The sequence below is a fragment of the Mobula hypostoma genome, chromosome 11, assembly GCF_963921235.1.
Source record: "Mobula hypostoma chromosome 11, sMobHyp1.1, whole genome shotgun sequence".
Lineage (NCBI taxonomy): Eukaryota > Metazoa > Chordata > Chondrichthyes > Myliobatiformes > Myliobatidae > Mobula > Mobula hypostoma.
In genome coordinates, this window is record NC_086107.1 from 98689740 (window position 1) to 98833918 (window position 144179).

General features: G+C 44.2%; 2 protein-coding genes across 3 annotated transcripts; both read left to right on the top strand.

Annotated features, from left to right (window-relative positions):
• Positions 1–16016: 16016 nt before the first annotated feature.
• Positions 16017–114890, top strand: micall1a (MICAL-like 1a). Of its 2 annotated transcripts, XM_063062616.1 has the most exons (16): positions 16017–17011; positions 39746–39794; positions 62134–62275; positions 64645–64745; positions 69138–69274; positions 76315–77144; positions 89047–89131; positions 94367–94683; positions 98075–98580; positions 99858–99992; positions 104841–104967; positions 107358–107448; positions 107812–107885; positions 107976–108090; positions 109876–109922; positions 113575–114890. In XM_063062616.1, exons 1-16 carry the CDS (start codon positions 16872–16874, stop codon positions 113697–113699), a joined length of 3021 nt encoding a protein of 1006 aa, XP_062918686.1. In that variant the 5' UTR covers positions 16017–16871; the 3' UTR covers positions 113700–114890. The 2 variants fall into 2 exon arrangements, with proteins under 2 accessions (XP_062918686.1, XP_062918687.1); XM_063062617.1 differs by lacking the exons at positions 89047–89131; positions 94367–94683.
• Positions 114891–125145: 10255 nt separating this feature from the next.
• c11h22orf23 (chromosome 11 C22orf23 homolog) lies at positions 125146–140297 on the top strand. Its single transcript, XM_063063347.1, has 6 exons — positions 125146–125320; positions 131003–131065; positions 132626–132805; positions 137321–137452; positions 138868–138968; positions 139583–140297. The coding sequence occupies exons 1-6, from the start codon at positions 125221–125223 to the stop codon at positions 139673–139675; spliced, it is 669 nt and encodes a 222-aa protein (XP_062919417.1). The 5' UTR covers positions 125146–125220; the 3' UTR covers positions 139676–140297.
• The last annotated feature ends 3882 nt before the right edge of the window (positions 140298–144179 follow it).

Sequence of the window (144179 nt, forward strand, 5' to 3'; positions counted from 1 at the left end):
TCATCTTGGTCCTTTTTTCAGACGCAATGACTTTCTAGTCTCCTCGGGGGTCGTGGGGGGGGGGGGGGATATGTCCTGTCTGCATCCCCCTCCTTGAGTGCTGAAACTATTTGGAAATTTCGATGAGATCTCCCCCTTCTCCTGAACACTAGAGGCCCAATCCCCTTCACAGCCCTGGAGCGGTTCAGCAGAGAAAGCATTTCTTTGGCTCACCATACCCGTCCTGTTTGTCCATCTATGCTGATCCTGTGTTCCGGGTTTTTTTTTTATCTTTCTTACTCACATACCTCACTGCTCCTTAAAGTTGGTGACTTGTTATCTGCCCTGCCATCACCTGTGGCAGTGAATTCACTCTCAATACTTCACATTTCAAAAAAAAACAAAAATCCCCAGGAGGCAGTGACTTACAAAGAATGTGATATGTTGCAGAAGTGAAGCTGCTACACGTTCGACCTGAACGTCTGAGGTACCAGGTGAACAGTGAGACCCTGCCACACTGTGTGACTGAGTCAGTCTCTCAATCTCTGTCTCACTGTCACACATGGTCTGTCTTAGTGTCTGCACCTCTTGGCGGGGGGGGGGGGCAGGGAGAAGAGATGCCTCTTTCTGCTATTACAGTGCCAGCAACCTGGTCAATTCTGTCTCAGTCTGTAAGGAGTTGGTATGGTTCCCCTGTGACTCTGAGTTTCCTCTGGGTGCTGTGGTTTCCACCACATCCTTAAGTCAGACAGGTCAATTAATCACATGGGTGTAATCACAATATTCTGCGTGGGAATTTAAACTGGAGGTGGCGGTTTCTTTTTAATATGAGGTCGAGTTGTGAGCTCGACATCAACCCGGCGCGGATGGAGAGTGCGCTCGGGAGCGGTCTGCCACTGGATCGAACTCGGGAACCTCTGTTCTCGAGCCCGGCGCTGATCTTACTGCACCACCAGCCGACCCACATTGGGCCGGAGGACCTGTTACTGTGTAGTATCTCTAAGTAAAAATTGCAGGGACACCCAGGACAATACCATTTTAAAGAAGCACTCTTCAATTTTTAATTACTTTTGTCTATTTTTCTTGCCTATTCACCTAGCCTGTCTAGATCTTCTTGAAGCTTTCTCCATCCTCCACACCACCACCACAAAGTTTTCTATTATCAGTAAACCTAGATGTACAGTGGCTATAAAAAGTACTTCCCCCCCCACACACACACACACATTTTCATGTTTTATAACATTGAATTACAGTGTATCTAATTTAATCACAGTGGCTCATTTTTGACACTGATGGAAAAAGACTGCTCATGACATCGCTGGCAGTTAGGGCAGCTATGCTGGTCCTCCATCTCTGTATAGAAAGATTCTTCTTTCCTGTTTCTGTAACATTTTTTTTTTTGACAAGTCAAGGTTGTTAGCCCTGAGCTGAACTCTCGAACCTGGAGGATCGGTGCACCACGCTTAGTCTGGCCTCGACCAAATTACGAGGCCCTGACTCCAGCCAACTTAGCTCTCCGGGTCATTGAGGCACGCAAGGTTCTGAACCCTACAACAAGGATGTGGTCCTCTTGGTGGGTGGCCCTTACCTGCATGGCATTTCCTCTGCAACTATAACACTATATTCTGCCTTCTGTTTTCTTTTTACTACCTTCACCTTCTTATGTATGGCATGATCTGTCTGGACGGCAAGTAAACAAAAGCCCTTCACTGACATTAATGGAACCATTCCAATCAGTGTGGAGGGACGCAAGTTTGTTGCCGCCTCCACGGGGAAGGAGAACATGACAAGCACAAAATACAATAAACTTGTTTAAGACAAGTGTAAGTGAATGGCTACTTTCACTTGACAGGTCCCTGGATGGTGAGAAGGGAAGAGGGAAAAGGGTTGTTGTACCCACTGCAGTCGCATGAGACGAGAAGTAGAAGATTGAAGTGAGTCAAACACTGCAGTAACTTGTGTCGCCTTCACATCAGTGGTGAAACTGTGCAGTGTCGAGCAGGTAACTGGGAACACCCGACACCTTCAAACATCATCAGACACAACAGCCATCCTCCTCCCTCATCTTCAAGGTAACGGAGAGGCCTTCTATAGAGCCATGCAGTCACAGACAGGACCCTTAGCCCATCTGGCTGACACTGACCAAGAAGCACATTTGGCTGTGTTTGGCCCGCTTCTCTCTAAACCTTTCCCATCCTCCTCCAGATCCCATTATCTGTTCATTCCCTCACTGAGGAAGCCTGGCCAGTAAACTGCTGGGTTGGAGATTAAGGTCTACCTCCAGCTGAGTTGCTGGACAGAATAGCTGTCAATGCTTTCCTACAAGGGCTGAACACTGGTCATAAACCAGTTGGTGACTCTATGCTATGATCTTCTTTCTAAGTCCATCTCTCCTTTTGAGGTATAGACCACTGATAGCAGTTCACCAGAGCCCTCTGTCCTGGACCAGTCTTTCAAGCTGTCCCCAGGTGTCAAATCTTTTCTCTCCCAGGCATGAGGCCTTTGGAGTTTCTGGTAGTGTTGCTGTAGCTCTGCTTTTACGGGATGAAATTGCTAGTGCCATGCCAAACCCCCCTCCTTTCACACCTGAGAGTTGTCCATGGTGGAGCTACTGGTCGGTTACTTTGGACCTGCCCTCTTCTGGATGAAGAAGCTGCTGGATTCCTTTTACTGGGAAAGGACACTGTTGCATCTCTTCAGCTCCTGAGAAAGAGAGCACCCACCTGTGATGCTGCTTTTCCTGAGTTCTGAAACTGTGCAACCACATTGCGCACAGACCATGACTGCTGAGTCCTTAGTGTGCCTCCACTGCTATAATCCCATTAGTTTGACACCAGAGGATTGAAGGATAGCCAATGTTGTTCCATTGTTTAAGAAAGGCTCTAAGAGTAAGCCATCAATTTATAGGATGGTGAGCCAGACATCAGCACTGAGTAAGTTGTTGGAAGATAGTCTGTGTCTGGACATGTAAGTATTTGGTTAGATGGGGACTGATTAAGGATAGTCAACAGGGCTCTGTGCGTGGTAGATCATGTCTAACTAATCTTATAGGAAAGCTGATGGAGGAAAGGCAGTGGATGTTGTCTACATGGACTTCAGCAAGGTCTTTGACAAAGAACTGCATGGGAGGTTGGTCAAGAAGATTCAGTCATTTGGCATTGAAGATGAGGTAGTAAATTGGATTCAACATCAGCTTTGCAGAAGAAGCCATAATGCTGGTAGTAGATGGTTGTCTCTCTGACTGGAGACCTGTGACAAGTGGTGTGCCACAGGGATCGGTGCTGGGTCTGTTGTTTGTCATCTACATCAATGATCTGGGTGATAATGTAGTTAATTGGATCAGCAGATTTGCAGATGACCAAGAATGTGGGGCGTAGTGGACAGCGAGGAAGGCTAACAAAGCTTGCAGCAGGGTCTGGACCAGCTGGAAAATGGCAGACAGAATTTAATGTAGACAGGTGTGATGTGTTGCACTTTGGGGGAGACAAAGCAAGGTAGGACTTGCATTATGAATAGTAGGGCACTGTGGAACATAGTAGAACAGAAGGATCTGGGACTACAGATCCCTAATTCCTGTGGTGGGGGGGGGGGAGCATCACAGGTAGATAGGGTTGTAAAGAGAGCTTTTGGCACATTACCCATCATTAATCAAGGTATTGAGTACAGGAGTGGGGATGTTTTGTGGAAGGTTGAATAGGTTCATTTATTATCAAGGTATACAACTCTGAAGTTCTTCTCCCGCTAGACACGAAATCAAGAAACAAAAGAAAGTCAGCACGATCATGAACCCCCAAATTCCGCCTCCACGCACAAAACTGAACAGTCACATTGACTCCCACATCCCCCTCCCGGCACACCAAAAAACATGAGAAAGATCGGGTGGAAAACACAGAGTATAAACAAAACTATAAGACTGAAAAGAGTCCTCAGTCGAAGTCCGTATCAAAAAACGCGGAAAACCCGGGTAACGTTCTCCGAGCCCAGCGGCAGCCTCTCCCGTCTCCGGCAGCTGAGCGATCCAACCAGGGATCAAAAGGTAGTCTGCTCTCTCCGGCACCGGAGTAATCAAAAGGAAGTTTCCTGTTTCTGGCAGCAGAGCGACCTCACCAGGGATCAAAAGGTAGTCTGCTCTCTCCGGCACCGGAGTAATCAAAAGGAAGTTTCCTGTTTCTGGCAGCAGAGCGACCCCACCAGGGATCAAAAGGCTGTCTCCCCTCTCCGCAGCAGAACGATCCCACCACCGATGAAAAGGCAGGCAGTTGGTGCTTACCTTCTGCATTGGTCTCAATGTTTCAGTCTCCCTCGTCACTAAATCACGGACAATGGAAGCTTTAATCGGCAAAATGGAGTCGGAAACTGACTCGCGTCCCATCCCGCAGTCTTCTCTCCACGAGGTTAGAGCACGCTGTCTCTGTCTCCCGGAATCCTCTCGGAGACTGCAGAGTGCCGGAACACCCAAACGATCTCCAGACTGCAAATCACAGGCTCCAACAGTTCCAGAATCACGTTCAAGATGGGAAGCAAATTTAAAAGACGTAAAATAAGTTAAATATGTAGTTTCATGGTCTATCTCGAAGATGTCGACCATGGGGCATTGTACGCAGGCACCATCTAGGACATTATTCCCTGGAGCGCAGGAGAATGGGGGGAGATTTCATAGAGGTATACAAAATTATGAGTCATATATATATATAGGATAAGTGCAAACAGGTTCTTTTCCTCCACTGAAGTTGGATAAGACAAGAACTAAAGGTCATGGGTTAAGGGTGAAAGGTGAACTATTTTAGGGGGAACATGAGGGGTACTGTCTTCACTCAAAGGGTTGTGAGAGTATGGAACAAACAGCCGGTAGAAGTTAAGGATGCACATTTAATTTCAATATTTAAGGAATTTAGGAGCATAAATTGGAAGCAGATGTACTCAGTTGTTGGGGCGGGGGTGGGGGGAAGAAATGTACAACGCAAATGTTGAGGTTATTTAGGGAGCACTTCCATGGGGTTCCGGATAGGACTGTTCCATCGAGGCAAGGAAAGGATGGTAGGGTGAAGGAACCATAGTTGACAAGAGATGTGGAACATCTAGTCAAGAAGAAGAAAGAAACATACTTAAGTTTTAGGAAGCAAGGATCAGACAGGACTCTAGTGAGTTATACGATAGCCAGAAAGGAGCTTAAGAATGGACTTAGAGCTTGAAGGGGACAAGGGAAGGCCTTGATGAGTAGGATACAGGAAAAACCCAAGCAGTCCTACGTGTACATGAAGAACAGGAGGATGACTAGAGTGAGCACAGGACCAATCAGAGACAAAAGAGGAAACCTGCCTGGATTTGAAGGAGGTAAGGGAGATACTTAATACTTTTCTTTGGTATTCACCAGTGAGGACAACCTAAAACATGATAAGGATGTGCTGGAATTTTTGAAAAACATTAGGTCAGATAAGTCCCCAGGCTGGGTGGGATATACCTCGTTACTATGGGAAGCGAGGGAAGAGATTGCTGCACCTTTGACGATGAGTCCTCATTGGCCTCGGGAGTATGATCAGAAGATTGGAAGGCAACAAATGTTATTCCTTTGATCAAGAAAGTTAATAGGGATAACCCTGGGAATTGTATCAGTGGTGGGCAAACTATTGGAAAGGATACTAAGAGGACTAACTAACGTTTGGTGAAGCAGAGTGATTGTCGGTATGATTTGTGAGGGGCAGGTTTTGCCTCATGAGCTTAATTGAGCTTTCTGAGGAGGTGACAAAAACAAATTGATGAAGGTAGAGTGGTGGGTGTGGTGTATATGGATCTTTGTGGGGTGTTTGACAAGGTTTCTTATGGTAGACTCATTCAGAAAGCAAAGAGCAGCTTTCACCAAGTTGATGATCTGCCAGCAGCACCGGATGTTGGTCTCCGTGTGCATCCCCGGGAACAGCCCGTAGATCAGAGAGTCCTCTGTTACGCAGTTGCTGGGGATGAAACGTGACACTAGCCCATCCATCCTCTTCCACACCCTCTCTGCGAACCCACAGTGTGCAAAGAGGTGGGTTACTGATTCCGCCCCACTGCAGTCCTCCCATGGGCAGCGGGGTGTGGAGACCATGTTCCGGGCGTATAGGAGGGATCTGACTGGGAGGGCCCCTCTCACCGCCAGCCAGGTGAGGTCTGGTGATCCATTTTGCCAGATGGTTTAGACAGTCTACACAGGGAACCACCCCACTGTGTCCATCACATTCTTCTCCTGCAGTGTCCGCAGGACGTTCTGTGCTGACCGCTGCCTGATGGTCTTGTAGTCAAAGGTGTTGGTCTAGAAGTACTTTCCAGTAAACCACGAGTAGCACAGCATCATCCAGCCAACTGGGACTTTGCATGGCAATGGGGCCAGACCCATCCATCGCAACGCCAGAGGGAGGTAAAACCCAGGCACATGGTACTTCAAACACGAGAAAATCTGCAGATGATGGAAATCCAAAGCAACACACACACACACACACACACACGCACACACACACAATGCTGGAGGAAATCAGCAGGCCAGGCAACATCTATAGAAAAAGAGTACACAGTCAACGTTTTGGGCTGAGACCCTTCATTAGTTCCAACAGCATTTTGTGTGTAGTGGTACTTGGCGCCCATGCACAGCGCTGTCCGAGAAAAATTAAAATGTTACGAGAAATGTTTGTAGTTAAAGAAAGTAATAGACAATTTTACAAATAAAAACTTGATTACTTTGTAGGTGTACAGCCGACTGTGTGACTAAACAAGGATAACAAAATTTAAGATAAACAAATTAAACGAAAATTTTTTTATTCATTTTACTTTACATTGCTTCTGTGATGTCACTATTGCGTCAACTCTTTACCTGAAAGTTTACAAAAGTAATCTTGTAAATTGTCTGGCAGCCTTTTTGTTCTTGATTTGTTTTGTCTTTGCTCCACCTGGAGCTGTATTCCCTTTGTATTGTTTTGTATGTCTTCAATTTATTTTGTCTTTGTAAAACTGAAAAGTGTAAATAAAGTATTAAAAAAAAACAAAGATAACATAGAACATAGGACATAGAACAGTACAGCACAGTACAGGCCCTTCGGCCCACAATGTTGTGCCGACCCTCAAACCCTGCCTGCCATATAAGCCCCCACCTTAGATTCCTCCATATACCTGTCCAGTAGTCTCTTAAACTTCACGAGTGTATCTGCCTCCACCACTGACTAAGGCAGTGCATTCCACGCACCAACCACTCTGAGTAAAAAACCTTCCCCTAATATCCCCCTTGAACTTCCCACCCTTTACCTTAAAGCCATGTCCTCTTGTATTGAGCAGTGGTGCCCTGGGGAAGAGGCGCTGGCTATCCACTCTATCTATTCCTCTTATTATCTTGTACACCTCTATCATGTCTCCTCTCATCCTCCTTCTCTCCAAAGAGTAAAGCCCCAGCTCCCTTAATCTCTGATCATAATGCATACTTTCTAAACCAGGCAGCATCCTGGTAAATCTCCTCTGTACCCTTTCCAATGCTTCCACATCCTTCCTATAGTGAGGTGACCAGAACTGGACACAGTACTCCAAGTGTGGCCTAACCAGAGTTCTATAGAGCTGCATCATTACATCGCGACTCAAACTCTATCCCTCGACTTATGAAAGCTAACACCCCATAAGCTTTCTTAACTACCCTATCCACCTGTGAGGCAACTTTCAGGGATCTGTGGACATGTACCCCGAGATCCCTCCGCTCCTCCACACTACCAAGTATCCTGCCATTTACTTTGTACTCTGCCTTGGAGTTTGTCCTTCCAAAGTGTACCACCTCACACTTCTCTGGGTTGAACTCCATCTGCCACTTCTCAGCCCACTTCTGCATCCTATCAATGTCTCTCTGCAATCTTTGACAGTCTTCTACACTATCTACAACACCACCAACCTTTGTGTCATCTGCAAACTTGCCAACCCACCCTTCTACCCCCACATCCAGGTCGTTAATAAAAATCACAAAAAGTAGAGGTTCCAGAACAGATCCTTGTGGGACACCACTAGTCACAATCCTCCAATCTGAATGTACTCCCTCCACCACCACCCTCTGCCTTCTGCAGGCAAGCCAATTCTGAATCCACCTGGCCAAACTTCCCTGGATCCCATGCCTTCTAACTTTCTGAATAAGCCTACCGTGTGGAACCTTGTCAAATGCCTTACTAAAATCCATATAGATCACATCCACTGCACTACCCTCATCTATATGCCTGGTCACCTCCTCAAAGAACTCTATCAGGCTTGTTAGACACGATCTGCCCTTCACAAAGCCATGCTGACTGTCCCTGATCAGACCATGATTCTCTAAATGCCTATAGATCCTATCTCTAAGAATCTTTTCCAACAGCTTTCCCACCACAGATGTAAGGCTCACTGGTCTAGAATTACCAGGACTATCCCTACTACCTTTTTTGAACAAGGGAACAACATTCGCCTCCCTCCAATCCTCCGGTACCATTCCTGTGGATAATGAGGACATAAAGATCCTAGCCAGAGGCTCAGCAATCTCTTTCTTCACCTCGTGGAGCAGCCTGGGGAATATTCCGTCAGGCCCTGGGGACTTATCCGTCCTAATGTATTTTAACAACTCCAACACCTCCTCTCCCTTAATATGAACATGCTCCAGAACATCAACCTCACTCATATTGTCCTCACCATCATCAAGTTCCCTCTCATTGGTGAATACCGAAGAGAAGTATTCATTGAGGACCTCGCTCACTTCCACAGCCTCCAGGCTCATCTTCCCACCTTTATCTCTAATCGGTCCTACCTTCACTCCTGTCATCCTTTTTTTCTTCACATAATTGAAGAATGCCTTGGGGTTTTCCTTTACCCTACTCGCCAAGGCCTTCTCATGCCCCCTTCTTGCTCTTCTCAGCCCCTTCTTAAGCTCCTTTCTTGCTTCCCTATATTCCTCAATAGACCCATCTGATCCTTGCTTCCTAAACCTCATGTATGCTGCCTTCTTCCACCTGACTAGATTTTCCACCTCACTTGTCACCCATGGTTCCTTCACCCTACCATTCTTTATCTTCCTCACCGGGACAAATCTATCCCTAACATCCTGTAAGAGATCTCTAAACATCAATCATATTCCATAGTACATTTCCCTGCAAAAACATCATCCCAATTCACGCCCGCAAGTTCTAGCCTTATAGCCTCATAATTTGCCTTTCCCCAATTAAAAATTTTCCTGTCCTCTTTGATTCTATCCTTTTCCATGATAATTATAAAGGCCAGGGAGCAGTGGTCACTGTCCCCCAGATGCTCACCCACTGAGAGATCTGTGACCTGACCCGGTTCATTACCTAGTACTAGATCTAGTATGGCATTCCCCCTGGTCGGCCTGTCCACCTACTGTGACAGGAACCCATCCTGGATACACTTAACAAATTCTGCCCCATCTAAACCCTTGGAACTAATCAGGTGCCAATCAATATTAGGGAAGTTAAAGTCACCCATGATAACAACCCTGTTATTTTTGCACTTTTCCAAAATCTGCCTCCCAATCTGCTCCCCTGTATCTCTGCTGCTACCAGGGGGCCTATAGAATACCCCCAGTAGAGTAACTGCTCCCTTCCTGTTCCTGACTTCCACCCATATGGACTCATAAGAGGATCCTGCTAACAAACAGGATGCTAACGATCAATGACATAATGAGTTGAATGAACTGAACTGATTAACTAAAACGGAGACTGGTGTAGAAGGAATCAAAATGGGCAAAGGACAAACTAAAATATGTGGGTGTGCCAGATGTGGTAATTTAACCTTCAAATCATTTCTTATCCCATAGGAAGAGTGAGCGTAGCAACGAGACAGAAGGTGGGCATCCTGCATCAGCACGGTCTCTCCCAAACAGAAATTTCAAGATGTGCAGCCCATGCTCCTCCTGAAGAAGCACCAAGAAACCGAGGACCAGGAACGCAGTGGCCGGCCACGGAAACCGAGTGCAACAGGCGGGCGAGATGTCCCTTCTAAATCGGAAAAAGACCAGCACTGCCACCAGCTCTGAACTGACAGAGACCATTGGAGCCCAAGGACACCCCTCCACAGTCGGAGGTCTTGTCAGAAGTGGTCTTCATGGAAGAGTTGCTACCAGCAGAAACAAAGCCAAGAGGCTCACCTACGCACAAAAGCACAAGGACTGGAATGCTGAACAATGACAGCAGGCGCTCCGGACTGACGAGACAAAAATTTGAAAACTTTGGCTCAGACGGAAGGCAGTTTGCCCGTAGAAGAGCTGGCGAGCGCGACGCGGGTGAGTTGTCTGCAGCCAACCGTGAGGCCCAGCGGAGGCTCCCTGCAAGTCTGGGGCTGCATTTCTGTGAATGAGTTGCTGATCTGCTCAGAATTAATGGAATCCTCGCTGCCGAGACGTATGAGCACATTATCATCCATCACGCAATAATCATCGGCCCCAACTTCACTCGTCTGCCCCAGAGCAGACTTAACCCTGTTGGCGATAGCCTTGGACAGGATCTTGTAATTCACATTCAGGAGAGAGATGGGTCTCCAATTTCTAATGTCCTCCCTTTCCCCCTTCTGCTTGTAGATGAGGGTGATGATGCCCTTCCTCATGGACTCAGACATACTGCCGGCCAGAAGCATAGCATTGTACACTTCCAGCAGGTCTGGGCCCATCCAGTTCCACAGAGCCGAGTACAACTCAGCCGGTAAGCCGTCGCTTCCGGGAGTCCTACCCGACCCAAAGGAACGGATGGAGCCTGTCAGCTCGTCCAGGGTCAGTGGCTGATCCAGACTCTCCCGCTTGCCGTCGTCTAAGACCTGCGTGATAGACGACAGGAAGTTGCGGGAGGCTGTGGATTCTGTGGCCTTTTCGTCGTACAGACCGGCATAGAAGGACTTGCAGATCCTCAGTATGTCGGTCTGCGAGGACGCGACTGAGCCGTCCTCTTCCTTAAGGTTGTAGATCACAGAGCTCCCCCTGTGCACCTTTTGGAAGAAGAAGCGTGAGCACGTCTCGTCCTGCTCCACGATTTGGACCCTTGATCGGAAGATGATCTTGGAAGATTCGGCGGCGAGGTTATGGGCTTGCCGGCCCTTCACCTCTCGCAATTCCTCCCTGACATCCACCCCCTTCGACTGCAGAAGGAGAAGTTGCTGCAACTCTGTCTGGAGTTTACGCAGTTCCCTCTGCTCCTGCCTTGCCTTCTGGATACCCTTGCGGATGAAGAACCTCTTAATGTTCTCCTTGGTGGCTTCCCACCAGTGAACCGGGGAATCGAAGAAGGCTTTCAAGGTTCTCCAACCTGTGTACTCCCTCTCTAGTTCCTCGATGTTCTCTGGGGTCAACAGCTTTACATTCAGCTTCCACGTCCCCCTGCCTGCCTTCTGGTCCTCCCGTAAAAGACAGGTGGCTCTCAGAAGGCAGTGGTCAGAGAAGAACACCGGCGTGACGTCGGTGGACCTGACCGTGAGGGACTCTGACAGGAAGAGGAAGTCGATCCGGGAGCGGGCTGAGCCGTCCGACCGTGTCCAGGTGGCTTGCGGCTGTGCTCCACCTGTGGGGGTGCCAAAGGCGTCGCGCAGCTTGGCCGTCTTTACTATTTCCTTCAGGAGTCTGGAGGTACTGTCCAGCCTGCCGTCGGCGCTGCCGGGTCCTCCAGCCGCATCAATGGTGCAGTTGAAGTCTCCGGCCAGAACGACCGGCTGGGACGTCACCAGCAGCGGTGGGAGCCGCTCGCTCCGCACGGGGGAGGCGTACACGTTGATTCGCCGGCATTTTCCGTCCACCACTAGGAGGTGACCCCCAATGAGCTCTTTGACTTGGGTGATTGAGAAGTTGCCTCCCCGTGGCAGAGCGGCTGCCGCCCGTCTCTGTTGAGAGTCATCGTTGACACCCCCCTGTACTCACCCCGATGCTTCAGTCTGCCTCGCCGCTTCCAGATGGAGTCGTTCATGACCCAGCGCCTCAGCTATGGTCTTTTCCCGAGTCAGCCTGTGATCTTGGACATTTCCGGACCCTGTCCCCGATCTCCGGACAGGGCATAGCGGTGGAGTCCTAAACTGTGCGCACGGGCTCTATCAGTTCCCGTAACAAAAAAAAAGAAAGAACAAGCAGAAGGCGTGGAAAAGAAAGAGAAATAATTGGATAGATTTGCTATCTGATAGATGTCGCCCGAGGAATCGTTGTTCGCCTTCCTGGTCAGAAGTTTATGTACTGCTCTATGTGACAATAATAAACTAATTTACCTGTGCTTTTTAAACACTTTTTAATAGACAAAAGGTGCAGGAGTAGGCCATTCGGCCCTTCGAGTCAGCACCGCCATTCACTGTGATCATGGCTGATCATTCACAATCAGTACCCTTTTCCTGCCTTCTCCCCATATCCCTTCACTCCACTATCTTTAAGAGCTCTATCTAACTCTTTTTTGAAAGAATCCAAAGAGTTGGCCTCCACTGCCTTCTGAGGCAGAGCATTCCACAGAACCACAACCCTCTGTGTGAAAAAGTTTTTCCTCAACTCCGTTCTAAATGGTCTACCCCTTATTCTTAAACTGTGGCCTCTGGTTGTGGACTCCCCCAACATCGGGAACATGTTTCCTGCCTCCAGCGTGTCCAATCCCTTAATAATCTTATATGCTTCAATCAGACCCCCTCTCATCCTTCTAAATTCCAGTGTATACAATCCCAGTCGCTCCAATCTTTCAACATATGACATTCCCGCCATCCCGGGAATTAACCTCGTGAACCTCCGTTGCACTCCCTCAATAGCAAGAATGTCCTTCCTCAAATTTGGAGACCAAAACTGCACACAATACTCCAGGTGCAGTCTCACCAGGGCCTTGTACAACTGCAGAAGGAACTCTTTGCTCCTATACTCAACTCCCCTTGTTATGAAGGCCAACATGCCTTGATTGTACTTGCCTCTACAACCTCCTCTGGTAGCTTGTTCCATGTCCCCACCATCCTCTCTGTGAGAAAAATCAGCTCCGAGATCTCAATCGGATCTCCCCAAAACATTTCTCCTCACGCCGTAAATTTATGTTTGGACGCCCCCTGCCGTTGGATAAAGAGCGTGATCGTCTGTTCTCCCTATGCTCTTCACAACTGTATAAACCTATATAAGGTCACTCCTCAGCCTCCTGCACTCCCGTGAAAACGATCCCTTGCCGATCCAACCTCTCCTGCCGCTGTCTGTAAGGAGTTTGCACGTTCTCCGCGTGGCCGCGTGGGTTTCCTCCGGGTGCTCCGGTTTCCTCCCGCAGTCCAAAGACGTACCGGTTGGTAGGTCACTATAAATTGTCCCGTCATGAGACTAGGATTAAATCAGGTGTGGCTCAAAGGGCCAATTCCGAGCTGTATCTCAATTAATTAATCAATTAATAAATCCGCCCAACATCTAGTAAATTTCTTTTAGTGCACCAACATCCTTTCCATAGTGTGGTAACCAGAACTACAGTACATACAATATTCCATTCGTGGTCCAACCTTTATCTTGCACAGCCCACATCTTATACTCAACAGCCTACCTACAAAGGCAAGCAAGTTAAATGCCTTAGCAACACACACAAAACGCCGGAGGAACTCGGCGGGCCAGGCAGCGTCCATGGAAAAGAGTAAATGGTCGGCGTTTCGGGCCCAGACCCTCTCAGTCCTGAAGAAGGGTCTCAGCCCGAAACGTCGACTGTTTTTCTTTTCCCCAGATACTGTCTGACCCGCTGAGCTCCTCCAGCATTTTGTGCGTGTTGCTTTGGATTTCCCGCATCTGCAGATTCTCTCTTGTAAGCTAAATGCCAGTGGCTACCCGATCCGGCTGCGCTGTCATTTCATCAGGCCCTGGCGGGCAATGCACAAACGCCGGAAGAACTCGGCGGGTCCAGGCAGCATCTGCGGAGGAAAATGAACAGTCGATGTTTAGGGTCGAGACCCTTCATCGGGACAGGGCGTATTTTATTTCAAACACCCCCTGTTTGAGACACGCGAGTTCCGAATTCTCAACACGCACCTCCCCAAACTCTCCAGCCTGCCCTTTTCCTTCTCGCTGGCGAATACTGACACCACGTGTTCATTCAGAAGAACAATTCCACCCTTCATCCCTCGCTGCCCTCTTGCTTCTAATATAATTATAAAACATTTTGTTCTTTTTCCCGAGTTTCTTTGTTCAATGTTATCACATCTCACCGCATCTGCCTCTTAACTTTACCGAGGCGCGCCGAATCTGAACCCTTACTGATTTTAAATGGTGGTGGTTGTCCGTCGTGTCCGCGGATGACGGGAGAACTGTGCGGGAGTTTTTAGTCCCGGTGATTGAATTCCTTATCTCTTACATCCTTTATAAATACGAGGAGTAAAAATCTATATGTTAAGTCTCTGTCTTAATGTGCCATTTTGTAGTAATTTGCAATAAATAGTAACAGGACAGTCAATCTAGCATAGAAATACAATTGTATCAGCGTGAATTTATCAGTCTGGTGGCCTGGTGGGAGAAGCTGTCCTGGAGCCTGGCTTTGATGCTGCGGTAACGTTTTAAAGTGGGGAAAGCTGTCGCACTGTGGGGCTGTCCTCTCTCTCGACCTCAGAAGCCCGGTCCAGTGGTACGAGCAAGCGTCACAAACTGGGGTCTTCCTTGGTCGCAGTGGCTGACCTCGACGGCTCCTGGGCCTCGTCATGCCCTTCGCTCTCCACCGAGTGTCGCAGAACCGCCCACTGACTTCGCATGCTGGGACGGGCGTGTCCCCATCTCACCGGGTACCCTCGCCTGGTCAGTCCTGCCTGCCGAAGTGACGCACCGGGCTGTGGCTGCTGTCGCAGGCGAACAGCTCCTTGGAGCCACGGGTGAGAGCTGAGTATGAGCGAGCTGCCCCGGAATGGACACGGGAAGCCCTTTCACCAGGGGTCCTATCCCCCCGGACATCCCATGTACCCCAACTAATTTTAGACTTAGAAAGTCAAGCAGCATTTCCACTCCCGCCCTCAGGAATCATTCACAGAGCCAACTCAAACCCTATCTGCGAGACTGCGAACCGACCGTGGATCCAAGCCGACTACATGAAAGCTTGCGGATTGACCTGTGCTCAGGGTTCCCAAAAGGTTCCACCACCTGCCCATCTTCATTTCCTACAGTAAGCCCCCCCCCCCGCCCCGTAAGACTCTGTATACACAATGCTTTTTAAAAAAACCTTCCTGGATGCATTTAAGAACAAGCACCCATCCAAACATCTCCAAAACGCAAGTTCAAAGTACATCTATGTCACTAAATACAACCCCGAGACTCATTTTCTTGCGGGCATTCACAGTAAATACAAAGAAACAAAATAGAACCAACGAAAGACCGCACACATAACAGGCCGGACAACCAATGTGTAAAAGACAACAAACTTCAAACACAAAAAGAAATAACAATGATAAATAAATAAGCAATAAATATCGAGAACGTGAGATGAAGAGTCTCGGAAAGTGATGCGCACCCGTTGTGGGGACACTTCAGTGCGCGGTGGGCGAAGCTGAGTAAAGTTATCCCCTCTGGTTTAAGAGTCTGATGGCTAAGATCTCTAAAAATCTAACCTGGTCCAAACATATCGATATAGTTATAAAGAAGGCAAGACAACGGCTATATTACGTTAGGAGTTTGAAAAATTTGGCATGTCAACAAATACACTCAGAAACTTCTATAGTTGTCATTCTAACAGGCCGCATCACTGTCTGGTATGGAGGGGCTACTGTACAGGACCGAAAGAAGCTGCAGAAGGTTGTAAATCTAGTCAGCTCCATCTTGGGTACTAGCCTACAAAGTACCCAGGACAAACTCAGGGAGCGGTGTCTCAGAAAGGCAGCGTCCTCCAGCATCCAGGACATGCCCTTTTCTCACTGTTACCATCAGGTAGGAGATACAGAAGCCTGAAGGCACACACTCAGTGATTCAGGAACAGCTTCCTCCCCTCTGCCATCCGATTCCTAAATGGACATGGAACCCGTGAACACTACCTCACTTTTTTTAATATACAGTATTTCTGTTTTTGCACGTTTAAAAAAAAATCTATTCAAGACCCGTAATTCATGTACTTGTTTATTTATTATTATAATGTTTTATTTGTTCTCTCTGCTAGATTATGCATTGCATTGAACTGCTGCTGCGAAATTAACAAATTTCACGTCACATGCCGGTGATAATAAACCTGATTCTGAGAGGTAATAACTGTTCCTGAACCAGCCGGACGGCAGCAGCGAGAAGAGGGCACGTCCTGGGTGGTGGGTGCTGCTTTCCTCTGACGGCGCTCCGTCTGGATTGCGCTCAATCCCAGCCAATCTGGGGAAAGTTAAAATCACGGCATATCCCTATTACAGCCACGTATTCGTTCTCGAACCTGTGTCATATTCCCACTTCACCGGCCGAACGTGATGGCGATGGCTCCCTTCGGTAAACAGGTTGGATCGATTTAGCTCACGGTTCGATGGAGTGAGGGAAATCTAAAACACATGTCGGGAACTTGAAAGAAAAGAAAGAAAACCAGTAGGGCCCTGCTGAGTATCTTCACCGTTTCCCGTTCCAATTTCGGTGACCCGATTATTTTGGTTTAAATTCTCCGAACTACCGAGCAGTTCTGAATGATACCGGCGGCGGTCTGACTCTTCCGTACCACGTGATGCCGGGGGGGCGGCACCGGTGCTGTAGTACCACGGGATACGGGATACACGGCGGCGCTTGCGCTGTAGTACGGGAGATGGTGCTGCAGTACCGCGAGTTACCGAGGGGTGACGCTGCTGCCGCAGACTCGCGTTATTCCCGAGGGCGATGGTGCTCCAGTACCGCGGAATGCCGGGGGCGGCGCTGTTGCTGCCGCCGCCGTTGCGGCGGTACCACGTGACACAGCGGGGGAACCGGAAGTGGTGCCAGGCGCTGCCGAGGCTCCGGAGCCGCTCCCATGGCGACCCGTGCGCTACAGGAATGGGCCCGGCGGCAGGTCGACGGCTACCCCGGCGTGGAGGTGAAGAACATGACCTCGAGCTTCAGGGACGGCCTCGCCTTCTGTGCCATCATCCACCGGCACCGGCCCGACCTCATGTGAGTGCCCGAGGTGGGGACACAGCGAGCGGAGACGGGGGTCTGTCGGGTGGTGAGGGGCCAGCGGGAGGGTGAGGGGATCAGGCGGACAACGAGGGGTCCGCAGCGAGGAAGTCAGCACGACCAGCGCTGGTTTCTTCCAGCCGCGGGGTCGAGCGGCTGGTTATGTGACGGTGAAGAAGTCATTCATTGCCAGTGTCTGGTTGTGGCTCTGCCGCAAGCGGGGTCTCTCGGCTGGGCAATGAACCGATTCGGCTGGCCACGGTCGCAGTCTGGAAGGTCCCTCGTGTTCCACCAGTCGAATAGGCGACCACGACTTCTGCACCCGTCTGACGACTGTGTTTTCCCTGCTGTTAAACCCTGGGTTGATCGGTGTTGCCATCAATTTGTTTTCGTTGTGTTACCGTGGCTGTAGAATTTCGGACGGGTGCGCAGGTTTTTACGGTGCTTTGCTGAGCGTCAAGTTGGCGGAGTGTTCTCCCTGCGCTGCAGTGTAGAACTCGAGATGTTCTCGCTCCCCGGGGATGGTTATCTGTGGAGACTTCACAGTCAGATGAGCATATCGACACCGTGCTGTTGGTGTCGCTGCCATTTTCCCCGTGCAAGATTCACCCTTACCTTGAATCTGATGTTCTGTAGAGTCAGGGCACTGTTGCCAAGTTACTCCGATGGTGGAGCCGGGTGACTAGCCAACACCGACTGCATGTGATGAGACCTTTGTTTCAGGTTGCTCATCTAAAACAACCGGCTGCAGAGTGTTTGTTGAAGTAAAATTCCAGTGTGTTTTTCAACACCCTATAATTTGTTACCTTGGTAACCTGAGGCCAGGTTTTTAGCAGATTTAAGTGTGCAGGAGAGAAGTCAGTTTAAGAGGGCCAGTTCCAGAGCTGAGTGTATTCGGATGGCTGATTTGATCACGAATGTTCACAGGGAACTGTTCTATAGACAGACAGAGAGAGAGAGACACACACACACACACACACACCCACGCCCGCCCACCCACCCCTACCTGGAGGAACTCAGCAGGCCTGGCAACATCTATGGAAAAGTGTAAACAGTCGATGTTTCGGGCTGAGAGCCTTCATCAGGACTCATGAAGAAGGATCTCGGCCCGAAACGTCGACTGTTTACTCCTTTCCATAGTTGCTGCCTGGCCTGCTGAGTTCCTCCAGCATTTTGCATGCGTGGTGCTTTGGATTTCCAGCATCTGCAGATTTTCTCATGTTTGTGACTGTTGTGTAGCCGATCATGGAATTAATTATAGGGTGTTGACACAGAAGGTGATGTAGGGGGAGCTTCAGCAACTTGACTGTACGCTGCACCAGGCCACAGACACGAGTGAAGTCTGTGCTCAATACTTTTGGTGTTTCTAGAACCCAGTCCCTGAGTGATCATTTTGGGGCAGTTGTGCCTTCCGTGAAAATACCTGTTGTGAGGATATTGCAGCTGTTTGATCGGGCTCGGTCAGGTTTAGCAGTGTCACCCCAGGTCACCGAGAGCAAGGCGAAAGTACAATAGCTACCTCACTACCCTGGTTGTCAATGACGACAATCTTGGAATTGAGCCCAACTGTTTGGGATGGTGTTGGTGTGGATGTTGGGTAACAAGTTTTCGAGTTATTTGCATCCACGTGGTTTGAGGCTCTACAGCAACTCTGGGTCGGTTCTGTCGGCTCCTGCTGGCTCACCCTGATTGCGTTGCCTTCCGAGAGCTGCTCGGTTGCTCTCGCAGCGGTGCGGAGAAGGTGCCTCGCCCATTCGTCAAGATTTGAAAGAGATGAGTACTCTTCAGGGGTCAGTGCTACTGGATGGTCGTATTGTCGGGAAGTTACGAAGGTTAGAGGTAAAAAGTAAGGTTTTTTCAAAGAAACATTCTAGCCCCCACATATGCGCAAACCTGGAAAATTGCATGCAGTTCTGTGCAAAAGTCTTAGGTAGGCACCTATCTACAGCTGGGGTGCCTGAGACCCTTGCGCAGTACTGTGTTTGTTAACTTGGAGCAGAGAGCAAGTTTGTCAATTTGGCGAGAACAAGGGATGTTGGGAATGGTGAGGGTGGGGCGCCAAAACAGGGATGTGGCACAAGTGACGGAGGAGAAGTGCCAGGGTCGGAGGTGTTGGAGTGGTTGCAGGCACACCCAGCCCTCAGACACCAGGCAAGGTAATTTGATTCCTGACAATTGGCTTATTGATCATTACAGAATGTCTCTCTGGTGCTTCCTGCTCCCTCCCCTCTCACTTCCCCTTTTCCCAACCATGATTCCCCTCTCCCTGCCCCCTTCCCACTCTCAGTCCACAATAGAGACTCATATCAGAATCAGGTTTATCATCACTCACATATGTCTTGGAATTTGTTTTTTTTTGTGGCAGCAGTACATAAAATTACTACAGTACTGTACAAAAGTCTTAGCACTTTAGCTATATATATGTGCCTAAGATTTTTGCACAGTGCTGTATATTTTTAGATCTGTTTACAGCTTCGATTTATTACACAATTCTGAATATGGGCCTAAATGTGCTGTTAAGGATTTTATGGAGTTGCGGGAGGGATTTCAATGGAAGAGAGCCATTCTGTCTCTGACATTAGTATGACTTGTTTCATTGACGCTTTGATCTGGGAATAAAAAGGTAACAGTTTCCAAGTCCTGCCATTGAAAGGGGTGAATGCAGTCTGTCTGCCTGTGAGGCTCTGTATTTCACTTTCACCCCCTGGGTCATTGCCACTCACTCTGGGATGGTTCTTTCTCACATGCCACTATTTTTGTGCCCTGCGCTTTCAGTTGTCTCCCCGTTCCACATCGGAGCAGCTTCTCTTTATCCGCCATACCTAAACCTGGTGTAATCTTGTTCACCGCTATCAAATCTCCCTTCAGCCTTCGTCGCTGCATGGAGAACAACCCGACTTCTCTAGCCTGAACTTGTAGCACCAATTCCTCATCCCTGGAACCGGTCTGGTAAATCTCTCAAGGACCCCCTAATGATTTCTAAAGTTTGTCTATCTACATTTGTTGTTGAATAAAGTTTCTGCATAACTTCCTTACCTTTGTATTTGAGATCTCTCTTTCTGAAATCCATGATCCTTCAAGCCTTGCTGACTCCTGTCTCAGTATTTCCTGACACTTTCTGTGACAGTAAAAGTCTTAGGGCACATGTGTATAGTTAGGGTGGCCTAAACTTCTGCTCAGTACTGTATTTGTGGAGCGGAGAGCAAGGTTGTAAATCAGGCAGGAGCAAAGGATGTTGGGAATGTGAGAGTGGGGCGCCGCGGGAGGGGTGTGGGTCAGAGGCGGCAGAGGAGTGCCGGGGTGAGGGGGTGGCACAGGTGCAGGCACACCTAACTTTGAGACACCAGGCACAATTGGTTCATTGATCATTACAGAGTGTCTCTCTGGTGCTTCCCACTCCCTCACCTCCCCTCTCCCTTCCCCTTTTCCCAACCACGATTCCCCTCTCCCTGCCCCCTTCCCACTCTCAGTCCACAATAAAGACCCATATCAGAATCAGGTTTAACATCACTCACATATGGCATGAAACTTACTTGTTTTTGCATCAGCAGTACCGTACAATACATGAAATTACTACAGTACTGTGTAAAAGTCTTAGCTGTATAGATATGCCTAAAACATTTGCACAGTATTGTGTGAACATGACACCTCAGTCCCTTTGCACTGTGCTATTAAGCCTGTATTGCTTCTCCACATCCCTTCTAGCAAAATGTGATGATGGTTCATTGTTGGCATATGTGTCAAGGTACATTGAAAATGTGTCAAATCATTACACAGTGCATTGACGTAGTACGAGGTAAAACAATAACAGAATGCAGAAAGATAGTGTTACAGTTGCAGAGAAGGTGCACTCCAGCAGACAAAGAGTGCAAGGTCGTAACCAGATAGATTATGAGGTCAAGGGCCTAATCTTCTTTTACTAGAGAATGGTCAGATAGTCTAATAGCAGCAGGGTAGAAGGTGCTTTGAGGCTGGTGGAGCATGATTCCAGGCTTTTGTATCTTTTGCCCAATCAGGGGAGAGAGAAGAGAGTATATTCAGGGTGGATGTGGTGTTTGAGTATGATCGTTGCTTTACTGAGGCAGCGAGAAGTTTAGAGACGGACGGGAGGCTGTTTTTGGTGATGTTCCAAGCTCTGTCTGCATCTCTGCCGTTTCTCGTAGTTGTTGGCAGAGCCGTTGTCGTAGGATGCATCTGGGTCGGATGCTTTCTACGGTGCATCAATAAAAATTTTCCTTTGTGGGATGGGAGGCAGTCACTATGCAGAACCTGGTGGAGGGTCTCAGCCCGAAACGTTTATTCCCTTCCATAGATGCTGCCTGACCTGCTGAGCTCCTCCAGCACCTTGTGTGCATTGCTCTGGATCTCCAGCATCTGCAGTACCTCCTGTGTCTAAAGTTAGAAGTAAAGTTGTTAAATATATTCAGCCGATCAGGTTATATCTGAAAGTTACACGTTTAACTTGATGTTTCACCAGAGTTGGTGAAAAGTTATCAACCCGATCCTTAACCCTTTCTTTCCTCAGACACTGATTTGGTTTTTTCCAGAACTTCTTTGCTTCAATTTCAGATTTCTGGTGTGGGTGGTATTTTGTAGTTATGGAGAAGATCAAATTAATGAGGCAGTGAATAACTGACGCCTGGTGTTGGTTATTGAGGTTTGCACGTTATAGCTGAAGGGAGGGGAGCCGTACCATTAATTTGAGCCAGGTTAGGCCAGATTCCAATGTACTGAGTCTAGGTGAGGGGTAACCTGCAAAGAGAAGTACTTTGTCTCTTCAGAGGAATAAGAAAGCTGAGAGGAACAAGGGACTGACTGTGATATGATTTATAAAGGTTGCTTGGGTTTGCCAAATGCTATGGGAGGGGTTGAGGAAAGGAGGCTTTGGAAATGATGGCGCATTCAGAATTGTTTGACTTTGTACAAAACGCAAGCGGAAGGGAATTGCATTAGTGCAGTTTTACTGGACACAGTTATGGAAATTGAAGTTTTGTCTGTTTCAAACAGGATTGGGATTAAGTGCATTAACGGGCAAGAAGAGGAAAATATTCATGGGACATGCCGAAGAAAGAACACGGCATGAGCAGTGTTGAGCTAAAGGTTTACATCTTTTACATATCTCCTTCTGAAATCCACATCCATGCTTTTGTTAATTTCAAACTTGACCATTTCAATGCTTTCTTGGCCGGAATTCCACCTTCTCTAAAGTTCACTTACTGCCCGTTACGCCGCTGGTGGTCGGGGCAGCAATGAAGGTCCTCCATCTCTGGTAGTGCTCAGAGCTTCCACTCAGGTTTTCACTACTGTCAGTCATACAAGCCCTGGGTAGAGATTCAGGAATACCATCGTACTCAGATGTAGAAGGATTTCTCATTGCTGTTTCTGTTACAATTGGTTTTTTTTGACCACTCAAGGTTGTTGGTCCCGAGCTGAAGCCTCAAACATGGAGGACCGGTCTCATAGTCCGGCCTCCACCTTTTGACCAGTTTGGCATGGTCGGCTCTACCGAATGCCAAAGCATGAAGCCCTGATTCCAGTCAACTTGGCTCGCTGGGTCAATGAGGCAGAGAAGCCTCCAAACCCTACAACACCAAGTTTGAGGCCCTCTTGGAGGCTCTAAAATTCAGCTCACATGAAAATCTGTCTGTGTCATGACATCTACCGAGTCTTGTCCTCAGCCTTGGTGATTTTTAAATTTTAACATTTGCATTGTTACATAAAATCTCTCTCCATATCCTTTTCTGTCCCTTTCTCTATAATAATTTTTAGACTCCCCAGCAATGCTAGATTCTTTGACACTGGATTTTTGTACATGTCCTGCAGTTCCTACCACTGTTGGCTGCTTGACTGTAGTCTCCACAGTTTGAAGTTTAAATCTTTCATCTCTTTCTCCTCTGATTATCACATTTTGCCCCCCTCCCCACCCTGATCAGATGTCTGTGAAATAGTTCTTTGAAATCATCTAACATTTCACTGGATTGTGACCGAGGAAGCCATTCCTCCATTTTTCTCAAGTTGTGTCCAGCCTTTAGCATTGTTAACTTTATCAGAATCAGGTTTAATATCACCAGCGTATGTCGTGAAATTTGTTAACTTAATTGCAGTACAATGCAACACATGATAAATTTGGAAAAACCTGTGAATTGTGGTAGTGTATGTATATTAAATAGCTCAACTAACTAAGTAGTGCAAAACAGAAATTTAAAAAAACAGTATTGAGGTAGTGTTCATGGGTTCAATGTCCATTCATAAATCAGATGGGAGAGGGGAAGAAGCTGTTCCTGAACCACTGAGTGTGCACCTTCAGGCTTCTGTACCTCCTCCCTGATAGTAACAATGAGAAGAGGGCATGTCCTGGGTGGTGGGAGTTTTTCGTGATGGATGCCACCTTCCCAAGGCACCTTGAAGATGCCCGTGATTGAGCTGAATAATTTTACAACTCGGCAGCTTACTTCAATTCTGTGCGGTAGCCTCCCCTCCCCATACCTATGGTGATGCAGAAAATGCTCCACGATACATCTGAGAAATTTTCCAAGTGTTTTAGGTAACTCTAAATGAAGTATAGCTGCATTGATATATTGGGACCAGATTGGGTTCTCAGAGATATTGACACCCAGCAACTTGAGATTGCTCACTCTGTCCACTTCTGATCCCTCTATGAGGATTGGTGTGTGTTCCCTCGTCTTACCCTTTCTGAAGTCCACAATCAGCTCTTTGGTCTTACTGACGTTGAGCGAAAGGTTGTTGACTTTATCACCTTCTCATAATTGTTCTGCTTGGGTAACTGCACCTGTCTGGTTCCATTATTAACTATCCAGCAAACTGCTTGCAATGGACTTTCCTTCGTATTCTCTTAACTTTGCTGCTATTGTCTTCCCAGGGCTGATCCTTGACTCCCTTCATCTTCCACTGGCCCTTAGGAATATCATTGGAAACCACTTAGAGTTCCACATGTATATTGATGACCACCGCCCCCTCATACATCCTCCAGTTCTGGATGCAAGTCATTTTCCTCCAGCTAGTTATTGGGAAAATCAAAGTTAAGTTATTCAGTTGGCTTATTATTATCACATGTATCGAGGTACAATGAAAAACTTGTCTTGCATGCCATCCATACATTGCAAGTGTTAAAACACAATAGCAGACTGTGGAATAACCGTACAGTTGCTGAGGATGTGCAGTGCAGGTAGACAATAAGGTGCGAGGCCACATCAAGATTGATTGATTGTGAGCTCAAGCACCCTCTTAATCTTACAACAGCAAGGTAGAAGCTATCCTTGAGCCTGTTGGTATGTATTTGTTTCTTCTGTTTCTTCAGTCCAGTGGGGCGGCAGGAACAGGAGGGAAAGTCCAGGTGGGAGTAATTTTTGATTATGTTGTCTGCTTTACGGGGGCAGCAACAAGTGTAGCCAGAGTCCGTGGAGGGGAGGCTGGTTTCCGTGATGTGCTGAGCTGTGCACATATCTCTCTGCAATTCCTTGCAGTCACGGGCAGAACTGTTGCCATACAAAGCTGTAATTCACCAGCTAGTTAATGTCTTTGATTCCTGGCAAAAATCCTCTGCGATTGTTCCAGTGCTTTCCTTGTTTTTTTTCCCGGAAAACTGAACCAGACTGTTCACAATGCTGATGTAACGTTTCATCACAAAATGAGTGTCTGTCTGCATGTATGCACAGTCATTAAGAATGCATACTTCCACTTCTGTAATTGTATCTGACTCATACCTACCTCAAGCTTATCAGATGCTGAAAACCTTATCTTTGCATTTTTCCATTCGATGTTTCCAAAAGTGCCTCTGACCAGCTTCCCATTGTCAATCTACCACAAAGTAACATCAGCTGTGCGCGATGCCCCCTCGACCCAAATGCATTTCACACAGAATCCGAATCAGGTTTAATATCACCCACGTATGTTGTGGAATTTGTTGTCTGGTGTCAGCAGTACAGTGCAATAGATAAAATTCAGTAAGAAATACATTGAAAATAAATTTTAAAAGTAGTGCAAAAATGGCATGTATACATTTCTAAATGGTAATAAAAGAGGACTGAGTGTTCTCATCTAAAAATAGTGAGGTAATGTTCATGCAACACTCATAAAACGCTGGAGGAGCTCAGCAAGTAATCTTCATGGGTTGGTTCATTGTTCATTCAGAAATTTGATGGCGGAGCGGAAGAAGCTATTCTGAAAATGTTGAATGTGTGTTTTCAGGCTCTGATTGTGGTGATGAGGAAAGCGCATGTCCTGGATGATGAGGGGTTGGGGGGTGGGACCTTAAAGATAGATGCCATCTTTCTTTTCAAATCTTTTTATTGTATATATAGGAAAAATAACATGAGTACATCGAAGTAACAACACTTACAATGCCTCAAAAAAAACCCCATCATCTTAAAGATTGAAAACAAAATTTTGTGATAACAAAAAAGACCTACTGAGCAGAAAAGTGAGAGAAAAAAAAAAGAGAACCCATTAGGTGTACAACCCCAGAACCATGCATCATACAAAAAGCTTCTAAAAATAAACATCAAACCGCCAGCAAAAAAAGAAAATATACTAAAAAAAATTTACAATTAGATCGTGGAAAGATTATATCAATTAACTCAAATGATAATAACGAGCAAATGAGCCCCATCTTTTCTCAAAATCAAATAAAGGTTCAAAGGTTCGACTTCTAATTTTCTCCAAACTAAGACATAGCATCACTTGAGAGAACCATTGTGAGACAGTGGGAGCTGATGTATCCTTCCACTTCAACAAAATGGCCCTCCTGGCTATCAATGTAACAAATGCAATAACATGTTGGTCAGACACAGAAGTACTATAAATATTTTGAGGAACTATTCCAAAAAGCACAGTTAATTTATTAGGTTGTAAATTAATTTTAAGTGCTTTAGAAATTGTTGAGAAAACCAACTTCTAGAACTGTTCCAATATAGAACAAGACCAAAACATATTTGTCAGTGTAGCTATCTCAGTTTTATATCTATCACAATGACTATCAACATTAGGAAAGATTTTAGAAAGTCTCTCCTTTGTCAAATGATAACGATGTACAATTTTAAATTGAATCAATGAATGGCTAGCACAAATTGAAGAAGAGTTAACCAACTTCAATATCCGCATCCAATCCTCCGTCATAAAAGTCAAATTAAGTTCCTTTTCCCAATCCTGTTTAATCTTAGACAAAGGACGTTTATCCCATTGTAATAATAAATTATAAATTCTTCCAATATAACCCTTAATCAAAGGATTCATACTCATAATAGTATCTAACAGGTCAGCCTCCAATATGTAAGGGAAATTACTTAAATATTTTTGTAAAAAATGTCTAACTTGAAGGTATTGCAGAAAGTGTGAGTATGAAAGAGAATATTTATCAATTAATTGTTCAAAGGACATCAATCTATCTTCTTTAAATAAATCCAAAAAAGAATTAATACTTTTATTTTTCCAAAGTAGAAAAATTGGATCACTCAAAGAAGGCTTAAAGTAATTTTGGTAAATTAAACTACAAAGTTTAAATTTTTTAAGATTAAAAAAATTGCGGAACTGGAGCCAAATTTGTAAAGAATACTTAATCACAGGATATAGGTTTAAATTAACAACTTTACCTAATTGCATAGGTAAAGGAGCCCCCAATAATGAGGTTAAATAAAACTGTTTTACAACTTTTAGTTCCAGGTCTACCCAAACTGGCCGATCACTCTTATCAACCCAGTATAACCAAAAAGACATATATCGCAGATTAACAGCCCAATAATACATTCTAAAATTAGGCAAAGCAAGACCTCCATCCTTTTTCAATTTTTGTAAATGACATTTACTAATTCTTGGTCTTTTATTATTCCAAATAAAAGATAAAATAATAGAATCAATCTGATCAAAAAACTTCCTAGTCAAAAAAACAGGAATATTCTGAAATAAATATAAAAATTTCGGTAGAGTCATCGTTTTAACTATATGAATACGACCAACAAGTGAAAATGTAAGTGAACTGCATCTACTAAATAAATACTTCATAGAGTCTACTAAGGAAACAAAATTAGCTTTATAAAGATCCTTATTTTTTTTAGTAATTATAATACCTAAATATCTAAAAGAGTCTGAAACTTTAAAAGGAGTATTATCATATTTAGAAACAGAATCATTTAAAGAAAACAATACACTTTTACTAAAATTAATTTTATATCCTGAAAAACCTCTGAATTCATTAAATAGTTTTAGCAGGGCAGGAATGGATTCATCAGGGTTAGATATATAAACCAATAAATCATCAGCATGAAGAGAGACCTTATGCATGGTCTCATTCACAAAGATCCCATGGATATTTTTAGCCTCATGAAGAGCAATAGCAAGGGAGATGGATGCCATCTTTTGAGGCATTGCCTGTTGAAGATGTCCTCAGTGCTCCGGAGACAGTTGGCCGCGACGGAACTGGCTGAGATTGCAACTTCCTTTGGCTTTTTCCGATCCTATGCAGTGGCTCCTCCATAGCAGGTGGTGATGCAGCCAGTTAGAGTGCTCTCCACAGTACATTTGTAAAACTTTGCAAGTGTCTTTGGTGACATATTAAATCCCCTCAAACTTCTAATGAAATACAGCCACTATCATGCCTTCTTCAGAACTTTTTCAATATTTTGAGCCCAGGATAGATCATCAGAGTTGTTGACACCCAAGAACTTGAAACTATTCACCTTTTTCACTGCTGACCCCTCGACTATGACTGGTGTGTGTCCCTTTGACATACCCTTCCTGAAGTCCGCCATCAATTCCTTGGTCTTATTGCGGTTCAGTGCAAGGTTGTTGTTGTGACATCGCTCAACCAGCTGATCTGTCTCACTTCTGTACTCCTCTTCGTCACCATCTGAACCTCTGCCAACAATAGCTGTGTCATCGGCAAATTTATAGATGGTGTTTGAGCTGTGCCTGGCCACACAGTCATGGGTGTTGAGAGGGAGAAGCTCAAGCACGCATCTTTGAGGTGCGCCAGTGTTGATTGTCAGCGAGGAGGGGGGTGTTATTTCTGATTCGCACTGACTGTTTCTCTCAATGAAGTAGTCAAGGATCCAATTGTAGAGGGAGGTACGGAGGCCCAAGTTTTGAAGCTTGTTGATTAGTACTGAGGGGATGATGGTGTTGAATGCTGGGTGCCTTCTTGCTGCTCACTGACCTGATTTGGCTCCTGGTAAAGCAACATATTTATTTCAGAATTCCCAAGTTCCATGGCCTTGCTCCTCTTCAGCAGCCTTCCTTTTGATACATCTTCATTTCTGGACTCTTGACTTTAATTGCTCCTCTGTACAGCAATGTCTCCTGCTGGTGGTGCTTGGAAATCTGCACCCGCCTCCCTAAGCACCTCTTCCATCCTTAAAACTCTCCTTTTGCTGATCCCTTTTTGATTTAAGCTTGTTGTCACCTTATTTTCTCCTCTGGGTTGGTTCCAATTTTTATCTAATTACTTCCTTTCAAAATGTGTGGAACTTTTTCTGCTGTTTAAGATGCTAAAAAAAAACCCACAGATAAAGAAAGATTGGCGAGTACGAGGAAATCTGCAGATGCTGGCTGCCTGGCCTGCTGCGTTCACCAGCATGTGCGAGTGATGTTTTTCAAACGTTATACCACAGTTGTTGTTCGCAGCATATATAAATGACTTGGATGAGAATGAGGATATGAATAGTAATTGTGTAGATGAGATCCTCCAAGAGAACCACAACCTTTTAGTTAGGTTTGGAGGCTTGCATTGCTCAATAACCAAGAGAGCTATGTTGGCTGGAGTCAGGGCTTTATATTTTGGCTCTTGGTAGGATCACCCATGTTAATCAGGTCAGAGGGTAGAGGATAGGCTCAGAGTGGCCCACCGATTCTCCAGGTTCGGGGGTTCAGCTCAGGGCTAACAACCTTGACTGGTAAAACAGAAACTGTTACGGAAACAGCAATGAAGAACCCTTCTACATCTGTGTGCGGCAGTATTCCCAAGTCACCACCCAAGACTTGCACGACTGACAGTGAACCGAGAGGAAGCTACTTACACGGTGACAGGAGCTGTGAACGCCACCAGGGATGGAGGATGTCCACTGCTGCCCTAAGCACCTGCGGTGTTACCGGCAGAAGGAGAAGACGAGATGAATGGTGCAGCTATGGGCAGTGAAGGAGCATAGTGGGAGATAGATCAGCTGGGAAATTGGTTGTAATGGTGGCAGATAGAGATTAACTCAGACAAGGGTGAGCTAATGCATTTTGTGAGATCGAATTTGGGTAAAGCATGGAGGAAATATCAGGAAGTCTTGACGTACGGAGAGACCTTGAGCTCCCTGAAGATGGACGGGGTAATGTAAAAAGCTTTGGAGGATCATGTTGCAGCTGTACACAGAGACTCATTCCACCAAGGTGCAACACAGAGCGTCATAGGAAGTCATAGGTGGCCATCAAACTTTACATCTCCTCCCTTGGAGGGTCAGACACCCTGAGCCAATAGGCTGGTCCTGGACTTATTTCATAATTTACTGGCATAATTTACATATTACTATTTAACTATTTATGGTTCTATTACTATTTATTATTTATGGTGCAACTGTAACGAAAACCAATTTCCCCCCCGGGATCAATAAAGTATGACTATGACAACACAGGCTGGTCGGCATTGGAGGCTTGTGTTATGGTTCTGAAAGCCACACAAAAGGAAGGATGCGGTGGCAATAGTGAGGGTGCAGAAAAGATTCACAAGCATGGAACCTGGAATGGAGGGCTATGATTATTGGATTGGCTGGGTTTATTCTCGCTAGAATGTAGGAGTCTGACCCCCTCCCCCCCCCAATCCACCTACACACCTGGAATTTGATACTATCCACAAATTTAGAAATGAATCCCAAGTTTAAGTAAGCACCACTGCCCATCACCATCCACAGCATATGTGTATAACACCATGGATAGGGTGAATTCACTCAGTCTCTTTCCTAGGGTTGGGGAATCAAGGATTAGAGCTCATAGGATTAAGGCGAGAGGGGAACATTTTTAAACTAAGTGTGGTATATGTGGAATGGGCTACCAGAGGAGGTGGTTGAGGCACATGGAATAAAAACTTTTAAAGACACTTGGACAGAGTTTAGGTTATGGGCTAAATGGGATTATCTTGGGTGGGGCATCTTGGTCAGACTGGACCAGTTGGGCCAAAGGATCTGTTTTGATGTTTTATAACTTTATGACTATATTTCTTTAGAAGCTTGAGGGGAATTTGTTTGTCACCAAAGGCACTTGCAAATTTCTACATGGACAGCATTCTAATTGCCTATATCACCATCTGGGATTGGGGGACGGGGGGTGGTCGCTCGGTCACAGGGTTGAAACAAGCTGCAGAAAGTTGTAAACTTGGTCAACTCCATAGTATTCAGGACATCTTCAGGGAGCGATGCTTCAAAGACGCCCATCACCCAGGGCATTCTCTGTTCTCATTGCTACCATTAGGAAGGAGGTTCAGGAGCCTGAAGGCACACACTCCACGACTCAGGAACAGCTTCTTCCCCTCTGCCATCCGATTTCTGAATGGCCATTGAATCCATGAGTGTACTACTTCTATAACTGTTTAATATATATACTTACTGTAATTCACATGTTTTCTCTATTATCATGTATTGCATTGTACTGCTACCACAAAGACAACAATTTTCACAATATAAGCTGGTGATATTAAACCTGGTTCTGACGACAGACATCTTAGCACCCACTCTGTTTTCTGTCCCATTTACACGCTTTTACAATCTGAAGCCAGCTGACTGTCTCATTCTTCCAGCAGCCCCAGATGCATTCTCCAAACTTACTCATTATTCTATTTTGAGGTTCCTCATCAAAGACCTTTTGAAAGTAGACACATTACGCCTAAAACATTTGTTGTTCTCTTCTCCCTCTCACTCTTGGTTATTGTTTCAATAAAGTTCAATCCGATTGATCAAGCAAGGTGCAGTCTTTTGAAATCCATGAATGGGAGTAGTATGGAGGGCTATGGCCCAGATGCTGGTGGTTCGGCATGGACTTGATGGGCCGAAAAGCCTGTTTTTGTGCTGTATGACTCTTTGGAATATCATTACTCTGAAGTTCTTCTCTTTGTTTTATTGGGAATGTTATTATTTTCCTACTACTGATCTGATCTTAACTTCCCTGCTATGTTTATTTCCTTTCTGAAATGTAAGTGTTACTTTAGCTGCCCTAACATTCTCTGGTATTACATTATATCTAAATGCCTTTGTCATCCTCCCTGGATCTAAACCTGGAAATTTCCCTTATAGAGAGTTTTACACGTTGTTTACTGGATAGGAACGGCACCCTCTTGTCCTTTCACCTATTCATCCCGTTTAATTAATATTAGGTTATTAAAATCTCTGATAATTTTCTGTCTTTATTCATTTCCCTAATTTGTTTGCATCCTTCTCCTCTTCTCTCCTACTGTTACATGTTTCTAGACTCTGTTACAATCAATCCTTCCCTCCGCTATCACATGATGCCAGATAAGTTCTGCCTCTCCAGCTCCCACTTCTACCCTCTGTATCCTTTCTAAACATGTTTACACTGTAACTAATTCTGAATCCTGAATTCTCTCTGGGCATAGGTCAGTCCTCTCTGCTGTATGGTGGATTTTTCCAGTCCCTGATCGCCTGCTTATTACAGACAGACACTATTGCTGTTTAGACAGAGAAGCTCATATTTAATAGGATTTCCTCTCACTTCGTGGCTAGATGTTGTTTTGGACTTCCAGCCTATTTGTTTCCTTGCCGTCATTGTTCTCTTATTCATTCCAATGGTTTTCTTCCTGTTGTATTTATATTCTGACTGCATCTGTTTCTTGTTGATCCTTCTCGTTTCTTGCTGGTTGAAAGCCTTTGCTACCTTCCTGTTTACCTTTTCTACTGAGACAGACATCCTTTGCTATTTCTGTGTGGATTCGCTTTCTTCAATTTTCTCTTAGTGCACATCAGTTATTTCCCTTATTGTCTCAAAGCTTGCCAATGGTGTTAATCGATTTGACCTCTCCTTATGCCCTTTGTGCAAAAGAGCATCACAGTTGGACCTCTCCTCTACCTGGTGAGGTTTGAAAATTATTTCACACCCTTCTGTATCAGATGTGGGACTAAATTAATCTTAGACAAGCGGATTCCCTTGTAGTCAAAAGCTATGTCCTTCAGCTATGAATTTCATTTAAATTTTCAATCGCTCAAACATGAGAAAGTCTGCAGACGGTTGAAATCCAGAGCAACACCCGCAAAATGCTGGAGGAATTCAGCAGGTCAGGCAGCGCCTATGGAAAAGAGTAAATCGTCGACATTTCAGGCCAAGGCACTTCAGGACTGGAAAAGAAAGGGGAAGATGCCTGAATAAAGAGCTGGGGGTTGGGGGGGGCTATCTAGAAGATGATAGGTGAAGCCGGGTGGGTGGGGAAGGTCAAGAGCTGGAATTACTCAATGTCCACAGTATTCTGCAAGAAAAATTCCTGAAATTTGCAACCCTGAGAGAAGTAATATCACCTTATTTCATTGGTAGGGAGGTAGCTGTACCTCTAGTTTTAGACACCTCCACCAGGGCACCTGTTCTTGCAACATCTTCCCTGTCAACCCTACCAGACTTCAAAATGTTGTGCATCTTACTGAGACTTCTCACTCGTCTACGCCAGGAGTTCCCAACCTGGGGTCCGTGGCATAAAAAAAGACAGGGAACCCTTGATCTAAGCACAAGAGAGTATCTTCAGTCTTTATTCGAGGGAAACTCCTTTCATCCTAATATTGTGAATCTTTAATGAGTTATCCCCAAATCATACATATAAAGGAGGAAACCAAAGGTGGTATAATATCAGCCCTTACTGCCACTGCATGTTTGGAATGACTGTGGTGTAATCTCATTTACACGGTGGCTGTAAGGGTTTGCCGGTTAGGAACAATGGTACTGAAAGCCAATTGTCCTCTCATCTCGGCACGTTGGCCACAAGTAACGCACTCTCTGTGGTGGTCTTTGCTTTTAGATATCTGCAACCCGGCTGTATTCAACTTCTGCTGTGAATACATGTAGAGTGCTTGTGATCCTCTTGCAGGGCCAAAATTCTGCATGCTGTGCGTGTTATTGATGAGATTTAAGTTCTACTACCTTCACACTCATAAGCAAACAGCTGGAGGAAGCTTGAGGTCAAGTGGCATCTTTGGAGACAAAAGAGATGGTTAATGATTCAATTTAATATCAAAGAATGTGTATAGTATACAGCCTTAAATTCTTACTCTTCAGAGCTGACCACAAAATGGAGGAAAAAAAAACCCGAAGAATGAATGACAGAAGAACGTTAGAACCCCAAAGCCCCCCTTCCCCACCCCCAACTATTCCAGCAAAGGCATCAGCCCCATTATCACCCACACGCAATAGCAAGCCCCCATGATCAAAAACTACTGTCCAACCCAACAGTTCAACATCTCAACTGCCCCTCCGCCTAACAAGGGAGAGAGAGCTATCGCTTCGGCCACAGGTTGCTGTTTCGATGTTATGATCTGCAGCATCGCTCATTCGAGTTCCCCTGACTCAGGAATCAGCAAACTCGTTCTCACCATAGAGAGAGGGGGGGAGAGAGAGGCTGACAGCCCCGCCCGCTGTCTAGACGGTTCAGTCTCCTGCAATGCTTCAGTCGGCAACATTGGCAAGGAATCGGTTGTCTTCAGGGCCCAGCCGCAAAGGCACAAGCTGTTCCTGGAGATTCCAAAACGCCAGACTGCTTGGCAAGTTCTGAAGAGTGAAAACTCACAGCCTGTGAATAGCGTAGTTTAAGCACAGCTGTAGATCACGGACTTCGACATGACCCCAGCTCCCTCGAAAAGGAGAAAGAGACATGAGAGCAGGAGATATAAACTGTTTCACAGATGAACTGGAAATTGCCCAGGTCCACAAAAGCCTCTGGCACCACCTTCAGCTCCTTCCACTCCATTCTCGATGTTTCAGGTACCGATGCAGGGAGTCGACCCAAAGTGTCGACTGTTGCTTTGTTTCCACAGCTGCTGTTTGAGCCACTGTGTTCCTCCAGCAGTTTTCATTTTGCTCCAGATTACTTCCGTTGTGCCATCACTTGACTCCTTAACCCTACAGTGGCATAATCAAAATGTATGAAGCACGCGTACAGCGAAACAAAATAGAGGTTTAAGCCAGAATGGAAAGAACATTTTGCGTTCATTGTTTAAAAATAGCCAACTGTTACCTTTTCTGCAAAGCACAAAAAGAATCAGATTTTTTTCATCAGAAATGAGCAAAAACAAAGTAATAACATCAGACATTTATTCCTGCCTTTAGTACACTTACTGCCTGTTACGCCACTGGTGTTTACGGCAGCAATAAGGTCCTTCATCTCTGGTGGTGCTCAGGGCTTCCTTCTTCGTGTCAGTGGCTTCCTTGGTTTACACGACTGTCAGTCATGCAAATCCCGGGTAGAGACTCAGGAATACCGTCACACTCGGATGTAGAAGGATTCTTCATTGCTGTTTCCGTAACAGTTTTGTTTTACCTGAGCTGACCCCCCAAACCTGGAGGACTGGCGGACCACCCTTAGTCTGGCCTCTACCCTTTGATCTGTTTGGCATGAGTGACCCTACTAAGAGCCAAAGCCTGAAGCCCTGACTCCAACTAACATCGCTCTCTGGGTCATTGAGGCACACAATCCTCCAAACCACAAGGTTGTGGTCCTCTTGGAGGTGTCTTTAGTATGGAATATAGCAGAAGGAGCTGTTATTATTTCATGGTATATCACTTGTATGAGACATTAGCTGTTTGGTAGCGAATTCAAGAATAATATTACAGAAATAAAGGCATTTTAATACAATGAACATAAAACCAACCAATAAAGCAAATTTAAGCTGTGATCCACAGTACAGAGAGGCTTATCTCCCAGATCAGTGCTTGAAGAATGCAAAAAAAACTGAAGGAATTCTGTAGTTTGTAATCTCACTCTTGACAAATCAAAGGCAATAAGCCTGAACTGGAAATGTGTTAATGTCTTCATTAGTGAAACTGAAAGAACAAATGCTGGATCTTAAAAAAGAAACTACTTGCAGTATTGACGTTAACGTGCACCTGACAAAGATTTGAAAATGATTGTGTACTGTTGCATAAACCTTTTGTTCTTTCAATAGATGCAGAAACTTCTGTGGCAGATTCTTCAAATGTCCCAGATTTCTCCTGCTTGCTTCATCCTTAGTGAACATCTTATGGACAGATATCTGAATTACTTATACGATCTTGAAATTGTCAGTTTCATCTGTTCAATTGAGAAAGTTCATCGACAGTTCAAAAATAGATCATAAAAAAGCTGAAACTTGAAGCCAAATGCTGTGACATTTTGTAAGATGATTATCAGCCAGCAATGTTTTAAATAACTTTGTACCACTGTTGGAGCCTGTCGGTGTTTTCCTTAAAGAAAGAGGCAAGTTTCATTGGCAATTTGAAGATGAACAATAGATGCGGGGGCATGTTTTTCTACTGATACTGTGAGTCACCCAAGAACCTTCAAGTTGGGACTCCTAGGCACGAGAAAGATCAGAATCGGGTTTAATGTGTTTCTATGTTAATATTCTCGGCATATGTCATGAAATTTTTAACTCTGCAGAAGCAGTACAGTACAATAATGATAGAGAATATATATATTTGAATATATATTAAATAGGTAAATTAGTGCAAAAAAAGAAATAAAAAAATAGTGAGGTGGTGTTCATGGGTTCCATGTCCATTCAGAAATCAGATGGCAGAGGGGAAGAAACTGTTCCTGAATCATTGAGTGGATGCCTTCAGGCTTCTGTACCTCCTCCCTGATGGTAGCAATGAGAAGAGGGCATGTCCTGGGTGATGGGGGTCATTAATGATGGACTCCGCCTTTTTGAGGCATCGCTCCTTGAAGATGTCCTGGATACTACGGAGGCTAGTGCCTGTGATGGAGCTGGATAAATTTTCAACTCTCTGCAGCTTACTTCGATCCTGTGCAGTAGCCCTCCCCCCTCCCCCACACCTCCCAATGCCAGGAAGTGACTACAGGTCCTCCCCAGGTAATGAACACCAGACTTATTTACACCCTGTTCGTACAAACAAATGAGCTAGCAGGGTGGAGTTGCATGGCTGCAGGCATCTTTTGCCATGTGGGAGCCTGGTTTGTGGCAGTAACTGAAAGGCTGAGTTAAACACCCTGGTGTTGCCTTTGGTTGCATATCTTTTTATATTAAGAAAAATCTTTTTATTTAAATGTATTGCTGAGCATCTGCATTTCCGACTTGTAAACTGTTCCAGTTACAAGGTGTTTTTTTAACTCTGTCTCCACCTTCTAGGGCAAGTTATGGTAGTGTAGCGGTCTGTGTAACATGTTACAGTGCCAGAGATCGAGATTCAATTCCCACCACTGTCTGTAAGGAGTTTGTACAATTTCTCTGTGATCATGTGAGTTTCCTCTGCTTGCTTTGGTTTCTTCCCAGGTTCCAATGATTATGGGCTAGGGTTAGCAAGTTGTGAGCATTCTATCTTGGTGCCGGAAGAACGGTAACACCTGCAGACTGCCCCCAGCGCGATCCTCGCTGGTCGTTGACACAAAATGACGCGTTTCACTGTATGTTTTGATGCTTCGATGTACTTGTGACGAATAAAGCTAATCTTGTCTTTAAAACGTTAAGAGGCTTCAATAACTTTGCCTGTCTCAATTAGTGAATTGCCAGAAGAAACATCAAAAACTTGAGAAAAATCAAAGTTTTTCTTGAGAAAGATCAAAATCACTGCTTGATGACTTTCAGGCCATTTTTGAAGAAGTGGAGATCCTGGGTTAGTTTTAACTCTAAACCCATTCACAGTTGATATATTAATGAAAGCGGCCTAATTTTCAAAATGTTCAGAATTCTAGAAAGACCAGGCTCTAAAGATGATGCAAAGTCACACAACATTCTTATTGTGCAAGAAATGGTGCAGAATATAGTATCCCAACTGAAGAAAACCAATAAGCACAGCTTATTGTTGTCAATCGCTAAAGGTTATCAATAAAAACTTTGTGGATTCCTTGTAAAATGTCACCTGAGCAGCTTTCAATCAGATTGTTAAAGGTTTATGAGTAGATTGGAGAGTAACAGCTCCAGCAGGCAACTGTAATTCTGTAGGGGAGGGTGAGGGAAGTTCAGATCCCTGTAAGGCACAGGATTGTGAATTATGAGGTAAGTTACTTAAATGATAACATTTATTGGGCTTAAGGAAAGAATTGAGGATTCAATGACTGCAGAGAATCGTAGCTGTCTTTAAAATTTTAAGAAAACAAAAGGCTAGAAATGGTCAGCACGTTTCGTCACATTTACAGAAGAGAGAACTCATTCAAGACCTTTCATCCACTGAAAAATGGGCTTTAAATTTGGAGAATTGGGAGGGAAGGACAAACAGAAAAATCTGTGAAAGGCAGGGGGTAGAAACAAACAAATTTGTTAAAGTAAAAGTTACCAAACACTTAAAAAAAAGATGAAAATGAGGAACAATGATTAGAAAATTCAAAAAGAGTTCTGATAATCTCAAATAAAAATGCTAGAATTAATAATTGAATTGCTGGATATGCTAAGCCCAAAATTTTCCAGTAGGAAGATTTATCCAAACTGTTCCTCCTACTTAAAACAAGTTTGCAGCATCACTTCAAGGGACTGTAGATGAAACAAGAGTGGAGCAGAGAAATATAGCGACAGGAAGCTCAGGGTCATATTTGTAGGCTGAATAGAATATCTCTGCAAAGTATTCATCCAGTTCATGAATCCCCATTGGGGAGCAGATCACATCATGCACAGATCATGTTAGTGTATTAAACTGAAAGGTACTAGTAGGTGGCTGGTTCACCTGAATGGTGTGTTTGGGTTTCTGGATGATGGGAAACTAAAAGGGTAAGTGTTTTATCTGGTCTGTTAGGAAGGTACAAGTAGGGGAATGTGGCTGTTGATGGATAAAGGGAAGAATCAGAGAGAGCACTGGAGAACCAGTCCCTACTGAAGAGAAGAGAGACTGTGTCTGGTTGGTGGCACTGGTAGAGGGGTCAAAAGTTGAGGAAAGGGCAGCTAGTTCTGGAGCTGGGCAAAGGGGGTGACAGCAAAAGTGAAGAAATGGAGCAGAGGGCCCAGTTGGGGAAATGGTGCTGTCAGAACAGGAAGGAGGGGAACTGGGAAAATGGAATAGTCTTTGCAGGAGGATGTTTTGAATGCAACTACTGGTAGAGTTGGTGATGTGGCTTGGTCCTTCCCCTCGTTCCTCAGCCTTGTCTCTGACAGTATCCACTCTCCCACATGGCTATTAGCCACCCTATGTATCTTTCCGCGCCTGTCTCTCACTTGTGGTTCTTGCTCCTGTCCCATACAGCTTTCTGCCTCTCCTTTCCCCCACCCCCTGGGTCTGTCCGTCCTCCCCCAACCTTCCTGACTGTGCCCACACCCCAAGTTAATCTAACCCTCTGCCTTACCTCATTGGCTTGCGGTCAAGAAGGGGTGAGTTCACATTTTTAAATTAGTTGTCAAAAGTAGCTGTTGACAGAAATAGTATGACCTTGAGCTGTTGTAGTGCAGGTTAAGTTTGTGCAGAGCTGGTTCTGGAAGTGGGCTGTTGCAAGGGAATGTGTAGTATTGCTTCATACAGTGAATGCTGATCATGACATTCCTGATCGTATTTACTATAAATATTCTAAATGAAGTATAATTTTGAGGAGAAAAAAATACCATTAGCTGAGGTACCAAAGTTTTGAGTTCATTTCAATCAGAAAGAAACTTCTTTTGGGTTAATTTGGTTTCTCGTGGTTTTTGTGCTATTTATATAAATAGTTCATGCTTAACATAGTGTAATGGGCTGGTTTAGTCCGACCCAAAAGACCCAAACCAATTCACGTGTCCAGGAGATACGGTAATAAAGCGTACAAGGACAACAAAATAACAAGCTTACTTTATTATCAGAAAACAGGAAGCACAAATAAACCACCCTAAATACATAGTAAATTACAAAAATTTCCACAAAGATTTCAGGTCTCACGATTCTTAGCTACCATTTGATTGCCACTGTTATCGGGGGAATTCTGAATCCCGACTCATGAAATCACCCTTGGTCTGTCCTGGGCACCTATTGATTGCAATTCTTCAGTCAAGCTGAAGTCCCAAGAACCGAAGGAAAGGTGCCTCAATAAATAGGGTTTCAATCCAAAAGCATTGAGAGACCCAGAGACAGACACATTTTTTGGTCTTTTGTTCTCATGCCACTAGCGCCTGAGGCTGTAAAGAATCCAGCCACTATTAGCAAACATTTAACAAATGTTTAACTTGTTTAGACACCTGACATGTTGCAAGCTCACAAAGAGTTAAAGTGCCACTTAGAATTGTTCAGACTTTCATCTGATATTTTTATAAAGTTTAATCCACCTCAACACACACAGTGTGCTTCCTTTACACTCTATCAAATTTTTCATGTTTAAATCATGTTGAAATGCTGCTGGGTATTGTCCAGTCCAAAGCTCCCAGTACAGAGCCAGAATTTCCTTTGTGAAATCCAGGCCACTGCTATGAAACTGAGTGGGACGTATTGATTCTCTACATCGTACATCTAACTCACTACCTTTCTTCATCGCTGTAATTTCTACCAATTTCCCTCATCCTTCTCTAATGTCCTCAAATCATCTTCTTGTGTTTCACATGCCTCAACTGTTACAAGGTATATGATGTCTGACATCTTTATCTCTTTCTGCAGAGACTTTGATTCGCTTTCTAAAGAAAATGTCTACGAAAACAATCGCCTGGTAAGTGTTGTATTATCTTAACTATCGATGTTTTTATTGTTGGAGCTTCTGTTAGCCATTACTTTGGGTGACATTTCTTATATTATCACTGCTGTCCTCCTCCCAAAAGGAGTTAAAACCATAAGCAAGAGAAACATAGAAAACCTGCAGCACAATACAGACCCTTCGGCCCACAATGCTGTGCAGAACATGTATTTACTTTAGAAATTACCTAGAGTGCTTGGTAGACAAACCTGGTAAACAAGCTCATGAAGCAGAAGTAAATTGTGTCATGTATGATGTACCAAGTTAAGCAGGATTAATGATCTAAATTCAAGTTCCACCAAAGCCGCTATAGAATTTAAATTCATTTAAAATAGCTCTTGGTAATGGTGACCTCAAAACTCTTAAAACGCAGTCTCGTTGACTAATGCCCTTGAGGGGAGTGAATCTGCCACCTCTATCTGGTCAGGCCTGCGGATGGTTCTGGGCCCTCCAGCTGGTTGAATGGAATGCCCTACTGGGCAATCTTCAGTTCAAGGGCTGTCAGAGGTGGGCAATAATGCTCAGTCGCCAACGAGCCCAGATGTTGAAAAATTATGTATAAAAAAGATGAGGGAAAATCAGGCTGAACCTAGTAGCCTAAGAAGGAAGGTAAAAAGGAGAAAGTTCAAAGTAAATTTTAATATCAAACTACATATATGTCAACATAAAGAACCCTGAAATTCATTTTCCTGTGGGCAGACTCGGCAAATCTATAGAAGAGTAACAATAACAGGATCAATGTAAAATCAACCAGCGTGCAGAAGAAAACAAACTGTGCAAATGCAGATATAAATATTTCACAATAAATAACAAGAACATGACATAAAGAGTCCTTAAAGTGAGATCACTGGTTGTGGGAAAATCTCAATGGATGGGCAAATGAGGGTAGTTCTCCCTTTTTTTTCCAAGAACCTGATGTTTGAGGGGTAGCAACTGTTCTTGAACCTAGTGGTGTGAGTCCTGAGGCTCTTGTACCTTCTACCTGATGGCAGCAGCGAGAAAAGAGCATGCCCTGGGTGGTGGGGATCTCTGATGATGGCTGCTTCTTTCCTAAGACGGCATTTCATGTCGAGAGTATGAGATATTGAAGGGAATCCAAAGGTCTACTATTGTCAAATAAATAGTGCAATGAGGGCTAAAGCTGGTCAGGAATAAGGAGGTGATATAGCTAGAGCTAGATTTCACAGCAAAAGTTCATGAAGAACCAGGAATAATGGGTGAAATTTGGCAAGGATGAACTCCGCCACAGGACAGTCCCAAGCCCAACTGCAGAACCCAGAGCCGCAGAAACTCCAAAGACCACCTCCCTGGGTGAGGAGGGATCTTTGCTGCCTGTAGAAACATAGAAACATGGAAACATGGAAAACCTACAGCACAATACAGCCCTTTCAGCCCACAAAGCTGTGCCGAACATGCCCTTACCTTAGAACTACCTAGGCTCACCCATAGCCATCTATTTTTCTAAGCTCCAACTTCTCAAACCTCTACAGATATGCTATAAAGTATTCTAACAATTTGCATTTCAGCCTGATATGGATCACCACAGGACTTGCAGACAATGATAAACACTGCCCAGTCTCATCACAGTCTTCCATTCAGTCCACCTTAGCAGTGCATTGCATCAGGACGGTTAACCGCATTGTCAAGGATTAAGGCATACCCTGATCATTCCCTTTTCTCTCCAATAGCTTCTCGAAAATTTAGGAGTTTGAGGACAGATTTCTGAACCAATCACCTTTTTCACATCCCCTATTCAGTGATGCTACCATGGGCTTCACCTGGGGACAACTTGAAAGACAGGCCCAGGATAGAGGATTGTGGTGAGCTGCTGTCAGTGACCTATGCCCCAGTAGGGTGATGGCCTAAAGTAAGCAAGTCACCTTGTCTGTATGGGATGCATCCTCGATGCTGAGATGGAGTGGGAATTGCCATAACATTATAAGATTAAAGAAGGGGAATTTGCCAAGGACTGAATAACAGCAAATATATTGCCTTGTTCATAAACTTAAGCCAGTCAACTCAGATTAGTCAGTTTTATATAACCAATCGATGGAAAACACTAATAGGAACTTAAAAGAGATCAGGCATAGATTTAAAGCAAATTACATTTGACTTATCTGATAGATTTTACTGATGAAACAATTTTGATTGTCAATTGATGTGGTTTACATAGTTTTTTTTTGAAGACATTTGAGGAAATCTGGATTACATGCTTTGCAGCTACCTAGATATTCTTACGTAGACGGAGAGAGCAATGGTAAAGGACTGTTTTACAGAATGGGAGGGTGACACCTAACGCTGTTCCCTAGAGCACAGTATCAGAACCACTGCTTTCTGAGTGGAGATGTGCGGGCTAGAGTTCCCATATTTTGGGCTGACACCAAACATGGTAAGCTGTGAGGGCAACAGTACACTGACATGACGTGGATGTGCAGGGGAAATTGTCAGACGTGCAGCTGGGACTTAATAGAGACAGCTACTGTCTGAGATGTCGAAGTGTTGGGATGGACAGTGATTTTTTGATGGACTCTGGATCGTGGTCTCTGGGGGCTATTGCTTGCATGGTGAGTGGCAGGGGTCGAGCCTCTGCTGGAGAAGGTGGAGGAGGGGGAGGACTGATGCTTGGGAGGGGGGCTGTGGCATTCTACTGTTTTTCTGTCATTCATTCTTTGGGTTTTTTTCCTGTTTTGTGGATGTCTGCAAAGAGTAAAGATTTCAAGTTCTCAGATTCTCTGATATTAAGTGGAACCTTTGAGCCAGAGAAGAGTAAAATGATGCACTTTGACAGAGAGAAAGGAAACAATGGACATTCTGACAGTTCAAAGGTGTGGCAAGTGTATGTGTCTGAAAGATTTTTTTAATGTGGCAGAAGTGGTTGAAATGGTAAATCGTGTGTATGAGATCCTGGGATTGAGAATTAGAGGCACTGAGTACTAAAGCAATGGGGTTATAATATGGCCACTCCTCTCAGTGCATGCAAGCCTGGTCATCAGAGTTTAGAAAAGTAAAGGTCCTTGAGGGGTTGAAGACAAGATTCATTGGTCTGACTGGATGAGAGGTATTCAGTCAGGGCATCAGACAGCTTTGCTTTTCTGGTTGGATACAGAGACAATTGGGATTGATCTTCAAATCACTGTTCAGGAATTATCTCCTTGCCTCGAGCTGTATTTCCCCACTATGTCTTCATGTTCCCTGGTCTGTAATCTTTCTCCTCATCTTTATGAAATATGGTTTATTCCTCCTTGGTGTTTCAGACTGCAGTAGATACTCAGCAGGTTGTGTTTGCTGTCGAATTCTGACCATCGATATGTTTTTGAATTTCTATTCATATGTCTGGCTTGAATTTTTTTATTTAATTGTGGTTCATTTTTGGGGATTGGGGTGGGGAGTTGTTAGTGTTTGATAAAAGTAGGTATTCTTTGTAATTTACTGAACTTAAATGAAGAAAAACAAAATATTGGTATCTCTAGACCACAGTTAAATTGAACTCAGTATAACATAAGCATGTTAATAGTTTTAGCCAATTAATTTTTAAAATCTGTTGTTACTATCCAGTCAGCAGTGCTGTAATGTTTGGATTGTAGAAGTTCAAGTCAGTGTGATCCTGCAGTATTTCTCGATCATTATCCTGGACTGTGAGGCTGTCCGTCAGTCGGGGTCAACCATGGATGTTGTGTGATGCACGAGCCTGGGTAGTACGATATAGAGAGCAAGATGTTGCCCATACAGCAGGCTCTTCTCTGTACAGCTGAAGAATCCAAAGGAACGGCAGAGGTCGATACAGTTTGGTACCAGCAGCGTCGCAGGAGTTGCCAGTCAGTGTTGAACTCATCGTAGCACTGCCTTAGGGACTCCAGCTCTGGATTTTTCCTCGGGGTTTACTCCCGGAGCCTTCCCCATGAGTGGGTGTAGTTGCAAGGCAGCCCAGGTTTGAGATTGGAGTTTTCATTTTAGATGAGCTGCCAACCACGGCTGGTGAGCCCCATCTGCCCAAAGCAACTGGCTTTAAGGCACCGGTAACCCACCTTTGCCCCTTCTCCTGTCAATGGAAGCGGTTCTGTGGGCTTAGTAGCGAAGCCACATGTGAAGGCCAGGAGCTGGACTTTGTTGTCGGAGGCTATTTGATACGCATGCCATTGGGAGCATTTAGTAAGAGCTTATCCCTAATAACACCCCCGGATGTAACAACCTTAAGAGGCCATCATGGACTAAGTAGTTAAAAATGAAACTGTAGTCATCGAAAAACAGGAAAAATTGCTTCAAAGGATTTGTGACTTGCTTTACCTCAGAAATTGCAGTGCCCAGTACTTTGTTTTGCCCTGCCATTTGGTAAATACATAATATAAAGGGTTGAAAATGTTCATACTGATTGGTTGAGAGTTTGGCAGAGCACAAGATTTATAGTCACCATCGGAATTCTAATTCTATTTTCAAGGGTGTGGATATTACTTGTAACAAGTAACAGCAGAAGGAACACATATATTCAGTGAACAGGTTTCAGCTCACAGAGCAACTTCGCTGTGTGGCTTGCGAATCAGTTCATAGACAAATCATATTAGGTCCTGATGTTATGTGTTCAGAACTTTCCCATGTAGTGTTGCCGGCGAGTAGGAATTCCTACTTTCATTCCATTTTTACAGAATATAACAGGGACAGTCACCATTTATTTTAGGGTTTTCACCCAGGCAATGACTCTTTAATTAGCTTGCATGATATCAGCGCTAAATAAATCGTTCTCAAAAATCTCTGGCAAACATCTGCTAAGAAGCTGGCGTTCTTGTGGCAGTTTTCACCACAGCCCCTCCTCAGCAGTAGGCTCACTGTATTCCCAGATTGCACTCTTCCCTGGGGCTAAGTTGTGGGAGAGCCACTTCCAAGTTTAAGGAGTTCCATTTACCCGTGGTGAATCCATACGGCTGCAGGTTCGTGGACCTTTCATGGAGACGCTAGACTGCAGATGCTGGAATTTGGGGCAACAAATTTGAATTAACTCAGCGGGTCGAGCAGCATCTACGGGTGCGTGCTGATGGAATTGTCAACGTCTCAATCAAACCCTTGCGTCAGATTCCTGAGTTGAGGATTCAAACTGAAACATTGTCAGTTCCTTACCTCCAGCAGGTGCTGTACTTCTGGATATTTTTAATTTGTGTGGGCCATTGTGTCAGTGCACTGAAAGATGCCAAGAGGGTTTCTGCTAACTACAGGGCTGACCACTCTGCAGCTTGGCCTTTCCTTTCATCTTTCATGCAAAGATACGCACCTATTTTTTTAAATTCCAAATTCGCCTGCGAGTTTCCAGCTTTTGTCCCCCATCAATACCACACCACTACTTAACATATTCCACAAATAATTGTGGTTAATCAGTGGCCGTTACATACCTTTGAGAATTGCCTTTGGTATTCTTGAATGAAAGTGGACATTCTGGCCAGAGGACTTAATCAGTGGTTTTAAATGGGCCCTTATGGGTTGTTTTGAGATGTTATCAATTACAATTGCATAAATCCAAACCTAAATCAGAGTATTTTCTTTCAGATCTACAACAGTATCTTATTCAATGCTGCTACTCCTTTCGTTTTTTTTCTCTCTCTCTCTCTCCCCTCAAAGTGCTGAGGTCAGGAATATCAATTTCCCATTCCTGCTCTTGTTGGAGCCAGAACTCAGTTACTGCTTCCGCAGCTTAATCCTATGTGGCAAGCTGAGTTTGCAAACTACCAACCCCGTTTTGTCATCATGTTGGTAATGTATTCATGACCAACATGTGCTTGGCATTCCTCCCTCATCCGATCATTCCTCAATATTCCAACTTCTTATTTTTCCACTCCTCTGTTAGAAGTGTGTACTTCCATGCATTCTATGTTGTGATGCACAATTTAAACTCAACAATTAGATACTAATGATTTTTTAACATTTCAGAATCAGCTTTAATATCACCAGCTTATGTCATGGAATTTGTTATCTTTGCAGCAGCAGTACTATGTAATACATGATAAACATAGAAATAAAACAGAAATAATTTTTTTTGAAGTAGTGAGGTAGTGTTCATGGGTTCAATGTCCATTTAGAAATCAGATGGCAGAGGGGAAGAAGCTGTTCCTGAAAAACTGACTGTGTGTCTTCAGGCTTCTGTATCTCCTACCTGACGGTAACAATGAGAGGCAGCAATGTCCATGGTGGTATGGGTCCTTAAGGATGGATGTTGCCTTCCTGAGGCACCACTCCTTGAAGTTGTCTTGGATACTACGGAGGCTAGTACTAATGATGGAGCTGACTAATTTTACACCTCTCTGCATCTTACTTTGATCCTGTGCAGTAGCCTCCCCCCACCCCCCCATACCAGACAGTGATGCAGTCAGTCAGAATGCTCTCCACAGTACATCTACAGAAGTTTTCAAGTCTTTTAACTGGCAAACCAAATCTCCTCCCACTCCTAATGAAATATAGCCGCTGTCTTGCCTTCTTTGTAGCTGCATCAACATGTTGCAACCAGGTTATGTCCTCAGAAATACTGACATCCAGGAACTTGAAATTGCTCACTTTGTCCACTTCTGATCCCTCTGTGAGGATTGGTTTGTGTTTCCTCGTTCTACCCTTTCTGAGGTCTACAATGAGCTCTTTAGTCTTGCTAACATTGAGTGCAAGGTTGTTTGACATAACAGCTAAATCAGCTACATTTGTTCCATTAAAAACTGGGATGTATCATGAAGCTGTTACCTGAAAAAATTTCACCCATGCTGAGATACATCCTAGGATGCGCTGGGACTCGTCATCAGTGAGTCTTTCAGCATCAGACACCCTCGCCCGGGCGACCCAGCCAGGGTTAATCAGGTCCTGGCTTGTGTCCCAGCAGCTTCGGTCCATGGGTTACACCTCTTGATCAGTAGCCATCTAGAGACTCACTCAGCAGGCTCTGTGACGGTCCTGGTGGCTCTTTTCTTTGCAGCTCCCGTAACACCAAGGAGAGAGTAGGTTCAGCACAGTGAGTGGCCAGCAAACCTTTACATCCCACCTCTATAGGCTGACATCATGCCCTCCACCCCTGTCTCTGGCACTCCTCTACCAGCTACTGGTATTTGGCTTTCTTACTATCAAGTAACTTCCTCAATCTGGTCTTCCCAAGGAACTGTCAGTCTAGTATAACAGCATTGACCATGAGATTTGCTAAGAGGTGCATGCATCTGTTGGCTAATGTGCTAATAGTTTGCTTGCAGAAACTGGGGCATTGTGTGATCAGATTACATTTTAAATGGATTAACTACAAAATTAATTAAATTAATTGGATTGAGTTAAGTGAGTTGGTAAAGGTTTGATTAATAATCAGATAAAGTAGAATACCTTTATGCTGACGACAAACTTGAGTGAGGTGCCCCCAGTTAATACTTAAGGTGAGAGAAGTTTAATTTCAATTTAAACGTGACACTGAGACAGGTTGGCCATTTACCACATAACTAGTCAAGTGAATGAGAATTTGTCGAAATTGCTCCATATACCCACATACAGCACAAACTATCTGAGATGCATTGAATAAGGTGTGTGACTGTATTCAATTATCCCACCTGTGATTTTATCATCATCAGTAGCGTTTTAGGGAGCTACTTAGTGAAGGGGTCAGAGATGAGTCTAGCTTTTTCAGAATTCATGGTGTAAATGCTATGGAAAGCATTGTCAACTTTCTACTATTGAGAATGGTTTGAGGAGAGCTGTCCAAGTGGGCATGCAGGACATAGTTGACAAGAACATCTAACTACTGCCATCCCGATACTTTAGTGTACTTTTATCACCAACGTTTTTCTGAGTGTTCCGTCCAGTGTCTCCAGAAAGCCGCTGGATCAAATGGAGCTAATTTTCAGAACACATAGGAAATTGTTTAACCTATGCCAAGTCCACTCCAGAACTGAGGTCACACCAACTTCAGTCATCGAGCTGCAGTATGTAGGTGACATTTGTATCAACAGGGTGAGCCTTGCATTGAATATCCACAAAGGTGGTCGACTGACCCCTCTGCCACCCGCCAAGGTGCAGAGTTTGGAACCCTGATCTAGAGTGGGTGTAGTATGCTTGGTGCTACACCATCCTAATCTGGCTCCTTCGTGGCCAGAGATCAAAATCCTGAACTTCTCCCATTCTAGTTCAGGATCAGAATTAAGGTTATCATCACTGATATATGTTGTGGAATTTGTTTGACAGCAGCAGCACAGTGCAATACATAAACAATGCTACAATTACAGAAATAATATATTAAAAATAGCGCAAAAAGAGAGCGGAATAGTGAGGTAGTGTATGTGGGTTCATGAACTTTCAGAAATCTGATGGTGGAGGGGAAGTAGCTGTTCCAAAAGTGTTGAGTGTTCATCTTCAGACTCCTGTACCATCTCCTTGATAGTGGTAATGTGAAAAGGGCATTTCCCAGATGGTGAGGGTCCTTAATAATGGATGCTGCCTTCTTGGGACACTTGCCTTTTGAAGATGTCGTCAGTTGTGGGGAGGCTAATACCCGTGGTGGGGCTGGCTGGGTTTACAACTCCCTGTAGCTTTTTCAGATCCTGTGCATTGATGCCTTTGTACCAGACAATAATGCAACCAGTCAGAATGCTCTCCACGGTATATCTGTAGAATTGTCAATGAATTTGGTGGGAGTACATAATTTCCCACTCGGGAGCGATGAAGTGCTTATTGTTATTATCATTATTGTTATGTTCTATAGTAGTTCAAGAGAGCTCGCCATGACTTTCTCTCAGATAGTTGCCACCAGCAGCTTCAAGAGTTGATCAGGGTTGGCAATAGCACTGAATTAATGAGAAAATCCTGTTTAGAGAGTGGATTTTTTTTAAAAAAAGAAGAAATCCTGGTAGAGCATGCAGCAAGAACTAGAATACAGCTGAAACTGAGGGGAATGTATGGTGATGATTGGGAAATCTGGGAGTTCATCATCAGTTTTATAATCCAGACCATTAATTGTGGTGGGTGAGGAGTGAGGTCACTGGAAAATTTGGCACTGTGCTCTCCTTTGAGAAAATAAGTGACGGGCAGAGAAAAGAGTGTATTATGTTTTAATTGGAGTCAGGACTGAAAAAGTCAGTGTTGGTTTTCACTGGATCATTGGTTTTGATGTAGCTGAGGGATATTTCTCACACGCCACCATTAGTTCTCCTGTCTGTTTAGTTAACGAACGGTTTGAGTTTGTTTCTGTCCCGCTCACCAGTGTTGGAAGTGGTGGTGGCATGTTTTCAGGAACTGAATGAGCAGGGCTGTGTGTGACTTGCTGAGAGCAGCGGCTGCCAAATGGCCAGCCGTGCCAGGGAGCTCCAGCTTCTGACAGCACTCACCGCCCTCTGGCAGCTGCGTAACTCATGACATCGGCATTCTATTCCCCTTCACATCTATTTCTGACAACAACAGGAACAGCAGCGTGTTTTGAATGTGATTTTAAAGAGGGACCATTATTTACAATCACGGGTTCGTTTTGATTGATTGAATGAAGTTGGTTCTATCTAGACTGCAGAAGGGACCAATGTCAGTGTTCATCTAGGAGATGGTAGTTAGATTGACACAGTCGCTTACTACCCGATGGGGTGCACTTTCCACTTCAATGCAACTGTCCCAGCTGTAATCCACTGGCCTGAATAAAACCAATCCCGCTCACTTCTGCCCCCTCACATTTCTGCAGCCAAGTAATGACTCAGTGGAGATGCAAAAGGCCCTTTATGTCTCTGAATCTGTTTGCTATCCAGCAAAATATTAACTGCTCTGTGACCTGACTCCACATATTTGGCTTTGATGTTACTGGCTAACAAAAAATAAACTCAAGTTCCATATAAATTAATAGTGACTAGTACATCTGTTGCAGTTTGCATAATAGTTTTCAAATTAGTGCTGTCCTCTCAAATAGAAATGTTTCCTAATCACTCCTGATAGAATGGACTCTTAATTTTTAAACAGTGTCCATTGTCTTACACTCACTACACAGGTGAACTATTCCAGGGGCTATAGCTCAAACCAGTGTTATTCAAACCCTTGTAGTCCAGGAATCCATCTTGTAATTGGATAAAGGGGAAAACTTCACTCAACTTCTCTTAGCCCATCACTGAAATGTTCCCACAACCAATGGACTCATTTTCAAGGACTCTTCATCTCATGTTCTCAATATTTATTGCTTATTTATTTATTTATTTATTTATTATTTCTTCGTTTTGTGTTTGCTTAGTTTGTTGTCTTCTACACTCTGGTTGAACGTCCTAGTTGGGTGGTCTTTCATTGATTCTGTGAAGGTTATTATTCTGTAACATTATTGATTATGCCCACAAGAAAATGAATGCCGGGGTTGTATATGGTATGTGACGGAGTCCTGAATTACCCCAATGAACTCTGCTTTTCAAAAGACAGAGAGAGAGAGAGGTATTTAACACCGACATCTTGTTTTGAAAAGAGAGAGAGAGAGAGAGAGAGAGAGAGATGAAGACTAACTATTGCATTTCTGCTGAGTTGGAGAGAGAGGGCACCGAGCAGCTTATAAGTCACTATAGTGTCCAAGGGCGGTGTTATTTGATGGACAATCGATGCGATAGTTTCTCTGGAGTGTATTTATTCTTCCCAAGGACATGGCCTGCTAGTGCATTCTTACACAGACAGAGATGGGAGGAGTTATTTGAATGAGAGTTGGTACTCAGTACGGTGAGATAAATAGAAGGTCAGATGATAGACCTGCAGCATGTGTTTTTGGACACTGAATGAGCTCTGTTGTGCCCACAGAAAAAGTGGGTTTTTTGGAAGATCGATTGGGCGGATCGATCAGTGGCTCTTGCAGTGAGAAAAGGGAGTGACCGATGGGGAGTTCTCCATGTGTGCAACCCTTGCCTAGGTTGATGATTCCACCACAGAAAAACGGTCCCCTTTGTTGTGGTCACAGTCAGTGACTTTTAAAGGATTTCTGAGAACAATGGGAAGATCGATGGCGTCAGTTCATCTGAAGACTCAAATCTCTTCCTCTCTCTACTCAACTCAATACCACAAACTGAACTGAACTTTACTCGTTATCGTAAGACTATCTATTTACCCCTAGACTTGAAGAAGCTTGGTTTTCGTATATTTCCACATATACCGATATACAGGTTTCCCCCACCATCCGAAGGTAGAGCATTCCAATGAGACAGTTCGTAAGCCAAGATGTCATAAAGTGAAGAAGCAATTACCATTTATTAATATGGGAAAGATTTTTGAGCGTTTCCAGACCCAAAAAATAACCTACCAAATCATGCCAAATAACGCATAAAACCTAAAATAACAATAACATATAGTAAAAGCAGGAATGGTATGATAAATACACAGCCTATATAAAGTAGAAATACTTGTTGCAATCATTGAAGCACAGTCTAGCGCAGCGAAAATCTCACGCATGCGCTCTCGGTGGAAGCACTGTCGGCGCAGACGCTGTCAGCAGAAACACTCTCTCCAGTAACCTTTAAGCTATGAGGCTGCCAAATCATACCAAATAACACAAAAATACACAACCTATATAAAGTAGAAATAATGTATGTGCAGTGTAGTTTCACTTACGGGAATCAGGATGGTGTGTTAGGCTGAGTCGTGGGAAATTGGAGTGGTGGGAGGTAGAGGAGACTGAGGTGTCATCTCATCGTAGTCTATTTCCAATAGGGCAGGCAGGTCATCATCTTCTACGTCTGCCTGCCTCGATGTCAAAGGTCGAGGTTCGTCGTCTGCTGTGGCTGATGTGCAAGGCTTGAAAATCGACGGTATACTTGACTGCTGAGCCTCGCACATTTTTAGATCATAGAGTTCTTTGTAAGCCCTCAAAACATCCTGAAAACCTGCCCTAAACCTACGTGCCCTTTCAAAATTAAAGTCAATCGCAGCGAAAACCTCACGCAACTGCTTCACGTTCAGTCCCTGGACGACTTCATTTTCGCTACTGCGTTTGGTTTTGATTGTTATCCTTCCCTCTTGCAATTGCATCAGCTGTTCATCTGTCAATTCTTGGTCATGGGATGCCAAAACCTCCTCAACATCATCTTCGTCAATTTCCACAAACCCAGCCTCCTTAACCAAGATCACTATTGTCGTATTCATTGTTGATGGTTCGAAGCCTTTAAAATCGTTCACTGCTTTGGGACATAGTTTCCTCCAAACGCCATTTCTCATCGAGACTCTTAGCCTATCGAGAGCATCTCCAATGTTGGTGATCGCCAGTTTTATATTGTAGTCTTTCCAGATCTCTAGCAAAGATGCTTCGGAGTTGCCCTCTCTGTCAATAGCACTTACAATAAAACGCATCACATTTTGCGTATAGTAAGCCTTAATTGTGGCTATTAGGCCTTGGTCACACGGCTGCAGCAACGATGTCGTATTCGGCGGTAAGAACGCAACACGAATGTTACCGCCATACTCGGTAATCTCAGGCGGATGAGCAGCACAATTATCGACAATCACAAGACACCTATTATCGAGGTTATTTTCTCTGCAGTATTTTTCAACAAAAGGACTAACGTATCTGCTCATGTACTCAGAAAAAAGCACTTGGGTGTTCCAACTGCTTGGATGTGAACGGAACACAACGGGAAGTGTTTTCTTATCAACGCCTTTAAGTGCCCTCGGATTTTCTGAATGGTACACTAGTAGAGGCTTAAGGACAGCATCACCAGTGGCGTTAATAATAGGCATTGGGGTAAACCTGTCCTTTGATGCCTTGTGTCCCTTAGCCTGTTTTTCTTCTTTCGAAATAAATGTCTTACTCGGCAATTTTTTCCAATAAATTGCAGTTTCGTCACATTAAACACTTGCTTATAAGAATAACCACCTTCTGTAATTATTTTCTTCAGTTGTGCTGGGAACCTTTCGGCAGCTTCAGTATCAGCCGAAGCACCCTCTCCGGTAAATGTTAAACTATGAAGCTGCCCTCGCCTCAGAAACCGATCAAACCACCCGTGGCTACCTTTAAATTCCACTTTCGCAACACTTTCATCACCATCGGCCAGTGGCTTCTGTTTCAGCTTATTAAAAAGACTGACTGATTTCTCCTTAAGTATAAGATAACTTAAAGGAACACCGCGTTTTGTACACCCATCAATCCACTCAAGCAGTAGACTTTCCATTTTATCCATTACTGGATGCCGACTAAGAGAGACCACTTTGCTACAAGCAGAACCAACAGTAACATCGGCAGCTTTCAAGATTTTTTCTCTCTGCGTAGAAATAGTGCGAATGGTGGATGCAGGCAAGTTCAACGCACAGACCATGTCCTTACTTCGTTCGCCATGATCGAAATGCTTAATTATGTCTAGTTTTACGCTAAGTGTAATACCCTTACGAGCTCTTTTAGGCTTTTCTGATACCGTAGAACTCATCTTGCTAACAGATGCACAAAATAAATCGAGATAGAGCACATGTTTAAGCAATGGCGGCTAGAAAACAGTTCCAGGGCAGGAGCTTGGCTGCTCGGGGCGCGCGCTGCTTTTCTTGTAACAGTGAAAAAACTTTCTGTTAGTGAAAACAGGATACAAATGTAGGTCTTTCGTAACAGCGAGGTTTCGTAAAGCAAACGTTCGAAAAGCGGGGGACACCTGTAACTATATATAATCATTGCTAACCTGTTTTATATATCTGATTTTATATTACTGTATTGCATAGTTACTAATAAATATTATTAGTTAATAGCAATACCGGACTCCAAAGTGTTTTCTATTTCTGCTGGTTCTTTAACCTGTCATGGGGTACGTGACAGGTGACATGTATGTACTTTGATAATAAAATTTACTTTGAGCTTTAATTCTGTGAAACCCAGAATTGCTCACCTTTTACTCTTGGTGTGATCTGCCCAGTGTAAGTGAAGGCCAGAATTCCATCAGTCTTTTTCATAATGTCTGAACGTTAACACATTTTAACAATTGGGTGCATAAACCATCAAGTCTTTTCAGATCTTTGCTGCTGCTTTGCAGTTTAGAGAGAATTCTTTTCTCCTTTTACAGGCTGAAATGGATGAGCTCACATTTGCTTGCACGGAGTTCCATCTATTAATATCTTTTTATAACTGGGAGCTTTTGTCTGGCTTCCATCTGCACTGCTTACAGTGTTGCATGTCTTTGTTATTGGATCACAGGATAGAAAGTCAGTTCTCCAAGTTACTTCTGAATATAGTCACCAGTTGTTCCCTCAGCACAGTGTTGTGGCAAAGCACCTGTTTTGCCCTGCCTTCCTACTGTCTGGATCAGCCATTTACCTAATTAATTAAATATTTTCACAACACGCTGGAGGGACTCAGCAGGCCGTGGAAATGATCAGTCGACGTTTTGGGCCGGAACCCTTCGTCAGGACGGTAGAGGGAAGGGGCAGAGGCCCTATAAAGAAGGTGGGGGGAGGGTGGAAAGGAGAAGGCTGGTAGGTTCCAGGTGAAAAACCAGTAAGGGGAAAGATAAAGGGGTGGGGAAGCAAAGCAGGGAGGTGATAGGCAGGAAAGGTGAAGAAGGAATAAGGGAAAGCACAGTGGGTAGTAGAAGGAGGCAGAACCATGAGGGAGGTGGTAGGCAGCTGGGGGGGGGGCAGAGTGAAATAGGGGTAGAGGAAGGGAGGGGGAGGGAATTACCGGAAGTTGGGGTATTCTATGTTCATACCAAGGGGCTGGAGACTACCTAGATGGTATATGAGGTGTTATAATTAAATATTTTGCTTCACATGAACAACTTCATGAAGTGGACTTGATCAGATGCTTTCTGGTATTGATATCAATGAGATTATAAACTCTCTCCCCCCCCCCCACCTCAAAAACTTCAAGTATGTTGAACTTTTTACAGGTGCACACTATCTCTTACAGGTTATCTCTGCAATACACCCTATCCTCGTTATATGTGGGGGATAAGTTCCTCGCAGTCAACGCATAATGTGAAATCACATAGTGTGAATAATTATTTAAATGGCGAAAATAGGGATGCATTCCAGAGGACTTCCTAAATATGTTTTATCTGTAATTTATTCTCATTTTCATACCAATATGACACAAAAGCAGTACCACAAGACAACATTTGTATTATATTTCATCAATTTAAGGTAATATTCAATGTAATAAATCATAGAAAGTTAACATCCAAGGGTGTATGGTACTCACCAACAGTGGCAGGTGTGTTCGCTCCGGGAGATGAGTGGTTGTTGTGGTGTCGGGCAGCTTTGCATGGATAAGGTGGATGGTTGTGGTCGTCAGGATCATATCAAGCACAGCAGGAGGTGAAGGAAGACTCACAGAACTCTTAGAACTGCCAGCAGCGGGAGATGACACCGATTTGAAGAAAGTGGTGAGGGTTGTTTGTTTGGCAGCATTTTGTTTCTCAGCATAAATTTGCTTGTAGGGAAGAAGGGTTGACGGCATGGAACGACTGAAATGCTGTCTCCATTCTAAACCTGGGTCCATATCCATCGCTATTTGTGCCAAGTGGTCCGACTTCCACCATTCCCTCACCGCTGGTAAACTCCCGGGATTTTCAAAATCGTCTGTTGCTTGCAGCATCTGAGAGATAGTTTGCTGTAAAAAAAAATACGTACGCCTTGAATGTAGATCACACCTTGGTCGAGTGGTTGAATCAGCCATGTTGCGTTAGGCAGCAGGAAACGCACTGTTATGTTAGGATGAATGCTGTCCAAGTGTTTAGGATGGGTGGCGCATTGTCAAGCAACAAAAGAACTTTAAAGGCAAGATTCTGTTCCCGGCAGTAGCGTCCCAGAGCTGTGTTACCTACAGCTGATGCCATGCTGTTTATAATTTCCAACTTTTTTTCAAGTGTTAAAGCGGCTCTCTGCTGCTCGGCGGATGGCTCAGGACGTGACATCGGACGCTTAGGAGGCATAGTTAAATATTTCAAGCACAAAATTACTGCAGTGTAGGTAAAACCAACAAAAGTTTAAGAGCGCAAGATCGCACATCCACACCTTGCCAAGACCAAATGCGAGACTAGCGGGAGTGAGATTGTGAGGCGCGCATACCTGTCTGGTATTGGCGGGAAAGCGGTGCTTCTCATCCCAACAGTGAGACAGTGAGGTGTGCACGCAACTTGTATTGGCAGGAAAGCAGTGCTCCTTGCATAACTGTGAGTTTTGGATGCATATAAGGAGACGTTGGTAGAAATAGGTTCCTCGCAGAACTGTGAATCCGCATTGTCTGAAGATGCATATAACAAGGATGAGGTGTATCTAGGTGTTCATTTTTTCACTGTTTATTCTTAAATACAAGCTTAAATAACTTGCTGGCAACAGAAACTGAGACAGAAAATATTGTCAACACTCGACAAGTCAGGCATTATCTATGGAAAGAGGAGTAGCTAATGTTTCAGCTTTAAGGTTGTTTATCAGAAGGGGAAAAGAAAAATGTTAATTGCCGGAAAGGTAAGGGGAAGGGTGGGTGGGAGAAATAACCCATTTCAGTTCCCTTTCCCATTCCAACATGTCAGTCCACGGCCTCCTGTACTGCCATGATGAAGCCACACTCAGGTTGGAGGAGCAACACCTTATATTCTGTCTGGGTAGCCTCCAACCTGATGGCATGAACATCAATTTCTCAAACTTCTGGTAATTGCACCCCCCCCCTTCACCATTCCCCATTCCTGTTTTCCCCCTCTCTCCTATCTCATTACCTATCCATCACCTCCCTCTGGTGCTCCTCCTCCTTTCCACGGTCTTCTATCCTCTCCTGTCAGATTCCCCCTTCCCCAGCCCTTTATCTCTTTCACCAATCAACTTCCCAGCTCTTTACTTCACCCCTCCCCCAGTTTCTCCTTGTACTTCTTCCTCCCCTCCCCCAACCTTCTTACTCTGACTTCTCATTTTCTTTTTCAGTCCTGATAAAGAGTCTCAGCCCGAAACGTCGACTATACGCTGTTTCATAAATGCTGCCTGGCCTGCTGAGTTCCTCCAGCATTTTGTGTGTATTGCCTTGAAATAATGTCCATGTTAGCTTAGGCCTGGGAAAGAAACTGAGAGAGTGAGTTGGTAATGGGGACAATTAGAGGATGACAAAAGTGTGATGGGTTATTTACAACAGGTCGGGGTGTGCTAATGAGGCTACACCGTGCTTTGATGGAACACATGAGTTGTGTTAGGCCTCATTATAACAGCGCGGGCCAGTGTGGGGTGGGGAATTAATGTGGCAAGCAGCAGGAAACTCGGGATTGCCCCATGACTGAGTGCAGGTTCTCCACAGAGCGGTCGTTCAATCTGCATGTCGTTTTTCTAAATGTGAAGATCACCTTGTGAACCGAATGCAGTGCACTAAATCAGAATTACCCCTGAATTGTTGCTTCACCCTGAACGACAGAGGTCAGGGGTGAAAGGTCAGTGGTCGCACTTGCTGATACAGGGGAAGAGTGATGCGGGACACAAGTGGTTGGTGGCGGTGGGGGAGTGTTGGACCCGGACTTGAAGGGAATACCATTTCCAAAGTGCTGAAGATGTTCTGGTGGTGGAATGTTGGAAATCATTTAGGCTGATTCACTGATGAATTAGTGTGGTCTTGCTGTCAGCCCCAGACTGACAAGCTGAAAAGGTCATGTGTAAACTGAAAAGCAACGTGGCTTCAAGCGCAGCCAGTTTTCTTGTTTAAGTTTACTTTTGACAGCAGGGAACCACAGTCACAATTTCACAACCTCATCTTCCTGGAAGAGGAGAACATACCAGAAGATGTAAGAGGTCCTGATTTTCTGAAAGAAAGGAATCTTGCAATGGTCTGTGTTAATCTGATGGTGTTAACCACAGAGGCCTTCCTGCTGTCAGCTTCAGGGAAAATCATTGTAAGGATTGAAGAGCTGCCCCTCTGGAGCATAGTGACTCATTGCAAGCTGCTCCCTGCAGAAATTCCTTCTATTATAATTAGGGTCGCCAACTTTCTCACTCCCAAATAAAAGACAAAAGTAGCAGTCAAATACGGGACACTTGTGTCTACCCCGAGAAAGACTACCATGACCATGAACCCTTGCGCGGGCACCTGACGTGCGCATGCGTGTACGTGCCGATTTTTTTTTCTACAAATCAGTTTTGGCTTAATCTTCCCGATTCTGCTTTTACTATATGTTAGTGTTATTTTAGGTTTTCTGTGTTATTTGGTATGATTTGGTAGGTTATTTTTTGGGTCTGGGAACGCTCAAAAATTTTTCCCATATAAATTAATGATAATTGCTTCTTCGCTTTACACCATTTCGGCTTACGAACGGTTTCATAAGAATGCTCTACCTTAGCAGGGGAAATACAGGACAAGAGCGGTCCCATATGGGACAAACCAATTTAGCCAAATATACGGGATGTCCCGGCTAATACGGGACAGTTGGCAACCCTAATTATAATCGACCTCAATACACTGTGTAATGATTTTATCTGTCTGAACTGTATTCATGACATGTGACAATAATATCCCAAGACCATGAATCACACTGCAGGATCTGTCCATCTTGGAGGCATGGACATGATGATCATTTTGTGACTACTCCAAGAAAAATACAGACAGTGGCATCAACCACCATCTTGAGCTTTTTTTACACTCAGAGAAGACTTTGTCAATTAAAGTCACTGTGACGAACCCTTCTCTAAAGCAGCAGTGCTCAAAGCAGTGTGCATCCCACGTTTACTGCACGACGTCGTGCATGTCGTGGTCCTGCCCAGTGGGTCCACACAGACCACTGCAAGCTGGGACTGAGCAGGCTGCATTGCTAACTTTTCTCAATCTGTCTTGAAAGTCTCCTCTAACAAACTTCCTACAGGGGTGAAGCTAAGGAACATGGTGAATGGCAAATTGCTAAACGAATGTCACCACCACTCCAGACCCATGCTCATTCCAACTCCAGTCAGCTGCGGGATGCCGATGATACGTTCAGCAGCTCAGCTCCAAGTCAATATCAGAATCCGGTTTAATATCACGGGCATATGTCGTGAAATTTGTTGTTATGGCAGCAGTATATTGTAATACATAAAAGCTTAAATTGCAGCAGGAACTATTGATACTAAAGATATTTAAAAAGTTAAATAAGTAATGCAAAGGTGGGGGGGAGTGGTGAGGTAGTGTTTATGGGTTCAGTGCCCATTCAGAAATCTGATTGCAGAGGGGAAGAAGCTGTTCCTGAATCACTGAGTGTGTGCCTTCAGGCTCCTGTACTCCCCCCAACCCCCCAATGGCAGCAATCAGAAGAGGGCAGGTTCTGAGTGATAGGGTTCTTAATGGTGGATGCTGCCTTTTTGAAGCATCGCTCCTTCAAGATGTCCTGGATGCCGGGGAGGTTGATTCATTCGTGGAAGCATAGAGCAGAATGGGGCTTATAAAGTTCAGATTAATATCATTTTCATTTAACACATGTGCGTGGAAATGTACTGTGAAATGTATACACAAACAAGGGAAACTTTGCAGATGCTGGAAATCCAAGCAATACACACACACAATGCTGAAGGAGCTCAGCAGGCCAGGCAACGTCTATGGAAAAGAGTACAGTCGACATTTCGGGCCGAGACCCTTCAGCAGGACAAAGGGAATCCCACATCTACTGCACACTGTCCTGCTAGAGGCTGGAGAACTGCCCCACTAGACCATGGTGACTCAGTGCAGGCTGCTCCCTGCAGAAATTCCTTCTATTATAATTGACCTCAGTGCACTGTGTAATGATTTTATCTGTTTGAACTGTACGCAAGGCATGTGACTTCTAGTCTATAGAAGTTCGTCAAAGTTTTAGATGACCTGTCATATCTTTTAAAACTTGTAAGAAAGTAGAGGCTTTGATACTGGAATCAAATAAAGGGCAAACTCGGCAAAGGCACCAGAGTTCCTTCTCTGAAGGATGTAGTAAACCCGACAGGGTCTGGTCACCATAACTGAAACTGGCTTTTAGGAGATGACAGGGTTTTAAGAGCTGGAGCATATCGGTGGAAAATCAGCTGTAAAGTTTGTTTAGAAAGCTTACATCTAGCATGACTAATAAAAACAGAAAATACTTAAACAACACACATCAAAGTTGCTGGTGAACGCAGCAGGCCAGGCAGCATCTCTAGGAAGAGGTACAGTCGACGTTTCCGGCCGAGACCCTTCGTCAGGACTAACTGAAGGAAGAGCTAGTAAGAGATTTGAAAGTGGGAGGGGGAGGGGGAGAGATGCTGCCTGGCCTGCTGCATTCTCCAGCAACTTTGATGTGTGTTGCTTGAATTTCCAGCATCTGCAGAATTCCTCGTGTTTACGTTTTTTAAATACTTTTAACAGTTAATGTTTCAGAGTCATAGTCTTTCACCAGAGGTTGAACCAAGTTTTCAACGTGAACAGATGCAAGGTTTAGGCTGCAGTTAGTAGAGGAGTAAAGGACAAAAAAAAATTAACAGTATGCCAGAAATTGAATGATATTAGGAATGATACTGGAAGGAAAATGAAGATGGTTATGGGACACGATAAAAACAAAAGATGAATTTAGCAAGGTTGTAAATGAGAATTTGAGAATCATCTGAACCTGAACTCTGAGCAGATCATCCAAACAATCATTCACCAGCTCAACAAAATCTTGACAAGCATGCCAAAGTCCTGGCAGACTTCCACCTCTTCCACCAATGAATATTGGCCCAGTCGAGTGTGACCATGTAACTTGGCTGATGACTCTAGTCCTCAAAATCAGGTTCTGTGGTTATTAATTGGATCGACGGAGTGCACAGATAATCAATTGAATATGGGGCTTTCTGCCTGCTGTAAATCTACCTGCACAGGTGTGCACATGGGGAGTTGGGGCTGATTTGGTTTGCTACAGACGTACTTATTTGGAGGCACAAAGCTATAGGTGCTGTAACCTGGAGCAGCAGTCAGTCCAGTGGAGGAACTCAGCATTGAGCAATACCTGTAAGAGGAAAGAAATCATCGACACAGCATAGCAGTTAGCATGATGCTATTAGAGCTCAGGGTGTCGGAGTTCAAAGTTTAATTCCGGCGTGCTCTGTAAGAGAATTTGTACAGTCTTCCCGTGAGCGCGTGGGTTTCCACCGGGTGCTCCAGATTCCTCCCACAGTCTAAAGATGTACCCAGATAGTATGTTAATTGGTCATTGTAAATTGTTCTGTTTTAATAGGGTTTAATAGGTGGACTGCTGGGCAGAGTGGCTCGTTGGGCCAGAATGGCATCTTCCACTTTGTATCTCTTAATAAGTTTCAACCCTGCATTGGGACAATTCATCCTGAATGTTAACAATTTCTTCCCCCACCCCCAGCAGATATTCATTCTGAACTTGGGGGTGGATTGCTTTGTATCATGAATCACAGGCACCATAAAAGCAGAGTACAGGTGCTGTAAAAGGCTACTAGCAAATTAGTATCAAAGCAAGAGCGTGACTTTCAACAAAATGGATTGAAATCAAACACTTCAAAAAAAGGAGTTTTCAACAAATTAGAAGCACTATTTTTAAAGGAGCTGCAACTTAGAGGATGAAATTTTAAAAGCCACTGAGGCAAGAGATTCAAGCATTCAGTTGGAGGAGTAACACCTCATATACCGTCTGGGTAGTCTCCAGCCCCTTGGTATGAACATAGAATTCTCCAGCTCCGGTAATTCCCTCCCCCTCCCTTCCCCTATCCCTATTTCACTCTGTCCCCTCCCCCAGCTGCCTATCACCTCCCTCATGGTTCCACCTCCTTCTACTACCCATTGTGCTTTCCCCTATTCCTCCTTTACCTTTCCTGCCTATGCCCTCCCTGCTTCCCCTCCCCCACCCCTTTATTTTTCCCCTTACTGGTTTTTCAACTGGAACCTACCAGCCTTCTCCTTCCCACCCTCCCCCCACCTTCTTTATTGGGCCCCTGCGGGTCTTGGCCCGAAATGTTGATTGTTCGTTTCCACGGATGCTGCCCGACCTGCTGAGTTCCTGCAGCATGTTGTGTGTGTTGGTACAGTTCCCCCCTTTCCCTCCTGCCCCTCCTAGTATTAGAATTCTAGCTCCCAATCGGTCCCACACATTCACTTGCCCAGTGCCCCAGTCATTCAGTAGTGTAGGTGCTCCAAAAACCTCTGTGGTCTATATAATTGCTACTGGAGGTGTCCCACTAATGCAAAGACTAGGCAATTCCTTGCTCCATGCAACCAACAAACAGGCCGTCATAACATCTATTTACTAGTGACTCGCAAGTGATTCTGGCATGATTGCCCTCCTACCCTCTATTGAGTGTGGGCAATTATAAAGTCTCTGATCTGCAGATGAGTTTCAGTTCCTCAGCTTTCTCAAGGTCCAGCAAAGTCAACTTACTTGTAGCGCTGAAAGAGTTCAATCCAAGCTCTTCCTTTAATCACTGAGCACCTTCACGAAGCATGTTTGTGTCTCCATAGGCATTTGAAGTGGCGGAGCAGGAGCTGGGAATTCCTGCGCTTTTGGACGCAGAAGACATGGTGGCAATGCGTGTTCCGGATCGGCTCAGCATCCTTACCTACGTGTCTCAGCTCTACAATTACTTCACCAACCAGACTCACGGTATGGAGCCGTGGCACCTGTGCACACTTCGGAATGTTGATTCATTTCTTAATTTATTCAGTTAGACCCTCAAAGATTAAGTCAATGAAATAAAGTAATTTAGCCCAGAGTTAAATATGACGAGTTACAAAGAATAGTTGCGGTGCTGTTCAAACTGTACAAGTTATTACAGGTTTTAGAAGAACAAACTTCAGCAAATGTGATTACTAATTGTCTTGTTAAGCAATATCCACCACAATATAGTACTGTGCAAAAGTCTCAGGCATATATGTAGAGCTAGGGTGCCTAAGGCTTTTGAACAATACTGTATTTGTCAATGTGGAACGGAGAGAGAGTTTGTAAATCTAGTGAGAGTGAAGGATGTCAGTAATGATGAGGGTAGAGCACCCCAGGAGAGGGGTGGGACAGGTGGTAGGTAAGGAGTGATGGGGCAGAGGGTGGCACAAGTGCAGACACAAGAAGTCCAGAGACACCAGGCAAGGTCAATTGGTTTATTGATCATTATGGAATATCTCTGTGGTGCTTCCCGCTTCCTCTCCTCTCCCGTCCCCTTTTTCCAGCCATGATTCCCGTCTCCTTGCCCCAATCCACAATAGACACCCATGTCAGAATCAGGTTTATCATCACTCGCATATGTCGTGATTTTTTTTTGCAGCAGTATAATACAATACATAAAATTACTACAGGACTGTGCAAAAGTATTAGCTTTTATATATATATATATATATATATATGTGTGTGTGTGTGTGTGTCTAAGACTTTTGCACAGCACTGTGTAACAAGGCAAAGAAGTAGGAAAGAATCCTATTGAAATTAAAAGGATCGAAAGTTTTGGAAACTAAAAGCCAGCAGCAAAGATACCAGTGTTAAAATTGGTCACGCAAGCCTTAAGGAGTTATTAGTTTTATGAATATGAAAATCAGTGGACCCTGTTACTCTGAGGTTGTGGCTGCACACTTTCTGTCAGCTGGTGGCTGGTTTCTGTGTCATTCTGCACGTTAGACTTGCAGACTGCAGCTGTAACCTTTGTTATGGTTTGTATTTTAGTGCAAACATCTATGTAAATAGCTTTCACACTTCCTGTCCGTGTCAAAAATCTACAGGTTGTTTGCATTGACGTTTGTCCTCAACTTTGCATTTAGGATGCACCAGTTGATAGGGGAGAAGATAGATTCTTTTGTGGCTATCTGCAGCAAATTGGATAATATAATTACACAAAAAATATAGTCCAATTCCCTGAGTCCATGAATGTTGCAGCAGTCTGCGGTCAAACTCAATACAGCTTGACTTTTGCCAAATGAACACTAGGGGCAGCACTGACTCCAGTATGGAATCCGTGCCCCCACTGGTGGTGTGCCCGACTCCAACGCCTCCCCCGGGTGGCTGCAAACAGGTGACACTGCGGCTTGAGGCCTAGTCCTTGCTGTGACCAAGGCCGTTAGCTCTCCGCTGTACCTTGAATAGCACAATAGAATCTTATGGAACTTTCTGAAAAGGTAGATGAGGCCTGTGGTGAAGAATGACTCCTCTGGCTGTTGAGAGCTCACTTGTTCTCCCAGTAACACAAGCGTCAGCCTAGAAAACATCCTGGACTTGAACCCATCTCCTGGAATTATCACTGCCCTCCTGTGTAGTTTTACAATCTATTTCCTGAAACTGTCAGTGAATCTTCTGAGGCAGCATATTGTTGAATAATATTGACATGTAATCATGTATTAATATATTAGATTGGAGACGAACAAATGAATCAGAACCAGCTTCATTATCACCAATGTGACGTGAAATTTGTTAACAGCAGCAGCAGCAGTTCAATACATAATCGAGCTTAGAGAGAAAAAAAATAAATAAAATAAATAATAATAATAAATAAACAAGTAAATCAATTACGTATATTGAATAGATTATTAAAAATGTGCAAAAACAGAAATACTGTATATTTTTTAAAAAGTGAGGTAGTGTTCAAAGCTTCAAAGTCCATTTAGGAATTGGATGGCAGAGGGGAAGAGGCTGTTCCTGAATCGCTGAGTGTGTGCCTTCAGGCTTCTGTACCTCCTACCTGATGATAACAGTAAGAAAAGGGCATGCCCTGGGTGCTGGGGGTCTTTAATAATGGACACTGCCTTTCTGAGACGCCGCTCCCTAAAGATGTCCTGGGTACTTTGTAGGCTAGTACCCAAGATGGAGCTGACTAGATGTACAACCTTCTGCAGCTTCTTTCAGTCCTGTGCAGTAGTCCCTCCTGGAAGATGGCATTTAGAAACCACTAGCCCAGCCAGGTGAATGTGAAACAGAATCCAGCACGTGAGGCAAGTGACGATTATCTTGTTTGGATTTTGAAGACTGTCAGTAAAATTATTTTCTTTCCACAGCTGGTGTTCCTCCCACCATGAAGAGACCAGCTGCGATATCACCATCGGAGCCATCAGTTAAGAAAGTGGTCACTGTGAACAAGCAAGTCCTCTCACCACATGTACGTCTGTTGGTAATGTGTAACCTGACTGGGTGACTGTAATTACCATTGAAATGACATTAGGCCTATATCTGTGATGTTTTATATTTGGCCTGGATTAGAGAACATGCCTTGTGTGGAAAGGTTGAGTGAGCTAGGGCTTTTTCTCTTTGGAGCGAAGGAGAATGAGAGATGATGTGCTAGAGGAGCATAGCATTAGGAGAGGCATAGGTAGAACAAAGAGTCAGCACCTTTTCCTCAGAGCAGCAGTGGCTGATAATAAATGAGTGGAGGGGGGTTTAGCGGAGATGTCAGAGGTTGTTATTTTTTAATAGAGTGGTGAACGTACTGCTGGGGTTAGTGTTGAGGTTGAACATTTAATTTTAAGAGACTGTTAGATAAACACAGTGATAGAAGGAAAATGGAGGGTTGTGGCTGGTGTAGGAGGAAGGGATTAGATTGATTGGGTTTAGATATGTTGACACACCATCATAGGCGAGGGGCCCATACTGTACTGCACTGTTTTATTAGCAGCAATTTCCTTTGGAAAGTGTTTATTTATTTATTTATTGACATACAGCGTGGAACAAGCCCTTCGAGCTGCGCTGCCCAGCAATCCCCGATTTAACCCGAGCCCAATCACGGGACTATCAACGATGACCAGTTTACCTACTTAACATCTTTGGACTGTGGAAGGAAACCCATGTGGCCACAGGGAGAACGTACAAACTCCTTACAGGCGATAGCGGGAATTGAACCCAGTTTTGTGTACTGTAAAGTGTTGTGCTAACCACTACGGTACCATGCTGCCCCAATCTGAATCGAAGTCTATCAGGGATCTAAAAGTGTCTGTCAGGGCCTCACCAATCTGTACCTTTAATCTCCCCCACCTACCCCATAGCGACTGTGTATATGTTTCAGGCCCCAAGGATTCATTCACCCTGAAGTCTACTCGGACATCTAATACTTCATTTTCAATAGTGACTTAGAACATTGAATAGCTTAGCATACAATTAGACTGCTTGGTCCACAAGGTTCTGCCAAACTAATTAAATTAGTAATTCACTGCTTGAATCCCTTCCTCTCTGCCTAGGCAATGTCCATATCCCTTCATTCTCTGCACATTCATTTGCCTATCAAAGAGCCTCTTAATCACCTACATCATATTGTTTTAGGAGGGGGGGGTTTTCAAAAGGGCATCATGTTTCAAGAAAAAGTGCCGAGCTAAAGCGGAAAATCTTGGCATGGTAAAAGTTGGATTCTGGTGAGGAAAGTGGTGAGGCTGAGGATAAGGATAAGCTGGGAAATTTCAGAGGTGTGTTCCTCAAATTATTTGTGTGATCCGATGCAAGGACACGAAGAAATATTTGCCAATAATCGTGGACAAATGTATAAGGCAACCAATAGTAAGGGACTGCTCCAAACCAACTCGGCAGTGGTCTGTGGTGTCACATCTGTGTGCCTTCAGTAAAAGTCCAATGCTTTCTCACAAAATCTTACTGTGGCCTTGTTGTACACATGACTAGCATTTAAGTTTGTTCAGGAACCAAGGCCCATTTATTGTCAGCCAGGATCAGTTCTCACTGCTCTTAAACAGCTACGCATGAATTGGAGCAGAATTGAGAACTGGTGAAAGTCCAACAGAGTGAATGGACTACCACTTCGGTGCTCAAAACAGCTGAGACAATGCCATGGTATAGGCACTACAGAATCACCCTGAACAGAGCCATTGACAATGAGCAATATATTGTATAGTGCCCACCTGGAGATTCAGTAAAACACTGGAAATAAGGAATTTAGCAGACAGTGTTTGAGTTGATCAACAGATCAAGAAGCATCTGTGGAAAGAGAATCAGAATTAACATTGCATTAGAATTAATAAACGGGTTCATCGTTGGTTTGATGAGAAATGGAGGAGGGCAGGGTCGGAGTTGCAGGGATGTAACATTGATGAAGTTGTAATGTATTCTTAACAGAAGAGTGAGCAATGGCATGTCATTCCGTAAACCACAGGTCAGATCGAAAGTTTGCAGCTCTGCCACACTGAGTTGGTGATGAGCGACGAGTTAATGACAAGAGGACGCTCATCTGTAATCTCATTTGTGGCAGGGTCTAGCACGTGACGCTGAAGGAAAGGCAGAAGCATTTGCAAGCATGGTCCCCCAGAACTGCCAGGTGGGGAGTCCCTCTCAGATTCCTCCTGAGGTCCCAGCGTCACACACAAGCCAGTCTTCAGCCAATTCAGTGCTTTCTGTGATAGGCTGAGAGCACTGTTACAGCAAATGCCATGAGATAATATAACATCCCATTTTGGGATTGCAGCTCCGATCAAGCCAGTCCAATACAATTACAACATTGGCAGCTCCCTAACAATGTGGGGCATTATCCTAATACATCTTGTTTATAAGGTGCATGACAAATCCCTCTGACTAATACCAGCCAGGCAGCTACTGTCCTCAGTAAAGTGATAGAAGCTGTTATTGACAGTGATATCAAACAACACTCATGTTCCCCTTAAATATTTCACCTTTCATTGTTAACCCATGACCTCTAGTTCTTATCTCACCCAACCTCAATAAAAAAGCCTGCTTGTATTTACTCTGTATATCTCCCTCATAATTTTGTATACCTTTATCAAATCTCCCCTCATTCTCTGGGCTCCAGGGAATGAAGTCCTAACTTATTAAGTCCTAACTTATTAAGTCCTAACTTATTAAGTCCTAACTTATTAAGTCCTAACTTATTAGGTCCTAACTTATTAGGTCCTCACTTATTAGGTCCTCACTTATTAGGTCCTCACTTATTAGGTCCTCACTTATTAGGTCCTCACTTACTAAGTCCTTACCTGTAACTCGGGTCCCCGAGTCCCAGCAATGTCATCATAAATTTTCTCTGTACCCCTTCAGTTTTATTGGTACGTTTCCTTGTAGGTAGATGACCAGAACTGCACACAACTTCTCATAACATCCCAACTCCAGTCCTCAATCCTCTGATTTATGAATGTCAAAAGTTCTCTTTATGACCCTGTGATGCCACTTTGAAGGAATTATGAATCTGTAATCCCAGATCCCTCTGTTCTGCTGCACTCTCGGTGTCCTAACGCTCGTCATGTAAGACCCGCCCTGGTTTGGCCATTCAAAGTTCAACATTTTGCGTATTGGACAGAACACAGTGCAACAATTTGTGCAGCCAGATTGTGTATTGGCACTATCATATCTACAGGATTGATTTCTCTAACGTGTGTAGTATTGGCCAGCTGGTAGCGCAGTGGCATCAGCACCGGACTCTGAAGCGAAGGCTCCCGAGTTCAAATCCAAGTTGGGCCACCCCCACCACCCCCGCCCCCCCAACCGAGCACACTTTCCATCCGTGCCGGGTTGAGCGTCGAGCTAGCCACTCGGCCTCGTAAAAAATACAAGGGGCGAGTCAGGAACATTCATATCGTGACTCGGTTAATCCGAAAGGAGACCAATCCTGACACCACGTGCCAGACAAGAATGGCTGACTGGTGCGACACGATGATAAAAAAAACTTCTGTAGTATTCACAAAACGTAACATTCATTGCTACGCAACAGAAGCCCATAGCCACCAGCCATTTTATATGATTACATTTTCATTGTATCACAAGCTGCATAAACTTGCAGTACTTACTGTACGTTGTTCTGGCCTCTGTTATTAAAGGAATTCAAAGACCAGGTGGGTTAAACTTATGAGGACAAATTAAATGGATCTCTGATCTCTTCTGAAAAAGCCTTGACTTTAATGGTGGGAGGAGCACAAGGACCTGTTGGTGATTTATAAATGCAGTCAGTGGCCACGTTACTAGGTACAGGAGTGGAGCCCAGAGTGGTCTTCTGTAGCCTATCCACTTCAAGGTTTGATGTCTTGTGCATTTAGGGATGCTCTTCTGCATGTCGCACGGCTATTTGACTTCCTGTCAGCTTGAACCAGTCTGACCTTTCTCCTCTGACCTCTCTCATTAACAAGGTGTTCTTGCCCACACAACTGCAACAACTGGATTTTTTTTTGTTTCTCACACTATTCTCTGTAAACTCTAGAGACTGCTGAGTGTGAAAATCCCAGGAGATCAGCTGTTTCTGAGATGCTCAAACCACCCCATCGGCTTAATTGAGTATTACCCAGAGAGTAGTTAGAACGTTGTACTCAATGCCACAAGTATTTGAGGCAGATATCACTGATGGATAAAGCACTTGATGGGTTATACATAGAAGGTCAGAAGGAAGTCTACGTGGACATTAAATGTCGACAAAGCAGAATGAAGTCTGAATATTTGTACTTGTCCTGCGGTCAGTGTCCTGTTGCTGGCTGTCTGTTTGCTTCCTGCAGGATCTCTCTGAATTGTTTAGTGTTGGCAGTGTCATTTCTAACTTTCATGTTTTATTGCCCAGCAGAGTGACTCCCCAGTGGCAGCTGACGAGAGGCCCCAGCGGAACACACTGAGCAGCACATGTGCAATTTGCAACAAGCACGTTCACTTGGTGCAACGATACTTGGTGGATGGAAAACTTTACCATCGCAACTGCTTTAGGTAATGGGAAATGACAGGAAGCGTTGCAGTAACAGTAATGCTTTTTTGAGCAAGGCTGCTTCCTGTAGTGAAATTGGCCGCAATACCAATCCATTGTTAACAACGTTTACAGATCATAAACCTCACTGACATGTTACTGGGATAGGGTGACGTTGGCTTTGCTTTTCCTCTTACAGAAGGAGGTGGCATTTCTCCTTGAATCACTCCAGTCCACGAACCAATGCCATTGCCACAAAGTAGTCATTTATGAACTCCTAGGATCCCGATCTTGCCACAGTAGGGGATGGTGATGTTGGGATGGTGTTGTGATTTGGAGCTGGTATTGCTTCTTAATTGTTTCCCCTCTTGGTGAACGAGGTGCTATTGAGAACCTGTGAAGGGTTGTATTATGTCCTTTAAATTGTAGACCACAAGATATAGGAGCAAAATTAGGCTATTTGGCCCATCAAGTCTGCTCTGCCATTTCATTATGGCTGATTCATTTTCCCTTTCAGCCCCAATCTCCTACCTTCTCCCCGAATCCCTTCATGCCCTGACTAATTAAGAACCTATTCAATTCAATTAAATTTTAATTGTAATTCGACCATACATGAATACAGCCAAACAAGACAGAGTTACTTCGGGCCCAAGGTACAAAACACAATACCAACAGTCACACACAACACAAGGCGCACATAGCATGTATAAGGTAGCAAGCTCATAAAAACATCAGTAAGATACAGCCGTGCAATAAAGTCCAGACATGAACCATGAATGCCACAGAAATCTGCAATCAACCCACAATAGAGCTTGTCTTTTGCTGAGTGAACACTGTGGGGGGGAGAGGGGAGTGGGATGGAGGGCAGCCTGGACGCCGCTTCACGGCGGCTTCAACACGTCTGTCCTGGCAGCTGTAAACAAGCGACACCGTGGCTTGAAACTTAGTCCTCGCACGTATAAGATAGCAAGCAAATATAGGATATTGGTAAAATACTACCAAACTAAATATCAACCTCTGCTTTAAATATACCCAGTGCCACAGTTGCATATGGCAACAAATTCCACAGATTCACTATTCTCTGGCTAAAGAAATCTTCCTCATCTCTGTTCTAAAAGGATTATTCTGAGGCGGAGGCGGTGTCCTCTGGTCTTTGACTCCCACACCATAGGAAGCATTGCACCAGTAGTGGAGGGGAAGGGTGAGAGTCCAGCAGCAACACTAGTCAATCTGCTGTGCTGTGTTTAGCATGGAGCTGCAGGAACATCAACTACAGTTGCATCACTCTGAGTGTCCTACACAACGGACTCCTGACTTGAGCATTGACCCGTTTTGAGAGGTCACTTGATGAGCCACCTGTTTGAGAGTATGCAGCTTCTGATTGCTGTTGTGACTGGTGTTGATCTAGCTGGTCCAATTAGAGTTCTGATTTTCAGTGGAGAGAAAAGTGACCCCCCTCTGTATAGGTATTCATTCATATTGTGGCTCATTTTTTTTCTTGTTGGGTCATAACTTTGCCAACAATGTTATTCAGCTCATGTATTGTCAGTGAAATTGTAATTGGGGGTGAATTGTAAACTTATCTTATGAAACACCTGAAAATTGTGGAGTTGTGGACAGTGAGGAAGGTACAGCAGGAAAATATGGCAGAAAATTTTCAGATGGAGTTTGACCTGGACCTCTGTGATTTGTTACACTCTGAGGAGGTCCACTGTAAAGGGAAAGTGCACAGAAAATGGCAGAACCTTTAGGAACATCAATGTACAGGGGGGTCTCGGGGTACAAGTCCATAGCCAACATTCCCACTAAATTTTTTTTACTGCTACATGGACCAACCATTGCTCTAAGCAGGATATTTTTCCATGGCCTGAAAACTGCATGGCACCTGTTTTTTTTTGTAATATGCACATCAGACAAACACAAGCCTCAACTCACAACACAAGTAAACAACATCAGCCTGTCAAAGCAATTGGCAGGCACAATTGCAGAAGTAATATGTTTTTACTGGACGGTGTTGGCGTTCAGCAAGCTGGCAGTTTATTAACAATAAACTACCGTCTTCCATTCTGTGTTTATTGTTACAATTTGTAACAATGTTGTAACTTGAAACAATGACAACATAAATATATTGAAGCTTTAAAATGTTTCAAAGTAAAGGTTTGGTATGTTTATTATTTAGAAAATTTATGGAGTATATCCATTAACACAATTAATTACAGGATATTTAACAATTATATTAACATAGATTTCAAAATTATATTAACATATAAAAGAAAATTTCAGCTAACAACAACAAAGGCTGTATGTGTGGGAGCATTTCAGTTACTGCTCAGCCATGCACCTGCACAGCTTAGAGGGAACAGTGTCCATAGCTCACTGAAAGTGACAGCACAAGTGGATCAGGTGGTAAAGAAGACATACAACATTCTTGCTGTCATTGATCAGGGCATTAAGTTTAAGTTGGCATATCACGTGCAGCTGTATACAAGTTTGATCATAAGATACAAGAGCAGAATTAGGCCATTTGGCCCAGCGCGTCTCCTCCGTCATTTCATCATGGCTGATCCAATTTTCCTCTCATTCGCAGTCTTCTGCCTTAAAAATGCATAAAGACTTGGCCTCCACAGCTGCCTGTGGCAAAGAATTCCACAGAATCACCACTCTGGCTAAAGAAATTCCTCCTCATCTCCGTTCTAAAAGGGCACCCCTCTGTTCTGAGGCTGTGTCCTCTGGTCTTCGACTCTTCCCCCAAAGGAAACATCCTCTTCTCGTCCACTCTATCAAGGCCTTTCACCATTCAATAGGTTTCAATGAGGTCACCCCTCATTCTTCTAAATCAATTGCTCTTCATATGACAAGCCATTCAATCCTGGAGTCATTTTCGTGAACCATGGTATGCCACATTTGAAGCAGCATGTGCAGGAATGATCGCTTTAATACAGGAAGGATCTGGAAACTTTGAAGGGGGTGCAGGAGGGTCCACCAGGATGTTGTCTGGATTAGAGAGTATTAGCTATGAGGAGAGGTTGCACAAACTGGATTGTTTTCTCTAAAGCAGCAGAAGCTGAAGTGCAATCTGATAGAAGTGTATACATTTATGAAAGGCATAGAATACATATTTTTCCTAGAGTGGAAATGTCAAGTACTAGAGGGATTAGCTTTGTGGTGAGAGGGGAAAGTTTAAAGCAGATATGTGAAGTACATTTTTTTTAACACTGTGGCCAGGGCAAGTGATGAAAGCAACTGCTATAGATGTCACCATCTCTGAGGTTCTATCCTGGGCCCAACATATTGATGCAATCACTATTAAGGCATGCCAGCAGCTGTATTTTATTAGCAGTCTGAGGAGATTTGGTATGTCGCCAAAGCCTAGCAAATTTTCTGCAGATGTGTGCGAAGGTCGTTCTGAGTGGTTGCATCACTGCCTTGTTCGGAAAGTTCAATGCACAGGATCCAAAAACAAAACTGCAGAGGGTTGTGGATTCAGCTAGTTCCATCATGATCACCAGAGTCCCCACCACTGAGGACATCTTCGTTAGGCAATGCGTCAAGAAGACAGCATCCATCATTAATGACCTTCACCACCCCCCCCCCCCCCCCCAGGATATGCCATCCTCTCATTGATACCATCAGGGGTTAATGACTGTCACTACCCAGGACATGCCATCCTCTCATTGATACCATCAGAGGTTAGTGACCTTCACCCCCCAGGACATGCCATCCTCTCATTGATACTATCAGGGGTTAATGACTGTCACTACCCAGGACATGCCATCCTCTCATTGATACCATCAGGGGTTAATGACCTTCACCCCCCAGGACATGCCATCCTCTCATTGATACCATCAGGGGTTAATGACTGTCACTACCCAGGACATGCCATCCTCTCATTGATACCATCAGAGGTTAGTGACCTTCACCCCCCAGGACATGCCATCCTCTCATTGATACCATCAGGGGTTAATGACTGTCACTACCCAGGACATGCCATCCTCTCATTGATACCATCAGGGGTTAATGACCTTCACCCCCCCAGGACATGCCATCCTCTCATTGATACCATCAGGGGTTAATGACCTTCACCCCCCCAGGACATGCCATCCTCTCATTGATACCATCAGGGGTTAATGACTGTCACTACCCAGGACATGCCATCCTCTCATTGATACCATCAGAGGTTAGTGACCTTCACCCCCCAGGACATGCCATCCTCTCATTGATACCATCAGGGGTTAATGACTGTCACTACCCAGGACATGCCATCCTCTCATTGATACCATCAGGGGTTAATGACCTTCACCCCCCAGGACATGCCATCCTCTCATTGATACCATCAGGGGTTAATGACTGTCACTACCCAGGACATGCCATCCTCTCATTGATACCATCAGAGGTTAGTGACCTTCACCCCCCAGGACATGCCATCCTCTCATTGATACCATCAGGGGTTAATGACTGTCACTACCCAGGACATGCCATCCTCTCATTGATACCATCAGGGGTTAATGACCTTCACCCCCCCAGGACATGCCATCCTCTCATTGATACCATCAGGGGTTAATGACCTTCACCCCCCCAGGACATGCCATCCTCTCATTGATACCATCAGGGGTTAATGACCTTCACCCCCCCAGGACATGCCATCCTCTCATTGATACCATCAGGGGTTAATGACTGTCACTACCCAGGACATGCCACCCTCTCATTGATACCATCAGAGGTTAGTGACCTTCACCCCCCAGGACATGCCACCCTCTCATTGATACTATCAGAGGTTAGTGACCTTCACCCCCCAGGACATGCCATCCTCTCATTGCCACCATCAGAGGTTAGTGACCTTCACCCCCCAGGACATGCCATCCTCTCATTGATACCATCAGGGGTTAGTGACCTTCACCCCCCAGGACATGCCACCCTCTCATTGATACTATCAGAGGTTAGTGACCTTCACCCCCCAGGACATGCCATCCTCTCATTGCCACCATCAGAGGTTAGTGACCTTCACCCCCCAGGACATGCCATCCTCTCATTGATACCATCAGAGGTTAGTGACCTTCACCCCCCAGGACATGCCACCCTCTCATTGATACCATCAGAGGTTAGTGACCTTCACCCCCCAGGACATGCCATCCTCTCATTGCCACCATCAGAGGTTAGTGACCTTCACCCCCCAGGACATGCCACCCTCTCACTGCCACCATCAGGGATGAGGTATGGAGCCTGAAGACACACACACACCAGACATTTCAGAAGCAGCCTTTTTCTCTCCGTCATCATATTTCTGAATGGTCCATGAACTCTACCTCACTAATTTGCTCTCCTGTCAAGCTATTTAGTTACTTGTTTGTTTATATCTTATTGCAGTCTATAGTAATTTTTTGTGTCTTGCACCGTTCTTCCACTGCAAAACAAATCTGACAACATATGTCAGTGATAATAAACTCGGTTCTTATTTGGTTAACAATATTTAAGAGGCACTTAGTCAGGTACGTAAGAGGTTGTGTGTCGGAGGATGAGATTAGTCTAAGTTGGCATGGTTGACAAAGACATTACGGGCCGAAGGCCAGTTCCTGTGCTGTACTGTTCCACATTCTCTGTTGAATGGCTGGCTGAGACTGCATCACTGCAGCAGGACCCTTGCGCTGTGATGACTGGCCAAACAGCGCATTGTCACGTGAATCCAACGCTGGGCGAGTTGACCTCTTGACCCACTCCACCAACCCACTTGGTCTCAGCTTTGGACTGAGACCCAACCTCTGTCACGTGTGTCCGTAATGAAATCAAGCAACCCCATCCTATCTCCTGATTTGGGCTGAGAAAGTGTGACCAAAGTCACCTTGGAGTGCAAATAGGCTGACTGATAAATGAGGTTATATTAACATTGATTTGGCCATTTTTCAAACTTGGTCTGAGGTAAAAACCTTCTACCTTTGATGCTTAGCTAAACAAACAATCAGGATTATTAGCTTGGGAATATTGGACACATGAAAATGTAAAAATAATAATGGTTCAATGGTTCCATTTAATATGAGAGAATGTATAGAGTATACAACCTGAAATTCTTACTCTTCACAGACATTCTCGAGGCAGAAGAAAAACCCCGAAGAATGAATGACACAAAAATTGTTAGAACCCCAAAGCCTCCTGCCTCCCTCCCATGCACAAGCAGCCTCCTCCACCCCAACTTATTCTTACAGAGAGCATCAGCACACCCACCACCCACCACCTACCTTGCAAGCAAGAGTAAAGCTCTAAAGAGAGACCATAGTCTACAGTCCATCAAAAACTACTGTTTGTTCCAAAAGTCTTGACATCCCTCGGGCTCTCTCACTCTCGCTAACAAGGGAGAGAAAGATATCCACTGCGAGCGGGGAGACAAGCAGTCACTATTTCGATGTTACAGTCTGTAGCACCACTTTTATTTCGAGTTCCCCCGACTCAATAATCAGCAGCAAACTCACCATCAAGAGAGAGAGAGAGAGAACACGATCCCCCGAGTACAGAAGCCTTGGACAGCCCCACTCACCATCTCGATGTGCCGGCTCCCCGCAACCCTTCAGTTCATGAGACTGGTGAGAAATCGGGTCCACACAGCCACTCTAGGCTGCACCCCGAACACACCTGTCTTCCAGGACGCTCCTGGAGGTGTCGAAAACATGGCCGATTGGCGAGCGCCAAGAATGGGAACATGCCCGCCATGCAGAGCTACAGTTTGAGTGCAGCTGTAGATCACGGACTCCTCTGACAGGACCCCAGCCAGCTTGAAAAGGAAAATAGGGACATTAGAAAAAGAATTTAAACCGTTCTGCTGATGGGCTGGGGAAGTTGCCCTATGGTACCATTCTTAGCTCTGCCCACAGTTTCCTCAGCTTAAACCGTTCCTTCTACCATTCTAGGACTACCGTTAACGTTACTGACACGATTTTAGTGGGGTGAGGTTCGAACCGCATCAGATTCATTGATTTTGGAATAATTGTATCTTTGCCAGAGTTATGTAATGTCCTACTTGCTCACCCCTGATCTGCCGTGTTGATCTGATTATTTCTGTCCTGTTTTCCTTCAGGTGTAAGGAGTGTTCTAGCACTTTGCTCCCTGGAGCCTACAAGCCAGGTGCCCATTCAGGCACTTTCGTATGTACACACCATCGAGGACGGGTCGCTGGGCAGCCGCAGCGACCTGTGTCCGGTCCGAGCCTGCCGTCGTACCATGGATCTCTACCAGCTCAGATAGTTTCATCAGCTAGTCCACGGACACCGCATCATTCCCAGGTGCCGACAGAAGCATCCGATAACTATGGTCCCAGCCCGATGAAAAGAGCGGAGCTAAATGCGGAGGAAAGTGGTGAGAAGTCATGCAGTCCAGGGAGCGGCCTTTCACCCTCAGTGCCTTCTGAGCACTATCATCCCAGTACTGACAAAATCCCAAAACTTTCCAACAGCACAGACTTAAAGGAAACATCAAAACCTAGTGTGGAGTCTCAAATGCCAGAGGCAACGCGGAGGTCAGCGGACCAGTCTGTTTGCAAAGATCAAACTGAGAATGGTATCAGTAAGCAGCCTGAATCAGGGACACAGCCTGACCTGCTTATTTCCCCGAATGAGCAGCAGCTGGCAGTAGTGATGGAGACGGACATCGCTGCCGAGAGCACCAACACCTCAGAGCCGCCCGCCAGATGCAACGACCAAACCCCAGACACAAGCCACACAAAAGTGAGCAAAGAAGCTGCTGAAGAGCAGCTGAAAACTCTTCCTGTTCCCGTTCCAAGGAAAACCGTTGACTCTGCAACGTCACCCGTGGCAACACCACGCCCCGTACCTCGGCCGCGAGTCAGCTTTGGCGGTGGGACGAGTGAAACCTCTGTCCAGAGATCGGAGACTGGCGAACTTGCAAATGGTACATAATGCTCCTGTATTAATGGCCAGATGTGTTATCGCAGCACTGTTAGCATGGGCTTTTGTCTTCGTGCAGCTCGGAGTGAGGTAAAGAGAGGATGGCAGGCTGAAAGTTGAGTGCTGGATGTCTGTACACGAGCTCAGCAAAAGTGGCTTTGCGGGGGAGTTAGAATTAAGCAACACACGTAAAAGTTGCTGGTGAACGCAGCAGGCCAGGCAGCATCTATAGGAAGAGGTACAGTCAACGTTTCGGGCAGAGTCCCTTCATCAGGACGAAGGGTCTTGGCCCGAAACGTCGAATGTACCTCTTCCTATAGATGCTGCCTGCACTGCTGCGATCACCAGCATTTCTTATGTGTTGCTTGAATTTCCAGCATCTGCAGATTTCCTCGTGCTTGAGTTAGAGTTAAAGTTGGGAGTGTTTAGGGGCTGGTTGAAAGAAGTCACCATTGCTAATGTTGTAAAGAAGGGAGTGCAAACATAAGATACTGTAGTTAGATTTAATGTGGTGAGACTAATAAATTTAATAAATGCCAGGCCAGAGTGAGTGTAAAGGATAAATATAATGTCTGAAAGCCATCTAGGAGCTGAGGGTGAAGGGGCAACCCTCCTCTCCTCCTTGCTCCATCAGTTTCTCAATTGCCACCCTCACCTTCCCTCCCCTAGCTTGTGTAACCCGTACATCCTCTTTCACTCTTCCTCAGTTCACCAGTCACCTCAGGCTCCTGTCTCAGCACTCCACTCTTCACTCTTCCTCAGCTCACCAGTCACCTCAGGCTCCTGTCTCAGCACTCCACTCTTCACTCTTCCTCAGCTCACCAGTCACCTCAGGCTCCTGTCTCCACACTCCATTCTTCAGTCTTCCTCAGCTCACCAGTCACCTCAGGCTCCTGTCTCCACACTTCACTCTTCCTCAGCTCACCAGTCACCTCAGGCTCCTGTCTCAGCACACCACTCTTCACTCTTCCTCAGCTCACCAGTCACCTCAGGCTCCTGTCTCAGCACTCCACTCTTCACTCTTCCTCAGCTCACCAGTCACCTCAGGCTCCTGTCTCCACACTCCACTCTTCACTCTTCCTCAGCTCACCAGTCACCTCAGGCTCCTGTCTCAGCACTCCACTCTTCATTCTTCCTCAGCTTACCAGTCACCTTCAGGCTCCTGTCTCAGCACTCCACTCTTCACTTTGTGCTCGCTGCCTCCCCTCTCCACTCTCAGTCCTGACACAGGGTTTCGATCCAAGATGTTAGCAGTTCCACTCACCAGCCCCTCAAATGGTGCCTGACTCTGAGTTCCTCCAGTTGGTCCAGATGTTTGCATCTGCAGTCCCTTGGGCCTCCAACTTTTCACGTCGACCTGGAACAAGTTTTGCCCTTTATTGAACTTTTTACCATTGCTGGAAGCACTGAGGCTAATCTCCCAAACAGTGCTGAAGGAAGCTGCTGGCAATCAAATCTGAAGAAAACAACTGGCAATCAGCCATTTGGCCAAAAGGAAGTCCTCCAAATCTGGGGCTTGCTGACAGATGGCATTATGCCTGTCTCTATGCTTTGTTGCTATACTTCAAAGACCAGTCTCGATAAAGTTTTTTCATATCACACTGGGAAAATTACCTTGTATAGGAGTGGATCCCTGTGCATTTTAATCAGAATTTTTAGCAGATCAGGAGGCAAAGGAGAAAGCAAATTTTTCTATAATTTCAAAAAATTATTTCTTAATGTCTTGATATGCTTACATTGCAGCCTGTGATAGGAGCCATAGCTCTACCTTCTGTCAAACCCTGTCAATGTATTTCCACAGTAGGACGTCATTGCCTGAGGCCCAGTTGTCTCGACAATGTTGCACCCAATTCCAATGGACAGAGAGACAGTGAGACTGTTCTGTCCTGTTGTTGAGTTAAGACGGCAGGCAGTGTTGGAAGCAGAACAGTTGGTTCCTGATATACTAAATGATTTTGCAGTAATCCCAGCAAAGAAGCAGGACATTACAGCTGAATGGTTCCTGCTGAGGATACAGTTATCTCAGAGCAACTGTTTTCCAGGTGATCCTGGCAGTTTCAGAAAGTACTGGTTTATTAAGTTACAGTGAAAAATTTGTGTCGCCTACAGTTTATACGGAACAAATCATCATACAGTGCATTGAGCTAGAATAAGATAAAACAATAGTTTTCCTATGTACAATACGCCACTGGCGTTTAGAGCAGAAAAAAAAGGTATCCATCTCTGGTGGTGTTCAGGGCTTCCTTCATCACGTCAGTAGCTTCCTTTCAGTTTTCACTACTGTCAGCATGTAAGTCCCAGATTGAGACTCAGGAATACCATCACACTCAGATGTAGAAGGAATCTTCATTGCTGTTTCTGTAACAATTTTGTTTTACCACTCAGGGTTGTTAGCCCTGAGCTGGAGCCCCTGAACCTGGAGGACCGCTAGACCACTCTCAGTCTGGCCTCAACCGCTTGCCTTGTTTGGCATGGGTGACCCTATCAAGAGCCAAAGCATTGAGCCCTGACTCCAGCCACCATAGCTCTCCAGGGTCACTGAGGCACACAAGCCTCCAAACCCTACAAGATTGTGGTCCTTCTGGAGGAAAACAATAGCAAAACAGAATTAGTGTAAAATCTACTGAAAAAGTGCAGTGCAGGTAAACCAAAATAAGCAAGATCATAGAGAGGTCATTTATGAGACCAAGAGTCCGTATTATTGTACAAGAGCTCCATTCAAGAGTTTGATAACAGTGGGATAGAAGTTGTCCTTGAACCTGGTGGTACATGCTTTCAGGCTTTTGAATCTTCTGTCTGATGGGAGAGGAGAGAAGGGAGAATGTCTGGGTGGGTGGGGTCTTTGGTTATGCTGGCTGCATGACTGAAGCCGTGAGAATTTTAGACGGAGTCAATAGGGGAGAGGCCAGTTCCTGTGATGTGCTCAGCTGTGTCCACAACTCTGCAGTTTCTTGCATTCAGTTGCCATACCAAACTATTATGCATCCAGACAGAATGCGTTCTACGGTGTATCAATAAAAACTGGCCTGAGTTGAAGGAGATCTGCTAAATTCTTTAGTCTCCTCAGGCGTTGGTGAGCTTTCTTGGCTGTGACATTGACTAGGACAGGCTATTGGTAATGTTCATGGCTAATGTAGAAGAGCTGTTGAATTAATATGCTCGTTATTAATAACTAGGAACTAGTAATTTAACTAGATCATTAGCTATCTCGTGCATAGTTAGAAACTTAGTGGAATCTGTTAATAGTGGCACAATGACTGAGCAATTAAATTAAGGCGAAGTGCTGAAGATTTAGGGGCAAATATGTCTAACTTTACATAGTTGAACACTTCAGTCACAAAGTGGATAAGGGAATTTCTATAGATATTATTTATCTGGATTTTTAGAAATCATTCAGCATGATTCCATAGAATAAACATACTTTTGCACAAATTGGAAGCAGTCTATTGGCTTGGACAGGGAGTTGGTTAGAAGGTATTGGAGAACCTGGCTCACACCCAGTTGACATGATGCAGTCCTAATGAAAGGTCTTGGCCAGAAACAACTGTTTATTCCTCTCTATAGATGCTGCCTGACTTGCTGAGTTTCTCCAGTGTTTAGTGTGTGTTTCTCAAGGTTTCCAGCATCTGCCAAATATCTTATGTTAATGATGTAACTATCATTTTTTTTCTAAAGCGTTATTAAAGATTTATTTGGCTTTTTAGTATTTCTGTAAGTTATATAGTTACTCCAGTGGACCTTGCTGTTGATGCATTAGGTGCATCGTAATTACCATGGAAGGGGAAGGTGGACAGGAAATGTGGAAGCTATGGCAGGTGCTTTTTTCTTTGTAGGGGAAAATGCAAAGATATCTGAGATGGATCAGACTGCTTTCTACACGATGAAAAGCTGAGAACTGTGGACGAGTGAAGTGAACTTGGGGTGCAGTCCAGAAATCACTGAAAACTTAATGGACAGATACAAAATCAACTTTTAAAAATGTGTTTGTTTCTGAAGGGGAGTTGTGTTGTACAGAATGCAGGTTAGACCATACCTTTAGCACTGAGCAGTCCTCACCACCCTGTTAGCAAAGATACGTGAGTGTTATTAAAGGAGCAGGTAAGGAAACCTGTTTCAATTGTGTAGAGCAGGGGTTACCAGTCTGGGGTCCACGGACCCCTTAATAATATTGGTCCATGGCATAAAAAAGCTGGGAACCTCGGGTTTAGAGGGTTAACAATCAGGGGTATTAGTCTGAAGATTAGAATCAAGCCAATTAGGACTGAAATTAGAAAGTGTTTCTTCTACACAGCAATCAATACCCAGTTAATTTACTCTAAATTAGTTATTAAGGCTGTATAAACCAAAGGATAATGGCTTTATAATACAATCTGGTGCTTGGCTGATTATGTCATTGTAAATGACAGAATAAACTTAGAGGGTAAATGAATTTTCATTTTTATCTCCTGGGAGGTTGGCTTTCAGCCCAGTAGTATTTAACGTAATTGATATGTCTGAAAAACTTGTTGGAATTGATAGAATAGATGATGAGAAATTATTTCCTTAGTGGGGGAAGAAGGCATGTTATTAGAACTAGGTTAATCAGGGGCTGTGGTAGGTAATGGAAATTGGGCACTCTTCAAAAAGTTGTTGAGGTTTGAGAACAATTCCATATTTGAAAAAAATGAGATTGATTATTTTTTGTTAGCAGGAGTACCAAGCACAAAGGAGGGATGGGATACAATCAGACTTTAGCTCCTTCACTTCCTCAGGTAGTCAGTTAATATCACAGCTGACTTCTTCCAAGGTGGTGGGGGTTTTTTTGTGTGTGAGGACAGATGGACTAGACAGGGAATATCTTCAAAGTTGAGAAGAACCTTCTTTAAACATACAGTTCTTAAAAGACTTTTAAGACAAGCCAGATGCAGAGATGCTTTCTCCTGGCTGAGGAAGCTAAGGAAGTAAGGAACCTGCGTGAACAAATTTCACGACACACATGCCGTGATAACAAACCTGATTCTGATTCTGATGACTGAAGAATATAGACTAGGCTGCTTAGAACTGAGTTGAGGAGGTTCTTCATTCAGAAATGAATCTTTGAAACACTCTGCTCCAGGATGCGATAGAGGTTCAGACACTGAACTCATTCATTGTATTTCTGAGTATGACTTGAGTGCAGGAACTGATCAGAGGCTGAGAGCTGCCATGATAGAAATGTAGAAGATGATAAGAGGTATATATCCAGTGGACAGCCAGACACTCTTTACAAAGGTGGTAATGGATAATATAAGGCGGACTTAATTTTCATTGGCGGAAAGTATAAGGGGGGGATGTCAGAGGCTAAGATTTTTTTTGGACAGCGGTAGGTGTGCAGAAAGCCCTCCCATCAGTGGTGGTAGAGGCGGATACATTAGAAACATTTAAGAAACTCTTAAGCCATGGATGACAGAAAAATGGGGGGCTATGTAGGAGGGAAGGATTATTTTGATTTTAGAGTAGGTTATAAGGCTGGCTCAACATTGTGGGCCGAAGGGCCTGTTCTTTGTAGTGATGGTGCTGGAGACTGCTGCTAAGCTAAAAGATCAGCCTTGATGAATGGCAGAAATGGAAGAGTCATGGGATCTATTCCTGCTCCAAGTTGTGTTACTGTAGGTCAGTAATTCACTTCTGTAAACTGTGCTTACAAAGATTTTCTCACGCATCAAAGGCAGGTCATGCCAGAGAAAAAAGTATACCAGACCCAAGTCATAGTTCCTATAAGGAAGTGTTGGACAAAAACATTCAATCTGTAAACTGAGGTTTTTAAAAATGTAAGACAGTGACACAGGAAAAACTTTTTTCACTCGAGATCAGATTAGAAATCGTAAATTTGTTGGGAAATCCGAACGGAATTACAGGAAAATTTCTTTTTGCAGTGTTGTGAGTTTGCCTCAGCCACTCCAATAACAATGGATGCAGTTTCTATAAATACATGAGGATGAAATAAATTAAACAGTAACCTGAAGATGAAATGGGGTAAGGAGGGAAGCGACACACACACAGACACACACTCACTCAGACAGACACACACACACACCCACCCACCCACCCAAAATGGAGGAACTCAGCAGGTCAGGCAGCATCTATGGAAAGGAGTGAACCGTTGACATTTTGGGCCGAGACTTTTCTTCAGGAGAGAGGCTGTCTGGAACGTGACTGCATAGACCAGATGGGCAGAAAGGCCTGATTTGGTTATGCTCATCTCATATTTTGGACTTGTAAACTAAACATACTAGAAATTGCTTCAGGAATTGGTGGTTTGTGCTGGAATAAGATGAAAATGTGCAACTTTTTTCCAGTGAAACGAAGGTTAAATGATGTGTAAATGGTTTTCTGTGCGGTTTGAAGAGGGTAAATGAGGAAAGGTGGTTTGTGGTAATTGTCAAATTACCATTGGATTGCAATTTATCTATAGAATAAAGGAGGCTAGAAGGAATGTTTCTGTATAATATCTTCCTTCTGCGGTTATTAAAGAGACAACAAGTACATTTAAATGGTACAATATAGGAATCGTAAAGGATGAATACTAAAGGGTGCAGGTAAGTGGTGTTCACCATTGTCACAGCTAGTACAGCCACTGACTGCTTTCTGTATTGCGAGTCCCAAAGAATGGCCTTGCCCGAAACGTCGACTGTTTATTCATTTCCATAGATGCTGCCTGACTTGCTGAGTTCCTCCAGCATTTTGTTGCTTTGAACTTCCAGCATCTGCAAAATGTCTCGTGTTTCTGTATTCTGAGTCTGTGAGACATTTCAGTGCAACGAAGGTTTATGTCTTGGAAAGACATTGGCTTTCTACGTGGGTGATGAAGCTGCTGCATCCGGGCTACTCAGGCGGTCATTGTGTGATCCTGTCGTTAATGAGCTGGCAATTTGTTTCATGGAATGAGGTTATGAACAGAAAGAAATATGCGGCTGGAGGCAGGGCCTTATATGGAATGGAACTCAGAAGACACCTGACCTCCAACTAGAAGCAACCTCGGTAATCTTCCCTGGATGATTCAGCATTTCAAAACCAACAGGGATCTCAGAGTCAAAGCCAGAGAAGTGAACAATCTGTAATCAACACTCAGTTTTGTAGGACAGATTACTTTTCTCTGTGTGACCAACTTTTAAAAATCTGTTCTGAAAATATTTATTTTAAATCTCTTAGTATTATTAAACTTTAGAGAAAAAAATTATATTCTAACTACATTAAATCATTTTTAAATTGTAGTTCTGTGACATCAGTTTACAATCTCAGGAGTTTCACTGGAATATTTGTAATATGTAGTTGCTAAGATAATATAAATCCCAAAATAACGGATATACCTATGACGGAATTACACATTAAAAGGGCCATTCAAACTGTTCATTTAATGATTGGTGAGGAGCAGGTTTTGAATCAAGATGTCAAGGAGAGCTCCCCTACTCTTTGGGGTTGGAGTTGTGGGATCTCCACCTGAGGGGGTTAGACAGGCAGTAATCCTTGTTTATATATGTAGGACAAGGTTCAAACTTGTCTTTGAACCAAAGAAAGTAGAGATACTGAAAAACCTAAAACTTAAACTAGAAGGTGCTAGAAACAGTCGCCAGAGCATTTGTGGAGCAAAAAGACGAATCACTGTTTATATAAAGCACAGGAACAGAGTAACACCATTCATCAATAAAGTATGATTATGACTATCCCATAAAGTCTGCGTCACTTTCAGGATGCTGTTACTTCATAGTTTTTGTTGAAGGGTCACTGAGCGTTGCTTTAACAATGTCATGTAGGCTGCAGCTTAACAGCATCCTTTACCTCTGAGTCAGGTAAGAACTTGCATGTGACAGCAAGAGCAGAGCACTCAGGCCCTCAGGCCTGCCCTGTCACTCAATGTGATCGTGGCTGACCTACCCCTAAACTCCTCTCTCCCTCAATCCCCCTGATATTTCAGAAACAAATCTGTCTCCATCTTAAATGTTCTTAATGAGCTATAGTGTCCACAACACCTGGGACAGAGAGCTCCAGAGATTCATCATTCTACAGAAATTTCTACACACCCCTTTTAAATGAAACACCTTGAAACAGCACCGCCTTTTTTGAGAATCAGGTCTTGTGAGAGCCCAAACGTCTATCTTGACACCACTGCAGTATTTGGGGAGTTGTGCAGTGCTGAAGGTAAGAAATAGAAGCAGGAGAAAGCCGTGAGAATCTTCTAGACTGCTGTGCCTTTCAAGGCATTTGTGGATAATTCTCCATCTTGTCCTTTATCGCTTTTGAGCCTCAGATCTCTTGGTTTTCTTCGTATCCAGAAATGTATTAATCTCAGCTTTTCATGCAGTATATACTTAATTGGAATTCTGTGTATTCTCAATTATTTATAATCCTCTGGATAAAGCAGTTTCTCATCATCACCCTCAAATATTTCTCCTGAGATTGTGCTTTCCAGAATCCTGAACTGCAGGTAATAGACTCTTGTCTTTTGCCCTGTGAATCCCTCTCAGAATCTTACGTGTCTCAACTTGACCTTCCTTTTTTCTGAACTTAAACTAGTGGAGGCCAGTTTCCCCTAATCTCTCCTCATGAGGAAACACTTCAGTCCATGAATCAATCTAGTAGAACTCCACCATTTGACCAGTGGGTCCTTCATAGGTATGAAGACCAGAGCAACATTCAGATTCAAGTGTGACTTCAAAAGTCCTGAATACTTTGTTTTCCAATCCCTTTCCGACATACCTTTTCCTCAGTGCTTTACTTATATGTACCTTGTGAACATGTGAGTAATTTGTTTCTGAACATATAAATATTGTTATTCTTCAATTCATCTTGCCAAAGTGCATAACTCTATATTTTCCCACATTATACTGCTATGTCATATGTGTCTAAACTTGACAGTATAACTTGTGAATAGCAAGTGAGGGTGGATTTGGGTGGGGTGGTTGGTGAGAATGTGGAGAGGATATAATTAGTTAGGGTAGGGTTAGTATGAAAATCGGTGCTTAATAGGCAGCAGGGACAGTTTCCTTGTTATGCCTCTACAATTATAATTCTGACGTGTGGTGGTTGGCATCCGCCTGTCTCGAAGGACAGTGGGTGATGATCATCATCACAAGCCTGGGCGAAAAGTATAGGGACGGCCAGTCGTCCAGATCCCCCTCTCGGCCTCACTTGTGTAAGGAAAGTTTATGAAGCAATGCGTTTGACACGAGCTTGGCTGCAGGAGCTGCCGGAAGAATGTTCAATGACGTCCAGCTACCTTAGGGGATCCGCTCCGGATTTGCTGTCTAGGTTTACTCCCGTAGCCTTCGTCTCTCCCGAGGCTGCCCACGAGGCAGTGGGGCTATTTACCCATAGCTGGGGATCTGGTTCACAAGCACCAGGGCGTGTCCACACACCGGTGGGCCTGTGTGCTACATGTGCAGGGGCCAGACCTCCTCCCCGCCCTCTATAGTTCAGTTTGGAGTCCGGTTTCTGTGTGTCGCCAGCGAGGAAGCAGAACGCGAAGCTTGCTGTTGGGGAGGCTGTGTACTTGGCATGGAGGGACTTACACATACAGCTCCCCTTTTCACAAGACTGCAAGCAGCAGTGGAAGCTGAAAGTGAGAACAATAAGCACTACCCACTGCACTACCACACTAGACGCATCACAACAACCATTTGACAACTCTATAATTAATGTCCAATCTGATCTTTATCCCTATATCACATTTTCTCATCATTTGTAGCTGATTCCTAAAACTCATTTCTGAACTTGCTCTTCTTGGCATCATTTAGACTTGTACTCTGCCTCACCGTCCTTCAGTTTCACCCGTAGAGTTTCTCTTTTGCAATGGAATATGCAGGCTTTGTTAATCTGTTAGGTAATCCTTTAATTTAATTTCCTAATCTATCTTTGTCAAACTGCCTTTGTAATTGGATTTATTTAGTCAAGTTCTGATTGGCCAGCATTCTCAAACAATGCACAGAATTCTTTTTAAATTCAGTCATTTTCTTTACACGATTCCTACAACTAGATTGTAAACGAGCCTGCCTCATTACACAAGTTTAGGTCTAAGGTACTTGGTCTGTTCCATGGTGTATTACTCAAATTTCTCCTATTGTGATCCCCATGGGGCTCATTCTATGTTTTAAATAGTCTATTCAATCTTGCATAGTTATAAAAAGTTCTTAAAATAACTTTGTTGTATTAAATAATTATATTCAAGTCATGCCAGAATTTAGTATTTTTAAATAGAACACAATCTCAAAATCTGTGTTTTCAACTAAACATTTGTTTGTAGTTATCATTCCTGGGTGTCTTGGGTATTTCAGATCAGTGAAACTAACACATGAAATAATACATAGAGTACTGTACTCCCCAGTTAACTGGCTGGCAAATGGTATATAATATAAATCTACTCTAACAGTTAAAATTTAAGTGCTGTTATTATCGGTGGCAAAGTGGGGCTATGGGTATCACAATGATCTGTCAGCTCCAGCCACCAATCTCAATGAAGATTAAGATCACACATAATCCCTATTATCTTTATTACACACCATTCTAATATTTTAGTTACCATAATACTTTCAACAAGTTATTGCTGCGGCTGGTGTGTAAAAGGTTTGTTTCATGTAACACACGCACACACAATACTGGAGGAACTCAGCAGGTCAGGCAGCATCTATGGAAAGGAATAAAGAGTCGACATTTTAGGTCGAGATCCAGTGCCCTGTCGTTTTGTACCATAACAGCTCCTCACTGTTCATGTGACAATTTGTTATGAAGGTCAACTCTCTTCCCCCATTTGGTTTATCCTTTCCAAATGCTGGACTGTTAAGTTTTGTAACTTCAAACCTTTAAGCTAATTCAGAGAAAGTCATGGGAGTCTGAAATGTGAATCTAACATTGAGTTTACCTTAAGCGAGGTGCGTACTTACCATGTGGCAGCGTGATGACAAGTGCAGTTCACATACTTTTACACATAAACCCTTAATTACTTAAATGAACAAGAATGCTTAATCAACATATTTACAAGATTGCTCAAATAGTACCGAAATATTAAATACACAACTTGGACAATCAGGAATATTTAATTAACCTTTGATCACCATGCAACTAATCTTTGAAACATCTATAAGATTAAACCCATTTATCACTATTGGCGTTATCTTTGAGATGAAATACTTGTGAATCTTTAAGATGAAAAGCTTTGTGCTCTAAGGCAAGTGTAAAAGATCCCATAACTCAGTTTCAAAGAAGAATGGCGGAATTATCCACAATCCTGGACAACATTGATCCCTCACACTATATTTAAAGCAGCAAGATTATTCTAGTTCTGATGAGGGGTCTCTACTCAAAATTTAAACTCTTTATTCCTCTCTATAGATGCTGCCTGACCTGCTGTGTTCCTCCAGCATTTTGTATGTGTGTTGCTCTGGATTTCCAGCATCTACAGAATCTCATGTTTGATATCATTTTACTAATGTTTGTGGAAGCTTGTATTGTATTTCATCCATTATATCAGTGGCTACACCTAACAAGATCTTTAGTGACTGGAAATGAGCAGAAATATATATATATTTTTTGTATATTTCTTGTTGAAAGATTGGAACACACTATGACTACATCTGAGGGATTCAAGTACTTTGTTCCCCTAGAAAATTCACTGCTGACACCCATAAGAGACCTGATCACATTAGATTGTGGATAATATCAGTAAACTCTTGACTTTGGGAGATGTTGAGTTTGCAGGAGTGATGCTGACCTAAGAGCTTCGCTGGAGCAGGCCTAAAGGCCTAACCTGCACGAGGTGGTACTATTGAATGTAACACTGGTGACTGTATAAAGAAAAGCCTACAAAGGTTTTATAGTATTTGTCAAAGAAACAACTGTCATTGTTCATTGACTCTCCTGTGGAAGGTTCAGCAGTGTTTTTGCTGTTTGTTTAGGAGGTGTGACCGAGCAAACGACTCCAGTGCCGAAACCCCGGGATCGGCCCCGGTCCCTGACAGAACGGTGCACTCCTGAGGCTAGGTATGTTAACCAGGGCCTTTGTTTGTTTCAAGACAGCTTGGAGTGGGCCCCTCCAGCCCTTCGAACCGCGCCGCCCAGCAACCCCAATTTAACCCTAACCCAATCACAGGACAATTTACAAAGACCAATTGACCTACCCGCTACATGTTTGGGCTGTGGGAGGAAACCCGAGCACCCGGAGGAAACCCACACATTCCGGGGGTGGAGGGGGGAAGGACGTACAGACACCTCACAGAGGATGCCATAATTGAACTCCCTGACGCCAAAAGCGTCACGTTAATTGCTCCGCTACCGTGGCGCCCTTGTGCTCTGTGGGTTGATAAGGAAGAGTCGTTTGAAGTGAATGTGACTTTGGGACCCCCGGGTAGAGTGCTAACTGAGTGCATGCGGCTGGGGTGGGCTAGTCTGCAGCTGGGTGGGATTTCTGCAGGCGGTGGGAGCATGCTGCTGGGATGGGAATGGTGGTCTTATGATGTTTGTACAGTATATGTAGCTCCACCTATGCACAGGGTTTTACGGGATTCAAGGTACCTGCTCTCAGCAGGATTTCTGCAAGGGACAGGCATGTGTGGAAAGCTCAGGATGTCTGAAACCATCAGGGTGCCTACCCCAGGAGGATTTCTGCAGGACGACATTGGGATCCTGTTGTGGGTTACTGTGATGCCCCGTATAAGCTGTGGTTTTATCTGTTAAATAGACACTGCAATGCCTTCCTCAGTGACTTGATGCTTTCACTCACACTGTTCAGCGGTAGTGCTCATGATACGAGCGAGGGCCAGCTGCTTGCTCAGGGCTTCACCGCTTTCTCTCTGGTTGAAAATGTTCCAGGTTCTACTTAGATGCTTGACTCAATAAGCAGCTTCAATTTGATGCCACCTCAACTCTAAGTCAAGACTGTGTATCAATAGACTGTTAGACAAAGAATCATAGACGAATTCGTAGCATAGGAGGAGACCTTTGGGCCCATCATGTCAGTGGTGGAGAAGGAGTTAGTTAAACTGGTACATTCTCTAGCACTGAGCCTGTGGTCCTGCTCTGCAACTACAAAACCAAGCACATCTTAAATGTTAAGGGGATTCTCCCTCTTCCACTAATCCTTCTGGCAATGACGTTGAATCTGTTTCCTAGTTTTTAGTTCCTCTGCTAAAGAAAACAGCCCTTTCCTATTTGCCCACACAAAATTACACATTCCAGATCAGCTGTCCTTTGGTTACCTCCGCTCCAAAGAAAACAGTCCTGGCTTATCTCAACTTTCCTTAGCAGTTGCATTTTTCCAGGCCTGTCAACATTGTTGGAAATTTCCTCTGCGCTCTCGTCAGTGCAATCACATCTTCCCTATAATGTGGAGACGGAAACTGTACTCAGCTTCTAACTTGTGTGTAGCAGCAGCGTAACCTCACTGTTCTGATGTTCTCCAGAGTGGTTCCAATAGCTGCCACAACTCAACGTGATGACCTTCCTTTCCTGCAGCAAGTGAGAAGTTTGAAGCATCAATGAAAAAAAACCACTGCCCTTTCTGTCTTGTGAGGCTGTACTACTGTATATAATCCTGTACCTTAGAGTGGCCATTCTGCAGCCCTGGCTGTGAATAACATCTGCCCTAGAACACTAGTACATTTCAGGCAGACCACTGCATCCATGGTTCTCCAACACCAGCTGATATTTGTCTCAGTGTGTCCCTGGCAGTAGCCTGTTGAGCAGTGTTTAGTGTTTGCGATGTACCTCAACAAATACCGCTGCATCACTTCCTCGACCTCCCACCGCAGAGCCAGACCCTTAAAAGCAAGTGAAGCAACAGTCTCACTTCCCCAGCAGTGTAGGTAATAATTCTGATCATACTCAAGATCTGATCGAGGAGGCCTTCCTCACCACCCGCCATGTAAGTGTTAGTGCTTGTGTGAAAGCTTCGGTGAGGATGCATCCCCTTTGAGAGTCTGCTTGGGCAACCGCCATGCTCCGTCATCCATCCCCTTGCCCTGCAGGGCGCTGATGCCATTTTATGCATGCAGTTGGCGCATGATCAGGAATGGTGCTCTGGCTCAGGGGTTCCCAACCTGGGGTCCACGGACCTCTCGGTTAACGGTAGGGGTCCATGGCAGAAAGAAAGATGGGGGACCCCTGCTCTGGAGGACAGATTGAAGCTCAGCACTCGTCATTTGCATTAACAGGATCAATGCACAGCTTGCTGCAGCCAACAGATTGAGAACCGTGTTTAATACATTTTCCCCCTTTTCTGTCAGATTATACATTGAAGTTTTGCAAACACTCTTCATTTTTGAGGTCTAGTTGAAGCTGGAAAGATCTCGGGTGATATCTGCAACACAAGCTGATATCCACGTATTTCTCTGCCCCTTTGACGTACCTTCTGAGAATGTGGAGATATTGAGGACAGGCAGGTGGATCGAACAGGGCTCACTCTTTCTCTTGCAGGATGGGAAGGGAGCCTCCACACTCGGCCATTTCCTTGCCCCCTGACCCCCACCACCAAAGGATCACAGCATCCTTAAGACATCTACTTTCCCACAAGGTTACGTTGCTGTCCGCACTGTGAAGGAAACCTGGAGTGTAAATATCTCCCGTTTGAAGCTGCACGCCCCGAGCAACATTATTTACTGAAGCTTCTTCGTTCTCACGGTACTGCAGCTCCAGCAGACTCCTCACCAACACCCAGGTGTTCTGCTCACATGTACTGACTTGTATTGCGATACTAACTGATAATAGAACCTTGCCCTGCCCCCAAAGAGCTATTGACAGAACTATCCACTTCTTGGCAAAACACACCTTCTTCCCTACCAAGTGAACTGGGGTCATGTCATTAACTTTCTCAAGTACAAGTACACAATGACAACTAGATTAGCAAAACCACTGCAAACTTCAGCTAAGTTGTAAAATGCACCCTTACAACTTACATTGTAAGTGTCTGTCAATGTAGTCATACTGATCATGTCCAATCACCCCTTGCACCAACTTTCTGTTACCTGCTGTGTTAATGTTCCTGTCATTTCCTGGTTCTATTTAAATATTTCTTTATTAGCTTCCCCACAGTTCCTGGGAATAATTCCTGTTTCTCAAAAAGGCTGTTAATGTCTCAATTTCTAAATTAGATTTTGAGATGAAAAGCAGTCTCTAAATACGAGGCGACAAAGGTGGATCTGAAAGCTGAGTCTAGACTTGCCTTTCGGGTGTTAACTTTCTTTGTCACATTTGCATCGAAACGTATAATGGAGTGCATTGTCTGCTTCACGTCAACAAGGATTGTGCTGGGGCAGCCTACAAGTGTTACCATACCTCTGGTGCCAACATAGCCGGTGTACAACTTACTGACCCTAACTTGTATGTCCTTTGTAATGTGGGAGGAAACTGGAGCACTTGGAGGAAACCAACACAATCATGGGGAGAATGTACAAGCTCCTTACAGACAGCAGTGGGAATTGAATCCCGCTCAGTGATCGCTAGTACTATAGTCGCGTTATCTTAGCCGTTACGCTAGCATGCTACCCCGTTTGACAATGCTTATTTTCTTTTCTCATTTATCTAGTCATATTCATCCGAATTCACTGGTCCTTTCCAATAATCCTTTCAATAACATTTGCTTTATAAATATTCAGAGCCCAGGACTGTTGTGTTCATCCTAACCATTATTTGAGGCACACACCAGAATGAGACTTGTGCCTGTAATGCCACCTTATGCTCATAAGTGCTTACTACAGCTGCTCTACATCTCTCAGACTTTGGAGATATTGGTCTGGATTTTGCTGACATGGGTCCGTCACGTAGATTTGCTGCTGTTTTTCTCCATACCCCTGTGTTTCTTCTTCTGACCCATCCCATTGTTACAAAAGCCTGAAAGTACATACAACAAACTCTATCCTGCTCATATTAGACTATTGAACTATCCTCTAATTAGATAAGATTGACTCTTAACCGTTCAGTCCTTCTTCATTATGACGTTACACCATTACGCCTGCATAAGTTAAACACAAATTTTACAACAGCACAATTAGAACTAAAAAACACAAGTCCATTTTAGTGGTCAAGTTTAGTGTCATTTAACTATATACACAAATACCGTTAAACAGGAGAATGTTTCTCCAAACCAGGGTGTAAAACACTGTAATACACATAACGCTCAATAACTTATGAAAGTAAGGATGAAATCTACGAATGGATTATACATAAATTAAGTTAAATATTGTAAGGTACAGAACAAATTAACCAGTGATACTTTGAATGCAATGCAGCAAGGAACTTAGAAGCCTAATGTCCTGAGGGAAGAAACTGTTTCCCATCCTGACCGTTCTTGTTTTATGCATCAGAGTCTCCTGCCTGATGGTAGAAAATCAGAGAATGCTGGATGGATGGATGGGATCCTTAATAATACGAAAGGCTCCTGATAAATGTCACTAGTGGATGGTAGGGAGACCACTATGATCCTTTCAGCCATTCATATGGTCCTTTGTGGGGACTTCTGGTCTGATGCTTGGCTGCTCCCATACCAGATGAAGATGCAACTTGTCAGGATGCTCCTATGAAACGCAAATAAGATGCGGGGGGAGCCTTGCTTGCCTCAATCTTCTTAGGAAGTGGAGACGCTGCTGTGTCGTCTTGTTCAGGGAGGTGATATTGAGGGACCGGGTGAGGTCATCCGTGATGTGAACTCCCAGGAACTTGATGCATTTAACTCTCTCTATGGAGGAGCCATGTATTCGCAGAGAGGGATGGTTCGTCTGTTCCTTCCTGAAGTCCACAGAGATTTCTTTGGTCTTCTCCATGTTCAGACTTGGGTTGTTGTTCTCACTCCAGTCCGCCAGCTGCCCCACTTCCTCTCTGTACTCCGTCTCATCATCGTTGACGAGGCCAACCACTGTTGTGTCATCCGCAAATTTTAGTTCAAAGTGGTCACAAGGTAGTGATTAAGATTTTGCCGGTTGGTTCAAGAACCAAATAGTTAAAGGGAAGTAGCCATTCTTGAACATACTACAGTAGTAGTTATAGACAAGGATTAGAACTATATGCAGTGGCCATTTTAGTTTTAAGATCTGTTTGGGTTTGTACTTCTGCCTTCTGCATTGTGTCACAAGACACATCCTGATCCTGTAGCTTCTCATACTTTGCACTTGTAATTATTAAAATTAAGTTCCATGAAAAAAATGTGCCTCCTGAAAGGAAGTGTGTTCAGTTTTAAAGGAGGTTCAGTTGCCTCCTGGTTCCTGATGCATTATTTGATTCAAACAGGAAAGGAGACACCAAGCCTAAAGACCCTCCTTGGCTCTCGTTGGTAAATTCTGAGCCAAAACGGAGGCCTGCCCCACCCCGGCCTGGAACGCGACCCCAACCCAGTAACACCCAGCGGGAAGCAGTTGAGACTCGCTCCTTAAACCCATTCGAAGTGGACGATGAGGAGACAAACGACGCATCTGAGAAAGTGCCCAGTGTAGCGTCGGCTGAGACTGTCACCAAACCAAGCCACCCATGGTACGGTATTCAGCCAGCTAACAGTCCAAGGAGCAAGAAGCGTCCAGCTCCCCCAGCACCAAATGCATCGCCGTCAGGTGAGCCTACTCACTCTGTGTTGGCTGTTAAAAGTTAACTCATGGAATGCATTTGAGAAAGAATCTGTCCCTAGAAGATAAGTATTATTTCCCTGATTGTTTGAGGTTGACTTGCAGAGATGTATAGACAGCAGTGGTCTTTACTGATTGAATAATTATTTATTAAGTTTGTGATATTTGAAAAGCATCTTAATAAGCCGTCATTATTCTGTTGATAAAATGACCATTCCTTTCCCCTAGAACAGGAGTTCCCAACCTTTTTTATGCCATGGACTTTCCGTTAACCAAGGGGTCTGTACACCCCAGGTTGGAACCCCTGCCCTGAAAGTGGTCAGCTCTGTATTTTTTTTTAATCACTGAATAGGGAATAGGAGATGTGTCACAATTCAGACACATCTATCCCCATGAGGCTGCAGCTGTTCCATAACTGAGCAAGACAGTATGAACAAACTGCTTCAAATGCTGGAATTCCAACATAAAAATAAAGTGTAGATGCTGTTAGATCTATTGGAAATGCTCAACAGGTCTGATCTACAAAGAGAAACAGAGTTACACTTCAGGTAGACAACTTTTCGCCAAACCCAGGAAAAGTTGCGGCAACACGCATCAAAGTTGCTGGTGAACGCAGCAGGCCAGGCAGCATCTCTAGGAAGAGGTACAGTTGACGTTTCGGGCCGAGACCCTTCGTCAGGGCTAACTGAAGGAAGAGCTAGTAAGAGATTTGAGAGGGGGAGGGGGAGATCCAAAATGATAGGAGAAGACAGGAGGGGGAGGGATGGAGCCAAGAGCTGGACAGGTGATTGGCAAAAGGGATATGAGAGGATCATGGGACAGGACGCCTAGGGAGAAAGAAAAGAGGGAGGGGGGAAGCCCAGAGGATGGGCAAGGGGTACAGTGAAAGGGACAGAGGGAGACAAAGGAGAGAGAGAGAAAAAGAATGTGTGTATATAAATAAATAACAGATGGGGTATGAGGGGGAAGTGGGACATTAGCGGAAGTTAGAAAAGTCAATGTTCATGCCATCAGATTGGAGGCTACCCAGGCGGAATATAAGGTGTTGTTCCTCCAACCTGAGTGTGGCTTCATCTTTACAATAGAGGAGGCCGTGGATAGACATATCAGAATGGGAATGGGACGTGGAATTAAAATGTGTGGCCACTGGAAGATCCTGCTTTCTGTGGCGGACAGAGCGGTAAAACAGGTTTAAAGTGACTACAGAGTTGGGGAGGGAGAACACACAAAGAAAAAGAGTTGTGCGGTGTAAGATGAGGTGCTTCAGATTGTGGGGCTTTGGAACGGATTCAAGGGGAGGTGGGACCGATTGTATTCCAGCGCGTCTTGGGAAGCTTCACCAGTGCCTTTAAGTGAGGTTTAAAATAATCTGGCTGAGATTTGGGCACTGTAAGTTGCCATTGAAAAGAAGAAAAAAGTGCAGAAAGGATTGGAAGAGATAAGTAACATTGGAACAAGAAATAAAAAGCTTTTTTTAGAAAGGACTGAGTTAGGAGTATAAGCTAGCCTACAGTTTACAGTTCATGTAAGTACTGCAGGCTTATTAACCATGTAGGGTTAGACTACAGGCTTCCAACTGGTGGGGAGAAAATTGGAGCAAATTTCAGAGAATACAAAAGCTGCAGTGGTGATAATAGGGGAATACCATTATCTAATTGGATATGGATAACAAAGAGGAGTTTTTGATGGCTGTTCAGAAAAACTTGATCAGTGCATCTATGGCTCAACAGGAAAGAATTGCTGGACTTGACTTCAGGAAATGAGCCCAGCCAACTGGAGCAGTTATCAGGGGAACATCTAGGAAATAGCGGTTATAAATTTGGAATGGCTATGGGAAAGGAAACCTGCCATTCCAAGGTAAAAACTTGGTCAATTAGAAAAGGGCCAGGTTCAGTGGGTTGAAAGTGTAGTCTAAATTAGAACCAAAGTTTGACAGGCAAAATTCTAATTGAATCTCTTATGGTATAATGCTTTGACTGCAAAAAAAGACATTCCCTTTATCAATGTTCAAAGTCAATTTATTATCAAAGTACATAACTGTCACCATATAGAACCCTGAGATTAATTTTCTTGTAGATACACTCAATAAATCCATAATAGAATAAGTATAATGGAATCAATGAAAGACCGTCCCAATTTGGATGTTTAACCAGTGAGCAAAACCAATTGTGCAAGTACAAAATTAAATAATTAATAATAATAAATAAATGAGTAATAAATATCGAGAACATGAGATGAAGAGTCCACAGACTGTAGGAACATTTCAGCAATGGGGCAAGTGAAGCTGAGTGCTGTTATCCCCTTTGGTTCAAGAGCCTAATGGCTGAGGGGTAATGGCTGTTCCTGAACCTGACGGTGTGAGTCCTAAGGCTCCTGTACCTTCCTCCTGATGGCACCTGTGAGAAGAGAGCATGACCTGGGTGGTGGGTGGGTCCTTGATGATGGATGCTGCTTTCTTGCGACAACACTTCCTGTAGATGTGCCCAATGGTGCGGAGGACTTTACCCGAGATGGACTAGGACATATCCACTATATTCTGTCGGATTTTCCGTTCAAGGGCATTGGTATTTCCATACCAGGCTGTGATGCAGCCAGTCAACGTACTCTCCATCACACATCTATAGAAGTTTATCAAAGTTTTATATGTCACGCCGAATCTTCGCAAACTCCTAAGGAAGTAGAGGGGCTGCTGTGTCTTCTTAATAATTGTACTTGTGTGGTGGTCCCAGGACAGGTCCTCCGAAATTATAACACCAAGAAATTTAAAGTTGATGACCCTCCCCATCTCTAATCCTCTGAAGAGGACTGGCTCATGGACATCATGGAGAGAGTTTGGGATCTTACAGCCAGAGTTCCCTTGATGACCAGTCCAGATGTTGCCTGTCTAACTCCTTCCATCAATGATCCCATCTGGAATACAGAAAAGATAAATGGTACTGCAGCACGAGCATATACGAATATGTTCAGGGCTCACAATACCCTGCACCATTATTTATACCATTAAGACAATGTGCTGGCTAAACTTTTGTAACTTAGGGTTTATTCAGGTAGACCCTGCAGATTGCATTTGGTGTTTATTTAGTCCTTTGGTGTCATGCACACATAGTGTCTTAACAGAAAAACCCTGTTAATTATTTTGAAGGTTTTTGCAGACTTCCCGCAGACTCTTCATAACTTATTGCATGGTACCACATTGTGCATCTGGGACTACGTACAGTGGGAATGCTAATTATCATTTCTAACTGAATTGCATTTGAAATTTAACAGCACATTGTGTTTATTATTTGGATAAATGGAAGTAAGTGTTTATCTCCTTTTGGTATTTTTTAATTTCATTCCTGAACATCAAAGACAAATTAAGTTTCTCAATTTCTTTCAGCCCTTCGCTCAGCCCAGTCTCCAGCCCCCAAAACAAGCCCTTCCCCATCCCTTAGCATGGAGAGTATTACAGGGGACTCTGCAAAGTCTACTCCAGAATTACACAGAAGATTTGAAGATGGTCCTGCTCTGGCTGCCAAGAGCCCAGAGGCGGCCTGCAAGACTCCGATAGGAGTTAGTGGGGCTCCAGAGGTGGTCAGTGAGACTGGTGGGAGCCCAGAATTGGCTAGCAGAAGCCCATCTGATACCAGCACGATTCCAGAGACAGCCAGTGAGAACCCAGAGATGGCCACTGAGAGTCCAGCGTCAACTGGTGGGAGTGCGGAGGTGGCCGGCGGGAGCCCAGCGACCAAGGAGACTACCACAGCATCCAATGAAAGTCCAGCACCACTCAGCTATCACCGACCTCCACCTAAACCACCGTCAGCCCCTAGTCCTGTGCCGTCACTTTATCCATCCCCTGAATCCAACAGAGTAAATGCTGCCAGCACAGATCCTCAGTCAAAGGTAGGTGTGGAGCTGTTGCACAACTCTGTGTACATTAAGTGAAAATATTCAGCTCATCTGAGAGAGCCAGAGAGAGTTTGTGAAGGAGGCATCATGCCTGATGAAGCTGATTTCATTATTTACTTTGGGTGGAGAGATGACCAGAGGAATGTCAGTGAATGCAGAAAGTGTTCTGCTTAGTAAAATACTTGGCTACGGTGGACAGTAGTGGTATGGTAAGCAAAATTATTGAACTGTCAGGAAGATGCTATGTGCCAGAAGGCAGCTGGGGTAGTGAGCAGGATGTGACTCATAGTCTGCTGGAAGAATTTGTGTTGTACCTATGTACTAACGCTCCAGTGGATGTAATTTAAATTGTATCTAGGTTTTTTAATGATACAAAATCAATGGCATCATAAAGGTGAACAGTTCTAAATTACAGAGGTACTGCTAGGTGAAGCAAATAGGGAAACTGTAGGATTGGATCTTGCTAGCCGTGAGCTCAGGTTCCAACTACATTCCCATCACCGAGTCCTCTTATTCCACTTCCATCTCTTACTGAGTGTTGAGCTGTCTCAGCACTGATTCTGCAAAGTGAGATTAACCTAAAAATTTGTTTTTAGCCAGTATGGACACAACAGTCTTTGTTTAAAAAAAATAATTCTATGATTCATCGGTTGCTGCTAATCCATTCAAGATCTTGCTTTCATTCTATGCCTGTCTCCAAACTCAGCTGCTTCAGATCTGATGAGCAACAATTTGGAAATTGTTCATTTGTTGAATGACTCAGGAAGTCAGATAGCTGAATGTCAGCACAATCGAGCACATTGCATTTGGACTTGTTCTTACTATCCAGGTGCCACTCCCTGCCCTACCTTTGCATGCAGCTTCTATACGTATGAAGGTAATGCTTAGAACTCTTGTGATAGACACGTACCTCTAGTCGTTGAGAAGAAAGTGGATTGCTCTAGACAAGGGATTCCCATGCACTGGACTCATATCATTAACCAAGAGGTCTGTGGACCTCAGGTTGGGAACCCCAGCTCTATATTGAGTTCAGTTCCAACCATTCATTGAACCTTATTGTGGTTTTTCTGTTGCTTTCTGGAAGTAACCAGTTTACTTGATGTGGTTCACTGTCAAATGTGTCAGAACATTGGAATGCCATGGTGAGTGGTCTTAGCAAGTTTATGAGGCAAAACTGTTGAAGCACTAATGGTAAACATCCAACACGCAGCTGCAACTCTCCCTTACATTATTCCAACTAACTTTGATCAGGAATTTTTTTTTTTTTGCAGTCATCTTGCAAAGAAAATCCATTCGATAGAAAATCATCCCCCGCCGGAGGAGCTGCCCCTCTCAGGCCACGGAAAGGGCCAAAGCCAGCTCGTCCACCAGCACCCGGCCATGGATTCCCACTGATTAAACGCAAGGTAGGTAACAGATCAGGAGTTTTCAGCCTGTGCCAATAAACCTTTCCCTTTATCTTTTTGTAATGAAGCCTGAGCAGATATTTCTTTGTGCTTGTCAAGTTTTATCAGTGTCATATTCCTGGCAGTGGTTTGTGGAAGGTGTATAACACTGACAAATGTTCTGTAATGTCAGCATATTAAAGCTGTATCTGTTTTTGTTTCATTATTCTTCACTGAATACTCACTGCTAGTCATCCAGACTACAGCAAGCCAAACTGAGCACAGGGTAGTCACCATTGCCTAAATAAATGCTATCTGAGGCTTTGTGGTCATTCACTTAGAAAGGTTCAAGTCACAGTGTGATAACAGTCGGGAAATAATCTCAATATACTTAGCCACGTTATCAGTTCGTGTACAGTACTGTGCAAAAATCTTAGGCACACATATGCAGCCCGGGTGTCTTAAGAATTTTGCACAGTACTGCATTAATTTTATGTATTGCACTGTACTGCTGTTGCAGAAAAAACAAAATTTCATGATATATGTGAGTGATGATAAACCTGATTCTGATATGGGTCACTATTGTGGACTGAGAGTGGGGGGTGGGGGGCAGGGAGAGGGGAACCATGCTTGGAAGAAGGGGAGGGTGCAGGAAGCACCAGAGAGACATTCTGTAATGACCAATAAACCAATTGTTTGGAATCAAATGACCTTGCCTGGTGTCTCAGGCTGGGCGTACCTGCACCTGTGCCACACCCCACCTCTACCACCTGTCCCACACCCTTCCAACGCCACTCCACCCTCACCAGTCCCAACATCCTTTGCTCCCGCCAGATTTACAAACTCGCTCTCCACTCCACGTTGACAAGTACAGCACTGTGCAAGAAGTCTTAGGCACCTAAGCTATATACTGTATATGTGCCTAAAACTTTTGCACAGTACTGTACCAACCTGATCCCTGACCCGAGAAGGCAGCACAGTTATTAAAGCCACTGCCTCAGTAGCACTGACCAGGGTTCAGTTCTGACGATACAACCATTGTTGGTAGAATCTCAGGTGGTGACAAGAGGGCATACAGGAGTGAGATATGCCAACTAGTGGAATGGTGCCGCAGCAACAACCTGGCACTCAACGTAAGTAAGATAAAAGAGCTGATTGTGGACTTCAGGAAGGGTAAGATGAAGGAACACATACCAATCCTCATAGAGGGATCAGAAGTGGAGAGAGTGAGCAGCTTCAAGTTCCTCGGTGTCAAGATCTCTGAGGATCTAACCTGGTCCCAACATATTGATGTAGTCATAAAGAAGGCAAGACAGCGGCTATACTTTAATAGGAGTTTGAAGAGATTTGGCATGTCAACAAATACACTTAAAATCTTCTATAGTTGTACCATGGAGAGCATTCTAGCAGGCTGCATCACTGTCTGGTATGGAGGGGCTACTGCACAGGACCGAAAGAAGCTGCAGAGGGTTGTAAATCTAGTCAGCTCCATCTTGGGCACTAGCCTACAAAGTACCCAGGGCATCTTTAGGGAGCAATGTCTCAGAAAGGCAGTGTCCATTATTAAGGATCTCCAGCACCCAGGGCATGCCCTTTTCTCACTGTTACCATCAGGTAGCCTGAAGGCACACACTCAGTGATTCAGGAACAGCTTCTTCCCCTCCGCCAACCGATTCCTAAATGGACTTTGAAGCTTTGGACACTACCTCACTTTTTTAAATATACAGTATTTCTGTTTTTGCACATTTTTTAATAATCTATTCAAAATATGTAATTGATTTACTTGTTTATTTATTATTATGTTTATTTTTTTTTCCTCTCTCTGCTAGATTATGTATTGCATTGAACTGCTGCTGCTAAGTTAACTAATTTCATGTCACAATGCCGGTGATAACAAACCTGATTCTGATTCTGACTCTGACCTCAGGTGCTGTCTGCATAGAGCTTACACGTTGTCCTTGTGTTCCAGATTCCGTATCATCCACTGTAGATTACCTCGTGGGTAGAATGTGGGAAGAACGGACTGGGGTTAGTCTAGATGGGTACCTGATAACGTAGATTCTCTGAGCTGAGGAGCTTGTTCTTGCGCTGGATAACTCTGCATTTCTTCTTCATCGCTGTCTTAAATGGCAGCCTGCTTATCCCAAAATCCATCCCCATATCACTGCTCTATCCAGGCACACAAAATAATCTCTCAACATCTTCACCCCCAGAATGTTGTATATTTCAGCAAGTCTTCCTTTTTATTGTAAACTCTCAAAAATCAGCTTAAATCTACATGAAATAACCTCCAGGTTAGGAAAGAAGACCACATTGCACATGCTACTCACAAAAAAGAGTAGTCTGTACAAATACAAGAATAAGGAAGATACCTTTATCAAATTGTAACGGAAAACAATGTACTCTTAGCTTTCCTCATTGCTCCGCAGCTATGACGAAGTGTCTTTTAACATTGACATGGGGGGAGGTGTTGGTGCAGCCTTCTGAACTTTTCTTAGCATTGCGGCAGAAATCACCTTTTGGTTCTGCAACCTAACCCTTACAACAGCCACAGTGTGTTTCATTTCTCTGCTTGAATTTCTTTGCGGGCCATGACATAATGATCAAATTCCCATCACCTGTTTTCATTTGTACAGGTATCCTAGCTTGGACAAGGCTGAGGTTCCTGTATTTGAGGTCTCTATGTCTTCCTGAGTCAAAGTGACACTCTCCTGCTCCTGATTATTGACTAAATGTAAACCACTGCCTACTTCACTGGCTATGACATCCCCTGATGCAAAGTGTGCAGCCTACACTTGCTGTTACCACTTCGTAATGTCTCCAGATCAGCTACTGGAAGCTAGATTTAAGCTGTAGACAATTACTGGAGAAAGACCTAATGGATTGTCTTCCACTTCCTTGTGAATGCCCAAGTTAGTGGGGTCTTTCATTCATTTTGTTATTATTATTATTCTATGCATTTATTGAGTATGTCCACAAGAAAATTAATCTCAGGATGTATATAGTGACATATATGTACTTTGATAATAAATTTACATTGAACTTTGAGTGACATATGCAATCTTCTATTCCTCTGGAACTATTCCAGAACCAGTGATTCTTGGTTGATCCCCTCTTTTAGAACCATGGGGTGTAGTCCATCTGATGCAGATCTACCTTCAGACCTTTCTGCTTCCCGAGCACCTTCTCCTTAGTAATAGAAACAACACTCACTTCTGCCCCTTGACATATTGCTGGTATCTTCCACGGTGAAGACTGATGCAAAATACTTAACTTCCTCCCTCTGCCATTTCTTTGTCTCCACCCCCCCCCCCCCCGCATTGCTACCTCTCCAGTGTCATTTTTCACTGGTCTGATAGTCACTCTTGCCTGTCTTCATCTTTGAGGCATATCTATCCTCCGCCTTTTGAATTGTCTCCACAAACTTCAGCTGTTATTTTTCTGCTGTCATCCCTGCTGGTGTCTCCTTTCAATCAACTTCTACCAGCTCCTGTCTTATGCCTCTGTAATTCCTTTTACTCCACTCTAATCCTGATACATCTGACTTTACCTTCTTCTCAAAGTGCAGGGTGAATTCTATCATGTTATGATCACTGCTTACCTTAAGCTTCGTAATCAAATTTGGTTCATTGCACAACACCCAATTCAGAATTGCCTTTTCCCTAGTGGGCTCATTCACAAACTACTCTAAAAAGCCATATAGTAGGCATTCTACAAATTGTCTCTTAGAATCCAGCACCAAACTAATTTTCTCGATCTTTTTGCAAATCGAAATCCCTCCGTGACTATCATAACATTGCCCTTTTTACATGCCTTTTCTATCTCCTGGTGTAATTTGTATCCCACATCCTGGCTACTATTTGGAGGCCTGTATTTAACCCCCATCAGGGTCTTTTTACGCTTTCAGTTTCTTAACTCTACCCACAAGGATTCGACATCTTTCAATCCTATATCAAATCTTTGAGGATTTGATTTCATTTTTCACAGAGCCACCCCAACCATTCTGCCTACCTGCTTGTCCTTTTGATATAATGTGTATCTAAGATGTTTTGCTCCCAACTGGTGATCTTCTTCCAGCCACGACAGTGATGCCCACAACGTCATACCTGCTAATTTCTAATTGCACTACAACATCGTCTACCTTATTCCATATATTGTGTACATTCAAACACAATACCTTTAGTCCTGTATTCATCACACTTCTTGATTTCGCTCCATGTTGCACTTCAGCTTATCCCACTGACTGCAATTTTGCCCTATTATCTGCCTGTCCTTCCTCACAGTCTCACTACACACTGCATCTACTGGTGTACCAGCTGCCCCATCCTCAGCCCTGCCACCCCAGTTACCATCCTCCTGCCCCCACCCACCCCCTCTACCAACAGCTCTAGCAAACCTGCCCGCAAGGATATAGGTACCCCTCCCATCCACCCCCAGTTCAAGTGTAACCTGTCCTTTTTGTACAGATCATACCTTCCTCACAAGAGATCTCAATGATACAGAAATCTGAACCTGGCCCTGATTCCTCAGCTAGACATTCATCTGCCAAATCATTTTAAGATGTAAGAAACATCCTCTCCATGTCCATTCTAAATTCTATTGTATTTCTTTAATTTTCCTGTAAATGCCTGCAAGAAAATTAATCTCAAGGTGTATATGGTGACATGTATGTACATCGATAATAAATTTACTTTGACTTTGAGATGGAGCCTCTTTGAAACTAATTTGAGAATGAATAAACTTTTCAGCTGATCCAACACAAATGAGATTGAGTAGTGTTAACCTGTACTTCAGGGTAGGGATTCACCCTCCTTGAGATCTAATTCGTTAATTTTCCTGATCTATGGTCGTCATCGTGTGATTTTTCAGGTACATGCTAATCAGTACATTCCAGAGGAGAGTATCCAAGGAGAGTTGGAACAACTGGAGCAGCAGCTTGACGAACTGGAACTCCGTGGAGTTGCTCTGGAGGAAAAACTGCGCAACTGTGAAAACGGTGAGTTCGGCAAACCCTCATTGAACTAGGAAAGCGAGGCAAAAGTGCTTGTGTTTATTTACACTTTGAAGGATATTAGAGAGCCCACTAGTTCGAAAGTTACGGTCAAAGGAAGGGAATCGGGGCTGCTTGTTTGTACATGTCAACGTGATGGCCGGACTTTATCTGATTTGAATTGGGGGACTTGCGTTGGAGCAGTCATGGACACAGGTCCCCTGCTGTTCTGTAACCTCATAGCCTGACAGGGTCTCAGTTTAACACTGCACAGAACAATAAATCATCTTTTTTTGACCAGCACTGATTTAACAGCCTACATTTGTGTGTTCATATGTGAATGGGGGGAGTCCTATTGGTTACAATTGACGTGGAGAGGATGTTTCTTATAGTGGGAGAGTCTGGGACCAGAGGGCACAGTCTGAAAATAGAGGGACATTCATCTAGCACAAAGGTGAGGAATATCTTTAGCCTGAGTATAATGAATGTGTGGAATTCATTGCCACAGATGGCTGTGGAGGTCAAGTCACTGAATGTTTTTAAAGTGGAGGTTGCTGGATCCTTGATGGGTCAAGGCGTCAGTGATTACAGGAAGAAGGCAGGAGAATGGGGTTGAGAGAGAGAATAAATCAGCCATGATGGAATAGTAGCCCAGACTTGATGGGCTGAATGTCCTCATTCTTCTCCCAAGTGTTATGTCTGTGGGGCTGGGACCTGAGTAGAGGACATTCTGATTCAGAGGTAAGAAAACAGAGTCATGGCTGAGACCAAGGTGTGGCAGCGGTTTAGACCCCAGGTTAACTAGTTCCTACCCATTTCAACCGGCTGTCACCACATGCCTGTGCTTCAGTTTTTGCTAAAACATCTCCACATGGAATTCTTTCAGGTGTCTTCTTGGAGCCACTTGAATAACATTCAAAGCCATTCCTGCAAAATAGGAATAAGTCTCATTGAGTGGATTACACAGGAGAAATTTATACAGCCTCTAGTTATCAGCTCAAATACGTTGTCGCTACTTTCCTTCATAACAAACTCTATGAACTGATATCAGACTAGAAGATCTTATTTAAAACTCCTAATTTAAAGTAATAGTGATGGTTCTGAAAGCCACAGGGAGATTTTCTGAGCTGAGTACTTTCAAAGATACAACCAGATCATTATTCAGTTCCTCAAAAATGACTGTTAAGCATTGGTGCTGGAGATCGAACTGTGTTTAACCCCTGTCATTACGCCACAAGGATATTTTTTCAACCTGTTTGGACAATAGCTTCCTCCTTGTCTTTAACTCTTTGGTGCTTCATTTCAATTGCCACTTCACCTGGGGCTTTTTAAAGGGAAAACTGTCACAATCCATCTTTAGCGTCATCCATTCATTACACACAAGGGTTCTTCCCTCCTTCTCTTTCCCCCCACCCCCAGCCTTCTCTGTTCCACACTTCAGATCCTCAAATCAAAAATAATTACTGTTGAACCATACATGGATACAGCCGAACAAAACAGTGTTCCTCTGGGGCCAAAGTGCAAAACATACACAGCACACATACAGTCGTGCAAAAAAATATATAGCCCAAGTCCCTGAGTGACATGTCCCACAGATTGATGGTGCGCAAATACACGCATACAATCCAGCTTGTCGTTCCATTGATCAGACACTGGGGGGCAGCACCGACAGGAGAGGCCAGCCCCCAGTCAAGCATGGTTGCCCCGCAACACTCCCTCCGGTGTCTCCTCTCATGGGCTGCAGCAGCAGGCAAGCCTGCGCTTGAGGCCTAGTCCTTACTATAACTGACGCCACACAGCTCCCCCGCCATCTGTCGCGACACCAAACAAGGGAAACGGGCCTGTGGCATCTTACGTCATCAATTTCCAACAGAGTCTTGCAATCACAAGAGAAACATTCAAAACAATCACCCACAGTTACACTGCACGCCGCCTTCACACACCATTTTCGATGCCTTCCTGTGGCAGGCAGCAACTTGGTCTCCACCAAGTCCAGCTCCTCTGCCTACAAGGAGCTGCAGACCCAGAGTTCTTGGAGTCCAGCATTGTCTTGTGACTGTGTAAAAAATAAATAAATAAAATAAAATAAAATAAATTTAAATCTCACCTTTGCTTGGCGCCTGAGAGACAACTGGGTCCAAAAGCACCATCACTTTACCCCAGTACCCTTCTCTGCCCCCGCACCTCTCACCATTACACCCACTATCTCTTTCCACACGGCTCAGAGAAGCCCTCGACTCAGTGCAACCACTGCATACCCCCCATATTCTGCTGCAGCCCAGCCTGCATCTTCTCCACCTGGGTCCGTGTTTGTGGAGCTTGAGGAAGTAGGCATACTGGGGAGGGAAGAGGGCTTGTCAAGCGTCTGTCAGAACCCATTTTGTTTCCCTCTCCAGATGATGACGAAGATGATCTTCTGGTCGACTGGTTCAAATTGATCCACGAGAAGCATTTGTTGGTTCGCCATGAATCAGAGCTTGTCTACACGTAAGTTACCGGCGTCTCATTGTGTGGGGATCAAAACCTGCATCCCAACACAGTTCTTTCTGAATGTTTCCAGCTTCCCTTTTCCCACATGGGCTAAGATTTACCTCCCCACCCTCCTCTTCTATACCTCCCTTAGGTTATCATCAGTGTTTCACCCCCGTGCCGCTCCCCACCGCCTCTGACCCTGTGCTGTTCCCCACCTCCTCTTCTGCTCCCAGCTCCTCTCTCCATACGGACACATTTGTATTACTGAGTGATCTGGTGATTTGTCCTTTGACAAGCTGTTGCTGATACAAGCAGAAATTGTTGAGTCCCCTTCTCATTTGCTGGCATAATAATCTGCTGCCCATCTTTACCCCCTAGCTTTAAACAGCAGAATCTGGAAGAGCGGCAGGCAGATGTGGAGTACGAGTTGCGCTGTCTTCTTAATAAACCAGGTGAGTGCCTGCAGTGTGCCGAACCCAGGAGCTTCCTTACCACAGTCCCCAGCTGCCTGAGGCTGACCGCTCCTCTATCTGTCCCCGCAGAGAAAGATTGGACAGACGAAGATCGAGCGCGGGAGACAGAACTGATGCAGGAGCTGATTACGGTCATTGAACAAAGGAATGCCATCATCAACAGCTTGGATGAAGACCGACAGCGGTAATCTGCAGATGAATGTGGTTATGGGATGACAGGTTGTGGCTGAGGGACACAGCAAGGTGGAGCACAAGCCCCTCGTGTATGGGGTACTCATTCAGAATAATTGGCTGATTGGCATATTATGCCTAGCAGATGAAGATTAGGGGGTTATGGGACATTTGTGGAATATAACCCCCTGTGGAATTTAGGCATAGGCTAGAGAATGTCTTCATTTGTCTATATATGATGGGTACAAGGTAAAAGAAATCAATATTTTGTAGTCGACTATTTTCTGGGATACTGTATCGTACAGTATATTTATAGCTCAGAAACAATCAGCACAGAATACAAAGTTCAAAGTAAATTTGTTATCAAAATACATACTGTTTATGTCACCATATACAGACCTGAGATTTGTTTTCTTGTGGGCATACTCAGTAAATCCAATAACCGTAATAGAATCAATGAAAGACTGCACCAACAGGGCAGACAGCCAGTGTGCAAAAGACAAACTGCAAGTAGAAAAATAAATAAAAATAAGCAATAGGTATCGAGAACATAAGATGGAGAGTCCTTGAAAGTGAGTCCGGAGGTTGTGGGAACAGTTCAGCGATGAGGCAAGTGAAGTTATCCCCTCTGGTTCAGGGTCTGGATGGCTGAGGGGTAGTAAGTGTTTCTGAACTTGGTGGTGTGAGTCCTGAGGCTCCTTTACCATCTTCCTGATGGCAGCAGCGAGAAGAGAGCATGACCTGGGTGGTGGGGGTCCCTGATGATGGATGCTGCTTTCCTGCAACAATGCTCCATGTAGATGTGCTTAATGGTGGGGAGAGCTTTACCTGTGAAAGACTGGGCCGTATCCACTACTTTCTGTACGCTTTTCCGTACAAGGGCGTTGGTGTTTCCATACCAGGCTGGGATGCAGACAGTCAGTATACTCTCAACCATATATCTATAGATGTTTGTCAGAGTTTTAGATATTGTGCCAAATCTTCTCTAACTTATAAGGAAATAGAGGTGCGGCCGTGCTTTCTTCATAATCGCACTTGTGTGCTAGTCCCATTGATAGCACCAAGGAATTTTAAATAGCTGGTTGCCCGCCATGCTGGGTGCAGTCTGTTATTAATTCTGTTATGGTTATTGGATTTATTGAGTATGCCCTCAGGAAAACAAATCTCAGGGTTGTATTTAGTGACATATACAGTACATACTTTGATAATAAATACCCTCTCCACCTCTGATCCCTGGCTCATGGATTCCTCCAGAAGTCAATATTCAGCTCCTTGCTGACATTGTTGTGGCACCACTCACCCAGATTTTCAATCTCCCTCCTATTTGCTGATTCGTCACCACATTTGATTTGGCCAATGACAGTGGTGTCACCCGCAGACATTGGAGCTGTGTTTGGCCACACAGTCATAAGGGTAAAGTTTCTATCTGGATGATATAGGTAGCAGATTGTTGGTTACAGATATTTGGTCTGGTTGTGAGGGAATAGGATCAGCATATATTGTGTCTCCACGTGACAGACAGAATAGTGGAGGACAATTTTCCTCTAGTAGTTACTGTGGGGTTACAGGACCACAGGCTTCCTGGGGATGATGGGGAAGGATCATGGTATAGACTTCACATAAGGTGAAAAGCTCAGGGTACTGGGGTACAAGCTGCCCAGAAGACAGACACAGGACAGACAGTCGGGTACGTAGTTCTTGCAGGTGATGGGGCAGGCAGAGGATGGTGAGGTACATTTTGAGACTAGTAGACCTGAAAGGGGAATGGAAAATAAATTCTCATACAACTGTCTTACAGAGAGGAAGAAGAGGATAAATTGTTGGAAACGATGATTAAAAACAAAGGTAAGATTATTGTTTGCACTTAATGTAATGGGGGAGTGGTTTAACATAGAACAATATAGTACGGGCCCTTCACGCCACAATGTTGTACCGAACTTTTAACCTTCTCTCAAGATCAATCTAACCCTTTCCAACTTTTCTTTCATCCACGTGCCAAAGAGTTTCTTAAATATCTTTAATGTACCTAACACCTCTGGCAGCGTATTCCACGCGCCCACCACTTTCTGTGTGGCGGGGGGGAACCTGCCTCTGACAACCTTTCCTCCAATCACTTTAAAATTATTCCCTTTTCATATTAGCTATTCCCGCCCTGGGGAGAAAGGAGCTGGCTGTTCACTCTTATCTAATAGTCTTACCATCTTGTGTATCTCTATCAAGTTACCTCACCCTCTTTCATTTCAAAGAGAATACTCTCCATCAATTCCTCTGATTCCTTTTGCAACAACTTTTACCCAAGGAATAATTTTAGGTGGTGGGGCGGATACATCTTGATCAGAAGAGGTGTAGGCAACGTTCCCTCGAAGGTGTGCACATGTGCACGCTCGCACACCTTTTGCTACTAGTGCACAAAGGAAATTAAACTGTGCACAAAAGGTTGTCCCCCTCCACCTCATGGAATGTAAAGTATATTTCATGATCATACACAATCATATTTCCTTTTTCTGGTTTCTGATGCGGATGGTGTTGACAACATGGAGTTTGTGATGATTTCTCTGCAGATTTTAGAACCGGCTTATTTAAACTCCTTTTATTGAAGAAATTATTCGGTGCACACGTGTTGTTGTCACTGGGCATAACAATTGCACAGCACAAGATTTTTGTGCATGCTGCTCATTGCAGATTAGGGGGAACGTTGGGTGTGAGGTGCTCCTTCTCTCCGCTAGCCTGCAGGTCACCCTCTGACAAGTGTAGCACCTGCTTAGCCCCTGATCGGAGTCACGTGAAGCCGTAGGAGCAGATGGCGGATGGTCGTATGAGCAGCTGGTCCATATCATAAGTCCTGGTTATGCGACCACTGACACCAGGCCGACAATCTCAGAAGAGTATTGACGATGGCTGAGGTCACCCATCTTGTGAAGACACTGCCCAGAAGAAGGCAATGGCAAACCACCGCTGCAGAAAACTTTGCCAAGAACAATCCTGGTCAACACCATGATCGCGCACATCATACAATACAGCACATGGTGATGATGGAATAATTTACAGTAGCCATGAAGCTATTGGAATGTGGGGGAAAACCAGAGCACCCAGTCACACATGCAGACTCCACACGCACAACCAGCACCCAAGGTCAGGTTCAATCTCGGGTGCCTGAAGCTGATGGCAGCACCACTAACTACTGCAGCATGATAATTTGATTTTGTCATTCTTATCCTGTTCAAATCCTTCCTTAGCCTCAGTCCTGTCTACATCTATAATCTTGCCCAGCCTTAAAATCACCCTCACATGTTCTATTACCTAGAAATTACACAGACAGACATGCAAGCACACACACAGACTTCATCACGAGCTGTAACTTCAACTACATGCATTTCTATCTTTAGGATTCATCTCTAAACCTTGCTTTGAATTATAACGTAAAACTATTTTTTAATTATTTGGCCTAAAAACTCCTGTGGTTTAGCTTCCTGTGAAGCTCATTGTAATGTTTATCTGTGGGAAGGGTTCTCTATAACGCAAATGATCCAACACACTGGCATGTACCATTCATTGTGAATGCCCAACCTGCCTTTCCTCTGACAAGTTACTAGCTTATCAATATCATTCTGTGTGTTAAGAATACCCTCACGGTCAACAGGACCAATTTTCATGTCTGCAAACTTGCTAATCATACCCGTACTACACCACTGTCATAGCCACAAAAGCAACCATATAACCATATAACAATTACAGCACAGAAACAGGCCATCTCAGCCCTTCTAGTCCGTGCCAAACTCTTATTCTCACCTAGTCCCACCGACCTGCACTCAGCCCATAACCCCCCACTCCTTTCTTGTCCATATATCTATCCAATTTAACTTTAAATGACAACACCAAACCTGCTTCAACCACTTCTGCAGGAAGCTCGTTCCACACAGCCACCACTCTCTGAGTAAAGAAGTTCCCCCTCATGTTACCCCTAAACTTTTGCCCTTTAACTCTCAACTCATGTCCTCTTGTTTGAATTTCCCCCCACTCTCAATGGAAAAAGCCTATCTACATCAACTCTCCTTTGACATCCCCCACTGTCTCCTGTTACCAAAACAATATTGAGTCCAGTTTTTCCACACTTGCTGTTCTAATCTTTAAACCCTTTGGGAACATGTTTGCCCTGATATCTTACCACTTTTAGTTTATAAGACCTCCACTTCCCAGATATGAATTTATTGGTATGTAGCTGTTCCCAGTCTTTTTAATATTGAAGTTGATCTTCCCCCCCAAGTCAGTCACTTAACTTTGGAACTATCTTTTCCCTTTCTATAACTGCTTTGAAATTTAGAATTTCACTTTAGAATGACACTTTATTCACTTGCCTGACTTTATATTCCCTCAATATTTGGCACTGCCCCATCCCTAGTGATACTGTCTATATTCCAGCACTATAAACTCTCTGGATGCATTTCAAAAGTTCTGCCCCCATCTAATCCTTTCACACAAGGATGGTTCAGGTTATTGGGGAAGTTGAATCAGCTACTGCTGTAACAATAATCTCGTTTTCATCTCTGTGATTTGCCTGCATTTCTGTTCCTCTATCTTCTGACTATTGGGAGGCCTGTTGCACAATCCCAGCAAACTGTTCACTCTTTTTATTCTTAAGCTCTACCATGTGGACATATTGGAAGTTCTATCTAAGACGTCCTTCCTCATTAGCAATGGTATCCTTGATCAGCAATGAACTGTCCTCCCCACGCCCCACTTTGAACTCTGGACTTCGCTACGGCCTGTAGATACAAACGAGTGTTTGGGTGAGCAGCAAGATAGATTTGCTGACTGCTGCATGGGAACTTAGTTCACAGTCCATGGTTCCAACATGAGTACTTTTCAAATTATGATCAGTTCACTGAACCCGGCCCTAACCTGGAGATGACCTGGACCCTGGAATGTTGATTTGACTGTCTTTAGGATTCCAGACTTGAAATCATTTTTTCCATAAGGAGTTGAAAGACTAGAACAGTTTGTTTAAATTTTTTTGAAAGAATTGCAAATCTTTACATTTTTTTTTATAGAGGTCTAAGGCTGGTCTGTTGTTGAATAGTTTTATCGATAGATTCTTTGTCAGTGGCGGAATTGAGGGGGATGAAAATGGCGCCGGAAGCCACATTAACAGTCGAGCAGGCTTGAAGGACCATATAGCTGATTTTGTGTCATTAGGTAGTCCAGCTTCTAACCCTAGAGCAGCATCTCAGCTGTCTCTAGAAACTTACAGGCCTTGTGTGTGGTTCCAGGGTAGGATTTGATCCCCAAACAGAGTAGACCTCCAGATCTTGTAGTCCCAAAGACCATGGCCCTAATCTGCCCTCCTTCAGACTCCAGCCACACCCCCGCACCCCTGCCCCCCGAGTGTGGCGTGTCCTCTGCCTCCTCTGGATCCAGGCTTCACCTCTCATACAGGCTGTGTGGGCCCTTTGTCGGCTTCAGAAATGTGATCTCTAATCACCGATTTTTTTTTTAATAGATTTCCACAAAGATCCAAACAGCGAAATGAAAAAGAAGGCAAAATTCAAACCAAGCAAGATGCTGAAGTTTCTTAGCAACAAACCAGAGGGAAAGTCGAAGAGTGCCAAAGAGAAGAACTTGTGATGGGGAAAGAAGTGCTGTAATGCAGGGAGAACTGCAGGAGTGGCTGGCACAGCTGACCGTGCTGGGAGCAGTTCTGCTCCACCATGTCTGGTGACTGGCTCATAGGAGTCTCGTACTTGATATCAGGCAGCTCCCTCATGTGCTGACTGAGGTTGCTTATTATATATCATTATATGTGCAATAGAAACCTCTACAGTACTCCCTTTATTTTTGCTTAGTGCGGTGTTAGCTTACTGGTTAGATGTTCTGTTCCTTTTGCTAAAGTTGTCTCATTTCCACCATGTGGTTTTCTGCAAAGTTTCACAGCTGCAGAGTTGAATGCTCGCGTTCGACTTTCCTGGTGCTCATTCACCGAGGGCTTGTTTTAAGGTCACGCCCGGCTGTCACTCAGGACTGTAGACCAGAAATGTGCCTTTCCAGTGTGAAGACTGGCCCGCTTCCTGCTACGTTGTGCTGCTGTTCAGCGTGGTGTGTGAACACTCGGCGACCCACTGGTGATTCAGAATTCTGCGCACTGTGGCAGGTTATTTTGTGCCATTTATCTATCATCAACTTAAACTTTGCAAAGATATTAACGGTATTGCAAGATGCTGTATTGGACCTATAACTCAAACGATAGGCTATAATAGTTCCTCTGCAGCGTTGAGAACAGGATCTGCTAGCACTTAATAGCATGGTGTGACAGTGCGGTGTGTGGAGTCCAACGTGCAGGCATGGTGTGATCTATTACACTGTCGCGCTTCCTACAAATACTCTGGGGGCTTTGCTTCGGGTGGAAGTATGTCCAGAGCACTTCTGAGTAGCTTAAGACTGGCTCCCCAATCCTACTCTTCGTCTATCAGTAGATCACTATGCAACAAGAACCTTCATAGAAACATAGAAAATAGGTGCAGGAGTAGGCCATTCGGCCCTTCGAGCCTGCACCGCCATTTATTATGATCATGGCTGATCATCCAACTCAGAACCCAGCCTTCCCTCCATACCCCCTGACCCCTGTAGCCACAAGGGCCATATCTAACTTCCTTTTAAACATAGCTAATGAACTGGCCTCAACAGTTTGCTGTGGCAGAGAATTCCACAGATTCACCACTCTCTGTGTGAAGAAGTTTTTCCTAACCTCGGTCCTAAAAGGCTTCCCCTCTATCCTCAAACTGTGACCCCTCGTTCTAGACCTCCCCAACATCGGGAACAATCTTCCCGCATCTAGCCTGTCCAATCCCTTTAGGATCTTATACGTTTCAATCAGATCCCCCCTCAATCTTCTAAATTCCAACGAGTACAAGCCCAGTTCATCCAGTCTTTCTTCATATGAAAGACCTGCCATCCCAGGAATCAATCTGGTGAACCTTCTTTGTACTCCCTCTATGGCAAAGATGTCTTTCCTCAGATTAGGGGACCAAAACTGCACACAATACTCCAGGTGTGGTCTCACCAAGGCCTTGTACAACTGCAGTAGTACCTCCCTGCTCCTGTACTCGAATCCTCTCGCTATAAATGCCAGCATACCGTTCGCCTTTTTCACCGCCTGCTGTACCTGCATGCCCACTTTCAATGACTGGTGTATAATGACACCCAGGTCTCGTTGCACCTCCCCTTTTCCTAATCGGCCACCATTCAGATAATAATCTGTTTTCCTATTTTTGCCACCAAAGTGGATAACTTCACATTTATCCACATTAAATTGCATCTGCCATGAGTTTGCCCACTCACCCAGCCTATCCAAGTCACCCTGCATCCTCTTAGCATCCTCCTCACTGCTAACACTGCCACCCAGCTTCGTGTCATCCGCAAACTTGGAGATGCTGCATTTAATTCCCTCATCCAAGTCATTAATATATATTGTAAACAACTGGGGTCCCAGCACTGAGCCTTGCGGTACCCCACTAGTCACCGCCTGCCATTCTGAAAAGGTCCCGTTTATTCCCACTCTTTGCTTCCTGTCTGCTAACCAATTCTCCACCCACACCAATACCTTACCCCCAATACCGTGTGCTTTAAGTTTGCACACTAATCTCCTGTGTGGGACCTTGTCAAAAGCCTTTTGAAAATCCAAATATACCACATCCACTGGTTCTCCCCTATCCACTCTACTAGTTACATCCTCAAAAAATTCTATGAGATTCGTCAGACATGATTTTCCTTTCACAAATCCATGCTGACTTTGTCCGATCATTTCACCGCTTTCCAAATGTGCTGTTATCACATCCTTGATAACTGACTCCAGCAGTTTCCCCACCACCGACGTTAGGCTAACTGGCCTATAATTCCCCGGTTTCTCTCTCCCTCCTTTTTTAAAACGTGGGGTTACATTAGCCACCCTCCAATCCTCAGGAACTAGTCCAGAATCTAACGAGTTTTGAAAAATTATCACTAATGCATCCACTGAAATTCTTCCAGACAGAACTCACCACATCAGCTTGACTTCCGTCATCTTAAGTACTCTCACTCCGGTGCCACAAGTTAAGCATTCAACTCTGCCCTGAAGGATGTTGAACGTAGTGATGTAAAGAGTATTCCTGTGCCACTGTGAAACATTGCAACACTTCTTTAAAAACTGGTAGAACATGTTCTTGTGACTAAGTGTATGCATAAATACACTCTCATGCTTATTTCTTGAGTGTGTGCACACCACATGGATCCAGTTACTGAGACCAGCTAATACAAATGTGCTTCCAAACCTAGTTAATTCATAATGAAGTATGCTTTCAAACATAGTTAAGTCATTTAAGATGGTGGTGAATATTGGCAACTTAGGTCGAGGCGTTTGATCTTGTGGTGTTCGCTGAGCAGATGTTTCATCACCAGTTGAGGTGACGTCCACAGGTCACAGTTGTTGGTGTTTCTCTCCAGGAGTGCTCACGTTTATATAACCCCCCTCCCCATTCATTTGCTTGCCTCAGTCCTGATTGGCTACCCATTCAGTTGACCTCTGAATTCTACTGGCTCGCGTTTCTTTGGCTCTTAGGGGTCTATTGACAGTGATCCATTGTCACAGTACAAGAAAGACACCAGTTTAACTGAGACACTGTGGAGGCAAACACGAAGTAGGCACAAGAATTCTTAGAAGCGTGGTTCTCTTTTGATAACTCCGAAAGCAAACATACAGTATCAAAATAGATACCATCTATGAAACCGCTAAGAGCCGTAGAAACACGAGCCAATAGAATTCAATGGTCAACTGAAGGGGTAGCCGATCAGGACCGAGGCAAGTAAACGGGCAGCTATATAAATGCAAGCACTCCCAGAGAGAAACACTAACAACTACGCACTGAGGATGTCACCTCGACTGGTGATGAAACATCTGCAAGCTAATCACCAAACTCGACGAACATTGCAACATCAAGAGTTAAATCATAATAAAGTACGCTTTCCAAAGTAGTTAAAAAATCATAGTGAAGTATTGCTATTAATATTGCACTTTAATTGACCAGTGAGGTGTTATGCTTTTTTCAACAGGTCAGTCACACAAGCTTCACACCAAAATTTAGTCATCTCCATTTGAGTCAGTCTCCAGACAATCTTGAGTGCACTTTGGCCGTGCTCAGCCTACGTTGCAACAGGCTGCATTGCCAGCCCGTGAGCTCCGTTAGGTGGTGTTCCTAGTTCGGAAAGCCGAAGGGAGTTACCAGTCTGATCCATGTACTTACAGCACTAGCTTATCAAAGGCGACTTGCAGATAAATGTGTTCCAGCAAGAAACAACTTCAGTTTGGAATTCGTGTATGATCCAGACTTTTCAGGGACTCTTCAATTTGTTTTTGAAACTTAATCCTTCAGTAGATTGGATAAGGACAACATATTCTATTAGCCTAAAACTGGACTGACACTTGGCATTCGCACCCCTACCCTGATTAACATAGTGTGTTGAAGTTCTGTCAACTCTTAGCAATAATTGTATCCCTACCTAACATACAGGAACAGCTGCAAAAAAGCCTTAATCCAATTTATTGTCGAATCTTCAGTTTAAAGTCTTTATAATACTTATTGTAACTGCATTATTGGTGCCATGTCTTTGTATTAGTCCTTCAATTATGGTATTACTTTCATAAGTTCATTCAGACCATCTTGCTGATCCAAATCTTTGACTTTTACTGTATCTTACCTATTTGTATATAATATTTATTGAAACACAAAAGAACTGTTCTAAAGCTATATTATTCTGCTAACAAAATTGATAAAACTGGGTCTTTTAAAATGGAAGGTCGTCCAAATGTGTGTCTGGTGTGTGCGACAGTTGATTGTGATGGCAAATCCTATCTGCATGTTACTCCACGTGTCCTGGGAGCAGTCATTGCCCTACTTTAAGCAATGTATTTCTGATGTCTGGCAGATTGTATTGAGTGGGCTGTCGGAGCCATTGGTTTACTTCTCAAGCACTAAGATTTGCATCGTCCACAGCTTAAAATTGAATTCCAGTTTGTTGGGATTGAACTCCAAAGCAAAATGTTTCTGCATCTCGTGAATGCACGGGGCCCTGAACAGGTTGAGAAGCAAGTGTCTTTCATCTGTTAGTGGATCCAAGTGGTGACATCTATTTCTGTATCATCTTGCACTGCCTAGAGCAGAGGTTCCCAACCTGGGGTCTATGGACCGCTTGGTTAATAGTAGGTATCCATAGCATTAAAAAGGTAAGGAACCCCGGTAGTGTAACTGTAAGTATTTCCATATTTGATCCAGTCTGAATGGCTTCCATTATCATCCTTCAATGAAAACAGGAAAAACAAACACTGTCATCAACCTGAACTGTAACCAATGACTGCCTGCTATTGAATCACTCAGCGACAGATATTTCCTTATCTAAGAACTTTATATCTTACTGTACTGAATTTAGAGCAGAGGTTCCCAATCTTCTTATTCCATTAACCAAGGAGTCTGTGGATCCCAGGTTGGGATCCCATCCAGTGCAGGTGGTGTTACACGACCTGCTCTAAAGTAACCACCTGTGACATCCTGCACTGGATCTGTTCTGACTGCATTTCAGACTGGGCAGCCCTTTCACCATATTCTGAATCCGGTGTGACTATGCTATATGGGGTTACTTATACCTGCAGTGGTATCATTCAGTGCAGGGTTCAGGCGGGCTGTATCAGCCTGAACTAGTTACATAGATCCGGGGAAGCTTGAACTGCCCCATCACTCTGCACAATGTCTAATGTACTGTATATACATCTGTTAGCCATGTGGCTGCCAGTCTAATCAAACCTACTGGATCTAGTGAGACTCTGCCTACAGATACTTAGCAACCACTCAGTGCACTTGCACCCGATCGCCTTGCACATGATCAGAAGATACATCACGTGCTTCCCTATTTTCTTTCACTGGACAGTATGACTTAATAAAGCACTGGTGAGGCCTCACTTGGAGTATTGTGAGCAGTTTTGGGCCTCTTATTCAAGCTGTGCTGAAACTAGAGAGTTTCAAAGGAGGTGTTCACAAAAATGATTCCAGGATTTGAAGGGCTCTGGGCCAGTATTCGCTGGAATTCAGAGGAATGAGGGGTGACCTCATTGAAACCTATCGAACGCTGAAAGGCCTTGACAGAGTGGATGTGGAGAGGATGTTTCCGATGGTGGGAAAGTCTAAGACCAGAGAACACAGACTCAGAATAGAGGGGAATCCTTTTAGAACAGAAATGAGGAATTTCTTTCATCAGAGAGTGATGATTCTGTGGAATTCTTTGCCACAGGTGGCCGTGGAGGCCAAGTCTTTATGTATATTTAAGGCAGAGGTTGATAGATTCTTAATTGGTCAGGGTATGAAGGGATAGGGGGAGAAGGCAGGATATTGGGGTTAAGAGGAAAATTGGATCAGCCTTGACGAAATGGTGGAGCAGACTCAATGGGCCAAGTGGCCAAATTCAGCTCCTACATCTGACGATATCCTGAGCTGGATGTTGGTTGAATGTACCAGGTCAGTCTCTCCTGCACTGGATTCAGTGAGAGAGGCTAAATAGTTGTGGTTGAGTTAGTAGACTAATGATCTGGATATAAAAATTCAAATCCCAACATGGCTGGAAAGAAGGGGCAAGCTTAAGTTCAGTTTTATTTTAAATAGTGTATTTCATGTTACCATCCCCCAGTGTGTTTGACTTTCAACTGCTGACCGAAGTAGTTTCATGAAACATCAAAACAACCAGATTAAAGAAAGAATAAAACCAGATGGACCACCCAGCCACCGCCCACATTCTCTCCCGCCTGCTTCTCTCTCCTTCCTACCTCTGGCGAAGAGTTGCTGACCCAAAACATTGAATTTCCCCAGATGCAGCCTCCCTGCCAAACTCTCCCAGCATTTTCTGTTTTTTTTTAAAAGTCTGGCGTATCCACAGATCATGGAGGAGGATTTTGAGATGTTGACTGTAGAGTGTGATTATGTTATGCTATTCCTACCAAGCACCACTATCAATTGAAACGTCAGTCTTCACCTATCTCCTGCCAGCTTGTATCCCTACACCCCCACCTTCCTATTCTGGCTTCTTTCCGCCTTCCTTTCCAATCCTGATGAAGGATCTTGGCCCAAAACATTGACTGTTTATTCCTCTCCACAGATGCTGCCTGAGCTGCTGAGTTCCTTCAGCATTTTGTGTGTGTTGCCAAGGAGTGTTCCCTTCCAACGGAGGACTGATGTATCGATTGGCAAAGCTGCCCTCATAGCAACAGCCTAATATAATCACACTCTACAGCCAACGTCCCAAAATCATCCTCCATAATCCCTGGACACGCCAGAGCTAAAGACTCAAAATGCCGGAAAAGATTGTCAGGCAGGCTGTGTCTCTGGAAAGTCAGCAATCCTTCATCAACATCGGGAAGGAGAGAGTGGGTTAGTTTTCAGTAGGAGCAAATATGCAGGGTGGGAAGGTATAGAACAAAGGGAATATCTGTGATAGCTGGAGTTGGGATGGTTTAACGTGGCATTTCATCAACGCGTTAAGCTTCTCAGTCGGTTTAGGATGTTAATATGTTCAGACTTACTAGCAGGATTGGCCTACAAGAAGGAGTGATGTAGTAGTATATTGGTGGGAAGAAATTACCAGAACAGGTCAAACAGATACATGGAAACCACTTACCATCATCTCCCTGCTGAGGGCAGAGTTCCTCCCTGTTGACCAGCAGTTAGGAGGAGTGTTGCAACAATAAGAATCTGATGTCCTTCCACCCAGAGTACATTCTACGTCCATTGTCAAGTGAGCTGAGCCCTGAAGGATGTGCATACATAATTCGATCTGTGGCGGGTGGTGAGGAAATCGAGGGGCAGAATCTCACTCGCTCTCTCTCTCACACTGATGTATCTCTATGTGACAGGATTGACCCAAGTACATTAGTTCCCACCTTCACACCAAAGACAAATTTCATGATGGAGATTTATTTATCGCACTACACATCGAAACATACAGTGAAACGCATGGTTTGAGTTGACAACCAGCACACTCAAGGGTGTGCTTGGGGGCAGCCCGCAAGTGTTGCCACACACTCTGTTGCCAACATAGTATGCCCACCATGTTCCACAGAGAACACAAGCAGGGACAATAACAGCAAATCAAGTCCCTTTCCCATCCCTCCCACCTACCCACTCACACACCCAGACAGCCACCAACCCTAGGGTTGGCCGCCTCTGGGCCTCCAGCCCTTGTCCTTGGATCCTCAGACTCTCAGCTATCAACTTCACCCCAGAGCGCCGGTCACGGGTTTGACCTTCAGGCCTTGACTTCTAGACTCTGGAAGAAAATAACAGTCCTGTCCTAGTTCTTTAAGTGAAGTCACAACAATTATATCTAACCAAAAATGTGAAAAATTTCCCAACTGTATCTTGTCTACACCCATGTGTTTTTAAAGTTAATCATTTCTAACCTCTGAAAATTGCTACAGGAGATCTTTGGGCTGAGTCCTAAACAACTTTGACTTCATTTGCTGGATTAATGATTTTCCTTCTGCAACAGAAAACATTCAGAGATTTGAATGAATAGCAAATAATTAAGTAGGTAATGGGATGTTGTAAGGGAAAGGGATACAGGAGTTACGAAATCTGGCTTCATACTGTATGTAGGACCAGCTTTGGTAGGACCAGACCTGAGGTACCACATTTATTTGATTTATCTGAACAAAGGAAGTGTTTTGCTTGGAGTTGCTTCAGCAAAATTTTGCTGAATTGGTTCATTGGAAGCGAAAGTTGGTCTAAGAAAAGATTGAGCAGTCTGAACCTATGCTTATCAAGGAGTGGTGACCTTGTTAAGACGAGATTCTGAGGAAACTTACTGCATCTGATGAAGGGAGAAACTTCTAGTGTCTAGAATCAGTGTGTGGTCTCAGGAAATCACCCACTTAAGACGGAGGTGAAGAAAAATTTCTGCCCCTGTGGATGTGAGGCTTTGGAATGCTCTATCCTTGACAGCCAAGTGGCTAGGTACATTCAAGATGACCAAGAAACCAAGGTTTTGAAAATTGGGCAGGAAAGTAGAGTTGAGGACAATTGTAAAATCAGCCAATACTTATATATATATATAATGTACACACACAAACAAGTTCCATTTGGAAATCTTAAAAAATGAGTATCTTCTTGTTAAGTGCAGTAAGGTCTAGGCAGTATCCAGGCCGAGGGTGATAACTGGTGTAACATTATTTTGCCATACAAGAGCCAGACAATAACCATCAATGACCTACCTTACTGTTCAAATGGCATTTCCATCCTGGCAGCCCCTGGGGACCGGAATCTTGGTGGACTGACCATGTCAATTCTGTGCTTGCAAGAGCAGGATAGACACCAGGCTTCTGGCAGTGAGTGATTCTCCTGATTTCACCAAAACCTTTCTACTACCAGATGCAAATTGGTAATGCTCTCAACAAGTAGAATGACACTTAGGAAGTTCAAGGACATGATAAATATATGAAACTGCAGATGTGGAAGTTTGATGTGAAAACAGAAATCCTGAAAGAAATCAGCTAGTCAAGTTGCACTTGCAGAGAAAGAAAAACACGTTAACATTTTGGGTTGGGGGCTGTTGGCACAGCTGGCTGAGTTCTTCCAGTGTTTCAGTTTTGGTACCATCTGGGATAAAGCAACCCTCTTCATCGGCTCCTTGTTCCACTGCCCCACACACTTAGTCCTTCCTACACTGGCTTTAGAGTGGGCCACCTGCAAAATATCCTGGTCTAATCACCAAGACTTCTGCAAGCTCCTTCACCAAGGATGCAGGCTACAGGAATGTAGGAATACCGCCATCTGCAGGTTCTCTTTCAAATCTCGAGTTAACCTGACTTTATCCTGGGGCTTTGTCCCCAGTGGCACTGGGAGCACCTTCACCCAAAGGACTCAAGTGATTTATAAAGGCAGTCCTCCGCTACATTGTCATGAACAATTCAAATGGAAGGTAAATGCACAAACAAACACCAAATCCAATATCTCATATAAAAATAATTGTCCTTGCCCCTCATAGATCCATGAAAGGTCAGTAAAGGGGCCACATCTCTCGTAGGAAGATCCAGAATGCCTGGTGCTCTATCACCTGTCATTGAATGCTACGTACCTGCCCCCATCACTCTACAGTGGATATGGTGAGGTGAGGACCTACACCTTTTCACCCTGCATTGCATTGAAGTGAGGGGGAGCATGGTTTGATCAATCAGGGTTGCATGTCACCCTGTTACCATGCACTAGATCCATTAGGATGCACCCACCACCCTATAACCTCACACTGGATCCATTAGGGTACAGCCAACTACACCACAATCCTGCACTGGACCTAAACAGTATCCTTTCTGCCCTTCATTCCACAGAAAATCCAGATGAGGCACACCTACCACCTATCACCCTTCACTGGATCCTGAACGTGGTGGTGGTACGTAACCCCTTCCCACTTCTATACAAGGTTTAAGGAGATGTGCCTGCTTTCTATAACCGTGCAGTGGATTTACAGTCATGGAAAAGTACAAAACTGAAACAAGCCCTTTGGCCCATCTAGTCCTTACTGAACCATTTTAAACTGCCTACTCCCATCAACCCGCACCAGGACTGCCCTCCATACCCCTACCATCCATGTACCTTTCCAAACTTCTCTTAAATGTTAACATCAAGCTTGCATGCACTACTTGTGCTGGCAGCTCATTCCACACACTCACAACCCTCTTGAGTGAATATGTTACCCTTATACTCTTTCATCTCTGGTTGTAGCCCCACCCAACCTCAGTGGGGCGGGGTGGGGGGGAATGTCTGTTTACATTTACCCTATTTATGCAGCTCAAAATTTTATACATCTTTATGAAATCTCCTTCCAATCTACATTCCAAGGAATAAAGTCCTAACCTATTCAATCTTTCCTTATAACTCAGGTCTTCCAGGCCTGGCAACATACTTGTCAATTTTCTCCACACTCTTTCAACCTTATTTACATCTTTTCTGTAGGCAGGTGAGCAAAACTGCACACAATACTCCAAATTAGGCCTCACCAATGGCTTATACAACTTCCACATAACATCCCATCTCCTGTACTCAGTACATTGATTTATGAAAGCCAATGTGCCAAAAGCTTTCTTTACAACCCTGTCTATCTGTGATGCCATTTTCAACTAATTATGAACCTGTACTCCCAGATCCCTTTGTTCTACCACACCCCTCAGGTCCCTACCATTCACTGCGTAAGACCTACCCTGGTTGTTCCTATCGAAGTCCAAAACCTTGCGCTTGACTGCGTTAAATTCCATCTGGCATTTTTCAGTCTATTTTCCCAGCTGGTCCAAATCTCGCAGCAATCCATGATGACCTTCCTCACCGTCCACTACACGCCCAATCTGGGTGTCATCTGCACATTTGCTGATCCAGTTAACCACATTATCATCCAGATCATTGATATAGATGACAAACAACAAAGGACCGAAACCGATCCCTGCAGCACACTAGTCACAGGGCTCCAGTCAGAGGGGCAACCTTCTACTACCACTCTCTGGCTACTCCCGCAAAGCCAATGTCTAATCCAGTTTACTACCTCATCCTGAATGCCACCTTCTTGACCAACCTCCCATGCAGGACCTTGTCAAAAGCCTTTCTGAAGTCCATGTAGACAACATCCAATGCCTTGCCTCCATCCACTTTCCCGGTAACTTCCCCGAAAAACTCTATAAATTTGTTTAGACGTGACCTTCTAGGCACGAAGCCATGCTGACTATCCTTAATCAGTCCATTATCTATCCAAATATTTATCTACCCTGGCCCTCAGAATACCTTCCAAGAGAGACTGCATCTGTCACCCTATCAAGCCTTACTGGATCTAGGACTGCTAAGTGGCCCTTGTCATCCCCTCTTTGAATCTAGAGATCCTTATTACGAAGAAGGAAGCCATTCTGGTCATGGTGTGGATGCTACCCCCGCACTGGGTGGATCCCGGTGCCGCCACGCCCCACCCCCAAGGGAACGGGATGACGCAGGCACGCAAGAGCTGACGAACTGGTGGTGGCGTTACGTTTCCGTAGCAACAGGCCTAGCGCCTCAGGCGGGTGCGGGCTGAGCCCGAGGGACGGCGCCGAACGTCGGGCGAAATGTCTGGTCAGCAGGGACCGGAGAAAGTGCAAACGGGCAGTGGGTTCTGGAACTGCGCCAAAGCCTCTTACAGCAAGGAGACCGTGGACGCGCTGAGGGGTGAGGAGGGTGGGGAAGGACGGGGCCTGGGGTGAGGGCTGCAATCAAACAGCTTTAGGCAGATAGATGGCAGCACATGCAGAGGAAAGCAAAAGCAGACTGAGCCGGAGCTGGACCTGGTCTGGGTGCAGTTCATTTTACCAGCACTGATGTTCTCAGCTAATGTCGACAGCTTTTAATTAGCAGAAACAATTCCTAGTTTACCATAGTGATTTACGACATCATCTCAACTTGTCACGCCTTTTTTTTATTATAGACTCCCGGACTAGAATACCTCTTATTCCTCCGAATCACTGAGTTAAGTTTGTTGTTTTGCAGCAGCAGTGTGGTCTAGTGACATAAAATTACTATGATTTCAATAAATAAATAAATACGGTAAATAGTGCAAAAAGAAATCAAAACATTCAGTGGAATATAAATATGGCTCACAGAGCAACCTCGTAATTCTTTTAATCCTTGTATTATCCTGGTGAATCTGTACTCCAGCCATTCCAAGACCAGTAAATCCATCCTAAAGTATGGTGTTCAGAACTGAAAGCAGTAATCACATTTGCCCTTTATCTGATTTTAGTGAAGTACCACCCCTCAATTAGCTTTATCAACTTTTTTGTACCTGCCTCTTAAATCTCAGTGATTCTTAAACCCCTCTTTGCTCACCGACAGCTCCTCGCATGTCACCACCAAGAAAGTCAGCTGTTCATACTGTTTTGGATCCAAAGGTTTCACATGGCCTCGCACGATAATCAATCCACTTCATTTTTCACCTTCCTTTGGCAGATTTTTCCTTCCATTAACAGTATTGATTACACTGTCACCTCTAGTTATATGTTGTCAAGTGGAGAAAGGGAAATAGGAGATAAACAGAAGTGAACATATGAGTGAGGGAGCATGACCAGACCTGATCTTGGAGAATGTAAATAGTCAAGTAGAGGAAGTGTAAATGGAGAATCTTTTGGAGACCATGACCATAACTTTATTTATTTATTGAGATACAGCATGGAATAGGCCTTTCTGGCCCTCCAAGCAATGTGGTCCAACAATCACCTGATTTAATCCTAGCCTAATCATGGGACAATTTACAGTGAGCAATTAACCTACCAACCGGTACGCCTTTGGACTGTGTGAGGAAGCCAGAGGTCACCGGGAGAGCGTACAAACTCCTGACAAGCCACAGCGCGAATTGAACCTGGGCCGCTGGTAGTGTAAAGCGTCGTGCTGACCACTACGCCGCCGTGCGATCTGGTTATGGAGAAAACCAGGAAAAAAGGTCTCAAACTGGAAAAGGCCAATTTCATTAAAATAACAGGACTTGATAAAGGCAGACTGGGAGAATTGACTTTCAGGCAAGCCTAGTTCAAGTTCATTATCATGGCCACACATAGCCAAAGTATAAATGCCAGAAAAAAATTGCTTTTCGCAGCAGCAGTACAGTACAATACAGATGTGACAAATATGAAGTACATAAGCCTAATTTAACATAAATTATGCACAACTTGCCTGACAAAATAAACAAAACTAAACATAACATTTTTGCAAGTTAAGCAAAATATAGGTAGACTTGGAGTTTTTCAGGTAGGCTCAATAACACGATGGCAGTAGGTAGGAACTGTTAACTGGAAGATGACAAAATGTAGTTCTGCTTTTCAAAAAAGAGCAGGGAAAATGCCGAGAAAGACTGGGACTAATCAGCGGCTTTGTCAAGGGTATATCCCGTCTGGCCAATCTGACTGAATTTTTCAGAATCAGGGTCAGGTATTTATCACCGGCATGTGTCGTGAAAGGTAATGTGGTGGAGAGGGAACTTGAAAGCCTTTGACAAGGTGTCATGTGGGTGATTCGTCTGATAAGTTAGGGCCCAGGGGATCCAGAACAAGTTGGAACCAAAACAGGCCGGACAATAGCAGACAATAGCAGGTGGTAGTAGAAGGTTGTTTTTGTGATTGGATGCCGGTGACTCGTGGTGTCTTACAGGGACCGGTGCTGCAACCCATTTTGTTATTAATGCACATGAATGGTTTGGATGTGGATGCAGGAGGCAAACTTAGTAAGTTTTTTTTGAGATTCAGTGTGAAATAGGCCCTTGAAGCTATGCTGCCTAACAACCCCCGATTTACACCTAATTACGGGACAGTTTACAACGACCAATTAATCTACCAACCGGTTCGCCTTTGGACTGTGGGAGGAAACCGGAGCACCCGGAGGAAACCCACGCGGTCACGGGGAGAATGTACGAACCTCTTACAGACAGCGGCGGGAAATGATCCCGGGCCGCCAATAGTGTAAAGCATAGTGCTGACTACTAGTTCACAGATGTCAAAGTTCAAAGTAAAATTTATTATCAGAGTACATACATGTCACCACATAGAACCCTGAGATTCTGTTGGCATACTTAGCAAATCTGTAGATCAGAAACTGTAAACAAACTGTGTAAATGCAGATGTAAGTCATAGCAGTAAATAACAAGCATGAATTAACAATATAGCAGAGTCCTTAAATGAGTACGGTTATCCCCTTTTGTTCGAGAGCCTGATGGTTGAGGGGTAGTCACTGTTCTTGAACGTGGTAGTGCAAGTCCTGATGGCAGCAGTGAGAAAAGAGCATTGCTTGGGTGATGAGGAGCTTCGATGATGGATGCTGCTTTTCTACGGCAATGTTTCATGTGGATGTGCTCATTGGTTGGGAGGGTTTTACCTGTGATGTACTGGGCTGAATCCACTACCTTTTGTAGAATTTTTCCCTCAAAGGCATTGGTGTTTCCAGGGCATAAGGCAGCCAGTCAGCATACTTTCCGCCACACATCTGTAGAACGTTTTCGATGACATGCTGAACCTCTGCAGACTTCTGAGGAAGTCGAGGTGCTGTTGTGCTTTCTTCACAATAATATTTATATGATGGGTCCAGGACAGATCCTCTGAGTTAGTGACACCCAGGAATTTAAAGTTACTGACCCTCTCCACCTCTGATCCTCTGATGATTACTGGCTCATGGACCTCTGGATTCTGTCACCTGAAGTCTACACTCGGTTCTTTGATCTTATTGACATTGAGTGAGAGGTTGTTATTGCACCATTCAGCCAAGTTTTAAATCCCCCTCCTATATGCAGATTCACCACTCCCTTTGATACAGTCCACAACTGAGGCATCATCAGCAAACTTGTATGTGGTGTTGGAGCTGTACTTAACCACACAGTCACAGGTGTAAAGTGAGTAGAGCATTCAAACCCTGCCACAGCTGTCAAGCACCCTCGTTGATTCCAGTCTAGTCCGGAATCTCCACTTTGCCCAAGAGATGGCTTTCCGGAGATCATACCTGTACCTCTTCTGGTGTCCGTGATCTCCAGGCTTGAACGCCTCTGACCTGGCTCTCAGCAGGTTCTGGATTTCATTGTTCATCCAGGGCCCCTGAACGATTTTGTGAGGACACACTCATCCATAGCTGTTTTAATAAAGTCTGTAACCACCCTGGTGTAATCATTAGTGTCTTCAGATGAGTTCTTGAACATGGCCCAGTCCACTGACTCAAGGCAATCTTGTAACTGTTCCTCAGCCTTCTGCGACCAGTTCTTAGTTGTCTTGATCTCTTGAGCTTTGCTGTTTCGGCTCTGACTGTATACAGGTGGGAGTAGAGTCAAATGATCCGACTTGCCAAAATGCGGTTTTGGGAAGGAATGATAGGCATTCCTTATCATAATTTAGTAGTGGTTTAGTGTGTTGGGACCTCTGGTGCAACAGGTTATGTGCTAGTGATAAATGGGCAGGATTTTCTTCAAACAAGCCTGGTTAAAGTCAGTGACTACAATTTGAAATGCGTCGGGATGGGCCTTTTCTTGTTTACAGACAGGATCGTGCAGATTCACGAGTGCTTGCTTATAATCAGCCACTGGTGGTATGTAAACTGCAGTCAGGGTCACGGATGAAAACTTCCAAGCAAGTAGAAGTGTCTACATTTAATCGTTAGTTGTTCTAAGTCAGGGGAACAAGAAGTTGACATAACCCCAACGTCCGTGCACCAACGAGGATTAACCAGAAAGAACGCACCACTACCTCTTTCCTTATTAGAATTGGTGGAGTCATTGACAGAGTGGTGGGTAGTCCTAGGTTACAAAGTGTAATTGATGTGTTGGTGAAATGGGCTGAGAAATGGCAGATGGAGTTTTAGAAGTACTAATGAAATTAGGACATACAAAGTTGGAACATAGTTTGCAGGGTCTTGGGGAAATCTTGGGGAACAGGGGAACTTTGGTGTAAAGTCCAAAAAATCCTTGAAGGAGGCAGTGCACATTGTTAAGAAGGCTTATGGGATACTAACTTTCATTAGTCAGGGCATTGAATACAGAGCCAGGAGGGAGGTTATGTTCCACTGGTCAGTCCTCAGCTGGGATACTGTGTGGAATTCTGGTCACCACGACGTATGAAGGAAGTGATTGTGGTGGAGACAGTGCAGAGGAGATTCACTGGGATGGAGTTATAACGAGAGGTTGGAGAGGCTAGATACTTTCATTGCAGGAGTGGAAGAGAAGAAGGAACAGAATTGAATTCTATAAAATTATGAGGGATATAGATAGAGTGGACTATAGGAAACCTTTCCCCATATCAGTGGTGGATAAATCTAGAGGACGTAGATTTAGAGGAAGTGGTAGCAGATTAGAGGTAATCTGAGGCGGTTGGGGGGGGGTTCTTTTTCACCCAGAGGGTGGTGAGTATCTGGACGACACTGCCTGAGAGAGTGGTGAAAGGAGGGTGACTGGCCGCACTGCCAAGTGTTCAGACAAGCACTTGAATTGCCTGGGCATAGAAGAATACTGACAAAGCGCTGGAAGATAGGCTTAATACAGATGGGTGCCCACTGGTCAGCATGGATGTGCTGGGCAGAATGGCCTGTTTCCATCCTGTATAAAAAAGGGTGAGGAAAGCTTGGAGCAGTTAAGTCAAAAATGTTACCGAATTATATTCACAGAATAGGGCCATGGCATCAAACACAGACACTCTTGAAACGAAAATGAATACAAAGTTGTTTCAGTTTTACTTTTACAGTACACACGCACAGAAAGAGTGATTCAAAATCAGGGTAACAGAGAGAGAAGGACATGTATGAATATTGAGAAGATTTCCTGTACATCCTCGAGGATCTGTCCTGGGCCCAACAAATTGTTGCAGTCATGAAGCAGGCATGCCAGTTTGAAAAGATTTGGTATGTCACCTTAGACTCTGACAGATGTCCATAGGTGTAAGGTGGCATCCCTCACCATCTGGGACATGCCCGCTTCTTGCTACTACCATCAGAGAGGAGGTACAGGAGCCTGAAGGCACACACTCAACAACTCAAAAACAACAACTTCCCCTCCGTCCTCAGGTTTCTAGATGGTCCATGAACACTACCTCATTATCCCTTTTCTAGAACGTAGAACATCAAACTTTCTTCTGCACTATTTTTGTAACATCATAATTTTAGGTGTTTGCACTGTACTGCTGTCGCAAAACAACAAATTTCACATGATCTTAAGTCAGTGATACTAAACGTGATTCTGAGGATGCAGGCATACAAATGTTCAATGGGTGGATGCACGGCCGCAGAAAAAGAGAGAACAACGTAACGAAACAGGCCAGCTCCCCACAGACATACTTTGTACCCCTTCTATCGCTGTTGCAGTATTTCTGACTCTCCTCATCTGTCTTGATGCAGTGATGATGCAGGAATCCAAACTCAATCTGTTCCAACAGAGGCAGCTAAACAGAAGGCTCCAGGGTGAGTACATTCACACACGTTTTGCACTCTCAGTTTTGTAGTCAATAAATTCTCATGTGGCGCCTGTCCTGGGAGTTTTTTTATGGGTTAGGGTTACATCGTGCAGTAATTTTGGCTCTGCTTCCAAATTATGATTGACAGTGATTGGTGGAGCAGGGTAGATTTATTCTTTATTAAACTCTGCCTCTAGAAATGTTTGATACTGACTCAATGTACAAAGTGGAAAAGCTGTCTTGTTCTTCACTTTGCCTTCTTCAGACAAGGCAGGCTTCTGCCTTTAATTGGTTCTGTGTTTAGACCTGAAGGTTGCGTGAATTTATCAGAGATTACAGCATTTGTTCAGAATTTCCTACGTAAGGATAACACATTCAACCCATGACCAGGGTAGGCTGCACTGAATTAGGTACCAGCTTAACCAGCAGCACAAAATACTGGGGTAGATATCAGAGGTAGGTACTCATGCTGGGAGAAGATTCCATGTGGATCTGCACCATACAGGATCAGTCTGATTGGGAAGCAGAGAGTAGGAGGCTGGGCAAGCATCCAGCTCCAACTCCAGGCAAACCAAAACTAAAGGGTCAAGCGCCCCTAATGTCAGCAGGTTTGAGTACTTCAGAAAAATGAAAAGATAAATGAAATCTCCAACCTGAAGACAGCTCCAGATCACTTTATACTGACAATCTGCCCTCTATTTTTAGTCCAGGTGAAGGATATCAACCGCGAGTGTTGACTGTCCATTCCCTGCTGCCTGCCTGACACACTGAGCTCCTCCAGCATTTTGTGTGTTGTTCCAAGTTCCTCCCTCTTCAGTCCTCTATGTCCTCAGGTGCAAATTGAATCCATTTTATTACCAGAGCAGTGTAGGACCCATGTAACTAAACTCTGTCTGCCTGTGTTGTATTTTGTGTTACATGTTTATTATGGGTAATTTGTCACGTGGGTTGAGGTATGGTAGAAGTGAGGACTATAATTATGTACTCATGCTTTGTCTTTGATCAGTTTTTAGTCTGGTTAGAGTAGGGAGTAAGTCAGGGAATAATTTTTTTTGTTAACCACATATTGTTTAAATACATTTAAAAACTCTTGGCTTAGTACATTTAAATTTGCTAACTCTCAAGTATGTTTAAATATGCTTAGACCATTTATTTTGTTATATATTAGTTTTGTCATTACAAGATCATTTGCTTTTGCTGTTTTCTTAATAAAGGATCGAACATACTTTCTTCGACTTAGAAATTGGTCATTTTTGGAGCACGTAATACAGTGTCAGCCCCTCCCCCCAGTGCTTAGTCTCTGAGCGGTTTTAGTTTGTTTTAAAGTAGCCACTATAGGCAGTGATCACTTTGGTTTAAGGTTTGTTTTTCAGACGGGAAAGAAAGGTACAATGGAATGCCCCCCAGCAGTCAGAATTAGGAGCAAGACTCTTTTTTAAAGGACACAATGATCTGGGCTTTAGTATATAATTTTAATTGGTCAATGATATTAATCTCATTAGGGCCATCTTAGGAATGATGGGCCAAGTGGTCTCATCAGTTGTGTTTATTGTTTTCCTTCTTCCAGAGGGTGATTCCTTACCAGTGAATTGTAATCCCACATCCAGCCGGGTGCCAGAGACCACTCCACTGCCACCAGCTCCATCTCTCCGAGCCAACCCCTTCTCCAAACCACAACTACGTCCTGCAGAAAGTTGTCGAGCCGGTGACGCATACCAACGGGAAAAATTTAGGCCTCGACCAACAAGTAGGTGATCAGATATACTGTACCGAATGTAATAACATTAGCAACAACTTGCTAAACATCCAAGTTTGTTGTGAAATAATTTATTTGCAGGGATCCTAAAAGGAGAGACATCAGTAAGAATTTAGTTATTTAAATTCTAAAGCAATTCTAAATAACTGCAAGTTAGCAAACTTGGACATTTGAAGTCTACTGTTATTCCAGGTTTAGGCATTTATTTAAAATAGTGCAAATGGGCTCCAATGCAGTCAACATCTTTGGATCTAAAGCGAAGGACACTCTGAATAGTGAAAAGTTGGAAGCCCAAAGAAGAGGAGGTTTCGCTGAAGCTGTGATCACAGTTGAAGCACTGTTGGTAGTTCTGGGAACCACATTTTAACAAGAATATATTGGTCTATGCTTTGCAACATGATACTTTGATCCTAAAGTTCAATCATAGAACATGGATCAGTACAGCATAGAAACAGGCCTTAGACCCACAGTGTCTGTGCCAACAATCCCTTCTGCCTGTACATGATCCAGATCCCTCTATTGCCTGCATTTTTAAATGCCTATCTAAAAGCCTCTTAAATGCCACTCGCACCACACCTGTCAGTGCTTTACAGGAACCCACCACTCCCTTTGTAAAAAAAACTTGCCCCGCATATCTCCTTTAAATTTTCAAAGACAATAGATGTTCTGCAGATGCTGGAAATCCAGAGCAACATGCACAAAATGCTGGAGGAGCTCAGCAGGTCAGGCAGCATCTATGGAAAGGAATAAACAGTCGACATTTCGGGCCAAGACCTTCATCAGGACTGGAAAGGAAGGAGGATCAAGTCACAATAAGAAGGTTGGGGGGTGGTGGGGAGGGGAAAGAGTACAAGCTGATTAGTTTCTTATTAGGCCTAATTCAGGGTATTGTTTGCAGTTTTGGTAACCTACGTACAGGAAAGGTGTAAATAAGGTTAAAAGAATACGGAGAAAATTTATAAGGATGTTGCTGGGATTGGAGGACCTGAGTTATAAGGAAAGATTGAGCAGGTTAGGTTATTCCTTGGAATGTAGAAGATTGAAGGGAGGTTTGATAGAAGTATATAAAATTATAAGGAGTATAGATAGGGTAAATGTAAGCAAGCTTTTTCCTTTGAAATTGGGTGGGACTACAACCGGAGGTCATGGGTTAAGGGTGAAAGGTGAAAAGTTTAAGGAGAACGTGAGGAGAAACCTCTTCACTCAGAGGGTCGTGAGAATGTGAAGTGAGCTGCCAGCACAAGTGGTGAGTGCGAGCTCGATTTCAACGTTTAAGAGAAGTTTGGTTGGGTACGCGGATGGTAGGTGTATGGAGGGCTATGATCTCGATGTAGGTTGATGGGACTAGACAGTTTATATAGCTTGGCGTGGACTAGATAGACTAAAGTGCTTGTTTCTATGCTGTACTTTTCTATGACCCGATGACTGTAAGTGAAAGGTGAATCCAGGTGAGTGTTCCTTTAAATTCCCATGAAGTGGTCTCCCAATCTTTGTTGGGCCTCACTGATCTACAGGAGGCTGCACTGGATACAGTAAAGTAGATGACCCCAACAGACTCGCAGCTGAAGTGTCACCTCACTTGGAAGGACTGTTTGGGGCCCTGAATGGTAACGTGGGATCCAGTTGAGATGGCCAAAGTTACTGAGAATTTTGTGCTGGACGTGGGGGCTGGTGGGGTGGTAGTTGAGGACAAGAGGAACTCTATCCCTGGTGGGGTGGTAGGAAGATTGCCCGAGGGTAGACATGCACAGAATGGAAGAGATGCAGTTGAGGGCATCATTGATGGTGGAGGAAGGGAAGCATCTTGATGTCAAGTGACATCAGTTTACCAGGGTTCATACAGCTACACTTGGTCCAATGTTGCTGTGATGTCAAAAGAAGTCGCTCAGCTCATTTTATTTATGAAATTTCAGCTGTGTGATGTAGATTTCAGACAAGACTACAAAGAGATCTGGAGCAAGGCTGGCCTGGTGAAGCCCAACCTGGCCACGGGTGAGCAGGTTGTAGTAAATGCCATTTGATAACACTCTCACGACATTATTAATGAATGGATCTGTCATATTTCTTCTGTTCAGGATCAGTGTACATCTGCACAAAAGAATTAGGAGCAGGAGTGGGTAGCTCACCTTCTAGCTGTTTCTATCATCCAGTAAAACCATGTAACCTGAATTCCACATCCCCATCTACTCTGGTAAACTTTCACCCCCTTGCAGATCAAGAATCTACCCACCTCTGCCATGGGAATTTTTTAATTCAAAGAATCTGCTGCCACTCCTCTTTGAGAGAAAAAATCTGAGGGGTCACAAGCCTTTAAAGGGATTAATATAATCTCATCTGTTTTAAAAAGAATGACCCCTTATTTTTAAACACTGGTCTCTAACCAGATTTTCCGAGAAGAGACCATCCTCTCAACGTCCACCCCTGTCAAGTCACTTGAGGGTTGTGTATGTTCTCACTGAGATCATTCCTTATTCTTCACCTGTTCTGAAGGTTGTTAACCTGAAATATAAAGTCTCTTTCTTTCTCTACAGATGCTGCCCAACCTGCTGGGTCCTTCCAGCACCTGCTGTTAGTTGATTTATATCACCTAGCCATTTTTATTAAGACCGTACGATGAAGTTCATCAGGAACAGTGACAGCAACAACTTGCTCAGTACTCCTTCCCTGGTGATTCTGTTTTTCCTAAATTCTTCCTTCCCTTTCAATTGCTGTTTTACAACTTTTTCTGAGATGTTAGTTGTGTCTGCTAACGTCAGTCACGGCGTGCAAAATTCCTGTTTAATTCATCTACCGCCTCTTCGTTTTCCATTATTAGTTTCTCAGACTTGCTTGTTTGTGTTGTTGGAAAAGGCAACCAATGCTTATTGAACCTGTGAATACTGTTTCAGAAAGTAGTAACATTTTGATAACTAAAGATATGGGAAAGGAGAAATGTGAAGTTAGATCACAGATTGTACAAGTGACAGAAATAACCAGGAGCTAAATGGTCTGTATCTCTTTCCATGTTGTAATACTTAAATGTTTAACATTCCCGCTGTACTCTCTCACAATTGCCTTTTTCCATCCACGAATGCCCACCACCATATCTGACTTCAGGCTCTGTTTCTCACTCTCAACACATGCTACTACGAGCCCTGTTTCTGATTCTGTAGTTCTGAATCTCATTTTCTTGTACCTTGCCCTCTACTCACCCTGTGTCACTCTTGCCTTGTTGCCCTATCTCTCATGCATTGCCTTTGGCTGAGCCTGCCTCTGTCTCTATCTGTCATTCTCTGATGTGCTTGTCTGAACACATCAGTCCACCACACTGTAATATTCCTCTTGCATTCACACTCTCTGGTATAATCCATGTCTGTCATTGCCTGTGTCTTCCATTAACTCTGTCTCCCGTTATCCATGTCTCTGATTCTCTGTGCCTCTGACACTGTCTCTCACTCCCCTTTTGACTCCTCCTTTGATGTTTCTGTCTTTGACATTCTGACTCTTGTCCATAAGTCAGTGCTCCTTTCACTCTGCCATCAGTCTCATACATTTTAGTCTTTCTGATTTACTAACTTTGTCTCCTGCTGTTCTACTCGTTCTAACTATCTCTGCTTGACCGTCCCCACAGCTTCATGTCAAACTTCAAGTTTCCACTTGCACCAATTCCATTTACTAGCACTTGGTTCATAGCCTTCTATATCTTAGTGATTCAAGTACACGTCTAGGTACAGTACTTCTGAAATGTTGTGAAAGTCTCTGCCTCCCCCATCCACCCAGGCAGTGCGTTCCAAATTCCAGCCATCCTCTGGGAGAAAACCTTTTCCTTAGGTCTCCTCTAAACCTCTTGCCTGTTTCCATTAACCTTGGGCCTTTAGTTTTAGACACTTCTGCTATGGAGAAGGATTTCCTGCTATCTGTTTATGCCCCTCATAATTTTGTGTACCTTTACCAGGTCCCTCAGTCTCCTCTGCTCCAAGGAAGACAAACACAGCTTGATAACTGAAATACTCCATACCATCAATATCCTGGGTCCTCTCCAGTTCAGTCATATCCTTAGTCATACAACTATTTTTTATATACTAGTAGAACCAGAATTGTTCACATACACCACTGTGGCCTAACCAATATCTAATGAAGTTGCACTATTACTCCATGTTCTTACATTCTGTCACTCAGCCAATGAAGGCAAGTGTCCTGTATGTCTTCTTCACCACTTTATTTACCTATCCTGCTAACTTCAGGAATCCTTGGACTTGTACGCTAATGCCCCTCTGTTCTTCAATGCTCCCTTCAGCCCTACCATTCAGTGAATATGTGCTAAGCATAATACTCACACTTACCTGGATTGAGTTCCATCTGTCATCGCCCTGCCCAGCTTACCAATTGATCGACACCTTCCTGCAGCCAATGACTATCCTCTTCATGACTAAAACACCACCAGTTACCAAGTCACCTGCAAACGTATCACTCTACCTCCTTCTTGTGCTCGTTCTCTAACTCATTTGCTGCGATGGTTAACTTCAGGAGACTTGGAGAAAGAAAAGCAGCGCCTGCAGAATATCATGGCAACTGGGAAGGATGGTCCAATACCAGACAAGAAACGAAGACCAAAGGAGGAGGAAGAAGAGGAGCCAGAAATTGACCGGTTCGAGGAGCGTAAGTACTCCTGCCACCAGCAACTCACCCCTCTTTAGCAGCACACACCTTTAATGCTAATCCAGAATCTGGCAGTGGTCCTGCTCGTGATCCAGCGCCTGCTCCTGGTACTGGTTGTGATTCTGATGTTCACCGAATTTGCTCCTATTTGGTTCTGCTCCCCTTGTGTCTCTGTTCCTGGGTTGTTGGAGATTGTTGCTCAGGATGTGAAGAGTAGTTTCAGGAGGATGACACCAGGGGAGGCCATTCCAGTTTATTTTCTCTCACATGCCCCTCACCTTTCAGCCATTAGCCGTTTCCCTACTCTAAGGGCAATTTACAGCAGCCAGTTAACCTACCACCACATCACTGGAATGAAGGAAGGAATAAGAGTACGCACAGGAGCTCATGCACCTCACTGTGATCTTGGACAGTAACCATGAAACAGCTGCACCACCATGCTGTCCAGTCAAGCCCCACGCCCCCATCTTGCTGACATGCTGGAGCATTTTATCAGTGTGGGCAGGAATGAAAGTGGGAGGGATGCTCTATTGAATCAGAAACAGAATTGGGTTTAATATCACGTGCATATGTCGTGAACTTTTTTAACTTAGGAGCAGCAGTACAATGCAATACATGATAAATAGAGAAAAATATAAATGAATTATAGTAAGTGAATTATATGTATGCTAAATAGTTAAATTAAATATAGTGCAAAAACAGAAATAATTTTAAAAAATAGTTCTTGGGTTTAATGTCCATTTAGGGATTGGATGGCAGAGAGGAAGCTGTTCCTGAATTGCTGAGTGTGTGCCTTCAGGCTTCTGTACCTCCTACCTGATGCAATGAGAAGTGGGTGTGTCCTGGGTGGTGGGGGTCCTTAATAATCGACGCTGCCTTTCTGAGGCACCGCTCCTTGAAGGTGTCTTGGATACTATGGAGACTAGTACCCATGATGGAGCTGATTAATTTTTCAACTTTCTGTAGCTTCTTTTAGTCCTGTGTAGTAGCACCCCCTTCCATATCAGACAATGATACAGCCCATTAGAAATGGGTGTTTATACTAAGAAAAGTGGGCGAAGTTGAGGAGAATATACTGCAGGGTGGTGTGCTAGATGTTGTTAGAGAATGGGAGTGTATAATCAGGAGGGTCTGGGTTGGGAGAGTGGTGACTGCTGGCTGAGAGTGAGAGCAAGTGTCAGGATGTTGTGGTGGTGAGGGTGGGTAGAGAAGATTGGAAGGGGTGGTGCCTGAGGATGTAATAGTTTGGCAAAGTCCTTTCCAAGTTAGTGATGAAGAAGGGGATAATTCAGGGAATAGGTGAGTACAGTATCTGAGAGTGAAGCAGAAAGCGATGCAGATGGCCAAGTGCTGTCAGGGATGGGATGGGATGGGATGGCCATTACTATTTTGTCTTTCTCTTCCCTCCTGTTCAGTATGTAATGAGATTGAAGAGAGAAGGCAGTTCCTGGAGCAAATGGAATCCTTTGGCCGAGGGAAGGAATTCCGTGGGATCATTCACGCAGAAGTTTCCCAGGTACTATCGGGAGATACTCGCAGAGCAACAAGTAATCCCAAACATTTCCATCTACTGCACCTGAACTCTACTTAATCATAGATACAGTTGTGGAGAAGCCTAGTGTGAGTTTTGTTTCCTTGTTGGACTGAGTAATGTACTGTCTGATCATAACAGAACTGGACCCACTCACTGGGTAGATCCTGTTGAATTTTTAACTCTTCCCCTTGGCGGAGCCTAAGGATTGTACCTTCACTGCCCATCATCTTGTTCACAATAGTCCACCTCTTCCCTGTCATCTCCTATCTATCACCTCCATTTTATTCCCTACAGAATCTCCTATCTCCATATCCCCGGCCTATAGGAGCTCTTCATCTCTCACAATCCCTTTAAAACTCCTCTCATTCCCTTTTGACCCATCCCTCTTCTTCATTCCTTTTGTACCCTTTTCTCACTCATTCACTCTTTTCTCTCTGTCCTCCTGTGAAAGTGGTCTTACTCACTCCTGGTTGTTATCAGCTAGTAGTTATGCAAAAAGGAATTGTGTTTGGCAGTGCAGTGTGCATCAATCAGCAACGTCTTGTTGAGCAATAATAATCTTCACACTTCAGTCATCTGTTGTGTGTCTGTTACAGAAAATCCAGGAGATGAAGGAGATCGACAAGAAGAGGAGCAGTGAATTGAGGCAACAAATAGAGATGGATAAGAGGAAGGGGGAATCTGCTTGATCATAGTTTTATACTAGATATCAAATTAAAGTCTAAAGAATTAAAAAGTACCCGAAAGACTTGTTTCATAAAAACATTTTCAGCTCCACCTTCCTCAGGCAGATTCTGATCCCATGGCAGGAAGTGCCCTCTCTGTATGAATGAGAGATTAGTGCTTGTTCTTTTTCCACCTGATATAATTTGTAAAATAAGGAACACAAAGTTAAAAAGCAATGAACATCGGGAAGTTTTCTGTGGTCTCTTTTATTCCAGCTGATACAACAAAGAGCTGCTGCCCCCCTCCCTCATCAGTCACCAGGCCATAGACACCCTCCCCGAACCACTCCTGCATCGTGACGTGAGTAGAAGAGCAGATCACCTGTCACTCCACTACGCTGACTTGCACCAGATCCTTGCAACTCTCATAGACCAGTTTTATAGGCTGCCTCACTCCAGCTCTCACTCTGGGCTCTCTCTTATGCATTGCAACAATTTCTGTAAGTTTAAAAGCTATTTCTAAACTCTAACCCTCTTACAGTGAGGACCAGTGTTTCATTTATCTTTATAACTACTTTCTGGACCTACTGGTTAACCAAAGATCCCCCAGTACTGCATTCATTTCCATTCTCTCTCCATTTACAATATAATCTGCCTTTTGTTTGGTGGCTGTCTGAAGTTTCCGGCCGTGACAGGAAATCTGTGTGAGAGAGTTTTTAAAGGGGGGGATCGTTGCACTCAGGCAGTTCCACTCTCTTGACCTCAGAAGTTGAGGTCCAGTGGAACAGACAAGCATCACAAACTGGGGTCTTCCTTGGTTGCAGTGGATGACCATGATGTCTTCTGTGCCTTGTCGTGTCCTTTGCTCTCCACCGAGCGTTACAGTACCACCTTCTTGGCTGTCAGATCTCCCCCGCCCAGTCTGCCAGAGCTGACTTCGCGTGCTGGGACAGGCACGTCCCTAACTCACTGGGGTACGAGGCCTACTGACTATCCTCACCTCGTTCAGCCCGCCTGTGGAAGAGATGTATCGGGGTGTGGTCGCCGTCGCATGCAAACAGCTATTTAGAACCACAGGTAAGAGTGAGTGTCCGGTGGGGACCAAAGGTAAGTGAGCTGCCCTGGAATGGACGCAACAAGCCTTTTCACCGGAGGTGCTACCCCTCTCTAGACACCCCATACTCTTACTGAATTGTATGGCTTCACACTTACCTTGCAAGAAGCTTCACTTGCCAAGTCTTTGTCAATTCACTCATATCATATCTCTTCACTGCAACAACCTCTCTGGAATATTTTTGTGTTGTCAGCAAACTCGGGTACCTTACGTTCTGCTCCTCCTCCTCTAGTCATTAGTGACCATGTGGTTGAAGGATAGTGATCCTTAGGACACTGCAATGTTTACATTCAGCCTGAGAAAAACAAGTTAATCTCACTCTGTCTTCTATACAATAACACTGGACAACATATTTTTTCGTAAGTGTTGCTTCCTCGTAATTTTTTTTTTGTTTATGATTGACCGCTTGAAGCTGAACATAAATATAATTTCAGACTACTTGTATTACGTAGGAATTTGGAGAAGCAACAAATTAACTTATTGAATATAATGCGTTTAATTGCATAACAGTGCTAACACTTTGCAATAGATCAACTAAGCTAAAAACGTTTTTGTTGATGATTCTTGTTTGCACTCAGTGTCTAAGGCTTCTCGCTTAGTGTCCAACGATAATCAGGCAGCATTGATGGACTCTAGTTGCCCTGATACTGTTTCTCCATGACCGCAATGGCCTGGTGAAACCTGTCACCACGCTCGTCACTGACAGCGCCAAGATTTGCAAGGTGGAAGTCTAAATGGGAATTCAGAAAATGAATCTTTAGTGACATGTTGCTTCACGGTTTTGTATGCTTGGAGCATGTTGTCAACCAGCTGCATATAGTCTGGTGCTCTGTAGTTGCCAAGAAAATTTTCAACAATGTCCTTGAATGCCTTCCATGTGATTTTCCCTAGAAGTTCTTTGAATTGCCTGCCATTAATGACCTGTTTAATTTGTGGATCAACAAAATTGCCTTTCTTAATCTTAGCATCATTTATTCTGCCTTGAATTATGAATTGAAATAACAAATATAGATGATTTTTTAAAAAATAGTGCGTAATGGGGAGACGTCCGGGTGATTTTCATGATCAGCAGCCCAAATTCTGTAATATACACCAAAAGTATTCAGGAAACAAAATCTTTGTTGTCCAGTGTAATCAATCATCAGTCCATGTTAACACATCGCCCCTAATACTATGTGCTCTCTTGCTTGTCCTAGTAATGCATATTCACATGATGCAAGAGTTGTTCTACTTTAACCAAATATTTAAACACCAAACTTGCAACACTTCCACCCACTCGCAATCTCTAAACCATATCCAGCTCATTCAAAGATCTGGTGTGAATCGTGAGAGAGAACGGGTCTTGGAATTAACGAGACCTGGAAAACGTCCAGCTCCCTGGATTTACCTCTGAATATTGTGTGTGTTTCAGACAGGATTTAAACAAATTGAAATATTGAGGATTATGCTGTGCATATTACTGGGGATTAAGGCGATTTTCCCTTATTGTGTGTAAATGCAGAGAGCACTAATCAATGGAGGAATGTGGGTGGGGGGGGGGTCACAGCTGAGACTGGACGAACAAGTTCAGTGTCCTTTTTGTGCTGATTCTTTCTGCCCAGTATCCCTAATTCTTTTTAAATAAATTGGCCATAGATCTGAATGCAATTCAGTCTCTGATATTAACCACTGATTGGGTTGGTGTGAGTAGGGTTGTTGCCAGCAGTTAGGGTAAGCAGAGTTGGGGTAACCAGTGTACTGTCAGTGTAATGGAAATGAAACAGGAACATTGACAAGTCTACCACATTGGTGAGTTGCTGGATAGCGATGGAGCTGCACTTGTTGTGCACTATGTGCAAAGTAAATGTATTATCAAAGTACATATATGTACTTTGGAGGGGAGGGGAGGAGAGGAGAAGATGACTGCTCGACGCAGCGCGCGCGGCCACTCCGAAATGATATTGTATTTGTAAGTAGGATGCCGTGCGCAATCCTGATTTGATGGAGACAGCCGTGAAAAGCACGGAGGAACATCTGGAGAAACTTCTGAAATGCTTGCTTCACTGCCGCTGCTACTGTGCGATCGAGAATCTCCGGAGGGGAAGGCCCCAAATCCTTGGGTTTGCCTATTGCTTGTTGCTGGGGCCAGGGTCAAAGTGCTCGGCAGAGATGGTGCTCGGTGTCGGAGGGCTGGTCGGAGGCTCGAAGTTTTCGGACGGGCTCAAGAGTCGGCTGTGGTCGGGTGCTTCCAGGGTGCTGCATCGGCAAGTTTGTGGCGTTGGAGGTTCATGGCAGGGAGAGTTTTTCTTCCTTCTACCGTCTGTGTGAGATGTTGGGACTTTCGAGAGACTTTGAGATTCTTTTTTACCGTGCCATGGTCTGTTCTTTATCAAATTACGGTATTGCTTTGCACTGTTGTAACTATATGTTATAATTATGTGGGTTTTGTCAGTTTTTTTAGTCTTGGTTTGTCTTGTGTTTCTGTGGTATCATTCTGGAGGAACATTGTATCACTTCTTAATGCATACATTACTAAATGACAATAAAAGAGGACTGCATGTCCTCATAATCTAATCTAATATATGTCACTATATACAAACTGAGATTCATTCTCTTGTGGGCATACTCAAGAAATCTATAGAATAAGAACCATAACCAAATCAATGAAATACCACCCAACTAGGGCGTTCAACCAGAGTGCAGAAGACAACAAACTGCAAGTGCAAAAAGAAGAAATAATAATAATAATAAATAAATAAGCAATAAATATCAAAACATGAGATGAAGAGTCCTTGAAAGTGAGTCCATTGTTGGTGGGAATATTGCAATGTTGGAGCAAGTGAAGTTATCACCCCTGGCTCAAGAGCCTGATGGTTGAGGGGTAGTAGCTTCCTCAACCTGGAGAGCCAGGGGAACGCTGCTTCATCTGGCTGTATTCATGTGTATGACTGAATGACAATTAAACTTGAGAGAGTGAGCAATTTCAAGTTTCTGGGTGTTAAGATCTCTGAGGATCTAACTTAATCCCAACATAATCATGCAGCTATAAAGAAGGCAAGACAGCAACAATATTTAATTAGGAGTTTGAAGAAATTTGGTTTGTCACCGAAAACACTCAAAAACTTCTATAGATGTACTGCGAGGAGCAGTCTGACAGGCTGCATCACTGTTTGGTATGGGGGTGGGGGTGCAGCTACTGCACAAGTCCGAAAGAAGCTGCAGAAAGTAATAAAGTTAGTCAGCTCCATCTTGGGTACTGGCCTCCTTAGTATCCAGGACGTATAACAACCATATAACAAATTATAGCATGGAAACAGGCCATCTCGGCCCTTCTAGTCCGTGCCGAACTCTCACTCTCACCTAGTCGCACCGACCGGAACTCAGCCCATAACCCTCCATTCCTTTCCTGTCCATATAGCTGTCCAATTTAACTTT

Coding starts and splice junctions, on each gene's coding strand:
- micall1a (XM_063062616.1), top strand. CDS start 16,872: ATGGCGACCCGTGCGCTACAGGAATGGGCCCGGCGGCAGGTCGACGGC. Junction 98,581..99,857: donor GCACAGATCCTCAGTCAAAG/GTAGGTGTGGAG, acceptor TTTTTTTTGCAG/TCATCTTGCAAAGAAAATCC. Junction 99,993..104,840: donor TCCCACTGATTAAACGCAAG/GTAGGTAACAGA, acceptor GTGATTTTTCAG/GTACATGCTAATCAGTACAT.
- c11h22orf23 (XM_063063347.1), top strand. CDS start 125,221: ATGTCTGGTCAGCAGGGACCGGAGAAAGTGCAAACGGGCAGTGGGTTC. Junction 125,321..131,002: donor GACCGTGGACGCGCTGAGGG/GTGAGGAGGGTG, acceptor GTCTTGATGCAG/TGATGATGCAGGAATCCAAA. Junction 138,969..139,582: donor TTCACGCAGAAGTTTCCCAG/GTACTATCGGGA, acceptor TGTCTGTTACAG/AAAATCCAGGAGATGAAGGA.